This window comes from Nerophis lumbriciformis, linkage group LG11 (genome assembly GCF_033978685.3).
Source record: "Nerophis lumbriciformis linkage group LG11, RoL_Nlum_v2.1, whole genome shotgun sequence".
Taxonomy (NCBI): Eukaryota; Metazoa; Chordata; class Actinopteri; order Syngnathiformes; family Syngnathidae; genus Nerophis; species Nerophis lumbriciformis.
In genome coordinates, this window is record NC_084558.2 from 1,676,436 (window position 1) to 1,820,614 (window position 144,179).

The 144,179-nt window shown below is 40.4% G+C and overlaps 5 protein-coding genes across 6 annotated transcripts in view; 3 read left to right on the forward strand and 2 right to left on the reverse strand.

The window, feature by feature from the left end:
- The first annotated feature begins 530 nt into the window (after nt 1-530).
- LOC133610951 (carbonic anhydrase 4-like) lies at nt 531-2,691 on the forward strand. The gene is made up of 9 exons (XM_061967739.1): nt 531-621; nt 1,023-1,092; nt 1,173-1,199; nt 1,280-1,450; nt 1,529-1,677; nt 1,755-1,850; nt 1,933-2,005; nt 2,073-2,236; nt 2,308-2,691. Exons 1-9 carry the CDS (start codon nt 595-597, stop codon nt 2,497-2,499), a joined length of 969 nt encoding a protein of 322 aa, XP_061823723.1. The 5' UTR covers nt 531-594; the 3' UTR covers nt 2,500-2,691.
- Nucleotides 2,692-15,298: 12,607 nt separating this feature from the next.
- On the forward strand, nt 15,299-19,748 carry ca15b (carbonic anhydrase XVb). Its single transcript, XM_061967740.2, has 9 exons — nt 15,299-15,370; nt 15,543-15,615; nt 15,697-15,723; nt 16,405-16,575; nt 16,655-16,803; nt 16,881-16,976; nt 18,033-18,105; nt 18,173-18,336; nt 18,409-19,748. Exons 2-9 carry the CDS (start codon nt 15,543-15,545, stop codon nt 18,595-18,597), a joined length of 942 nt encoding a protein of 313 aa, XP_061823724.1. The 5' UTR covers nt 15,299-15,370; the 3' UTR covers nt 18,598-19,748.
- A 6,060-nt stretch (nt 19,749-25,808) lies between these two features.
- On the reverse strand, nt 25,809-93,132 carry mmp25b (matrix metallopeptidase 25b). The gene is made up of 19 exons (XM_061967877.1): nt 92,965-93,132; nt 91,038-91,267; nt 90,738-90,971; nt 81,289-81,371; nt 81,059-81,215; nt 80,883-80,956; nt 71,817-71,949; nt 71,649-71,739; nt 71,365-71,495; nt 54,272-54,354; nt 50,295-50,427; nt 43,330-43,477; nt 40,982-41,271; nt 40,740-40,922; nt 38,036-38,120; nt 34,027-34,109; nt 33,805-33,957; nt 33,440-33,733; nt 25,809-26,063 (listed from the first exon to the last, which is right to left on the reverse strand). The coding sequence occupies exons 2-19, from the start codon at nt 91,141-91,143 to the stop codon at nt 25,816-25,818; spliced, it is 2,709 nt and encodes a 902-aa protein (XP_061823861.1). The 5' UTR covers nt 91,144-91,267; nt 92,965-93,132; the 3' UTR covers nt 25,809-25,815.
- A 25,340-nt stretch (nt 93,133-118,472) lies between these two features.
- On the forward strand, nt 118,473-136,340 carry LOC133610954 (serine protease 27). Its single transcript, XM_061967743.1, has 6 exons — nt 118,473-118,818; nt 119,280-119,395; nt 124,882-124,970; nt 132,728-132,999; nt 135,664-135,815; nt 135,893-136,340. The coding sequence occupies exons 1-6, from the start codon at nt 118,773-118,775 to the stop codon at nt 136,148-136,150; spliced, it is 933 nt and encodes a 310-aa protein (XP_061823727.1). The 5' UTR covers nt 118,473-118,772; the 3' UTR covers nt 136,151-136,340.
- Nucleotides 136,341-136,481: 141 nt separating this feature from the next.
- The window catches only part of mapk7 (mitogen-activated protein kinase 7), a 15,414-nt gene continuing 7,716 nt past the window's right edge, over nt 136,482-144,179 (reverse strand). For both annotated transcript variants that reach the window (XM_061967742.1, XM_061967741.1), the window contains exons 4-7: nt 139,598-141,012; nt 138,466-139,508; nt 138,273-138,403; nt 136,482-136,930 (exon numbers count right to left, since the gene is read on the reverse strand). In XM_061967742.1, the coding sequence (XP_061823726.1) occupies nt 136,783-136,930; nt 138,273-138,403; nt 138,466-139,508; nt 139,598-141,012 (2,737 nt within the window). In that variant the 3' untranslated portion in view covers nt 136,482-136,782. The remainder of the gene's footprint in view (nt 136,931-138,272; nt 138,404-138,465; nt 139,509-139,597; nt 141,013-144,179) is intronic.

Consider the following 144,179-nt stretch of genomic DNA (forward strand, 5'->3'; position numbering starts at 1 on the left):
ACTCCTCAGGGAGGATAGGGAGGTGAAGGTGTGACAATCACTTGTCAAAAGTGAGAGCAACAATTTACATGCGTAGTAGCTTTGTTACTGAACCAGCCCGGCCTCCCAGGTAAAAAACAACAACTTGCAGTTGGGTCACCTATTGTTTCCAGTAACTAATCCAGTTGTCGCATTTGTTGTCACGACTGTCACGTCATGTCTAAAATCTATTTGTAGTCTAGAAAATCCAATAAAAGTTCTTTTACCGTTCCTTAAATTCACAACATATCAACACAGAGTTGCTTTTGATTTATAAATACACATAATATTGTCAATGTGTCATGTAAGCATTTTTTTTTAGTTGTCTTGCTTTGGAAATAAAAAATACACAATCATAAAACAAGTAGCCAATTAAGGAGGAGTAAATACAATTTTATCAAAAGTTTGTTAAAAATCTAATAATAAAAAAAAAACAATGGGATAGAAAACGTATCGACGGATGATATTCTCATAGAAGTCGAAGCCAGCTGACGTATGGAGGCGTTTTTTTTCTCAAGCAGCTGAGCTCATAAAAAGCAGGGAGGAGAAAGGATGAAGCAACATTGACACACAGACATGCACACACAGTCAAGTGCCTTAAAGGTAAGACCCACCGTCTTGTATTATTCAATGTTGTTTTTACTTTAGTATTTTTTTAAGTACATTTGTTCATTATTAACTCCAATGAACTTTCCTTAAGTTTATGAGAAGGCTAACCTAATTTAACACACATTAAAAAAATAAATAAATAAATAAAAAAAATTAAAACAATTGTTAAATAGGGTGGCGTGGCTGAGATGGTAGAGCGACCGTGCTAGCAACTTGAGGGTCGATTCCGGCCTCTGCCATCCTAGTCACTGTCGTTGTGTCCTTGGGCAAGACACTTTACCCACCTTGCTCCCAGTGCCAACCACACTGGTTAAAATGCAGCTTAAAATATATGGATAATGGGTTTCTAGAGAAAAAGCCCACTATTCACTATTTGAATTTTTTGTTTTTATTAGATGAAGAGGCTTGCATTCGCCTTTGCTTTGTGCCTCTTTGTGGTTGATGTCTACTCGACTAGTTCGATTGGTAAGAATTGCTTTTAGCCGCCGCCATCTTTCCACATGTACAACATTTTTAAGTCTGACCTTGTCCCTCCTTTTCCTCAGACTGGTGTTATCATGACCCAGCTTGCGGTAAGTTACCACTACCACGTCTCTGCTGCTGGCCTTTTCTGCCGCCTGGCCCTCTTAAAACCTCTCCTTTCTGCCTCCAGACGACAGAACATGGCCGGTTTTATTTGGAGATTCTTGCAATGGCAGCAGACAGTCGCCCATAAACATTGCGACTGCTGATACCACAGAAAATGCAAGCCTGACCGGGTTTACTTTCACAAACTTCGGCAACACCGGCGTCCTGGCAAATATAACCAACACTGGCAGGACAGGTGAGCATTGTGATATGACCTTGAACGCCATTGCTATTCAGTTTTTCTGATTCATTCTTCTTACTTTGTGTCTTCCAGTCAGAGTGAACTTTAATAGAGGGGTGCAGATTTCAGGGGGGGGTCTCTCCGAGCCCTACGACAGCCTGCAGTTCCACTTGCACTGGGGCAACCGCTCAACTATTGGTGGCTCTGAGCACACCGTCAATGGGAGACGCTACCCAATGGAGGTGCGTTCACATGTTAAATGTTGAAATAGTTCTTTGTAACAGACAAATGTTCACCTTTGCACTCCCTTGCCCCACAGCTGCACATCGTCAACATCAAGTCCCGTTTTAATGGGAACACAAGTCTCGCCCTCGAAGACCCGACGGGAGCTGCTGCTCTTGGCTTTTTCATTGAGGTGAGCATTTTTTTCCCAAATGTGATTTTGTGATTGAGCATCCCAATATGAATCTCCCCGTCTTGTATTTTTACATTTTTAGGCCGATAGTAGCGTTAACACTAGCCAACCTTGGCGCGACCTCGTCGCCTACCTGTCTCAAATCCCACTTGCTGGTAAGTTGATGCTGAAGCCAAACTTTCAACTTTTGTAAAGCTGACACTTTTATTCTCTCCGCATCAGGTGACCTTGTCAACATTACCAACGATATCCCACTGGATGGCCTACTGGAAGGCGTGAACTTCACAAGATATTATCGTTACCTCGGCTCGCTGACCACGCCCACCTGCAGAGAAATCGTCGTCTGGACCGTCTTTAAGGATACCATCAGAGTCAGCCCTGAGCTGGTGGGTTTCTTTTTGTGGCCTTTTTGTGTGAGATGATCAGACTTCCAAAGTGTCCATATTTCCACCAACAGATTGACCTCTTTAGCACGGAGCTGCGCATTGACAATACAACTGATTCGCCGCTCATGGTAAACGTCTTCAGGAACATCCTGCCGGCTCTGCCAGTCACCACCCAGCCTGTGAGGGAAGAGACGGGCGACTCAGTGAAATCGTGCGCCTCTCTGGCTCTGTTGGCTCTCAGCCTGGTATTGAGCAGCAGTTAGAACGGTCCCCAGTTATGCTTTTGCAGATCTTTCGCCGCACTTTAATCATCCAATTGTTCTTTTTTTGTGTATGTGTATGTACCTATATCTAACTTAAAATAATAGTCGGATTGTCATAAAGACTGATGTACTTAAAGCAGTGGTCCCCAACCTTTTTGTAACTGAAAATTTGTCCCACGTCATAAAAAAATACAATCATGTGTGCTTATATATATATATATATATATATATATATATATATTGTCAGGACTTGGACTTTGGTGGTTGACAAGACTCTGCAGCATCGCGTGGACATCGGGGGCAGTACCTTTGGATTGGCAGACCGGGGTGGTGGTTTCTCTCTTTAAAAAGGGGAACCGGAGGGTGTGTTCTAACTATCGTGGAATCACACTCCTCAGCCTTCCCGGTAAGGTCTATTCAGGTGTACTGGAGAGGAGGCTACGCCGGATAGTCGAACCTCGGATTCAGGAGGAACAGTGTGGTTTTCGTCCTGGTCGTGGAACTGTGGACCAGCTCTATACTCTCGGCAGGGTCCTTGAGGGTGCATGGGAGTTTGCCCAACCAGTCTACATGTGCTTTGTGGACTTGGAGAAGGCATTCGACCGTGTCCCTCGGGAAGTCCTGTGGGGAGTGCTCAGAGAATATGGGGTTTCGGACTGTCTGATTGTGGCGGTCCGCTCCCTGTATGATCAGTGTCAGAGCTTGGTTCGCATTGCCGGCAGTAAGTCGGACACGTTTCCGGTGAGGGTTGGACTCCGCCAAGGATGCCCTTTGTCACCGATTCTGTTCATAACTTTTATGGACAGAATTTCTAGGCGCAGTCAAGGCGTTGAGGGGATTCGGTTTGGTGGCTGCAGGATTAGGTGTCTGCTTTTTGCAGATGATGTGGTCCTGATGGCTTCATCTAGCCAGGATCTTCAGCTCTCACTGGATCGGTTCGCAGCTGAGTGTGAAGCGACTGGGATGAGAATCAGCACCTCCAAGTCCGAGTCCATGGTTCTCGCCCGGAAAAGGGTGGAGTGCCATCTCCGGGTTGGGGAGGAGATCTTGCCCCAAGTGGAGGAGTTCAAGTACCTCGGAGTCTTGTTCACGAGTGAGGGAAGAGTGGATCGTGAGATCGACAGGCGGATCGGTGCGGCGTCTTCAGTAATGCGGACGCTGTATCGATCCGTTGTGGTGAAGAAGGAGCTGAGCCGGAAGGCAAAGCTCTCAATTTACCGGTCGATCTACGTTCCCATCCTCACCTATGGTCATGAGCTTTGGGTTATGACCGAAAGGACAAGATCACGGGTACAAGCGGCCGAAATGAGTTTCCTCCGCCGGGTGGCGGGGCTCTCCCTTAGAGATAGGGTGAGAAGCTCTGCCATCCGGGGGGAGCTCAAAGTAAAGCCGCTGCTCCTCCACATCGAGAGGAGCCAGATGAGGTGGTTCGGGCATCTAGTCAGGATGCCACCCGAGCGCCTCCCTAGGGAGTTGTTTAGGGCACGTCCGACCGGTAGGAGGCCACGAGGAAGACCCAGGACACGTTGGGAAGACTATGTCTCCCGGCTGGCCTGGGAACGCCTCGGGATCCTCCGGGAGGAGCTGGACGAAGTGGCTGGGGAGAGGGAAGTCTGGGCTTCCCTGCTTAGGCTGCTGCCCCCGCGACCCGACCTTGGATAAGCGGAAGAAGATGGATGGATGGATGGACTTGGACTTTGGTGTGGTTTGTTTTCCCATGGAGCAAATGATTTGGACCGGACATGACGTGAAGGTACATACATATTTAATTTTAACACTCAAAAAAAGAACAAACAAAAGGTGCTCACAGTAGAGGCACAAAACTTAACGCAGGGAACAAAAACTTGGACTATGCATAACATGAACATGGCAAAACAAAAGACACTAACTGTGGCATAAATAAAAAAAACTTACTTGCGATGACGTGAACAGGGCAGCATGAAACAGAGTGTCAGTAGTGTGTCAAGAGTGATGTCGCCAGGCTGACTGCCTGGCAACTACAGGCTTAAATAGTGATGAGATGATTAGTTAAAACAGGTGCGTGACTCAAAATGTGAAAACGTGAGACAGGTTCGTGACATGACGATGTGAACCAGGTGAAACTAATGGTTGTCAAGGTAACAAACAAGGAAGTGCAACCAGGAACTAAAAAGAGTCCAAAAAACAAAACAGCGCATGGCCAAACAAAAACATGATCGACATGACACACATATATATATATATATATATATATATATATATATATATATATATGTGTGTGTGTGTGAACTTAAAATAATATATTAAATAATTACAAAAAACTTTGTCGAAGGATTTCCAAGCAACCAACTTTATCATTAAAACAATGTGCACAACCACATTTAACTACCAGTTACTGATTGACTGTTTATAAATATCGTCCAAAAAAAACCTGCTCACCATTTGTGGGATTTTCCAAAAATCAGCCTATATGTGCTTTTTGGGTAATGAATAATCAGGCATTGCCAATAAAAATGTTCTTGATACTAGAGTGCAATTGGAAAAGAAAGCCAACAGATTTATCGGCTACCACATTTATGGTGTCAAAAATTAAAGAGCTAGGAGAAGAAAAAACTTATAGATATAAGACAGATCAACGAAAGCAGCTACGTCATTCACAGCGAGGCATGCTGGGAACAAGGAAGTAGAGAGGAATGCTGAAGTAGACAGCCGGTACACCGCGTCAGACAGTCTGGCGAGGACGGTACACGGTCCAACCCAGTGGCTCATTAGCTTGGGCGACAGCCCTTTCTTCCACTCTAGGCAGTAGACCCACATCTGTGCACCTCTTCAGTGTGTGTCGTAAACTCTTTTCTGACCGCAGCCGGCCTCATTGAGGGTCTGTCGGACCAAGTAATGCACCTCTAGCAGTCGATCTCCCAGTCTTCTGTAGTAGTCTAGGCCAAGTCACTCACCACCTCTGGGTCTGGTGGAGGCCCAGTAAGTCAACAGGCGTACCTAGTTCTTATCCGAACATTAGGGCTACTGGGGTGCACTTCGTTGACTCCGGTACGTCCACAAGACCACGGGTAGGTGCAGGTCCTGTTATGGTTGGAGAGGGTTGATGGCACAGACACAAGGGGGCAGTATAGCTCTATGATTTATTATATATATAAACAATATATATATAATAATCAAACAATAATAATATAAACTAAACAAGAGAATGGAGTGTGACTAATCCACGAGGGGTGTATGTGTGTTTGACTATGTGTGTAATTAATTGTTGTGTATTACCGTGATGTGTTGGGCGAGAGGAGGAACAAGGCAGGAAGGCAGTCCGTGGGGCAGGCAGATGATCCAGGGCGAGAGAGAGGCATCAGAGTACGTGTCCATGCGAAGGGTCAAGGGTCCAGAGTGGCAGTCCAAAGTCCAAAAGGGAAGTCGAGGTGCACAGCTCGACCACGCGGGGACGAAGGCAGATTGCTGGGGAGGATGACAAGGAAGAACAATGAAACACGGAGGGGAAAAGGCAGAGAGAGAGCATAAAGCTGGGTTATCGGCTTACGGTACAGAAGACTAAGTTCCGGCGAGGATCCTTGGGTCCACTGGTCTACATACCGCCCCCCCCTCATCAATCCCAGGTGTGTTGATTGCTGATCGGCCACAGCCTTGCCAACAAGTGGGCGTGATGCGGTCAGCGCGAGCAGGGGCGTGTCTTGGCGTGCTGCCAGCAGAGGTGCTGGCAGACCCAGCTGCCGGGGAAAAGCGGGTTCGAGCCCAAGCCATGACAGGTCCAAGTCCTTCTGCTGGCGGCTGGTAATGATGGCGAGCAGGGTGTCCAGTAATAATGGTAATTGATAAGACTTTTCTGGTTCCGTTTTCTTCGGTTCCTTATCGATTCTTATTTTAAAAAAAATACATATATTAGAAATTGATTAGAATAAATTTTGTTTAGTTTTGAGGTAATAAAACAAAATGAATAAATAATTATTCTTCTGTAGAATTTAACTCAATAAAACATGTAGAAATTACACAAGAATGGACAAGCGGTAGTAAATGGATGGATGGATGGGATGTAACATTTAGTAACATTTTTTAAACTCTTAACAATCTTTGTCATGGTGAACTCGAAAAATTTTAATATCGTGCACAAGTTTGTGTAGATTTTAAAGGGGAAACAAATATGACATTCTCATTACATGCAACTTAACATATTTCAAGCCTTCTTTTGATATAGGTTTGATGATTACAGCTTGTGAAAATTTGGAAGTGAAAATCTCAGAAAATTTGGGGTTTTCAAAAACTGTAAGACATGATCATCAAAATTACAATAAATAAATGCTTGACATATCTCACAATGCATGTCATGAGTTTGTATCACTTATTAGTTTCACAATTGAAGTTGAATTGCTGGCATGAATGGACATGTACGCGATATTCTACTTTCAGTTCAGTTTCAGTTTATTTCGAACATCGCATATTTCTAGTTGTTTTATTACTGTACGTCCGAAAAGAATTGGGAAGAAGCAGAGCTTATTTAATCCTACCCCTTTTCATAACATAGCAATGTTATCCCATTTCCTTGTTCTCTATTTGTAACAGAACAGTGAATAATTAAATAATAAATACATTTAAACAAATATTAAATACATAAGTAATCATTATCTACTACAAGTGTTCACATATTTGTACTTTGTGAACACTTGTAGTTTGAACAGTCTCTTAAAGTGAATCATATTGGTGCTTTGTTTGATTTGTTTGGTTAATCTATTCCATAATTTAATTCCACATATGGGTGTGCTAAAAGTCTTAAGTGTTGTACATGTATACAAATGTTTCAAATTAGATTTTCCTCTAAGGTTATATTTGTCCTCTTTTGTTGAAAATAATTGTTGTAGTTATAGTTTGCTTTGAACATAATTTTAGCTGTTTGCAAATGTACCAAATCGTTGAATTTCAATATTTGTGATTCAATAAATAAAGGGTTTGTATATTCTCTTTATTCAACATTATGTATTATTCCAACTGATCTTTTTTGTAACACGGTTAATGAGTGAAGTGCACATTTCTAGTTGTTTCCCCATATTTCTACACAATAACTCAGTTATGGTAACACTAGCAAGCAGTAAAGAATATGACGTGATTTTTGGTCTAGAACATGTTTTTATTCATTATTGACGTGTTTCTTGCTACTTTATGTTGTATATTTTATATGAGGTTTCCAGTTCATTTTATCATTAAACCCAAAAATGTGTTTTCTTTTACCCTTTCAATGTCAACTATCTGTATTTGTGGTTGACTTTCCCTTCTACTGTTACCAAATAGCATTATTTTAGTTTTACTGAGATTCAAAGATAGTCTGTTTGTGTCAAACCATCTTTTTAATTTGTAAATTTTTTCTGTTACTATTTGCATTAGCTTCTGTGTGTTCTCTCCTGAACAAAACGCAGTTGTATCATCGGCACATAATACTAACTTTAAGTCCTTTGTAACTTTACAAATGTCGTTTATATAGAGATTGAACAACTTTGGTCCCAGTATCGATCCCTGAGGTACGCCACAAGATATTTTCAACTCTGTGGACGTGTGTTCGTCTAGTTTCACGTATTGCTTCCTGTTGGTTAAGTAGCTTCTTACCCAGTTCAAAACCAACCTTCTGATTTCATACCATTCTAATTTCTTTATAAAGATATTATGATTAATTGTGTCAAATGCTTTTGTTAAATCTATAAATACTGCTGCTGCACACTGTTTACTATCTAATTCATTGGTTAATATCTTATCTGATATTTTGATTAATGCCATTGATGTTGAAATGTTGGCTCTGTATCCTGTTTTGGTTGTCTGTGAGTGTTTAATTTTTATTCATGAATTTGTCTAATCTGTTGTTAAACAATTTTGCAATTATTTTAGAAAATTGTGGAAGTAGAGAAACAGGTTTGTAGTTTGTAAACTGGTGTTTGTCACCAGTCTTATAAATTGGCATGATTTGTTCTTTTCATCTGGGAATTTGCTTGTTCAAAATAATAGGTTGCTGTTATATGTTAAAAGTTCTGAAATCTCTTCAATAACTTTTTCTATTGTTTCGATATCAATTCCGTTACATTCAGTTAAGGTCTTGGATTTCAATTTTTTCACAATATTGATCATTTCCTCTTTTGTCACACCTTCGAGGAACATCGAGTGTGGATTTCTATCTATGGTGTCATTCAAGTCCTCAAATGACTCGGGATCTGGAATATTTTCCTCCAGATTTGGTCCAATGTTCACAAAGTACTTAATGAAGCTTTCAAGTACTCCGTTCATATAGTGGTAGGAGCTCTGTGCTCTTGTATCATCCGTTTGTGTTCCTGATATTCCCCTCTTGTTTTCATGTGGTTTTTTTTTTTGCCTTTTGGTTCCGGACCCTTTGGGACCAGCTGCTGGGTCTCTGCCACACCGGAGTCCGTTTGGAGAGACTGGAGGAGATGCGGATGAAGAGACAGGGCTGCGGAGCTGGCGCTGAGCGCCGGGACGGACAAGCTTCAAAGTGTCTTGGCTGAATGAGCATGTATCGGACACCTCGGTGTCCTTAAACGCATCCTCGCTCATCCATGCAGACTGGACACTGGCTGAGAGTTATGTGTGTGGGTGTGTGTGGGTGGCCGAGGCTGGAGTTGGCTCTCCTGGTTGCTTTGTTGGGTCTGCTCCTGGGCTATGCTCCCCCAACCTTAGCAGACGATGGTGTGGAACATTGCATAGGCCACCACAGTCTATATAGGTGTTGAAATTATGTTTTTGTTTGGTTACTTACGCCTGTGCATCGGCAGGGAACATCTCTGCGCTGCTGACCCGTCTCCGCTCGGGATGGTGTCCTGCTGGCCCCACTATGGACTGGACTCTTACTATTATGTTGGATCCACTATGGACTGGACTCTCACAATATTATGTCAGACCCACTCGACATCCATTGCTTTCGGTCTCCCCTAGAGGGGGGGGGTTACCCACATATGCGGTCCTCTCCAAGGTTTCTCATAGTCATTCACATCGACGTCCCACTGGGGTGAGTTTTTCCTTGCCCGTATGTGGGCTTTGTACCGAGGATGTCGTTGTGGCTTGTGCAGCCCTTTGAGACACTTGTGATTTAGGGCTATATAAATAAAGATTGATTGATTGATTGATTGATACTTGCATCCAGGAGATGATTCAAGTTAAGCCCTGAGCAGTAAAGACTGGTGAAAAATGACAAAAAAAAGTCTGTTAAAGCAAAATGCTAAAGCTATTTCAAAGGCATTTTTAAAGGACATGTTTGTATAATCAACGTTGTATCAATCAATGTCTTGTGCCTGCTGGGTGTGCAATTTACATTGGTATTATATACTGTATTTCATTGATATTTCATGTATTTATCTTGTTTTTTTCTCTGTTCTTGTTACTGTTTTAGGTTATATAAAAAAATATTACAATATATTAAATTGTTGTGTTGGTGGGCGGGGTTTGGGGGTAAGTCTTTTTTGGGGGGTGGGGTGGGGGTGTTCGCCCAGGGCGAAAATCTAGCGAAGACCGCCTCTGTAGAGGAGCACAAGATTATATTGACATTTAAATGGAACAAAGACATGGATGCAATTAGCCTGATGACACTAGTAAATAAACTGTCAAGAAAAATAATAATAAAAAGATTAGGAGTTTAGGATGTATATAGGGGATGAATGTAAAAAAAAAGTTAGAATTGATAATAAATGAGTTAGCCCAACAATTGCAAATCATGGCATATCACAGTTGATGTATGACATTCCAGACGTGGATATTGTCAACACTTGATCTTTGGAGTTTGCTTTTCCGGGATGCAGCGGAAAGTTGGCACGGGCGAGACGGGAATGGAGGTACATGATTTGTTTAATATATCAAAAAAAAGTACAAACGAAAACGCGCACAGTGGCGGATAATAAACTATGAAACCAAAAGACTATAGCAAAAAGTACAAATGAAAAGCACGCACAGTGGCGGAGAATAAACTGTGAAAAACAAAAAGATTATAAACATGGAACAAAAACTTACTTGGCTTGGACAAAAAAGGAGCAGCGTGAACATGGACATGAAACAATGGACGGAGCATAAATGTGGTGTGAGGTCGTCAGGCCGAACAACAGAAAATGAATTAACTTAAATACTATGAACATGATTAGTGAAAGCAGGTGCGTGACTCAAAACGTGAAACAGGTGCGTGACGTGACAGGTGAAAACTAATGGTTGCTATGGTGACCAGACAAGGGAGTGAAAAGACAGAAACTAAACAAAACATGACTTAAAACAAAACTTGATAATACAGACATGACAGAGCCCCTCCCTTAAGGACAGATACCAGATGTCCAAGAAAAAAAATTTAACAAAAGTCATGGGAGGGCGGGAGGGGGACATGGCGGTGGGTCGCCAGACCACGTGTCCCTGTATCCACCGGGGCAGAGTTAGGTGGCGACGGCGAGTGGAACGCCGCTGCAGCAGGCGAGGCGGGCGCCCAGGGAATGGCCACATTCGTGGCCGACTAGGAAGTGGGCGCACTTGGCGTGGCGGGCGACCAGGTAGCGGCCATATCCGTGGTCGACGAGGAGGGAGGCACGCCGTCAACTTGGCAGGCGTGGCAGCTCGGCGTGGCAAGTCAGGCGGCGAAGCTCGGCGTGACGCGTTCAGCGGCGAAGCTCGGCGTGGGTCTTGGTCTTGGTGTGGGTCTTGGTCTTGGTCTTGGTGTGGGTCTTGGTCTTGGTCTTGATGTGGGTCTTGGTCTTGGCATGGCGGGTCTTGGTCTTGGCCTTGGCATGGCGTGTATTGGTCTTGGCATGGCGTGTCTTGGTCTTGGCATGGCGTGTCTTGGTCTTGGTCTTGGCTTAGCAAGTCTTGGTCTTGGCATGGCGTGTCTTGGTCTTGGCATGGCGTGTCTTGGTCTTTGCATGGCGTGTCTTGGTCTTGGCATGGCGGGTCTTGGTCTTGGCATGGCGGGTCTTGGTCTTGGCATGGCGGGTCTTGGTCTTGGCATGGCGGGTCTTGGTTTTGGCATGGCGGGTCTTGGTCTTGGTCTTGGCATGGCGGGTCTTGGTCTTGGTCTTGGCATGGCGGGTCTTGGTCTTGGTCTTGGCATGGCGGGTCTTGGTCTTGGTCTTGGCATGGCGGGTCTTGGCGTCGTTGAGCTGGTACCGGAGCTTGGCGTCGTGGAGCTGGTACCGGAGCTTGGCGTCGTGGAGCTGGTACCGGAGCTTGGCGTCGTGGAGCTGGTACCGGAGCTTGGTGTCGTGGAGCTGGTACCGGAGCTTGGCGTCGTGGAGCTGGTACCGGAGCTTGGCGTCGTGGAGCTGGTACCGGAGACGTGAAACAGGTGCGTGACGTGACAGGTGAAAACTAATGGTTGCTATGGTGACCAGACAAGGGAGTGAAAAGACAGAAACTAAACAAAACATGACTTAAAACAAAACATGATAATACAGACATGACAGATATGCAGTTATTAAAGAATAGAAGTTGAAATCTTTATCAAATAGAAAAAAGTATTGAGGAAAAGTATGCATATTATGTTGTATAGTATATACATACTGTATGTATGGAGGTCACTTTGTGTCTTTATGACGAAAGCTTTTTTTTTTTTTTTACACAAAATTTAGGTAACTGAGTTTTTTGCGTTTGAGTTTTGTGCACTGCATTTTTTTTTTTACAACAAATTATGCTGACAATTTAAATGAAAAAAAATTCAGTGTTTTAAAATTCAGTGTAAAAAAAATGCGTGTATAAAAATTCTGCGTAAAAAAACTCAGCGTGTAAAAATTCAGTGCTGAAAAATACTATGTCGAATGATTTGCTGCTTCAAAAAGCAAGATTCTCTTCCAGTAAATTAAGACCGAAGCAATCGAAACCAGACAATGAGGTGTCAAGTTTGAAGTCATGTGCCACGGGGTCTTGCAAAACAGCTTAAAGAAGGCAGTTAACTGGTTTACCTTGGCATAATACAACATCAATAACATTCCAGCTGGATGCTTTCAAACTATAGGAATGATTCCAGTGGGTAAAATCTTCACGTTTGAGTGACATACGAAGCTCTGCTTCATGTAGACTGGGCACGAACAGAGTGGGAGGGGCTTGTTTAGTGTCAGACAGAGGCAGATTTCTACAGCAAAGTTCTGCAGAACAGTGATATTATATCAACTATGTGGATGTGTTTTGCATCTTTGTTGTTCTTGCTTGATTATAAAATATGTCTATCAAGAAGGTGGTTTGCAGTAGAGGAGCAACACTCCTTTATTCTCAATATTCAGTGTTTTATTGTTCATATTTGATTTTTGTACTCCCACATTCTATATATTTTTGTACGGACCCATTACCTCCCTGCTTGGCACCCATCATCAAGGGTTGGAATTAGGGGTTAAATCACCAAAAAATGATTGCCGGGCGCAGCCACCGCTGCTGCCCACTGCTCCCCTCACCTCCCAGGGGGTGATCAAGGGTGATGGGTCAAATGCAGAGAATAATTTCGTCACACCTAGTGTGTGTGTGACAATCATTGGTACTTTAACTTTAAAATATAATTCAGTAAATTAACTCAAGTTAATTCTGTTTTTGAGATGGTCTGTTTAGTTGTTTTTTTTTTACTGAGTAAGACACTTAGAATTTAAATACAGAATGTGGGATTTACAATATTAACCATGAACAATAAAACACAAAATATTTAAAATATATGAACATTACTCCTCTACTTCCCAGACCACCTCCTTGATAGATACACTATATTGCCAAAAGTATTTGGCCACCCATCTAAATGATGACAATCAGGTGTCCTAATCACTTGGCCCGGTGTATAAAATCAAGCACTTAGGCATGGAGACTGTTTTTACAAACAGTTGTGAAAGAATGGGCCGCTCTCAGTGATTCCCAGCGTGGAACTGTCATAGGATGCCACCTGTGCAACAAATCCAGTCGTGAAATTTCCTTGCTCCTAAATATTCCAAAGTCAACTTCATTATAAGAAAAGTGAAGAGTTTGGGAACAACAGCAACTCAGCCACCAAGTGGTAGGCCACGTACACTGACAGAGAGGGGTCAGCGGATGCTGAAGTGCATAGTGCAAAGACTTTCTGCACAGTCAGTTGCTACAGAGCTCCAAACTTCATGTGACCTTCCAATTAGCCCACGTACAGTACGCAGAGAGCTTCAAGGAATGGGTTTCCATGGCCGTGCAGCTGCATCTAAGTCATACATCACCAAGTCCAATGCAAAGCGTGGGATGCAGTGGTGTAAAGCACGTCGCCACTGGACTCAAGAGCAGTGGAGACGCCTTCTCTGGAGTGATGAATGACATGTTTCCAATCTGGCAATTTGATGGACCAGTCTGGGTTTGGAGGTTGACAGGAGAACGCTACATTTCGGACTGCATTGTGCCGAGTGTGAAATTTGGTGGAGGAGGAATTATGGTGTGGGGTTGGTTTTTCAGGAGTTGGACTTGGCCCCTTAGTTCCAGTGAAAGGAACTTTGAATGTTCCAGGATACCAAAACATTTTGGACAATTCCTTAATGTGGCACTTCAAGTTCATATGTGAGTAAAGGCAGGTGGCCAAATACTTTTGGCAATATAGTGTATCTTATATAGTCGATCAACAAAGATGCACCAAAAACAGCGGACATAGGATGAGGATAAAAACATCCACTTATTCGATATAAAATCACTGTTCTGCAGAACTTTGTTGTTGAAATCTGCAGCATGTGGCTTGAAACACGGTTCTGAGACAGGATCGATTGCTTCAGCCTTAATTTACCACAAGTGAGTCTCGCTATTTGAAGCAGCAAATTTTTCGACACTAAATTTTTACACACCGATTTTTTTTTACACTGATTTTTTTAAAATTCAATTCACAAAATTCAAACGCAAAAAATCCAGCTACATAAATTCAGTGTCAAAATTAAGCTTTTGTGATAAAGACACAACTTAACCTCCAAACAGTTGCATCCTAACTATAAATAATAAAGTAGGAGTTTCAAAGAAAGAAGAAGAAGAAGTGACTCCACCCTCACAACAACAAAAACTGGGCTCTGCATCAGAAAAGAGGTTAACAAGGAGCAGAACAGGCAAGGCAAGCTGCAGGCAGAAGTATGATGTCATACTCAAGGCCCTGGAGGAAGTCCAGTTTTGACAGAAGAAGTCAAAGTAATGCATGCAATGGCACATCTTTTAAACTTTAATATTATCTTTATCAATCATTATGCAGTTTATTGGTAAAAAGTGTAGGCAATTGAGGTGATTGTAAGTTTATATTCATACTGCATATTTACAGTGCTGCAATGAAAATGAGTTTGACATACACTGGGAAAGTAATAATTTAGAGTCAATATTATTTTGAAAAAAAAAAAAAATCCAAATGGGTCACCTATTGTTACCATTAACTATTCCAGATGACGCATACGCCGTCATGTCTGGCTGTAAAACTTATTTGGTAGTCAAAAAAAACAAATAGATTTTTTTTTTCGTTCGTTAGTTGTGTACCTGAATTGGCAATATAAAATACACAATAATAAAAAAGTAAGTTGCTAAAAAAAAATAAATCCTATTTTTTTAAACAAAAGAGGAATTCACAAATATCTCAAATTTAACCTGTTATATGTGTGTTTATTTACATATTTTTTTGTTCGTAAATAAAATGTGTTCATATTGAGCAAGAGAGAAAAAAAAAAGATTTGTATCTCTTGTTTTGTAATCTGCAAGTCATGTGGCTGGCAACAACGACAGGCAGTCTGTGAAAAAACAAACAAAAGGTGTATCGATAGATGATATCGTTGTCAGTGTTGGTGAGAGGTCAAAGCCAGGTGACAGATCAAAGCGTTTTTTCAAGGAGCTGAGCTCATAAAAAGCAGGGAGGAGGAAGGATGAAGCTAGTTTGAAGAGAACAGGAGCCTTAAAGGTAAGATCGACTTACCTGCTTTTATTATTCAATGCTATTTAGTCCAGTCATTTTTTAAGTATATATTTGCTTAATTAACTCCATCCTTGAGTTGATGAGAAGCTAAGCTAATATAATACAAAATAAATAAAGATATAAAATATTTGTTTATTGTATTTTTGTTTTTTGCTAGATGAAGTGGCTTGCATTCACCTTAGCATTTTGCCTCTTTGTGGTTGATGTCTACTCGGACTCCGATACGATTGGTAAGAATTGCTTTTAGCCGCCGCCATCTTTCCACATGTACAACATTTTTTAAGTCTGACCTTGTCTCTCCTTTTCCTCAGACTGGTGTTATCATGACACAAGTTGCGGTAAGTTGCCACGACCTCGTCTCTGCACTGCAAAAACTGAAATCTAAGTAAGATGAAATATCTCAAATAAGGGTGATATTTGCTTATTTTCTGTCTGATAAGATAATTCTTCTCACTGAGCAGATTTTATGCTAGAGTGTTTTACTTGTTTTAAGGGTTTTGGTCCTAAATGATCTCAGTAAGATATTACAGCTTGATTTTATGACCTATATTTGAGTAAAACATGCTTGAAACTAGAATATCAAGTGTTGCAAAGCTGTGTCATCAACACTCACAAGTATAAAACTACTTTTTTAAAGTCATAATTTCTTATTTCAAGCATGTAAAAAAAAAAAAATCATGACGTTGACACAATTGTGTCTCATATTTAAAACAGATGACAGGCAAATGGTCTTTGCTGTTTTATTTATCAATGAAACAACGTACTCATATAGTAGTACAGTTGTTATTAGTGAGAATATACTTATTTTAAGGTATTTTTGGGTTAGCTAATTTTACTTGTTTTGGAAAGTCTTGACAAGCCAAATTTTCTTGTTCTATTGGCAGATAATTTTGCTTAGTTCAAATAAAATACCCCTAATTTTATTTTATTTTCTTATTTTTGAACACTGACTTTTTGCAGCGTGCTGCTGGCCTTTTCTGCCGCCTGGCCCTCTCAAAACCTCTCCTTTCTGCCTCCAGACGACAGAACATGGCCGGTAATTGCTGCAAATTTTTGCAACCGCAGCAGACAGTCGCCCATAAACATCGCGACTGCTGATGCCATAGAAGATGGAAACCTGATCGGGTTTACTATCACGAACTTCACCAGCACCTCCGCCCTGGTGGATATAACCAACACTGGCAAGACAGGTGAGCATTGTGAAATGACTCTGAGCGTCATCGCTATTCAGTTTTGTTGACAAATTCTTCTTACTTTTTTGTCTTCCAGTCAAAGTGAACATTAAAAAAGGGGTGCAGATTTCAGGGGGGGGTCTCTCCGAGCCCTACGACAGCCTGCAGTTCCACTTGCACTGGGGCAACCGCTCAACTAAAGGTGGCTCTGAGCACACCGTCAATGGGAAACGCTACCCAATGGAGGTGCGTTCACATGTTAAATGTTGAAATAGTTCTTTGTAACAGACAAATGTTCACCTTTGCACTCCCCTGCCCCACAGCTGCACCTCGTCAATGTCAAGTCCCGTTATAATCTGAACACAAGTCTCGCCCTCGAAGACTCGACGGGCCTTGCTGCTCTTGGCTTTTTCATTGAGGTGAGCCCTTTTTTTCTCTTGTGTTCATGGCTCAGGGGGTAGAGTGGTTGTCTCCCACCCTGAAGGTTGCGGGTTCGATCCTCAGTCTCCCTGTGACCAATGCTCAAGTGTCAGCTGCTCCTGATGCTGCGCCATCAGTATGTGGTCGTTGAATACCTTATAGCAGTGGTTCTCAAATAAATGGGTTGTACTTGTATAGCGCTTTTCTACCTTCAAGGTACTCAAAGCGCTTTGACACTACTTCCACATTTACCCATTCACACACACATTCACACACTGATGGAGGGAGCTGCCATGCAAGGCGCTAACCAGCACCCATCAGGAGCAAGGGTGAAGTGTCTTGCTCAGGACACAACGGACATGACGAGGTTGGTACTAGGTGGGGATTGAACCAGGGACCCTCGGGTCACGCACGGCCATTCTTCCACTGCGCCACGCCGTCCCCAAATAGGGGTACGCGTACCCCTGGGGGTACTTGAAGGTATGCCAAGGGGTACGTGAGATTTTTTTTAAATATTCTAAAAATAGCAACAATTCAAAAATCCCTTATAAATATATTTATTGAATAGTACTTCAACAAAATAAATGTTTAGAATTAAGTTCATGAATCCAGATGGATCTCTATTACAATCCCCAAAAGGGCACTTTAAGTTGATGATTACTTCGTTGTGTAGAAATCTTTATTCATAATTGAATCACTTGTTTATTTTTCAACAAGTTTTTAGTTATTTGTATATCTTTTTTTCCAAATAGTTCAAGAAAGACCACTACAAATGAGCAATATTTTGCACTGTTATACAATTTAATAAATCAGAAACTGATGACATAGTGCTGTATTTTACTTCTTTATCTCTTTTTTTCAACCAAAAATACTTTGCTCTGATTAGGGGGTACTTGAATTAAAAAAATGTTCACAGGAGGTACATCACTGAAAAAAGGTTGAGAACCACTGCCTTATAGGAACGTGCTAAACAAGTAAAATCCACTGACCAATTTACAATGTTTTTTTTAGCATCCCAATCTGAATCTCCCTGTCTTGTATATTTACATTTTTAGGCAGATAGTAGCATTACTACTGGTGAATTCTGGCGCAACCTCACCGCCTACCTGCGTCAAATCCCACTTGCTGGTAAGTTGATGCTGAAGCCAAACTCCAAACTTTTGTAAAGCTGCCACTTTTATTTTCTCCCCATCAGGTGACCATGTCAACATTACCCACGATATCCCACTGATTGGCCTTCTGCAAGGCGTGGACTTGACAAGATATTATCGTTACCTCGGCTCGCTGACCACGCCCACCTGCAACGAAGCCGTCGTCTGGACCGTCTTTAAGGATCCCATCAGAGTCAGCCCTGAGATGGTGGGTTTCTTTTTTGTGGCCTTTTTGTGTGAGATGATCAGACTTCCAAAGTGTTCATATTTCCACCGACAGATTGACCTCTTTAGCACGGAGCTGCACATCAACAATACAATTGATTCGCCGCTCATGGTAAACGTCTTCAGGAACGTCCAGCCAGATCTGCTAGTCACCACCCAGCGGGAAGACACCACGGACGACTCAGTGAAATTGTGCGCCTCTCTGGCTCTGTTGGCTCTCAGCCTGGTATTGAGCAGCAGTTAGAACGGTCCCCAGTTATGCTTTTGCAGATCCTTCGCCGCCCTTTAATCATCTTTATTTTGTGTATGTGTATGTAACCTAATCTACCTTTAAAATAATAGTCAAATGATTGTACTGAATACACTGTCTCATTCAGACTGATGTACTTAAAGGACGTCAAACTGAGACCAACACCTTGCAAATGTTGCTTCTTAAAGTTGCCAAATATTGACAACAGCTCTTAATTTTTGTGATTCTTACTCTAAGTTGACTAATCATGTTGATTATGAAAGCTAGCCTCCACTATGTGCATACCCGGTTACTTATTTTTATGGACAGAATTTGTTGGTGCAACCCAGGTGTTGAGAGTGTCCTGTTTGTTGATTATGAACGGTTGCCTACGCCAAGGCACACCCGTTTTTGTTTTTTTTAATTTTTTTTATGGAGTGTAGTGTAGCCAAGGTGTCCGGTGTCCAGTTTGTGGGTGTTAGGAGTTCATCCCGGCTTAATGTGGGGATATGGTCCTAAATGCCTCATCAAGCTTCACCTGGATCAAATGGCATTGTTGATATTTGACCTAATATCACCTGCTCATTGGCCTTGTGGTTAGAGTGTCTGCCCTGAGATCGGTAGGTCGTGAGTTCAAACCCCGGCCGTGTCATACCAAAGACTATAAAAATGGGACCCATTACCTCCCTGTGTATTGAGTAGCACTCAGCATCAAGGGTTGGAATTGGGGGTTAAATCACCAAAATGATTGCCGGGCGCGGCCACCGCTGCTGCTCACTGCTCCCCTCACCTCCCAGGGGGTGAACAAGGGGATGGGTCAAATGCAGAGGTTAATTTCACCACTCCTACTGTGTGTGAGAGACAATCATTTGTACTTTAATTTTTGAATTTTATTTAACTGCAGACATGCAGGCCTACACAGGAGGAGGACAGAGTGTAGGTACACAGAACATCAGAGGGTCAAATGTGACTTTTTTCCTGTATATGTATGTGTATGTATATATGTATGTATGTGTGTGAACTTAAAATTCATATATAAAGGGAAAAAAAAAAAACTTTAATGAAGTCGTTCCAAATGAGCAACATGAATGAAATTAAGACTGTTTGACTCTGTCTATACATATTATCAATAAAGTCTGCTCACCTTCTGTGTGATTGCCCCAAAACCAGCCTGTATGTGCTTTTTGGGTAATGATTAATTGGGCATTACCTGTGAAAATGTTTTTTGTTTTGAGAGTGCAACCAACAGATTTATTTGTTTCCATCCTGTCTTTGGCTATGAAAAAGTGGGCGGGGCTAATCGATCACATGACCTGGCACATTTTCTCGTTGAACTGCTCTATCACGTTGGCATACTTGGCTCTGACGGCTTGTATCTCGAGGGTCTCTATTAAGATATGAATCAGTCTCCAACCTGCCCTGCAAGTGAGGGTCAGCTATGTGTGACTGAGCAAAGACACAAAGGCTACAAACTTATCTTAAGATCGCTTTTGGAGAATAAACTAGCTCAATGACAGCCCGCGTAACAGCAGCTTAATATTTCTGCCATCACTATGTCAAGAATGCTAATGTTTCGTTTTTGACACATGAACATTGTTTAGCTTGCGTGTTGTTTTTATAAATTTTTTTCTCGAAGATAAGCAAAGTATGTTTTTCACGGCGTCGAAAATGCGCCTCCTTAACTTAGTCATGAACCAGGTGCTCCTTGGAAGCGATGAGAAGTTTTCTATTTCATTGATTGGAAAATACATTAAAGAGACTGTATGTGTGTAACAGTGACGTGCAGTCACTAGAGGCATGGAAAGAAAAAAAATGTAAAAAGAAAAAAAAAAAATTAAATTGTTATATGTATCCAGTGATTATACTATAAAGTTATTTTCCATTTAACTTCACCAGTTTTAGATTATTTTTATTCAAAATCGCTGAATTTTCACATTTGCCGTTCAAATACTGAGAAGAGACGGTGCGGTGAACAGCAGCCAGTTGAGGCACGTCACTCAGTGCCTCAACATGGATTCCGGACTCAGCTAACTGCTGGCCTGCTGTGCAGTGAGACCGTATTGCTATATGAATTATATTATACATTTCTATAGTTTAGTTAGCTGAGGTATATAATGTACAGTGTATTTTGTCAACAACTGTATGTGTGTAACGTATTTCTTGTGCTGAGCGATCAGAAAATGGCTGCAAAAGACTCACTGGCTGAGGCTCCAGTAATCCCGCCTCCTGCACCCCCGCCGTAGAATTGTTTTATCAACTAAAGCCCACACTTAAACTTTCCACGTGCAAGATTGAATCTATTTAAAAAAGTTATTTCATAAGAAGCCAAAAAGTGCAAAAACAATAATGTTCGTGTTGGAGGAGTTGTGAATGACTGCAGGGCCACAACATTAGGTACACCTGCAGACTGCAGGTGTACCTAATTCACAACTCCTCCAACACGAACATTATTGTTTTTGCACTTTTTGGCTTCTTATTAAATAACTTTTGTAACCTATTTTCATGGGCTTTCCTCTTTGTGATGTTAAGTTCCTGTTATGCGCTGTTATACAGTATATGCCTTGAGCTCTTATTTTGAAGGCGCTAAGAGCGGAAGTGATGACACGGAGTGGAGCGGAGGTTTTTGAAAGAAGGTAAATAAAGTGGTCCTCGTGTAAACTGGAGCCTCCGTGTTTGTTATTTTGTAGTTTCATACAGTATAGGCGACATTTATAAACCCTCGGTTACACTTTTTTAAATAGATTCAATCTTGCACGTGGAAAGTTTAAGTGAGGGCTTTAGTTGCGGCGCATGGACTTAATTTATAAGTAAAGGTAAGACCATAATAACGTTTTTTTTATTAAATGTGCTTTTTTGTGTGCTACAGTTTGTATGTGTAAAGTTAAAGTTAAGTTAAAGTACCAATGATTGTCACACACACACTAGGTGTAATGAAATTTGTCGTCTACATTTGACCCATCCCCTTGTTCACCCCCTGGGAGGTGAGGGGAGCAGTGGGCAGCAGCGGCGCCGCGCCCGGGAATCATTTTTGGTGATTCAACCCCCAATTCCAAGCCTTGATGCTGAGTGCCAAGCAGGGAAGAATGCTGGTATGAGCTTTTAAACATAAGCCGTTAACTGCTGCCAATCAAATGGTGAATAAGATACTCTTTAGGGTTCATATGTTTGTAAATCTGACTGTGATGAAGTCAGTGCCTCACCAGCCATCAACCTCACCGCACGTCACTGGTGTGTAACATTAAACAAAAAAAATCTGTTTGTATTTTAATGTCCTGGATTTCATGTGGTTTTATTAGTTTTTTTAAACTTTGTATATGTCTTCTGACTTGGAAGTGTGTCTTCTTAATTTAGTCTTAAACCTTTGGGGTGAATGGTGATAAGCTTCCTAATTAACTAACTGCACACAAAATTTGGTGGTTCTAATTTATAATGTTAATTAGTGTAGCTGGGATAGGCTCCAGCGCACCCCGTGACCCTGTGAGGGATAAGCAGTGGAAAATTGATAAATATTTTCATAAAACCGCTTGCGGCTGCCTTTGCTGTTTGTTTTTCCTGTTTGTATATTTTTTGTATAACGTTTTTCGTGGAGTCGAAAGTGCGCCTCCTTTATTGAATCATAAATCAGGTGCTCCTAACTTGTTGTCGATGCGAAGACCATCTAATCCAGGGGTGTCAAACGTACGGCCTGCGGGCCGGATCAGGCCAGCGAACAGGTTTTATCCGGCCGGCGAGATGAGTTTGCTAATTATAAAAATGAACCGAAATTTTGGAATGAAATGAACTGCTGTTCTAAATGTGTCCACTAGATGTTGCAATAGCAATTATTTGTATCATTGTAGATGATGCTACATATGTAAAAATAAATAAACTACATGATTTTAGTGCACCAGTCGAGGAAAAATAGCAAACTACATAAATATCATCCTGTAATTTGATTTTGATATATTTTTTTTTTATCTTGATAGATTGAAAATGAACACCAATAAGTTGACTGATGAACATGATCACATAATGTATTCAGAAAGTATAAATAACGACAAATAAAGATAGAATACAATTCACCGCAACATGTAAGTGTAAAAAAAACTCAACAACATTATGATTTGTACATTTTCAGAATGTGCTCGTTCTATTTTTATACAAAGAAAACAATCTGAAGTTGTCTTTATTTTTAAGTTATCGTGCCGTGATTTTACCAGTCCGGCCCCTTTGGGAGTAGATTTTTCTCCATGTGGCCCCCGATCTAAAATGAGTTTGACACCACTGTTCCAATCAGTAGTTTGAATGCTAAAAATAAGATACGTTAGTTTGTTAATTTGATTATGAGATAAATTGTGGCTGCCTTTGTTTCTTGCATCTAATCAGATGACATTTAGTTGGTAAGACTTGCTTTATGTCTTACCACATAAGGTATTGCATTACCACGTAAGGCATATATTGTACAAACAAAAGTAATTTCCTAAATCTGATTTCTGTCCCGTTTTCATCAGTCAATCTAGTCAGATTGTTGATGTGATGACGCAGTTTCACTGTATGACGACTCCTGTCAGTCAAGATTGAACTGCACAAAATATCATCGTTATTTCTGCTCTCTGACTCTCCTGCTGAGTTTTTGTAGCTATTTGTGTTTGTGTGCAACAATCAGACTTTCAAATTTGTCACTACACTCCCCATATTTCAACCTCTTCAGCACAACACATCACCATGAGCACCAAGCACCACCAGATGTCTGATCCGTACTGCTATTACAACAGTGGTTCTGTTGATGGTGTGTTGTCCAAAATACTCATTAATAAGCAACTCTGTTGTCTAGGGCTACACGATCTGGAGAAAAAACCTACTTGCAATTTTTCTCTCCATTATTGCGATTCGACGTGTGATTTTTATATTTTATAAAAATGCATAAAACTGTGAAAATAACTAGTAAAGGAAGACACGTTCATTTTTGACTGTCAATCAACATTCTGTTGTGTCAAGGTGACACCCATTAGAACAATATGCATTAATTTACTTTAAACCAGAGGTGTCAAACGTATGGCCCGCGGGCCGGATCAGGCCAGCGAACAGGTTTTATCCGGCCCGCGGGATGAGTTTGCTAAGTATAAAAATGAGCCGGAATTTTTGAATGAAAGAAACCGCTGTTCTAAATGTGTCCACTAGATGTCGCAATAGCAATTCTTTGTATCTTTGTAGATGATGCTACACATATATAAACCACATGATGTTAGTGCACCGGTTGAGGAAAATGAGCAAGCTACATAAATAACATCCTGTAATTTGATTTTGATATAATTTTTTTGATCTTGATAGATTGAAAATTAAAACCAATGAGTTGACTGATGAACATTATCAGATAATTTACTCAGAAAGTATAAATAACAACAAAGAAAGATAGAATTCTATTAACCGCAACATGCAACACCTAATCAGTGGCCTAGTGGTTAGAGTGTCCGCCCTGAGATCGGTAGGTTGTGAGTTCAAACCCCGGCCGAGTCATACCAAAGACTATAAAAATTTGCACCCATTACCTCCCTGCTTGGCACTAGGCATCGAGGGTTGGAATTGGGGGTTAAATCACCAAAATGATTCCCGGGCGCGGCACCGCTGCTGCCCACTGCTCCCCTCAACTACAAGGGGATGGGTCAAATGCAGAGGACAAATTTCACCACACCTAGTGTGTGTGACAATCATTGGTACTTTAACTTTTAACTTTTTGTAAATTTTCAGAATGTGCTTGTTCTATTTTTAAACAAAGAAAACAATCTGAAGTTATCTTTATGTTAAAGGTATCCCCACATCTGCGGTCCCCTCCAAGGTTTCTCATTGTATCCCATTGGGTTGAGTTTTTTCTTGCCCTGATGTGGGATCTGTGCGGATGATGTCGTTGTGGCTTGTGCAGCCCTTTGAGACACTTGTGATTAAGGGCTATATGAATAAACTTTGTTGATATATTTTCTCATGCATCCTGATTAACATTAAAAAAATTACCTGTTATTTACAATGCGTTTTCAAATTTAGGATATGAACACTTTCCAGTTGTTGCTTGCTCGTGTAACAGATGCCAACAAGCGAAAGTACGTTGCGTGAACGCCACTTCCTTAAGCCTTACGAGCTGTGCTGAACAGCCGGAGGCTTTTGACTCATTGGCTAGTCCTGCTCAACTTTGCAATCAATGGAGATGTCTGGCTGGTCCACGCAATGACCACTGTTACATTGGTGCCGTGACCTGAATGAGAGTGAGGTTTAGTGATGTGTAACGAATGTCAGCTAGCCTAGGTCAGGGGTCGGCAACCCAAAATGTTGAAAGAGCCATATTGGACCAAAAATACAAAAACAAATCTGTCTGGAGCCACAAAAAAATTAAAAGCCATATTACATACATAGTGTGTCATGAGATATACATTGAATCAAGAGGACTTATAGGAAACTAAATGAGCTCAAATATATCTACAAATGAGGCATAATGATGCAATATGTACATATAGCTAGCCTAAATAGCATGTTAGCATCGATTAGCTTGCAGTCATGCAATGACCAAATATGCCTGATTAGCACTCCACACAAGTCAATAACATAAAAAAAACCTCACCTTTGTGCATTCACGCACAACGTTAAAAGTTTGGTGGACAAAATGAGACAGAAAAAGAAGTGGCATAAAACACGTCCTAGAAAGTCGGAGAAATGTTCCATGTAAACAAACTACGGTGAGTTCAAGCACCGCCAAAATTAGTAGGACAAAACGGTGCTCGCCAAATACTCGAATCAGTGAAGCATGTTTAATATAAACAGTGTGATTTCTAACAATTGGGGAGGTTTGTGTCATGTTTGTCCTCCTACAGAAACCATATTAAAACAAAAAATATATTTTTTTCCCCTCATCATTTTCCATTTTTCATACATTTTTGAAAAAGCTCCGGAGAGCCACTAGGGCGGCGCTAAAGAGCCGCATGCGGCTCTAGAGCCGCGTGTTGCCGACCCCTGGCCTAGGTCAATACGCTTCGTAAACCAGTGGAGACGGTGCTTTAACAACCTGGAACTTTTAACCCGCTGTCTAGAGCTGCTTAACTCATTTGAAAGAGGTGTCTGGATGCGGGTTTGAGCCCCAGCAAGGTGCAGGACTGGAACCACTTCCGTCATTTCAGTTTCACTTTACCGGTTTGAAGAGATAAAAAACGGCGGTAGCAAGAATTGTTTGAAATAACCCTCCAAAAGACACACCAAAGAGCTCCAAACTCAATGTTGTATTTTATGAACAAACTCCTTGATTACCAACAAAAGAGACATCAGAAGGAAGCTGCATATCTGTGAGGAAGACGAGTCCGTAAGGTTGCAGCTGCATGTCTTCGGGTCTTTAGGATTGGCCGGAGAAGCAGAACATCGGAGCCAGTCCACGGCAATAGATTTTGGGGTCACTACATCTTGGTCCAGTCCTCCACTCTTGATTACCCAGTAATGGTTGTCCTTGAAGAAATAGGCGTCACCTAAAGAAATACGGAAGAATTTTCATTAAACATTTGTCTCGCTACATTTATGCATCTTGTATCCCTTTCATGTTAATGATAGTTGAAAGTAGGAGCCAACACTACAGAAGTGTCTGAGAGACGTGTGACAAGGTGGATGACTTTACAAAGTGGTTTTAAATGGTTTATATTTGGCTTTCACTTGAATAGTTTTGTCTGCAGGCACACCTTTCTGTCAGCTTTCAGTGTGCACATTGTGCAACATGTCTTTGCTTTTGGAACCGCAGTTCTAAGCATATGGCATGGAACTTAAAAAGGCCCTATTGTGCAAAATCAACTGATTATAAGGTTAAAGTACCACTGAGAGTCTCACACACACACTCGGTGTGGTGAAATTACCCTCTGCATTCGACCCATCCCCTTGTTCCACCCCCTGAGAGATGAGGGGAGCAGTGAGCAGCAGCGAGGGCCGCGCTAGGGAGTCATTTTGATGATATAACCCCCAATTCCAACTCTTGATGCTGAGTGCCATACATGGTAGGCATTGACCCAAACATGAGTCAACTAATTTAAATGTATGTTTAAACCAGCTCTGCTACAAACATCATGTCGACAATGAAAACCCAAGGAAGGAAAATTCTCAGTTCTTTGTTTGCTTTAACCAGCGCAGACTTTCAGTCTCATCTGAAGTAAGAAAGTGCCATACTTTTGACTTTTATGACTTGTGGCAATGCACCTTCAACTCGGAAGAAGTGTGCAGCGCACTTCAAAGAGTCCTGCTTCAGAATCCTGCACCAGGATAAAGATGGATTTTCCAATAAACTACTTCCAATGACGGGCTCGGTGCCTACTATTTATGGCAATGGAGGAGACAATGAAAAAGGTACAAATTAACAGTAAGTTAGAAATGTGTGAATGATGTTAGCAATGTAAGCCCACATTGTTGTGTAGCTAGCTTAGCCTTCTACTGTAAGACAATAGCGTCACCACAAAATAATGGTTTTCCTAAAAAAAATACTTTTAAATGGATCAGTGTCTAATGTGTTTGGCAATGGACGAATAAATGATATAATCTGTTAATACGTTCACGATGTTGCACATAGCTCGTAGCTTAGTTTATAGCCTTGAGCCTCCATTGTATACAACTCAAAGCAAAATTATTTATATGATATAGAATAGTAAAGCCTTTTATTGTCAATATGCACACGTATACATCCAGGATATAGCATTTGGAAAGTTTGACTCGATAGAAGTTTCACCTTTGCCAGCCGTTTCTCGTCTGCTCGCATCGCCTCCTTCTTTAGTGCCGGTAACAAAACAGGGTGAGCCACTGATCTCGCTATATCATCTGGGATGTTGTGTTGTGGTGAAAGTCACTCAAAAAAGATGGTTGGTGGCGGTCATCGATGTCCAAAGTGCACAATAAAAGCAATAACGCTAAAGAACTATAAAACATTTCTGCCACAAGGAGTTGTTTTAAATGTAGAAAAAAAAATCATCATATGACCCTTTTAACAAAAGAGGCTGTTTAAAAACTTTACGCCGATACCTGGGGCGCGCTTACTTTCAAATGTGTTAAGCAGTACACCCTGCCCTATTGCTGTTTTTAGAAAATACATTACCTTTGTGTGCTAGCCAACATTTGCTATCATTGAATGTATATTTTCTCATAACAACAACATGACTGTAAATTGTGAGTTGCTTCTCTTGGACTGCTTTTGTGTATGTGCACATGTTTCCTGCGTGTACGTGTGATCCAGACGTGTGTAAGTGACAAACCTGAACATCAGACAAATTCCTCGGGTTGACGAGCAATTTTTATTAAAAAAATTTCATTCGATAAAATTAACAATTGTGAAAATGTTTTTGGTTTGAAAAATATCCATTTGATCAAATTGCAAAGCTTTTTTTTAAGAGTGCTTTGAAAGATACTACAAACCCTGTTTCCATATGAGTTGGGAATTTGTGTTAGATGTAAATATGAACGAAATACAATGATTTGCAAATCATTTTCAACCCATATTCAGTTGAATATGCTACAAAGACAACATATTTGATGTTTAAACTGATAAACTTTTTTTTTTTTTTTTTGCAAATAATCATTAACTCTAGAATTTGATGCCAGCAACACGTGACAAAGAAGTTGGGAAAGGTGGCAATAAATACTGATAAAGTTGAGGAATGCTCATCAAACACTTATTTGGAACATCCCACAGGTGTGCAGGCTAATTGGGAACAGGTGGGTGCCATGATTGGGTATAAAAGTAGATTCCATGAAATGCTCAGTCTTTCACAAACAAGGATGGGGCGAGGGTCACCACTTTGTCAACAAATGCGTGAGCAAATTGTTGAACAGTTTAAGAAAAACCTTTCTCAACCAGCTATTGCAAGGAATTTAGGGATTTCACCATCTACGGTCCGTAATATCATCAAAGGGTCCAGAGAATCTGGAGAAATCACTGCACGTAAGCAGCTAAGCCTGTGACCTTCGATCCCTCAGGCTGTACTGCATCAACAAGCAACATCAGTGTGTAAAGGATATCACCACATGGGCTCAGGAATCAAATCAAATCAAATCAACTTTATTTATAAAGCACATTTAAAATTTACCACAGGGGTAGCCAAAGTGCTGTACAATGGACAGGTTAAAAGATAAAACGAGTACCGAGCAAACACAACACAACACAAACAGAACACGATCAAAAATAAATAAATAAAAATAGAATAAATAAAAACATAAAAACAGGTTCACAGCAGGTGTATTATGGGGCGCCATTGCAGGATGGATATCACTCACTTCAGAAACCCACTGTCAGTAACTACAGTCGGTCGCTACATCTGTAAGTGCAAGTTAAAACTCTCCTATGCAAGGCGGAAACCGTTTATCAACAACACCCAGAAACGCTGTTGGCTTCGCTGGGCCTGAGCTCATCTAAGATGGACTGATACAAAGTGGAAAAGTGTTCTGTGGTCTGACGAGTCCACATTTGAAATTGTTTTTGGAAACTGTGGACGTCGTGTCCTCCGGACCAAAGAGGAAAAGAACCATCTGGATTGTTATAGGCGCAAAGTTGAAAAGCCAGCATGTGTGTTGGTATGGGGGTGTATTAGTGCCCAAGACATGGGTAACTTACACATCTGTGAAGGCGCCATTAATGCTGAAAGGTACATACAGGTTTTGGAGCAACATATGTTGCCGTCCAAGCAACGTTACCATGGACGCCCCTGCTTATTTCAGCAAGACAATGCCTATGTTGCCGTCCAAGCAACGTTACCATGGACGCCCCTGCTTATTTCAGCAAGACAATGCCAAGCCACGTGTTACATCAACGTGGCTTCATAGTAAAAGAGTGCGGGTACTAGACTGGCCTGCCTGTAGTCCAGACCTGTCTCCCATTGAAAATGTGTGGCGCATTATGAAGCCTAAAATACCACAACGGAGACCCCCGGACTGTTGAACAACTTAAGCAAGAATGGGAAAGAATTCCACCTGAGAAGCTTAAAAAATGTGTCTCCTCAGTTCCCAAACGTTTACTGAGTGTTGTTAAAAGGAAAGGCCATGTAACACAGTGGTGAACATGCCCTTTCCCAACTACTTTGGCACGTGTTGCAGCCATGAAATTCTAAGTTAATTATTTGCAAAAAAAAAAAATAAAGTTTATGAGTTTGAACATCAAATATCTTGTCTTTGTAGTGCATTCAACTGAATATGGGTTGAAAAGGATTTGCAAATCATTGTATTCCGTTTATATTTACATCTAACACAATTTCCCAACTCATATGGAAAAAGGGTTTGTATTTCGCTACAAAACTGTCAGGCTTGTCCCTGACAGTTTGGCCATGTTTTAGTTTTTCCTCTGCGTTTGTCTTTGTTTCCTGTCAGCACTCTTATTTTGGGTATTTATTTCCTGATTATCTCCCTGAGTGCTTTGTCCCCTCAGCTGTGGCTGATTGGCACCTGGCCACACCTGATGTCAATCAGCCAGCTGCTATTTGAACCTGCCTTCCCCTCCAGTCAGTGCTGGATTATTGTCGCTTCTACCTGTTGATTGTCAATGTCATTTCTACCTGTCGTGTCGTGTTGATATCGTTACAGCTACTACCTGTCGTGTCGTGTTGATATCGTTACAGCTACTACCTGTCGTGCTACTACTTGTCCTTGTACCTGTCGTCATAGCGGTAAGCTGTTCCTGTTAGCTATTTGTAGTTTGCTTTCTCCTGGCTCTTTTGTTTTGTGTTTTCTTGTTAGCCATTAGCTGTTTCCAGTTTTTCTGTTTGCTGGTTCCTGTCATACTTGCCAACCCTCCCGGATTTTCCGGGAGACTCCCGAAATTCAGCGCCTCTCCCGAAAACCTCCCGGGACAAATTTTCTCCCGAAAATCTCCCGAAATTCAGGCGTAGCTGGAGGCCACGCCACCTCCAGCTCCATGCGGATCTGAGTGACGTGTCGACAGCCTGTTTTCACGTCCACTTTCCCACAAAATAAACAGCGTGCCTGCCCAATCACGTTATAACTGTAGAATGATCGAGGGCAAGTTCTTGGTTTCTTATGTGGGTTTATTGTTAGGCAGTTTCATTAACGTCCTCCCAGCGCGGCAACAACACACAACAACAGCAGTCACGTTTTTGTCTGCCGTAAACAGCAATGTTGTGACACTCTTAAACAGGGCAATACTGCCGTCTTCTGTACACGCATATGTGACAATAACATCTACGGCTTTTAGAGAGTGCAGTGCACAACTGCGCACACAAGGAGACGAAGCAGAATGCATCATCAGAGAGGGTGCTCAGCATGGTTAAAAAAATAGTGACAGAGAATAGAACAAGGATGGACAATTCAACCCTTAACTCAACAATGAGTAGATGAGTGTTATGTGTGTGTATATGTGTAAATAAATGAACACTGAAATTCAAGTATTTCTTTTATTTATATATATATATATATATATATATATATACAGGTAAAAGCCAGTAAATTAGAATATTTTGAAAAACTTGATTTATTTCAGTAATTGCATTCAAAAGGTGTAACTTGTACATTATATTTATTCATTGCACACAGACTGATGCATTCAAATGTTTATTTCATTTAATTTTGATGATTTGAAGTGGCAACAAATGAAAATCCAAAATTCCGTGTGTCACAAAATTAGAATATTACTTAAGGCTAATACAAAAAAGGGATTTTTAGAAATGTTGGCCAACTGAAAAGTATGAAAATGAAAAATATGAGCATGTACAATACTCAATACTTGGTTGGAGCTCCTTTTGCCTCAATTACTGCGTTAATGCGGCGTGGCATGGAGTCGATGAGTTTCTGGCACTGCTCATGTGTTATGAGAGCCCAGGTTGCTCTGATAGTGGCCTTCAACTCTTCTGCGTTTTTGGGTCTGGCATTCTGCATCTTCCTTTTCACAATACCCCACAGATTTTCTATGGGGCTAAGGTCAGGGGAGTTGGCGGGCCAATTTAGAACAGAAATACCATGGTCCGTAAACCAGGCACGGGTAGATTTTGCGCTGTGTGCAGGCGCCAAGTCCTGTTGGAACTTGAAATCTCCATCTCCATAGAGCAGGTCAGCAGCAGGAAGCATGAAGTGCTCTAAAACTTGCTGGTAGACGGCTGCGTTGACCCTGGATCTCAGGAAACAGAGTGGACCGACACCAGCAGATGACATGGCACCCCAAACCATCACTGATGGTGGAAACTTTACACTAGACTTCAGGCAACGTGGATCCTGTGCCTCTCCTGTCTTCCTCCAGACTCTGGGACCTCGATTTCCAAAGGAAATGCAACATTTGCATGGTTGGGTGATGGTTTGGGGTGCCATGTCATCTGCTGGTGTCGGTCCACTCTGTTTCCTGAGATCCAGGGTCAACGCAGCCGTCTACCAGCAAGTTTTAGAGCACTTCATGCTTCCTGCTGCTGACCTGCTCTATGGAGATGGAGATTTCAAGTTCCAACAGGACTTGGCGCCTGCACACAGCGCAAAATCTACCCGTGCCTGGTTTACGGACCATGGTATTTCTGTTCTAAATTGGCCCGCCAACTCCCCTGACCTTAGCCCCATAGAAAATCTGTGGGGTATTGTGAAAAGGAAGATGCAGAATGCCAGACCCAAAAACGCAGAAGAGTTGAAGGCCACTATCAGAGCAACCTGGGCTCTCATAACACCTGAGCAGTGCCAGAAACTCATCGACTCCATGCCACGCCGCATTAACGCAGTAATTGAGGCAAAAGGAGCTCCAACCAAGTATTGAGTATTGTACATGCTCATATTTTTCATTTTCATACTTTTCAGTTGGCCAACATTTCTAAAAATCCCTTTTTTGTATTAGCCTTAAGTAATATTCTAATTTTGTGACACACGGAATTTTGGATTTTCATTTGTTGCCACTTCAAATCATCAAAATTAAATGAAATAAACATTTGAATGCATCAGTCTGTGTGCAATGAATAAATATAATGTACAAGTTACACCTTTTGAATGCAATTACTGAAATAAATCAAGTTTTTCAAAATATTCTAATTTACTGGCTTTTACCTGTGTGTATATATATATATATATATATATATATATATATATATATATAGCTAGAATTCACTGAAAGTCAAGTATTTCTTATATATATATATATATATATATATATATATATATATATATATATATATATATATATGAAATACTTGACTTGGTGAATTCTAGCTGTAAATATACTCCTCCCCTCTTAACCACGCCCCCAACCACGCCCCCCCACCTCCCGAAATTGGAGGTCTCAAGGTTGGCAAGTATGGTTCCTGTTTTCAGTTTTGGCTATTCCTAGTTCCTGGTTTGTGTTTTTACCTTTATTTTATGAACATTAAATCATGTTTTCCTGGACAAAGCCTGCCTTCTCTGCATCTTGGGGTTCGTCACCAACACACTGTGACACAAACCCTAATTAGATTTTTAACCACAGACATCTTGAAGCTGGAATTTAGACCCTTTTAAAAGTGCCTCTATTAAGCCTTACTAGGAAGGCACACTTTTGTGTGTATGTGGCTTTAATGATAATAAGCTGTTATTTGTCCACTGAATGGACATTAGGAACCGGTTCTGAAAAATAACCTGTTTTCGATTGCCACTCCTAGTGGTCCTACAGAATCGTTTGTCAGTGCCGCAAATGGGGCTGTTGTCATTTTGTAGTCGTGACGTAAATCTTTTTGCGATGTGACATGGTTGTTTTTGCGGTATGAGATGACTGGAATGTGACCCTGCTGTTTCATTCCAGAGTCACATTGAAACATTCCATCTTGATAGTGATAACATATCTATCATCTTCATGTCATACTTTTCTGTCGTAATGTAATTCCATCACGCTAAATGTTGGAACCACGAGATAAGGCAGTGATGTTACCTTCGCCCCAGCTGATGATGTCGTCCATGCGGGAGGGCACTCCAGTCCAGAGGCTGTTATTGCGTGGATAGTCCGGTTCCGGCTGCCTGGTGCCCTGCTGGCCTTTGTGGCTCTCGTCAAACCTCCAAAACTCTCCTTCGCTGAACAAATAGGTATTGCCATTATGAGCCCAGATGAAGGCGGCGTCCACCCTGTCGACCAGAGCACCGTTCTTCCTCGTCATCCGCCATTCGGAAAGGGGCCGTGGATATCCGCTCTTGGCCATCGTGTCCTTGAAAACCCAGTACTGAGACCCTGGATTCCAAATAAAGCATTAATAGTCATTTCTTATTTTATTAGATCCACCTTTATGTCAACTCAGTCACCAATGAAGAAGATGATACTGCTGTCGCTCTTCCTTTCATACACAGCGTCAATCTTGTTAACGCCTGCTGGAAGGCCCATCCAGAAGTTTTTGATCTCAGCCGGATTTAGGGACACCAGAGATCCGTCTCTCTTGGTCCTCCAAAAAAACGCACCTTTTGACAGATGAAGAAATCAGATGAAGTCTCCACTTCAGGATGTTGGAATTTGAGTGAAACTGTCACCTTTAAAGAAGAAAACTTCCCCTCGGATGTTGGCCACCGCATCAAATCCCCCATCACAGCGGCCAGGAATAGTCGGATCAGACCTGGGGCGACAAATACAAAAACGTTTGCATTGGATGTGGTTTGAAATATATCCTCTAGAGGGCACAAGATAATCACATTTTCTACCCAAATCTATTGGTTCAGCCTGTTTTCACTATAATTTAGTACAGGGGTCGGCAACCCAAAATGTTGAAGGAGCCAAATTGGACCAAAAATACGAAAACAAATCTGTCTGGAGCCGCAAAAAATTCAAAGCCATATTACATACAGATAGTGTGTCATGACATATACATTGAATTAAGAGGACTTAAAGGAAACGAAATGACCTCAAATATAGCTACAAATGAGGCATAATGATGCAATATGTACATATAGCTAGCCTAAATAGCATGTTAGCATTGACTAGCTTGCAGTCATGCAGTGACCAAACATGTCTGATTAGCAATCCACACAAGTCAATAATATCAACAAAACTCACCTTTGTGCATTCATGCACAACCTTGAAAGTTTGGTGGACAAAATGAGACAGAAAAAGAAGTGGCATAAAACACGTCCTGGAAAGTCGGAGAAAGTTATACATGTAAACAAACTACGGTGAGTTCAAGGACCGCCAAAATTAGTAGGACAAAACGGCGCTCGCCAAATACTCGAATCAGTGAAGCATGTTTAATATAAACACTGTGTTTTATAACAATTAGGGAGGTTTGTGTCATGTTTGTCCTCCTACAGAAACCATATTAAAACAAAAAATATATATTTTTTCCCCTCATCTTTTTCCATTTTTCATACATTTTTGAAAAAGCTCCAGAGAGCCACTAGGGCGGCGCTAAAGAGCCGCATGCGGCTCTAGAGCCGCGGGTTGCCGACCCCCGATTTAGTAAGATATCAGACAAAATGTCATGCACTGTGATGAAAATAGAAGTTTATTGTTTAGTTACAAAAGTAACAAACTGAAAACAAAGAATATTATACAATTATAACACAAATGCAATTATAAATAAAGGAGTCCAGTAGCAGTAAAATAAAACATACATTAAATTAAATAAATTCTTAGACGTTTTTTTTTTTTTTTAAAGAAAAAGCCCACAACTTTACATTACACTACGTCTTCTATGTAAAATTGTTGTTCTCTAAATATTTGGAATTGTTATTGTCTAATTACTTTTTATTATTTGTTTGTATAAAAATCTTTCATCTCGCAACATTACAAATAAAGTGAAATTTACAGAATTGATCAAGCCCAACTTTTAACTATACAGTATGTATTTTATTACTTACTCATTTGGAAACTATGGCTATTCAAGCAAATTTAACACAATTGGTACTTTTTGCATCAATTTACTTCTTCAATGTAAAATGGTGTTGTTATTGCAGACTTTTTCTTTTCAGATTTACTATTTAATTACTTCTTTGTGTAGGCTAAGAGTCTAAGGCAGTGGTCTCCAAACTGCGGCCTGCCACCGTCCAAAAATTTAGCCCGCGAGAAGTCCCAAGTTTAAAAAAATATATTTAATATTTTTTTTTGTATTATTATTTTTTTAAATCTTTCCTTTCTAATCCATTTTCTACTGCTTGTTACTCTCGGTGTCTCCTAGCCGCTCAGGCAAATCATATTGTCTAAAAATGCATTTTCCCATCGATAACATGACATCATCGACAAAGTGCGCGCTCTTTCAGTCAATTAGCGCACAAAGAATATATACATATATATATATATATATATATATATATATATATATATATATATATATATATATATATACCGTATTTTTCGGAGTATAAGTCGCACCGGAGCATAAGTCGCACCTGCCGAAAATGCATAATACAGAAGGAAAAAAACATATATAAGTCGCACTGGAGCCCGGCCAAACTATGAAAAAAACTGCGATTTATAGTCCAAAAAATATGATATATACAGGTAAAAGCCAGTAAATTAGAATATTTTGAAAAACTTGATTTATTTCAGTAATTGCATTCAAAAGGTGTAACTTGTACATTATATTTATTCATTGCACACAGACTGATGCATTCAAATGTTTATTTCATTTAATTTTGATGATTTGAAGTGGCAACAAATGAAAATCCAAAATTCCGTGTGTCACAAAATTAGAATATTACTTAAGGCTAATACAAAAAAGGGATTTTTAGAAATGTTGGCCAACTGAAAAGTATGAGAATGAAAAATATGAGCATGTAAAATACTCAATACTTGGTTGGAGCTCCTTTTGCCTCAATTACTGCGTTAATGCGGCGTGGCATGGAGTCGATTAGTTTCTGGCACTGCTCAGGTGTTATGAGAGCCCAGGTTGCTCTGATAGTGGCCTTCAACTCTTCTGCGTTTTTGGGTCTGGCATTCTGCATCTTCCTTTTCACAATACCCCACAGATTTTCTATGGGGCTAAGGTCAGGGGAGTTGGCGGGCCAATTTAGAACAGAAATACCATGGTCCGTAAACCAGGCACGGGTAGATTTTGCGCTGTGTGCAGGCGCCAAGTCCTGTTGGAACTTGAAATCTCCATCTCCATAGAGCAGGTCAGCAGCAGGAAGCATGAAGTGCTCTAAAACTTGCTGGTAGACGGCTGCGTTGACCCTGGATCTCAGGAAACAGAGTGGACCGACACCAGCAGATGACATGGCACCCCAAACCATCACTGATGGTGGAAACTTTACACTAGACTTCAGGCAACGTGGATCCTGTGCCTCTCCTGTCTTCCTCCAGACTCTGGGACCTCGATTTCCAAAGGAAATGCAAAATTTGCATGGTTGGGTGATGGTTTGGGGTGCCATGTCATCTGCTGGTGTCGGTCCACTCTGTTTCCTGAGATCCAGGGTCAACGCAGCCGTCTACCAGCAAGTTTTAGAGCACTTCATGCTTCCTGCTGCTGACCTGCTCTATGGAGATGGAGATTTCAAGTTCCAACAGGACTTGGCGCCTGCACACAGCGCAAAATCTACCCGTGTCTGGTTTACGGACCATGGTATTTCTGTTCTAAATTGGCCCGCCAACTCCCCTGACCTTAGCCCCATAGAAAATCTGTGGGGTATTGTGAAAAGGAAGATGCAGAATGCCAGAACCAAAAACGCAGAAGAGTTGAAGGCCACTATCAGAGCAACCTGGGCTCTCATAACACCTGAGCAGTGCCAGAATCTCATCGACTCCATGCCACGCCGCATTAACGCAGTAATTGAGGCAAAAGGAGCTCCAACCAAGTATTGAGTATTGTACATGCTCATATTTTTCATTTTCATACTTTTCAGTTGGCCAACATTTCTAAAAATCCCTTTTTTGTATTAGCCTTAAGTAATATTCTAATTTTGTGACACACGGAATTTTGGATTTTCATTTGTTGCCACTTCAAAACATCAAAATTAAATGAAATAAACATTTGAATGCATCAGTCTGTGTGCAATGAATAAATATAATGTACAAGTTACACCTTTTGAATGCAATTACTGAAATAAATCAAGTTTTTCAAAATATTCTAATTTACTGGCTTTTACCTGTATGTGTATATATATATATATATATATATATATATATATATATATATATATATAGATATACATATATATATATACACACACACAGCCCGACCCCTGGCCAATTGTTTTAACCCAATGCGGCCCCTGAGTCAAAAGGTTTGAGGACTCCTGGTCTAAGGTTAAGAGTCAGACTAGACAAAAAAGTAACGATGCAACTTTTTTTCAAGTCATTCAGCTTTAATTTTTTGTAATGTTTATTTTTTGAATACTCATTTGTGCAAAGCTAATTTTTTTTAGTAAATTCATGGTGTAGCATGTCTACCATGTTTGTGGAGTGCACTGCGGCAGGAATTACCATTTTCTTTGGGTATTTTAGGCTCCATTTCAGATAACATAGTGCCTATGTTTTAGTAAAATATCCTTCTAAAATTAAATCCGATATAAATGTAAACATGATAATTGTGTTTGAGGTGGTTTCACTCACGGCCGTGTTGGTCTGGGCGGAGGCGGACTGGGCAGACGCGGGAGATTGGGATCGACACTGCCCGGCCTCTCACCATTCTTGGTGCCTGTTAAAAGCAGTTGTTACTCAGGATGCTATAAACATTCTATAAACACAGCTGAAGGTTAAGTTTTGGACAACGTCTGCTCTTGTGTGTCTGCTTTTTTATCATGGTTAAGCTTGGGATACGTGGCTTGTATCCTCCGGTAAATTGCTTGTGGCGTATATATTTGATTTAATTGATTTTATTTACAATTCACCAAAGAAACTTTGTCTAACAATTGTGTATTTGTACACATTTTATATGTATTTGCCTATAATGTAATTTTGTTTTTGACAGTTTGAGTTCCTGAGTACCACCAGATGAAGACGGCAGCACAAGTTGCACTCATACCACAGTTTAAGAATCCGTGGCTTAGTGAGTCATCATGGTGAGGGGTGTCATAATGACACAGATGACAAAAAAAAAGTCCCATGATGCCTGATAAATATGAAAAATGATGGTCGGAAAGTAATGACACTGCAATATTCTTGTACATTGTGACACCATATACATATATATACATGCATGAGTGCCAGGAAGGAAGACACGGATGTGGTAAACAGGAACTTTGCACTTAGTCATAGGGGGATCGTTTACAACCCCAGCTAGTCAATAAAGTAATGTTCAAGTGTAGCACTACCATATTGCAATGGCAAGTTTTATTTTTACTTTAAAGCAATTTATAAATAAATTGTATATATTTAAAAACATACTGTCAAATACATTGATTCTCAAACTGAAGGTTTCATTTAGTGCAAGGGTTATACTATCAAAAGAGCGGAATTACTTTTTGCAATACTTTTTGCGAGATCTCGCAAAACATCCATGTCCCTTTAGGGCAGTGGTTCTCAAATGGGGGTACGCGTACCCCTGGGGGTACTTGAAGGTATGCCAAGGGGTACGCGAGATTTTTAAAAAATATTCTAAAAATAGAAAACAATTCAAAAATCCTTTATAAATATATTTATTGAATAATACTTCAACAAAATATGAATGTAAGTTCATAAACTGAACATCAAATCAAGTAGGCTATTCCATTCATTACAATGCAACAATGCAATATTCAGTGTTGACAGCTAGATTTTTCGTGGACATGTTCCATAAATATTGATGTTAAAGATTTCTTTTTTTGTGAAGAAATGTTTAGAATTAAGTTCATGAATCCAGATGGATCTCTATTACAATCCCCAAAGAGGGCACTTTAAGTTGATGATTACTTCAATGTGTAGAAATCTTTATTTATAATTGAATCAATTGTTTATTTTTCAACAAGTTTTTAGTTATTTTTATATCTTTTTTTTCAAATAGTTCAAGAAAGACCACTACAAATGAGCAATATTTTTGCACTGTTATACAATTTAATAAATCAGAAACTGATGACATAGTGCTGTATTTTACTTCTTTATCTCTTTTTTTTCTACCAAAAATGCTTTGCTCTGATTAGAGGGTACTTGAATTAAAAACATTTTCACAGGGGGTACATCACTGAAAAAAGGTTGAGAACCACTGCTTTAGGACATGGGTGTCAAACTCTGGCCCGCGGGCCAAATTTGACCCTTTGCAGCACTAACTCTTCCGGGACGCTACAAGGTGTGTGTGTGGTGGGGGGTTTGGTGGTAGCAGGGGTGTATTTTGTAGTGTCCCGGAAGAGTTAGTGCTGCAAAGGATTCTGGGTATTTGTTCTGTTGTGTTTATGTTGTGTTACGGTGCGGATGTTCTCCCGAAATATGTTTGTCATTCTTGTTTGGTGTGGATTCACAGTGTGGCGTATATTTCTAACAGTATTAAAGTTTTTTATACTGGCACCCTCAGTGTAACCTGTATTGCTGTTGATCAAGTATGCATGGCAATCACTCGTGTGTGCGTGCAGAAGCCGCACATATCTTGTCACTGGGTCTGAACGATTTTAGAATGGATGAAAAGCGGACGTGACGATAGTTCGTAGAGTACGTTAAAGGCAGTGCATTTAAGGCACGCCCCCAAGACTGTGGTCCGGGTGGACGAGATATAATGACTGATGAACACCTTCGTTCGATAATGAAGGTTGCCTCAGCTCAAAGCCTGAGCCCCGACATTAATGAACTAGCATCCAAGAAAAGATGGCAGGTATCTGGCTTGGGCACATCAGATTAGATCAGTGTGTTGCAAACTGAGCAGTTTAAAGTCCTGAATGGTTGGTTTATTCATTGTTATTTTATTTTCTAATTTATTAGCCTGTGGAAAAAGTTAATGTTGATATTTACCTCAGAAGGCTGCAAATAGAAAAGAGGCATTAAATTTTTATTTAATTGTATTTGATATGCCATTGATATTTTTTAATTATTATTATTTGAAACTCGATGTTGCATGTCACTATAAAGTTATATAAGCCTTGCTTGTTCAATATTCAATGCAAACCTTGTTTGGGTCCCTGTTAAAAGGTTAATTTGTTCAACCTTGGCCCGCGGCTTTGTTCAGTTTTACATTTTGGCTCACTCTGTATTTGAGTTTGACACCCCTGCTTTAGGGGCTCCGTAGTTTGCAATATTTGTCACTATTGTATTAAGACACACAGGATGTCACTGTGCAGTTGTACCTAATAAAGTGGCCAGTGAAAGATACTGCTTTCAAAAAACAGAGCAGTCATCTTGAGTATTGACTGACCATAAAGCTGCTGAATGGCCATTTTGTCATCCGGGGTCAGCTGGAAGTTGGGGATGTTTCCCACGGGGCCCTGGTAATAGGGCCTCATAATGGACGGGTCGGAGGAGGAATGGGACAGGCCGAGCGCGTGGCCAAACTCGTGCACCGCCACAGTGAACAAGTCCGTCGTGCCGCTGGTGTCTCCTGGGGGCACACACTTAGTCAACATGCAGATGGGTCGCGTTCTACCAGTGCGTCCATACCTCCGTAGCTCCACCTCTCGTGGTCGTCAAAGTGTGTGTCACCGGAAATGTCGGCCGAGCCCGGGAAGAAAGCGTGGGCCAGGGTGCCTCCCTCCCCGTCGAAGGGGTACCCGTCCTCGTGAAGCAAGCGATTGAACGACACTTTGATGTCCCCGCCGGTTTCGTCGCTCAAGCGGCGGAACGTCAAGGGAGCGGCGTCACCCCAGGCTTTGAAGGCGTGAGTCAGGATGTTGTCCACCAAGGTGGAAGGCAGGCCGGGGGAGAGGGCGGGCGATGGGTAGCTGTGGACGCTGCAGAGGGGACAGTCAGGAGGGAGATACCATGAGGGGCATGCACTTGATAGGCCCCCATTCCTCAGAAACAAATAGTTTATGATTTATTTATTTGATGTTGCCTATTATGTGAAATAGAACATCATTAACCTCTTAAGACCCAAGCTGTTTGTTTACATGCTTTTTTTTATTTTTCTTTGCTATTTGGGCTTATTGGACCCTAATTAGAATAAGAACTAAAAATCATCTTTTGATATGATGTACTTAGTCCATAAGTACACAAACGTGTACTTCATGTGTAGTGACATGCTATTTTTTATTGATACACTTTTTTTTTCCAAATTCCATTGTATGTTGTACTCTTCTGACACCACCAGACAGCAGTATAAGTGTCCACATAAGCGGCATAAGACCCCAATTCAGTAGTGTACACAATTTTGGAAATAAGAGCTAAAAAGTGCTGTCCACGCATGTGGCCACTAAGGCCTTTAGAGGTTAAACAGACTCAAACAGTAATATTTGCAAGAGAAGGTACTCAAACGGTCGCTGTTCCGGGTTTACGCGATGTTATGAAGAAAAATGCTTCATGAGCATAACTCCGCCTCTAACCTGGAAATATGTATTGAATGACATTGTATTGTATGCATGTTCGAGATAAACTGAAACTGAACTGAACTGAACTGAACCTGCCCCTAGCTGGGTACAGGACACCATCCCACTCCCTGCAAACGCTCCCACCAGAGGACAGCTTTGAAAAAGAAAGGAAAAAAAGTAGAGATGTCTGATTTATCATATTATCGGCCGATAAATGCTTTAAAACGTAATATCGGAAATGATCGGTATCGGTTTCAAAAAGTAAAATGTATGACTTTTTAAAACGCCGCTGTACGAAGTGGTACACGGACGTAGGGAGAAGTACAGAGTGCCACAACCTTAAAGGCACTGCCTTTGCGTGCCGGCTCAATCACATAATATCTACGGATTTTCACACACACAAGTGACTGCAAGGCATACTTGGTCAACAGCCATACAGGTCACACTGAGGGTGGCCGTATAAACAACTTTAACACTGTTACAAATATGCGCCACACTGTGAACCCACACCAAACGAGAATGACAAACACATTTCGGGAGAACATCAGCAACCATAACACAACAGAACAAATACCCAGAACCCCTTGCAGCACTAATTCTTCTGGGACGCTACAATATACACCCCCCGACTTATTGCAGCCTCAGAGGCGCATAAGAACAGAAGTACTTAAGTCAGTGGTTCTTAACCTTGTTGGAGGTACCGAACCCCATTAGTTTCGTATGAGCATTCACCGAACCCTTCTTTAGTGAAAAATGAAATGTTGTTTTTTTTTCAAATTCAAGATAAAGTTATATGTTTTTGGTAACACTTTGGTATGGGGAACATATTCTAAGTAACAAAGGCTTAATTTAGAGTTATTTGGTTAGGGTCAGGGTTAGGGGGTTAGGCTTATAATAAGGCCATGCCAAATAAGGCATTAATAAGAACTTAATAATGACTAGTTAAGAGCCAATATGTTACTAATTTGCACGTTAATAAGCAACTAATTAATGGTGAATATGTTCCCCATACTAAAGTGTTACCATGTTTTATTACTGGTGCACAAAATGAACCGTGCATGAACATCACCTTGTTCGAACAACAAAACCAACACAGTGCATAAACTCCCAACACATTACACACCTGCAAATCAGTCAGCAGTTGCCGCATCCATAATACGCCGATAGGGAGAAGTTTGTATTTTCACGATGAGTCGGGTGTGTTTTGACCTCCGCCGAACCCCTGAGGCCGACTCACCGAACCCCTATGGTTCGATCGCACCCAGGTTAAGAACCACTGACTTAAGTCGATGGGAGAACATGCGGAAGGCTCGCAGTGACAGACTTAAGTCAAGGGCGAGAATGATGCTCAGTCAGAATCTGCACGGTTGCGCATGTTTTTTTGCTTAAGCACTCGGGAGAACACTTTAGGTGCCTTAGTGCAGCTTTGTTATTGTTGCTAATGTGTGTGTCGTCCCCTATTTGGCATATGAATCCACACACCTCCATGTGAGGTCACTCTTGTGCCACTTATATCCTGACAGCGCATATCTTCTCCTCCTCCTCCTCCTTTTCTTCAACATGTCCTCGCTTCCGACTATATCAGGTAGAGAGCATCGCGGTGTGGACATGAGCCGCAGAGTTTCGCCATCTGCAAGGGAATAAATGAAAAGAATTAGAGATTTAGAGATTTAAATGCGTTAAAATGTAATATCGGAAATTATCGGTATCGTTTTTTTTATTATCGGTATCGGTTTTTTTTAAATTATTAAATCTACATAACAAACACAAGATACACTTACAATTAGTGCACCAACCCAAAAAACCTCCCTCCCCCATTTACACTCATTCACACTCATTCACACAAAAGGGTTGTTTCTTTCTGTTATTAATATTCTGGTTCCTACATTATATATCAATATACAGGTAAAAGCCAGTAAATTAGAATATTTTGAAAAACTTGATTTATTTCAGTAATTGCATTCAAAAGGTGTAACTTGTACATTATATTTATTCATTGCACACAGACTGATGCATTCAAATGTTTATTTCATTTAATTTTGATGATTTGAAGTGGCAACAAATGAAAATCCAAAATTCCGTGTGTCACAAAATTAGAATATTACTTAAGGCTAATACAAAAAAGGGATTTTTAGAATGTTGGCCAACTGAAAAGTATGAAAATGAAAAATATGAGCATGTACAATACTCAATACTTAGTTGGAGCTCCTTTTGCCTCAATTACTGCATTAATGCGGCATGGCATGGAGTCGATGAGTTTCTGGCACTGCTCAGGTGTTATGAGAGCCCAGGTTGCTCTGATAGTGGCCTTCAACTCTTCTGCGTTTTTGGGTCTGGCATTCTGCATCTTCCTTTTCACAATACCCCACAGATTTTCTATGGGGCTAAGGTCAGGGGAGTTGGCGGGCCAATTTAGAACAGAAATACCATGGTCCGTAAACCAGGCACGGGTAGATTTTGCGCTGTGTGCAGGCGCCAAGTCCTGTTGGAACTTGAAACCTCCATCTCCATAGAGCAGGTCAGCAGCAGGAAGCATGAAGTGCTCTAAAACTTGCTGGTAGACGGCTGCGTTGACCCTGGATCTCAGGAAACAGAGTGGACCGACACCAGCAGATGACATGGCACCCCAAACCATCACTGATGGTGGAAACTTTACACTAGACTTCAGGCAACGTGGATCCTGTGCCTCTCCTGTCTTCCTCCAGACTCTGGGACCTCGATTTCCAAAGGAAATGCAAAATTTGCATGGTTGGGTGATGGTTTGGGGTGCCATGTCATCTGCTGGTGTCGGTCCACTCTGTTTCCTGAGATCCAGGGTCAACGCAGCCGTCTACCAGCACGTTTTAGAGCACTTCATGCTTCCTGCTGCTGACCTGCTCTATGGAGATGGAGATTTCAAGTTCCAACAGGACTTGGCGCCTGCACACAGCGCAAAATCTACCCGTGCCTGGTTTACGGACCATGGTATTTCTGTTCTAAATTGGCCCGCCAACTCCCCTGACCTTAGCCCCATAGAAAATCTGTGGGGTATTGTGAAAAGGAAGATGCAGAATGCCAGACCCAAAAACGCAGAAGAGTTGAAGGCCACTATCAGAGCAACCTGGGCTCTCATAACACCTGAGCAGTGCCAGAAACTCATCGACTCCATGCCACGCCGCATTAACGCAGTAATTGAGGCAAAAGGAGCTCCAACCAAGTATTGAGTATTGTACATGCTCATATTTTTCATTTTCATACTTTTCAGTTGGCCAACATTTCTAAAAATCCCTTTTTTGTATTAGCCTTAAGTAATATTCTAATTTTGTGACACACGGAATTTTGGATTTTCATTTGTTGCCACTTCAAATCATCAAAATTAAATGAAATAAACATTTGAATGCATCCGTCTGTGTGCAATGAATAAATATAATGTACAAGTTACACCTTTTGAATGCAATTACTGAAATAAATCAAGTTTTTCAAAATATTCTAATTTACTGGCTTTTACCTGTATATCAATACAGTCTGCAAGGGATACAGTCCGTAAGCACACATGATTGTGCGTGCTGCTGGTCCACTAATAGTACTAACCTTTAACAGTTAATTTTACTCATTTTCATTAATTACTAGTTTCTATGTAACTGTTTTTATATTGTTTTACTTTCTTTTTTATTCAAGAAAATGTTTTTAATTTATTTATCTTATTTTATTTTATTTTTATTTTTTTAAAGTACCTCATCTTCACCATACCTGGTTGTCCAAATTAGGCATAATAATGTGTTAATTCCACGACTGTATATATCGGTTGATATTGGTATCGGTTGATATTGGTTTCGGTAATTAAAGAGTTGGACAATATCGGAATATCGGATATCGGCAAAATGCCATTATCGGACATCCCTAAAAATAATAAATACTCTAAGTACAGTCTGTCCTCGAAATATGTTGCGATGTACTAATCAGCGTCCATGAGTATTAAATCTAAAGATTTAGTAATTATTTTTACCCACTTTTCTCTCAATAAAAAATAAACAAGTGAATACAAACAAATGTAAACGTTTACAAAAATTAAACTGTGCCAAAATAGACCACCTGACATATTACTTTTTATCATTAAATTTGTGTTTTGTTTATTTGAAGGACAATGTGCAGTTACATTAAGAAGATGGCTGCACCAGATTTAGCACCATGCTAATTTGCATCTGTAGTCCTTTTATGGCGCATTTAACATTACACAGGATTAAGAATACACAACATCTGGGTATCTGTTTATATTTTATTTTATTTCTGATTACTATTGTTATTAATGTATTATTATTTATATTTCTTTTCTTTTCTTTTTTCTTTCTTTCTTTGTTTATTTAATTGATGTATTTGTAGATATTACTTTGTTTTTGTTGTTGTTTCTTTCTTTTTTGGGGGGGGGGTGAGTGGTATGGGTGGGATATATAAACAAAAATATTTTGACATTTAGGGCAGACAATAGATATATATGATTGATGTGAATATAATGTAATGGATAGGAATGTCTGATGCTGGATGTCAATAAAAATAAAATGGAAAAAAAAAAAAAAAAGAATTCACAACAAAGTCAAACTTTTGTTCCCTCAATTTTAGCACAAACTTCTTTGATGTGATTAATTTGATACACTGACATTGTTTATGTGTTGTTGCCATTGAAACTATATGATCCATCCATACATACATTTTCTAGCGCTTGGTCGTGGGGGTGCTCGAGCCTATTCCAGCTTCACTCGGGCGGAAGGCGAGGTACAATCAACCTATCCCCAGGTGCATGTCTTTGGAGGTGGGAGGAAGCCGAAGGGCCCGAAGGGAACCCACGCAGTCGCGGTGAGAACATGCAAACTCTACACAGAAAGACCCCGAACCCGACCCTTATTGTGAGGCACCTGCATTAACCCCTATTCCACCATGCTGCTTAGAAACTATGATGTCTGGGGGAAAAAATCAACTACACTGCAAAAACTGAAATCCAAGTAAGATTAAATATCTCAAATAAGGGTGATATTTGCTTATTTTCTGTCTGATAAGATAATTCTTCTCACTGAGCAGATTTTATGTTAGAGTGTTTTACTTGTTTTAAGTGTTTTGGTCCTAAATGATCTCAGTAAGATACAGAGGTGTGGACTCGAGTCACATGACTTGGACTCGAGTCAGACTCGAGTCATGAATTTGATGACTTTAGACTCGACTTGACAAAATGTAAAAAGACTTGCAACTCGACTTAGACTTTAACATCAATGACTTGTGACTTCACTTGGACTTGAGCCTTTTGAATTGACATGACTTGACATGACTTGCTACTTTCCCCAAAACCCAAAGATGAAAAAGTTATTCGGGAGCGCTCCGTATTTTTCATTGTGTACTTGTCTATCAGCGTTGCGTGTGTCAGCTGGTGTGCTCTCAGTACAACAGCCAATCAAATTAGATCTACTTTGTTTTCATCACACAGCATTCATCCAATCAAATTGCAGGACAACCAACGAAGAAGACATGTCCAAACCACACGCCAGTGAACAAAAAATGATACCTAAAATAATTTCGTTTGGGTATAGAAATTACGAGGTGGTCAACACAAAACGGTTTGCAGTATGCAACACATGCGGTTCGAAAATGACTGATGGAGAGGCAACAACGTACTTCCAACTTCGTCCGGCATTTGAAGTTGCACAAAGAACGGTAAGTTTTGAATGTAAGATAACGTTTATTGGCTAAGTAACGTGACTTTTATTTGCTGTGTAGTTAAATCAGTGAGGCTGTAAACTCACTGCTAACGTTATAACGTTATTGCAAACACGGGAATCTGTTGCAGTTCACTACCTTATTCATTCTTTTTGTTCAGTGATTTTTTTAAGCAGGGTTACGTTAGTCAATATATCACACGTAACGTTAGACGGCGGTCAGCAGCACCGCGTATTTTAGCCACCTAAAAAAAGACAAAAATAGTAAAATAAAGGTCAGTTAAAATGTATACTATATTATGAATATGTGTACCGTTTTAGCTAGCTTTCTGACATACTGTTGGTTGTTTACCTCAGTGGTCCCCAACCACCGGGCCTGCGGCCCGGTACTGGTCCGTGGATCGATTGGTATCGGGCCGCACAAGAAATAATTTTAATTTTTTTAATTTTTTAAATTTTTTTTATTTTTTATTAAATCAACATAAAAAACACAAGATACACTTACAAGTAGTGCACCAACCCAAACCCCCCCCCCCCCCCCCCTTTTGTTCTGGGCATTGAACATGAAGACTCTTCCTTCACTGTTCCGAGTGGCCACGAGAGTCTTGGCAGTGCCTGCCTCCAGTGCTCCAGTGGAGCGAGTTTTCAGCCATGGTGGCATCATACTACACCCCCATCGTGCACAAATGACTGACAGACTCTTGGCTAATTTGGTCTTTTGCAAATGCAATGCAGCATAGGGCCCTGACATATAAAAAGTACAACTTTTTTGTTATGTTCACGTATATGTCATGTTTTTTCAATGTTAACACTTTTGTACAAATAAGTACATTTGCACTTTATTTTTCAATGTGTTTGTTCTGTAAAGGAATGAGTTAATGTTTAAAATGACTGGTTAATAGTGCTATTATAAAGTGCAATGTCAGCACAATTTTCTTTCCTGCAATTTAAAATGCACTTGTTTTAATAAATAAATACAGCGTACACAAATAAAGCATACACAATCTGTGTTAATATATTAGTCTGTGGTTAAAAGGACTTGAAAGGACTCGAAACTCAAAATGAAGGACTTAGGACTTGACTTCAGACTTTCCAGTCTTGACTTTAGACTTGACTCGGGGCTTGCCTGTCTTGACTCGGGACTTGACTCGGACTTGAGGGCAAAGACTTGAGACTTACTTGTGACTTGCAAAGCAATGACTTGGTCCCACCTCTGGTAAGATATTACAACTTGTTGTTGAGATTTTTATGACCTATATTGAGTAAAACATGCTTGAAACTAGAATATCAAGTGTTGCAAAGCTGTCTCATCAACACTCACAAGTATAAAACTACTTTTTTGAAGTAATAATTTCTTACTTCAAGCATGAAAAAAAAAAATCATGATTTGGACACAATTGTGTCTCATAATTAAAACAGATGACAGCCAAATGGACTTTGCTGTTTTATTTTCAATGAAACAATAGAAAAGACGTACTCATATAGTAGTACAGTTGGCACAGTACAGTAAACTGACAGTTAATATTGAAACATTTAACATGTGACATTTCAAACAATTTTGAACAGAAATAGATCGTGCACATTCAGATAAATTCTTCAAAATTACAATAAAAAAAAAGTGTCCGGGGGCGGAGCTGTATATATGCGCACTAATTGACTGAAAGAGGGTTAGGGTTAGGGTTAGGGTTAGGGTTAGGGTTAGGGTTAGGGGTTAGGGTTAGGGTTAGGGTTAGGGGTGGGTTAGGGTTAGGGTTAGGGTTAGGGTTAGGGTTAGGGTTAGGGTTAGGGTTAGGGTTAACCCTAACCCTAACCCTAACCCTAACCCTGTCACTTGGCGCGATGATGTCATGTTATCGATAGAAAAATGCATTTTTAGACCATATGATTTGCCTGAGCGGCTAGGAGACCCCGAGAGTAACAAGCGGTTGCCTTGTTGCCTTTCCATTAAGAACAATAAATTAATTTTTGATATAAGTTGGCTGGTCTGAAGAAATGTAATGCCGAGCGCATATCATTATGTCAAGATAATGGCACTAGCATTTACTTCATTTAAGAATATTTTTCAACATATTGAGCAAAAAAATCTCTTTTTTTCCAACCAAGAAAAGTGCACTTGTTATTAGTGAGAATATACTTATTTTAGGGTATTTTGGGGTTTATTGAAGTTAGATAATTTTACTTGTTTTGGAAAGTCTTGACCAGCCAAATGTTCTTGTTCTATTGGCAGATAATTTTGCTTAGTTCAAATAAAATACCCCTCATTTTTTTTCTTTTTTTCTTGTTTTTGAACACTGACTTTTTGCAGTGTAAAACATGGTTTAACACAAATGTAAAAACTCTACATTAACAGCAATATAAAATAGTAATGAATATAAAATGGCAGTAAATATGAAAGGATGGATTAAAAACCTTAATTATACAAACTATATTTGATTGCATGCGATGTCATATTTCACTTTGCATTAGAAAACTTATGGTGGATATTAGTGGCTTTAATTTTAAGTTAATGCTCCTATTAGTCTAACCCCCATTGTTTTGTTTTTTTAAAGAAATACATATACATTTTTATTTGACAGCAGCTGATGACGTCTAAACCTAAATGTTGTTGTTTTCGTTTCTCTCTGACTTCCATGAATCACAGTTATCAATATTAGGGGCCCCTGCAAACAGGGAAGTGTGCATGTTTTGTCCCATTTAAGAGTTGTGTTGGTTGAAGTGAAACCGCATAAAACAGGAAGTTAGAGGCCTCATATGAGGAGTCTTTACCGAGCACGCCGGTTTCCCTCACGCCACCAAATCTCTGCATGATGCGAATGGCCTTCTCGATGCCCTCCTTGGTCTGCAGCTTACTAGTCCGCGGGTCGGGAGGAGGAAGGTAGCCATACCTGCTCAACCAATCCTGCAGGATGCAAAGCGGAGACAATAGGAAGTGTGTTAATTTTGGTTTCCTCCAAACATGATAACCACAGCAGAAGTTAAAGTATAGTTTCTAGTGAGTTACTTCACTTCCTTTCACATCCATCAGTCTCTCAAATGTTTAGAGATGTTTGATTTGAGCATTGTCTGCCTTTGGTCGTTATTGTTATTGCACGATTGTGTCCCTGTTGTTGAGAGACTTGCTAAATGGCATAACCCATGGGTGTCCAAACTCCGGCCCCTGGGCCAAGTGCGGCCTGTCGATGTCTTCAATTTGGCCCACAAGACATAATAAGTTTATGACATAATGAGGTAAGGAATCTTACCCACAGGGAGATTGCATTCATTTTCATAGTCTGAGAATTTTGAAATTGCCATTATGTCGCTATCGGGTGGATAACAAGAGTAATTCAGGTCAATGACCTTGAATTATGCTTTGAACATAGGTGATCACTTATAGGACCCTTCCTTAGGCATGATAGAAACAGGAAAATCCAACCAACACAAAATGACAACAGACATGGTCACACATAACACAACCCGCTCACTAAACTTTGTGGAAATTATTTAAAAAAATGTCCATGCACCATAAACATTTTTTTAATGACACCCATTTAAATGAATTTCAAAGCATGATGGAAAAAAGGCAAGACACTCTTCACAGTCACACTTCTCCATGTTTGGTGCATTTAGCTGCTTGATATTTCTGATTGATTAGAAAACGGTTACTTTCACATCATTTTATTTTCTAATTATATTAATTATACATCCATTATATTAATATAATATGTACAGATACATAGGTATAGACCAGTGGTGTCAAACTCATTTTAGATCGGGGCCACATGGAGAAAAATATACTCCCAAGTGGGCTGAACTTGTAAAATCACGACACGACAACTTAAAAATAAAGACAACTTCAGATGGTTTTCTTTGTTTAAAAATAGAAGTACATTCTGAAAAGGTACAAATCCTAATGTTGTTGGGGTTTTTTTTACACTTCCATGTTGCGGTTAATACTATTCTATCTTTATTTGTTGTTATTTATATTTTCTGAATAAATTATGTGATAATGTTCATCAGTCAACTCATTGGTGTTAATTTTCAATCCATCAAAATAAAAAAAATTATATCAAAATCAAATTACAGTATGTCATTTATGCAGTTTGATCATTTTCCTCTACTGATGTATATGTATATATATATATATATATATATATATATACAGGTAAAAGCCAGTAAATTAGAATATTTTGAAAAACTTGATTTATTTCAGTAATTGCATTCAAAAGGTGTAACTTGTACATTATATTTATTCATTGCACACAGACTGATGCATTCAAATGTTTATTTCATTTAATTTTGATGATTTGAAGTGGCAACAAATGAAAATCCAAAATTCCGTGTGTCACAAAATTAGAATATTACTTAAGGCTAATACAAAAAAGGGATTTTTAGAAATGTTGGCCAACTGACAAGTATGAAAATGAAAAATATGAGCATGTACAATACTCAATACTTGGTTGGAGCTCCTTTTGCCTCAATTACTGCGTTAATGCGGCGTGGCATGGAGTCGATGAGTTTCTGGCACTGCTCAGGTGTTATGAGAGCCCAGGTTGCTCTGATAGTGGCCTTCAACTCTTCTGCGTTTTTGGGTCTGGCATTCTGCATCTTCCTTTTCACAATACCCCACAGATTTTCTATGGGGCTAAGGTCAGGGGAGTTGGCGGGCCAATTTAGAACAGAAATATCATGGTCCGTAAACCAGGCACGGGTAGATTTTGCGCTGTGTGCAGGCGCCAAGTCCTGTTGGAACTTGAAATCTCCATCTCCATAGAGCAGGTCAGCAGCAGGAAGCATAAAGTGCTCTAAAACTTGCTGGTAGACGGCTGCGTTGACCCTGGATCTCAGGAAACAGAGTGGACCGACACCAGCAGATGACATGGCACCCCAAACCATCACTGATGGTGGAAACTTTACACTAGACTTCAGGCAACGTGGATCCTGTGCCTCTCCTGTCTTCCTCCAGACTCTGGGACCTCGATTTCCAAAGGAAATGCAACATTTGCATGGTTGGGTGATGGTTTGGGGTGCCATGTCATCTGCTGGTGTCGGTCCACTCTGTTTCCTGAGATCTAGGGTCAACGCAGCCGTCTACCAGCAAGTTTTAGAGCACTTCATGCTTCCTGCTGCTGACCTGCTCTATGGAGGTGGAGATTTCAAGTTCCAACAGGACTTGGCGCCTGCACACAGCGCAAAATCTACCCGTGCCTGGTTTACGGACCATGGTATTTCTGTTCTAAATTGGCCCGCCAACTCCCCTGACCTTAGCCCCATAGAAAATCTGTGGGGTATTGTGAAAAGGAAGATGCAGAATGCCAGACCCAAAAACGCAGAAGAGTTGAAGGCCACTATCAGAGCAACCTGGGCTCTCATAACACCTGAGCAGTGCCAGAAACTCATCGACTCCATGCCACGCCGCATTAACGCAGTAATTGAGGCAAAAGGAGCTCCAACCAAGTATTGAGTATTGTACATGCTCATATTTTTCATTTTCATACTTTTCAGTTGGCCAACATTTCTAAAAATCCCTTTTTTGTATTAGCCTTAAGTAATATTCTAATTTTGTGACACACGGAATTTTGGATTTTCATTTGTTGCCACTTCAAATCATCAAAATTAAATGAAATAAACATTTGAATGCATCAGTCTGTGTGCAATGAATAAATATAATGTACAAGTTACACCTTTTGAATGCAATTACTGAAATAAATCAAGTTTTTCAAAATATTCTAATTTACTGGCTTTTACCTGTATATATATATATATATATATATATATATATATGTATATGTATAAAGTTAAAGTACCAATAATTGTCACACACACACGAGGTGTGGCGAAATTATTCTCTGCATTTGATATATATATATGACCACATTTTTTTAGCTCAATGTGGCCCCCCAAGTCAAAACCCCTGGCATAACCGAAAAGAGGGTGTGGGTGGCAGGAAAAATAAGAACACACTGATGTGGTCATGAGTCTATGGTGAAACAGGAAAGACGTAATTACCTTAGAAGTCATTTTGCAACAAGCCCTTCCCTATACCGTTCCACCACAAGCAAACAGTAGGTGACAAACCACAAACACGTTGTTGACCAAAAAAAAAAAAGGTTTTAAGTTAATAAATAAATGACTAAAACAATGTACAATACATTAGAAAAATCAGAACACTTTTCGTTAATTCGAACGACAAATAAAACTGTTGAATAAATTCTTATAATAATAAAAGGTTAAAAAAAATAAGAACACACTTTGTTCGGTTAATTCAGATGACAAAATAAAACCAGAGTAAATGGAAACCAAAATAATTAATTAAATGGAACGTTTTTGGTTTTTTTAATTCAAATAGCGCATGAAATAAATAAAGTTAAATATAAAAACATCTAAATGGTTTTAGACAGAAACGGGATAAACTCTAGCTCAACCTTTTTTTGAAACGATAAAATGTCCCTTATATATCACTTAAATAATTATTTTGAATTAAGTGGTATACAAAACAACAATCATATAAAAAAACAATACAATTAAAAGGTGCTCCAGCTCCTCAAACAGGTTAATCACTTATGAAAATGGATCAAAAAATAAAATAAAAATCAGTTAGGATGAAATTTGATTTTGGCTATTTAGATTTTTAGATTCAGGATCAAATATTGTAACCAGCTGTCAAATAAAATATGGTGTCATTCGAAACAAAGCGAGGCAGTTCGGGCAGGTGAATGCACTTAACATCACAGTCACATTAATGTACTTTCATCGACACTCACCACTGCTCTGCTGTACTGCTCAGGCGCAGCTGATGCACACGCGGCCAAACTCAGAACCATCCACTGTAGATCCATGGCAATGGCTGCAGCAAGAAACATTTCTTAGTCATACTGTTTTTTCCCCCACCATGTTTCTAACAATAAGAAAGGAAACAGCAAAACTCACCGTGGAGTCTCCTCTGAAGCTGTAGTCTGTTCTCCTGAGACTAGGATGGGCTGATCGATAGAGCCTCTCAGTCTGCCTCTCTCTCTTTACTCAAGTTCCTGTGACAGCCCACCCCAACACACGCCACCCAACCCATGCGAGCATCATGTGATAACTGAAGCCATTGAAGAAATGACTAATGCACTGGAGCGTAAAAGATATGCAGTTGGTATTTTTATTGATCTAAAGAAAGCCTTTGATACCATTAATCATTCAATTCTACTAGATAAAATGGGAAGATATGGAATTAGGGGGCTGGCTGGTGACTGGTTAAAAAGTTATTTAACAGGCAGGGTACAGTTTGTTAAAATGGGTCAATTTTTATCTGATACTCTTGGCATTGCTTGTGGTGTCCCCCAAGGGTCCGTGTTGGGGCCAAAACTGCTTAATGTATATATTAATGATATGTTTAATACATCCAAAGTACTGAAATGTATACTATTTGCAGACGACACAAATATATTCTACAGTAAACAGTAAACACAGAACTAAACATAGTAAAAAAAATGGATGGACACAAATAAATTATCTTTGAATATAATTCCATCCATCCATCCATCTTCTTCCGCTTATCCGAGGTCGGGTCGCGGGGGCAGCAGCTTAAGCAGGGAAGCCCAGACTTCTCTCTCCCCAGCCACTTCGTCCAGCTCTTCCTGTGGGACCCCAAGGCGTTCCCAGGCCAGCCGGGAGACATAGTCTTCCCAACGTGTCCTGGGTCTTCCCCGCGGCCTCCTACCGGTGGGACGTGCCCTAAACACCTCCCTAGGGAGGCGTTCGGGTGGCATCCTGACCAGATGCCCGAACCACCTCATCTGGCTCCTCTCGATGTGGAGGAGCAGCGGCTTTACTTTGAGCTCCCCCCGGATGGCAGAGCTTCTCACCCTATCTCTAAGGGAGAGCCCCGCCACCCGGCGGAGGAAACTCATTTCGGCCGCTTGTACCCGTGATCTTGTCCTTTCGGTCATAACCCAAAGCTCATGCCCATAGGTGAGGATGGGAACGTAGATCGACCGGTAAATTGAGAGCTTTGCCTTCCGGCTCAGCTCCTTCTTCACCACAACGGATCGATACAGCGTCCACATTACTGAAGACGCCGCACCGATCCGCCTGTCGATCTCACGATCCACTCTTCCCCCACTCGTGAACAAGACTCCGAGGTACTTGAACTCCTCCACTTGGGGCAAGATCTCCTCCCCAACCCGGATATGGCACTCCACCCTTTTCCGGGCGAGAACCATGGACTCGGACTTGGAGGTGCTGATTCTCATCCCAGTCGCTTCACACTCAGCTGCGAACCGATCCAGTGAGAGCTGAAGATCCTGGCCAGATGAAGCCATCAGGACCACATCATCTGCAAATAGCAGAGACCTAATCCTGCAGCCACCAAACCGGATCCCCTCAACGCCTTGACTGCGCCTAGAAATTCTGTCCATAAAAGTTATGAACAGAATCGGTGACAAAGGGCAGCCTTGGCGGAGTCCAACCCTCACTGGAAACGTGTCCGACTTACTACCGGCAATGCGGACCAAGCTCTGGCACTGATCATACAGGGAGCGGACTGCCACAATCAGACAGTCCGATACCCCGTACTCTCTGAGCACTCCCCACAGGACTTCCCGAGGGACACGGTCGAATGCCTTCTCCAAGTCCACAAAACACATGTAGACTGGTTGGGCAGTTGAATATAAATAAAACTAAAATAGTGATGTTTGGAAATCGCAACATAACGTCTGTACAGAAAATAAGTATTGATGGTACCCAAATTGAAATCGTAAATGAGAATACATTTTTGGGTGTAATAATTGATAGTAAACTGTCATGGAAACCTCATGTCAGACACATTAAAACTAAAATCTCCAAAAGCCTCTCAATTATAAACAAAGCAAAACTATACCTCAGTGAAAATGCACTCTGTACTCTATACTGCACCTTGGTACTCCCATTCCTTACATACTGTGTTGAAGTATGGGGGAATACTTACCACAACACAATTCATCCTCTGATCATACTACAGAAAAGAGCAGTGCAGATCATTCACAACGTTGGTTATTTAGAACATACTCATAATCTGTTTATGCAATCAAAGTTCCTCAAATTTGATGACCTTGTTAAATATAATACATTAATAATTGTATATAAACAAATTATTGCCGCCTAATCTACAACGTTTTTTTATAAGACGAGTGCAGGCTCATAACTTGAGAGGCTTTGGACATTTCTTATTGCCGAGAGCTCAAACCACTCAAACTGGACTTACAACACAAGCAATGCCAAACTATTACCGGTAGTCGATTTAAACTATTATACACACATGGGGCCTGGTTCAAATATAGAGATGAGGGTCTTTAATTTGACCTGCTGTTGTACTCTGTCTCAAAGTGTTAACATGGGCTCAATGTTTCCTTACCATTATTGCTATGTTGTCTATTACCATTGTTGGTATATTCATTATTCCTACATTATTGATACAAATTATTGTTACAGTGTAATAATTATTGTTACCTGTGGTAATGCCACTATGATACAACATCTGTATTATAATCCTTGAACAAAGTAAGAGTGAAACTCATGTGAATAATCACTGAATGGAGAACTGGGGATGGGATTAAATAAATTATCTTCTTCCCACTCCCTTTCAGGCAAAACTGGACAATCATGCATTACATACTATACATTACCTTTTGCACTATATTAATTTATATTATTATGTGTTGTCAACTGTGTACTTTTGTATGTCATTGCCTGAAATAAATAAATAAATAAAATTTAAAAAAAATAAAAAAATCATCCAGAGACATATGTGTAATATATAGTGTGGTTGTAAACCATGCAATGTTGATACGTTTTAAGGAATATTGTTGTCTTTGCTATGACTGTATTGGACCTCATTAGATTGGGCGGCCGTGCACCTAATGTTTAAGATTTAAAATAATCATTTTTTGTCCATTTTTCTTTTTACAGAGCATCCAGAAAGTATTCACAGAGCTTCACATTTTCCACACTTTGTTGTGTTACATGCAATTACAGCCTCAGGTATTTTTGAATGTGATGCCACAGACTTGGCACACCTATTTTTGGGCAGTTTTTCCCATTCTCTTCGCCTATTCCTCTTTGCATCACTTCTCAAGCTCCTTTAGGTAGGATGGAAAGCATTGGTTTTCATCCAGGATGTCTCTGTACATTGCTGAATGTATCTTCCCCTCTCTCCTGACTAGTCTCCCAGTTCTTGTTGCTGAAAAACATCCCCACAGCATGATGCTGCCACCAGCATGCTTCACTGTAGGGATGGTATTGGCCTGACAAAAATGTATTATTCAATTTTGGAATGAGGCTGAAACACAACAAAATGTGGAAAAAGTGAAGCGCCGTGAATACTTTCTGGATGCACTGTACGTAAGTATGCAAGACCTATGGACAGAGGTGTGGACTCGAGTCACATGACTTGGACTCGAGTCAGACTCGAGTCATGAATTTGATGACTTTAGACTCGACTTGACAAAATGTAAAAAGACTTGCAACTCGACTTAGACTTTAACATCAATGACTTGTGACTTCACTTGGACTTGAGCCTTTTGAATTGACATGACTTGACATGACTTGCTACTTTCCCCAAAACCCAAAGATGAAAAAGTTATTCGGGAGCGCTCCGTATTTTTCATTGTGTACTTGTCTATCAGCGTTGCGTGTGTCAGCTGGTGTGCTCTCAGTACAACAGCCAATCAAATTAGATCTACTTTGTTTTCATCACACAGCATTCATCCAATCAAATTGCAGAACAACCAACGAAGAAGACATGTCCAAACCACACGCCAGTGAACAAAAAATGATACCTAAAATATTTTCGTTTGGGTATAAAAATTACGAGGTGGTCAACACAAAACGGTTTGCAGTATGCAACACATGCGGTTCGAAAATGACTGATGGAGAGGCAACAACTTCCAACTTCGTCCGGCATTTGAAGTTGCACAAAGAACGGTAAGTTTTGAATGTAAGATAACGTTTATTGGCTAAGTAACGTGACTTTTATTTGCTGTGTAGTTAAATCAGTGAGGCTGTAAACTCACTGCTAACATTATAACGTTATTGCAAACACGGGAATCTGTTGCAGTTCACTACCTTATTCATACTTTTTGTTCAGTGATTTTTTAAGCAGGGTTACGTTAGTCAATATATCACACGTAACGTTAGACGGCGGTCAGCAGCACCGCGTATTTTAGCCACCTAAAAAAAGACAAAAATAGTAAAATAAAGGTCAGTTAAAATGTATACTATATTATGAATATGTGTACCGTTTTAGCTAGCTTTCTGACATACTGTTGGTTGTTTACCTCAGTGGTCCCCAACCACCGGGCCGCGGCCCGGTACTGGTCCATGGATCGATTGGTATCGGGCCGCACAAGAAATATATATATATATTTTTTCTTTTTTTAATTAAATCAACATAAAAAACACAAGATACACTTACAAGTAGTGCACCAACCCAAAAAAACTATCTCCCCCTTTTGTTCTGGGCAATGAACATGAAGACTCTTCCTTCACTGTTCCGAGTGGCCATGAGAGTCTTGGCAGTGCCTGCCTCCAGTGCTCCAGTGGAGCGAGTTTTCAGCCATGGTGGCATCATACTACACCCCCATCGTGCACAAATGACTGACAGACTCTTGGCTAATTTGGTCTTTTGCAAATGCAATGCAGCATAGGGCCCTGCCATATAAAAAGTACAACTTTTTTGTTATGTTCACGTATATGTCATGTTTTTTCAATGTTAACACTTTTGTACAAATAAGTACATTTGCACTTTATTTTTCAATGTGTTTGTTCTGTAAAGGAATGAGTTAATGTTTAAAATGACTGGTTAATAGTGCTATTATAAAGTGCAATGTCAGCACAATTTTCTTTCCTGCAATTTAAAATGCACTTGTTTTAATAAATAAATACAGCGTTTGAAAAGCATACACAATCTGTGTTAATATATTAGTCTGTGGTTAAAAGGACTTGAAAGGACTCGAAACTCAAAATGCAGGACTTAGGACTTGACTTGAGACTTTCCAGTCTTGACTTTGGACTTGACTCGGGGCTTGCCTGTCTTGACTCGGGACTTGACTCGGACTTGAGGGCAAAGACTTGAGACTTACTTGTGACTTGCAAAACAATGACTTGGTCCCACCTCTGCCTATGGATACATTTCGATACTGTTTCTCTAACACCATGTACTCTGGTGCAAAATTTTCAGGCCCTGGGAATGTGTGGCAGATGCAAAATGTTGTGGCTGGGTTTAGGATTTAGCCCGAAACCTGATAATTAAATGTAATATAATGCACTTAATCTGAAATATTAGCCCAATACGACATACATCATTGCTGTGATTTGCATATCCTCATTACTAAATTATGGTGATCTACCATGAATTGATTTACGTGGACCCCGACTTAAACAAGTTGAAAAACTTATTTGGGTGTTACCATTTAGTGGTCACTTGTACGAAATATGTACTGTACTGTGCAATCTACTAATAAAAGTTTCAATCAATTAATCAATCTCTGTAATGATGCAAGTCGTCCAGTAAGCAACACATCAAGCAGCAAGGCAGATTGCTCATTGACTAAGAAGAGCGAAATGTCCCCTTCATCCATCCATCCATTTTCTACCGCACTGGAGCCTATTCCAGGGTTAGGGTTAGGGTTAGGGTTAGGATTAGGGTTAGGGTTAGGGTTAGGGTTAGGGTTAGGGTTAGGGTTAGGGTTAGGGGTTAGGGTTAGGGTTAGGGTTAGGGTTAGGATTAGGGTTAGGGTTAGGGTTAGGGTTAGGGTTAGGGTTAGGGTTAGGGGTTAGGGTTAGGGTTAGGGTTAGGGTTAGGGTTAGGGGTTAGGGGTTAGGGTTAGGGTTAGGGTTAGGGTTAGGGTTAGGGTTAGGGTTAGGGGTTAGGGTTAGGGTTAGGGTTAGGGTTATGTAATAAAACACAGCAGTACGCCGGTACCTCGAGATACGAGTTTAATTGGATCGTACCTGGAAAAACTTGTCTTGCCAAACAGCGTGAGCCATTGAAATAAATTAAAATCTATTTATTCAGTGCTTGGCTGCCCCAAAACAGCACACATTTGATTCCTTATTATGTATTTTGTTATCATTTTAAAGTCATTAATTAAAAGTAACGATACAGTGACATGAGTGTAATTTTTGGCTACGCTACCCATTTCTGCCAAGGGAAGCACAGCTTCTCTGGGGGTCTATGGGGCAGTGAGATGGCCACGGCTGGCCTGGACGGTGTAAGTAAGTAAGTAAGTAAATTTTAAAGCGCTTTTCACAGATAAAATCACAAAGCGCTGTACAAAACATAGGTAAGTAAAACAACAATTCCATTTAAAACAACAGGGGCAACATCATAAAAAGGATACAAAGTGGATTAAAAATGATAGTTAAAAGGTGCATTAACTAAAAGCTTGAATAAAAAGAGATGTTTTCAAATGTTTCTTAAAAGTTTCAACACAGTCAAGATCACGAAGGGACTGGTGCAAATTGTTCCAGAGTCTGGGAGCTATAGCCTGGAATGCCAGGTCTCCACGGGTTTTAAAACAAGTTTTCGGGATCTTTAGAAGACCCTGGCCTGAAGACCGCAGGCTGCACCCTGAATAGTAGGGGCATAACAAGTCAGTGATGTACTGAGAGGCCCCACCATACAACGCACGGAATGTCAGGACTAAAATTTTAAACTCAATGCGGAATTTAACTGGAAGCCAATGAAGACTGGATAAAACGGGGGTGATATAGACTGTTCTGGGTGCACCGGTCAAAACCGGTGGGCTTCTACGTGATGAATGATTGATCTGTCTGAGGCGGAATCCCTTTTTGATTGACAGCTAAATGAGCGAAATAGGGATCTGGAAATATAAACCACCAAAGGAGTATTTTTAAAATTTCATTCAGATGTGTTCTGTGTTGATCGGGAGACTTTTCTAAGCCCCTCATTGACTCTTTCTTTGTTAAAAATGACTAACAACAAATGCAACATCTATTTCTGGTGTTATTGGAGATTGTACACATGTTTGGAAACCCTGACTTCTGTCGCTCTGCTGTTTTTCTCCCGAACGAGCAGCAGGTGTTTGACCGATTGATTGATTGATTGAGACTTTTATTAGTAGGTTGCACAGTGAAGTACATATTCCGTACAATTGAACACTTAAGTCGGGGTCAACTTAAATTGATTCATGATACAGATATATACTATCAGAAATATACTATCATCATAAAACAGTCATCACACAAGATAATCACATTGAATTATTTACATTATTTACAATCCGGGGTGTGGAGGGGTGCGGGGGGGGGGGTTAGGTTTGGTTGTTATCATCAGTCATCAACAATTGAGAACACAGAAATGGATATTGAAACAGTGTAGGTCTGACTTGGTAGGATATGGACAGCAAGTAGTGGACATAGAGAGAAAGAGAGAGAGAGAGAGAGAGAGAGAGAGAGAGAGAGAGAGAGAGAGAGAGAGAGAGAGAGAGAGAGAGAGAGAGAGATCAGAAGGCATAAGAAAAAGTATCTGCATTTGATTGTTTACATTTGATTATTAACAATCCAGGGAGGGTGTTAGTTTAGGGTTGTAGCTGCCTGGAGGTGAACTTTTATTGCGGTTTTGAAGGAGGATAGAGATGCCCTTTCTTTTATACCTGTTGGGAGCGCATTCCACATTGATGTGGCATAGAAAGAGAATGAGTTAAGACCTTTGTTAGATCGGAATCTGGGTTTAACGTGGTTAGTGGAGCTCCCCCTGGTGTTGTGGTTATGGCGGTCATTTACGTTAAGGAAGTAGTTTGACATGTACTTCGGTATCAGGGAGGTGTAGCGGATTTTATAGACTAGGCTCAGTGCAAGTTGTTTTACTCTGTCCTCCACCCTGAGCCAGCCCACTTTGGAGAAGTGGGTAGGAGTGAGGTGGGATCTTGGGTGGAGGTCTAGAAGTAATCTGACTATAGCTTGTTCTGGGATGTTTGGAGTTTAGATTTGAGGGTTTTGGAGGTGCTAGGGTACCAGGAGGTGCATGCGTAATCGAAAAAGGGTTGAACGAGAGTTCCCGCCAGAATCCTCATGGTGCTTTTGTTGACCAGAGAGGAGATTCTATAGAGAAATCTCGTTCGTTGGTTGACCTTTTTGATTACCTTGGTTGCCATTTTATCACAGGAAAGATTAGCCTCTAGAATGGAACCTAGGTAGGTGACCTCATCTTTCCTGGTGATAACAATGTCACCCACTTTTATAGTGAAGTCATTGACTTTCTTAAGGTTGATGTGGGACCCAAATAGGATGGATTCCGTTTTACCCAAGTGTATGGATAGCTTGTTGTTGCTGTAAGCCCCTCCACCATCCCTAAACACTGACAGGTAGACCGGAAATTAACTTACCCTCCTTGAAATATCATTAGCCACCACTGAATTACAGTATATGGACAAAAGTGTTGGGACCCTCAAAGGGAAACTACACTTTTTTCTGATTATTGTCAATCATTCACAATCCTTACGTGAGACAAGAACCCATACTGTATGTCTTTCTTTTTTTATGCCTTCTAACTTGTAAATAAACACCAGCAAGAGTCAGCTAACAATAGAGGTAAATGATTTGCAGTATTCTGCATTTAAAGCGCTCTAAAAAAATGTCCATCCATGCTTTATATACACACTGTAAGTATATACAATATGTAATGTAGTAACAGGCACAGTCACAATAACATGTAGTATTTACGTATTTTTGTCATTTTAAGTATACGGCGGCGTATTAATTTCACAGACGCATCACAACAAAATAACAACTACTACTAATCAGGGCAGACTTCATGAGAGCTAAAAATTATTACTTTGGGACAAACGATGATCCAGAACCTTATTTTTTTGAGTCTGAATATAAGGAGGATGAGCAACACGTTTTAGAAGGTGAGGGTTAAGCAGATCCATCAAGTAGCCCTATTGCTAAATGCTAAACAAGAAATAAAAACTATAAACATAATAAAACAATTACGTACTGTACATAGTCTGCTCTCACTTCATATCTTCCGTTTAGATTTAGAATTATAATCTTCACGGAGGTTTAAAAAAAAATGGAAAAGATGAGTTCAAACAGGTGTCTTTTAATGTCTCTCTGGCAATCTCCAGGTCCAAGTTGAATGTCAAAGTTGATCAACTTCACGGTAAATGGCCTCAACTTGCTACTACCCATGTGAGAGGTGATGCAGCGGCTCACCAGCTCAATATGTCAATAGTTGCTTACGCTAGTTAGCTCTCTGTAATCACGGTGTGGCTATAAATAGTTCCAGGGCGCTAGTGCTTATAAAATCATTGTTGCTAATACTTGATTAATATTCAGGTCATAACATGTAAATGGGGTATTGTTGGCGGTTTTCGGATGTATTTCACAAATTTGAATGCATAAAAAAAAAGACATTTGTGTTCTTTTCTTACATATGAATTCTCCGGAAAGTGCAGTTCCTCTTTAACATATCCTAAAAAAATCTACTCACTTTTGAGCCGAATGAACAAAAATATAATCTTCCCAAAATCTGCTGTAAAAATATCATATATTCAAAGTGTTTTTTGTTTTTTTTTTACATCGAAAAAGTTTTTTTTTTAGAATTACTTGATCCCTTAAAAGTCAGTAAATATTACTTAATTACACTGTTTTTTGTAATTGTCTTTTTCCAGTAAAATACATTTCTAAGACTATTTGCGTACTGTTTTTATTTGGCCTTTAGACAGGCACGAACAGAGCCGGCCCAAGGCATAAGCGTACTAAGTGCTTGCTTAGGGCCCCGCGGCCACCAGGGGGCCCCCAAAAGCAATTAACAAAAAATTATTATTTTTTGCATGTACGAGTCTGACTGATGATTTCTAAATGATCAAAGATATATTATTGTACAAAAACACAATTTTAGGTCAACATTTTTGCACATTGCTGTTTCAGGTTTTTGTTACCAAAAATAATAAAGTGAATCAGAATCAGCTTTATTGTCCAGTTATGTTTAACACACATGGAATTTAACTTCAGTAGACTGCGCTCTCTTTGTACAAAGTAAACATTAAATATGAACAATTAACTAAAAATATAAACTAGTAATTAAAGACTAATATGTACAAGACTGATGAGACAAGATGACACTTTTACTGTAAATACAAAGCTTTATCACTTGGACTGTTCAACCCCAGGCCACTCTTGTAGCTGAATGTTTTCTACATTTTAAGATTAGGAACCATATGTGGCACTCTGGACATCATTCGTTCATTCATTGGTATTATTTATGTTCTTAACTGGGCCACCCCCATATCTTTACAAATGACATGTCATTTGTAAAGACATGCCAGGCTGACAATAGGATCATGTAAACAACACTGCCAGAGCCGCAATGAGTTTATATATTATTTATATATTATTGGCAGAAATAGAGGGCCCCAAAATCAAATTTTGCTTAGGGCCCCATGGAGGCTTGGGCCGGCACTGGGCACGAACATGGATTTGTATGCTTTGCTGTATAGTGTTAGATTTTAAACTAAAGCGCACACTCAAGGACCTCAGGACAAATAAATCCCAGTTTCTCTAAAAACTGCTGTAAAATACAATGTATTATTGCTTTTTTTGTAGTTTTTTTTTTTTACCCTAAACAAGCCAATTGTGTATTTTTTTTCTTTTATTAATGTATTTGTTGTTAAGCATTGAAAAAGGAAGTGAACAAGTCTCCTCGGAATAGAGACGGAAAAGGGGTAAATTAAATAAACTCGGCTTCTTCCTACACCTTTTTGGACATGTTAGAATGTGAAATTGTAAACATGGGATATAAACACTGACTGTACATGTTCGAAACACGTTATTATGTTATTGTTATTTTTCTTTTCATTTCATTTTCATTACTCTTTTTGTTGCTGTTTTGTTTTTTCTCTTTTTTTTGTTATTAAACATGTCTGAAATAAGTACCTACAATTACAGGAAATACTTTTTTTTTTTTTTACAACAACCTCTCCCTGAAATATACCAATCAAATAAGGATTATATTATGTTTACATATATTTTTTTATGATATTAAGAAAGCTGAAGTGCAGTTAAAACACTCATTTTTTTTGATAGTGACACACACTTATTTCAATAGCAAGACATTCTTTCAGAATAGCAAACGCTGAAAGTTTGTTGCAAGCTTTCAATAGGAAGAAATAGCGCCATCTTGTGGAGAAACAGGAGTGGGAAAATAAAAAGTAAGTAGTCAAAATTTTATAAATCTCAACACAAACAATTGTGTTGGGCTTTAGTTGTAAATATTTACTATATGCAATATATAATTATTGTAGTATTTATTTTTTTATTTTATTTTTTTCTGTTGTTGTTGTTGTCGTCTCTCTGTCTAATCTCCCTCTTGTCCCCACAATATCTCCCTGTGTCTTCCTTTCCCCCCCCTTCTCTCTATCCCTTTCTGCTCCGGTCCGGCTGCGCCAATCATTAATAATAATCCATTTTAATAAAGTCAAATACAAATTAAAGCTGCAAGCAGCGTTGTTCGGGCCCGCGTATTTGGCAGGTGCTAGTCCTAAGTGTCCCAATACTTTTGTCTACTTTTAGTCTGAAGTGTCCCAAGACTTTTGTCTAGTGTACCTACCTTGTCTGCATTGTGTGGGCACGTTGGTGCTTCCTGCTTTTGAGCAGCCATCTTAAAAAAACAGCACCGCAGGAGCATCAGTGCAGCGGGTCTTTGAAGGGTCATAAAATCAAAACCGGAGCAGGTATCACAACTCTTTCACCAACTTTTAATCAGAAGGGTTCAATCTCTCTCCTGTGTTAGTTTGAAGCCGAAACAACAAACGCACTCAGAGGAGATAATGTTTGAAGAAAGGGGACAGGTTTTTACAAAAATGTTGTGTTGAAGGGGGAATAGCAAACTTCCTGTATATTTTTGCTGGGGGTAGTCAATTTATGAAATGTAGGTCTAAGTGAGACCTACATAGAGGTTTTTGTTTCATGTCTCTCCGACCTTCCCAGTGTGAGTTACAGGCAGTTTTGTAGTATTTTTCTTCCGAGGAGCAGTTTTTTGTCAGTTTTATTAAAAAATTGCTGTAGAGCGCAATTTTTAGATTTGGGGTTAGGTTTTTTCATTATATCACAGTTTTAGCCAGTCCTGATATGTGTGTTCAGTTTGGTGAGTTTTGAAGCATGTTAAGGGGGTCAAATAGCAGCTCAAAGAGGCAAAAGTGACTGTTTTTAGTACTTTTTTGTCTTGAAGGGGGAATTGCCAACTTCCTGTAGATTTTAGCCCGAAGACATACAATTATGAGAACTAGGTCTAAGTCAGACCTACATAGTTTCATATTTGTCCGACCTTCCTAGTGGGAGTTACAGGCAGTCTAGTTTTTTTTTTTCCTAGGGGGCGTTAGAGCGCAATTTTGAGTTTTGAAGTTTGGTTCTTTGATAAAAAGTTTTGCCGTATATTACTGATGTGTGTGTAAAATTTGGTGAGTTTTGAAGCATGTTAAGAGGGTCAAAGTAGTGCGCAAAGCTGCGGAAGAATAATAATAATAATAATAAGAAAGAATAAAACGATCGAATAACAATAGGTCCTTATGTCCCATTGCATAAGGACTCCCTGTGGGAGTCCTTTTGCAATGGGCCATGGCGGGCCCTAATAATAATAATAATAATAAGAATAAAACCTTAGAAATACAATAGGTCCTTATGTCCCATTGCATAAGGACTCCCTGTGGGAGTCCTTTTGCAATGGGCCATGGCGGGCCCTAATAAGGCAACAAGAGAAGTATCCCACATTTCTCTTTTTTAACGTAAATCTGTGCAGCAAATATGGACATCTACATCAACAATATGATTTGCCTGAGTGGCTGGACAGGACAAAAAAAAAAAAAAAAGTTGTAAATATTTAACCATTGCCCGCTTAGCAACACATTTTGGATACGTATTAGTGGACGGCACAATTCATGACGGAAGAACTTCACCTGACTTTTGACATCATAAGTGCATTTCTGTGCAAACACATGCTCAAAAGGAATAAAAGCTGTTATACTGTAGCTTTACATTTCCTTCCGCTGTCCCTTCTTGTGTCCCAATACTTTTGTCCGCCTATAGGTCAAGGGAAATTAACGACGCTGCATTAAGTGGGATAGCTTAGGCATCTCCCACAGCGTCTCAGAAGGCCATTACTGTATGATAGTGCGTCTCCCTCTCTCATTTCGGTGTTAGCTTTCCATCCCTTGCCCTCTTCAGGAGCCCCTCGTGTGAGTCATGCATGCCATTAGCACACGATCGGTCCTGGGCATGACGTTAAAGTGCTTCCGGCAGTGGAGGCTCCTCTATGGGGTCTTGGGACACTAGGAGGTTAACCCCTTTACTACTGTTACCCCAGGTGGCCCTTGGCAAAAGCCTAGTACCTGACTGCCCCCGAGCCAGGGATACGGTGAAGACCTCAACGGCGGAGCAGGCGGAAGACCGTTCGATGTAAGAACTACCACAAGGGCTGCGATGAAGGAAGAAGGCACCCCCACATCCATGTGGGCCCAGTTATGGGGGATAGAACAACCCAAGACCTCAACGGTGGAACAGGCGGAGGATGATTGCTAACCCTATGGAGGGTCACAACGGCTGGGATGGCGGATGAAGGCTGCAGCGGAAAAGATGATACTACGGTCGTCGGACTGATCACCGGGAGAGCTGAGGCAGCGTACAGAAGGGAGGTAGCGGAACTGGTGGCCTGGTGTCAGGATAACAATCTCTCCTTGAACACAGACAAGACCAAGGAGATGATTATTGACCCACGGAGAAGGAGTACCCACTACACACCTCTGTACATAGGGGGGACAAAGGTAGACAGGGTGAAAACCTTTAAATTCCTCGAGACCCACATCAGCGAGGACCTCACCTGGGATCACAACACCCAACAAACAATAAAGAAAGCCCAGCAGCGACTGTACTTCCTAAGAAGGCTGAGAAAAGTTGGCATGCCACCCAAAATTCTCAGCAACTTCTATAGAAGTACGGTTGAGAGTGTCCTCACCAGCTCAATCACGGTCTGGTATGGAAACTGCACTGCTAAGGACAGGAAGACACTCCAGCGAGTGATTAAAACTGCTCAGTACATATCAGGAGCAGCCTTCCCCTCACTACAGGACATGTACTCTACCAGGGCCATCAGGAGAGCACACAACATCATAAAGGACAGTACACACCCCCAGCACAGTCTCTTCAGCCTCCTACCATCAGGCAGACGATACAGGAGCCTGAAATCCAGGACTACGAGACTGACAAACAGTTTCTACCCACAGGCCATCAGGCTTGTGAATGCTAACTTGTGAATGCAAACCCCCCCTCCCCCCCGTTTTACTTTTGTCTTTTTGAACAAAAGACATCTACCATGACCACCCCCGAACTGTGAACCATCACTGTAGACACTTTTCACCTTTGATCACTAAAGATACTTTAACTGCTGCTGTGACCAAATGTCACCTCCATATTTATACTGTTGACTGTCAATCAGAATGTGCAATAATGTTATGTTACTTACTGTGCCTTCTATATACATTTTTATTTTTTATTTTTAGCTAAGTACCGTGTGACTTGTTGAAGGGAAGGGAAAGTAAGATTTTCATTGTACGGCAAACTGTCTGTTTAACTGTGCATATGACAAGATCTTGAATCTTGAATTTAATCTTGAATCTTGAAAAGGGTCCCCAGTCGTCTTGGACTCCATGCCACTGGACCCTGACCCGGATTTGCCAAGGATCATGTGGTGACTGTCTGTGCACCAGTTTCCCCACGTTAAACAAAGTCACGCACAGGCATCCTCCATAAAGGGATACCTAAAGCTGACCAACACGCCGGATTGTAGTCAGCTGGAGGCGTGTCTTAATGAAATTAAACAATGGATGTCCGCTAACTTCTTGCAACTCAACGCCAAGAAAACGGAAATGCTGATTATCGGTCCTGCTAAACACCGACATTTATTTAATAATACCACCTTAACATTTGACAACCAAACAATTACACAAGGCGAATCAGTAAAGAATCTGGGTATTATCTTCGACCCAACTCTCTCGTTTGAATCACACATTAAGAGTGTTACTAAAACGGCCTTCATTCATCTCCGTAATATCGCTAAAATTCGTTCTATTTTATCCACTAGCGACGCTGAGATCATTATTCATGCGTTCGTTACGTCTCGTCTCGACTACTGTAACATATTATTTTCGGGTCTCCCTATGTCTAGCATTAAAAAATTACAGTTGGTACAAAATGCGGCTGCTAGACTTTTGACAAGAACAAGAAAGTTTGATCATATTACGCCTATACTGGCTCACCTGCACTGGCTTCCTGTGCACTTAAGAAGTGACTTTAAGGTTTTACTACTTACGTATAAAATACTACACGGTCTAGCTCCGTCCTATCTTGTCGATTGCATTGTACCATATGTCCCGGCAAGAAATCTGCGTTCAAAGAACTCCGGCTTATTAGTGATTCCCAGAGCCCAAAAAAAGTCTGCGGGCTATAGAGCGTTTTCTATTCGGGCTCCAGTACTATGGAATGCCCTCCCGGTAACAATTAGAGATGCTACCTCAGTAGAAGCATTTAAGTCCCATCTTAAAACTCATTTGTATACTCTAGCCTTTAAATAGCCCCCCTGTTAGACCAGTTGATCTGCCGTTTCTTTTCTTTTCTCCTCTGCTCCCCTTTTCCTTGAGGGGGGGGGCACAGGTCCGGTGGCCATGGATGAAGTGCTGGCTGTCCAGAGTCGGGACCCGGGGTGGACCGCTCGCCTGTGCATCGGCTGGGAACATCTCTACGCTGCTGACCCGTCTCCGCTCGGGATGGTGTCCTGCTGGCCCCACTATGGACTGGACTCTTACTATTATGTTGGATCCACTATGGACTGGACTCTCACGATATTATGTCAGACCCACTCGACATCCATTGCTTTCGGTCTCCCCTAGAGGGGGGGGGGTTACCCACATATGCGGTCCTCTCCAAGGTTTCTCATAGTCATTCACATCGACGTCCCACTGGGGTGAGTTTTTCCTCGCCCGTATGTGGGCTTTGTACCGAGGATGTCGTTGTGGCTTGTGCAGCCCTTTGAGACACTTGTGATTTAGGGCTATATAAATAAAGATTGATTGATACCCCCCTACCAGGAGGATCGTCATACTCGCTTCGAGTGACCGCCGATGATAGCACACGATGCTATGTAAATGTGGGTTTAATCACAAATAAAGAGCGCTGATATTTTATATGGATGACGCGGTTTTATTGTCATTAAAGGGATCCAAGGCCTTCACAAAAGGGTTGACTCTTGGCAGCTAAACAGTTCACTAACACGACACACACACACACACGCACACACACACACACACACACACGCACGCACGCACGCACACACAGCAACATAAACATTACACTAAGGACCTGTGGAGTGTAAAGACAAATAAATAGCATTTTTCAAGACAAATGGCGACAGCTCAAACCGAGTTGCATGGACATAGGAGTGCGAGCAGCCTTTTTTTTTTTTTGTACAACACAGTAGCTGGTTGTCTTGTGGTTGAGTTTGCACATGCACGGTTTTATAATGTTGCCATGGCGGTGTCGCAGTAGAATTTCACAGTATTTCCTCTCCATCCTGCTTTGATTGTCAGTCTGAAGTGCATGCAGGCAGGATTGATTGTCAGCAGCTCACTAGTGATATAAAAAGAAAAAAAGCCGGATTTGTTTGGTATATAAAACACTGTGTTGACATGTATAACCATATTGTTCATTTTGGATGAATGGATAAGCAGATTTAAGTCCACAAAGTGCAGCTTTGTATGTTGTGTGTTGGAAAGTTTTGCACAGCTTCTTACACTGTGGTTCCACTGCACAATACTCTACAGACATCTGCTGGCATTTACTGAGTAGCGCTGCATCCTTTCAGTGAAACAGTCCACGCCCTTTAAACCTAATCCCAAACTATGTCTAATGCTACCCTGCAGCCTGAGCAAATGCTTAGCAAATCCCAGCAGCGTACTGTCAAATAGAACCAAAGCCGCTCTTGAGTAAATGTGTAAACATTGGAGCTTATTTTCCATCCGCAAAAGCTCAGTCCAGTGTAATTGTATTTTTCACTCTTCTTTTTTGTGTTCTTCTTCTTCAGTCAGGCCGGTGCTCGTTCACTGTAACCTGGCCCAGTACTGGCCCAGGTTCTGGCTCATGCCCTGCTGCTCAGTTCCCGGGACCTGGACCGGCACCGAGACGCCGGGTGATATGAGGCCTAATAGGGCGAGGGGGGAGGAAGAGGTGGTCAGTCTCAAAGACGTGTCTACCGATGCTTGCTGAGAAGGCACTCACCGGTGTTGGAGTTGGCTGAGGGCGGAGTCTGCAGGTGAGGGGAGGAGTATGCTGATGAGTCAAAGCTGCGCGGGGCAGATGGAGATGGAGGCAACATGCAGGAGTAGGAGGAGGCCGATTGGGGAGGGATGGACTGATCGTGGACGGGATGCAAGGTGAGGGGACACAGTGGAGAAAAGACACAAGAAGTAAGCTATTGTTTAGTCCAGTTCAAGTCAGTTCAGTTTCAGTTTGTTTCGAACAATGTAATGCAGCACACAGTTCCAGTTGTTTCATTACAGCACGTCCGAAAAGCAGTAGGAAGAAGCAGAGCTTATTTAATCCTACCCCTTTTCATACCATAGCAATGTTATCCAATTTCCTTAATCTCTGTAACAGAACAGTGAACAAATAAATTATAAATTATTGATATACCATAGTAAGCATACAAATATTAAATACATAAATAATCTTTGTCTCAATAAAAAAAAGGGAAAAAAGGGTTGAAGATGTTCATCATAATTCTTGTTCTGTGTACTTTGTGAACACTTGTAGTTTGAACAGTCTCTTAAAGTGAATCATATTGGTGCTTTGTTTTATTTCTTTGGTTAATCCATTCCATAATTTAATTCCTCATACTGATATACTGATATACTAAAGGTTTGTTTTTTAAGCATGTTGGGTGTAGTAACAAACTTTAACAGCTAGAGGGTGCTGGAGTAACGTACTTTATACAATCAGAAGCACAATATAATGAGATCCAATACAAGATGTGTATTAGCTCAAAGGTAGTAATGATTAGTTTTTATTTTTCTTTAAAATATATTATAGTGTGGATGAATGAAATGAGTTTATTTCGGTCATATAATCCATTTTTGCTGTGTGATTAATTTAACAGCACAGATGATACATATTAACAATCATACACATACACACACAAAAAGAAAAAGAATGACCGAAAAAGGAATAGGCTGAAGCAAATCCTTATATTTGCCTATCCTGTATATTCACTGAAAATTAGATTGCCTGGAACAATAAATGTTCAAAAAAATCAATGGGATGAAAGAAATCATTGCTATATTTTATACTTTTAAATTATTTCACCTTTCAAGGCTTTCTTAAACCTTAACAAAGAACTGCATGTCTTCCACTCATCACTGAGCTTGTTCCACCATTTAACTCCTAAAACTGAAATACATTTGTATTTTATATTCGTTCTTACTTTACATATTTCAAAAATCAATATAGTTTGAAAGGATGCAGAGCCATAGGAGGGTTTCTAATACTTTTCTCCAGTCATGCAGCCAACAAAACAAAACGATTACTTCTGAACAATACATGCCAAAATAAATATCCTTGTATTTTAATGTATTGATAACAGGTTATTAATATTAATCATTGTAGTTGAATGCCTTTTGTATTACCTTATAGGGCAGTTGTTGAGCCCTATGACTTATTATAACAAATGAGTATTATGTCATATGAAAAAATACATCCATACCATTTTTTTTCAATTAGTCTATAGGAGTATACCTTTTTTCTATTTGTCTGTACTGGTATACGATTTTGTTCAAATAGACAACAGCAGTGATTTTCAAACGGTGGTACAAAGAATCAATTACATTTTCAAACACAGTGTTACTGTTCAAAAGGTGTGTAATGTTACAGTGGCCAAAAATAAAAAATATACATGGTAAAGGGCAGAGGTGTGGACTCGAGTCACATGACTTGGACTCGAGTCAGACTCGAGTCATGAATTTGATGACTTTAGACTCGACTTGACAAAATGTAAAAAGACTTGCAACTCGACTTAGACTTTAACATCAATGACTTGTGACTTCACTTGGACTTGAGCCTTTTGAATTGACATGACTTGACATGACTTGCTACTTTCCCCAAAACCCAAAGATGAAAAAGTTATTCGGGAGCGCTCCGTATTTTTCATTGTGTACTTGTCTATCAGTGTTGCGTGTGTCAGCTGGTGTGCTCTCAGTACAACAGCCAATCAAATTAGATCTACTTTGTTTTCATCACACAGCATTCATCCAATCAAATTGCAGGACAACCAACGAAGAAGACATGTCCAAACCACACGCCAGTGAACAAAAAATGATACCTAAAATATTTTTGTTTGGGTATAAAAATTACGAGGTGGTCAACACAAAACGGTTTGCAGTATGCAACACATGCGGTTCGAAAATGACTGATGGAGAGGCAACAACTTCCAACTTCGTCCGGCATTTGAAGTTGCACAAAGAACGGTAAGTTTTGAATGTAAGATAACGTTTATTGGCTAAGTAACGTGACTTTTATTTGCTGTGTAGTTAAATCAGTGAGGCTGTAAACTCACTGCTAACGTTATAACGTTATTGCAAACACGGGAATCTGTTGCAGTTCACTACCTTATTCATACTTTTTGTTCAGTGATTTTTTAAGCAGGGTTACGTTAGTCAATATATCACACGTAACGTTAGACGGCGGTCAGCAGCACCGCGTATTTTAGCCACCTAAAAAAAGACAAAAATAGTAAAATAAAGGTCAGTTAAAATGTATACTATATTATGAATATGTGTACCGTTTTAGCTAGCTTTCTGACATACTGTTGGTTGTTTACCTCAGTGGTCCCCAACCACCGGGCCGCGGCCCGGTACAGGTCCATGGATCGATTGGTATCGGGCCGCACAAGAAATATATATATATTTTTTCTTTTTTTAATTAAATCAACATAAAAAACACAAGATACACTTACAAGTAGTGCACCAACCCAAAAAAACTATCTCCCCCTTTTGTTCTGGGCAATGAACATGAAGACTCTTCCTTCACTGTTCCGAGTGGCCATGAGAGTCTTGGCAGTGCCTGCCTCCAGTGCTCCAGTGGAGCGAGTTTTCAGCCATGGTGGCATCATACTACACCCCCATCATGCACAAATGACTGACAGACTCTTGGCTAATTTGGTCTTTTGCAAATGCAATGCAGCATAGGGCCCTGACATATAAAAAGTACAACTTTTTTGTTATGTTCACGTATATGTCATGTTTTTTCAATGTTAACACTTTTGTACAAATAAGTACATTTGCACTTTATTTTTCAATGTGTTTGTTCTGTAAAGGAATGAGTTAATGTTTAAAATGACTGGTTAATAGTGCTATTATAAAGTGCAATGTCAGCACAATTTTCTTTCCTGCAATTTAAAATGCACTTGTTTTAATAAATAAATACAGCGTTTGAAAAGCATACACAATCTGTGTTAATATATTAGTCTGTGGTTAAAAGGACTTGAAAGGACTCGAAACTCAAAATGCAGGACTTAGGACTTGACTTGAGACTTTCCAGTCTTGACTTTGGACTTGACTCGGGGCTTGCCTGTCTTGACTCGGGACTTGACTCGGACTTGAGGGCAAAGACTTGAGACTTACTTGTGACTTGCAAAACAATGACTTGGTCCCACCTCTGCTATTTTCTAGCCACTTTTTTTGCTCCTTTTCAGGTCGTTTTAAGAGGCGGAGTTGTTAGATGCAAATGACCCTCTCCTCACCACTCCCCGTCACGCTGGTGAACCTTCACCCCCGTCAATCAGCTTTTTTTGTAGATTTTTAGCTTTCTTGCTTTTATTGTGCATTATGGACATATGTAGTAGTATACCCTTTGTCCATCCATATATTTTCCACCGTGTTGGGGGGGTTGGACCCTATTCCAGCTGCACTCAGGCAGAAGGCAAGTCGCAACCAACACAGATAGACCGTGGTCAATAGTGGTTCATCATTTTTTTCAATCGGTCTATAGTAGTAGACCGTTTTTTTTTTTTTTTTAAATGTGTCTATAGGCCAATTTGATCAAGCCCTATGAACTCTGCCTATCATCAAGCGAGAAGTGGGTAGTGGTAATATGCATCTTAAAGCGCAACAATTATTGAGCCCTATGAATTCTGCCAAGCAACATGTGAGTAGTTGTGGTAGCAACAGCAGTAGTCATATGCCATTTTGTCTTTGGCCTAAAGAGCAGTTCTAATTGATTCTGCCAAGCCACCAATTAGTGATAGTATTTCTATGAGTAGTAGTAGTACCAACAAATTTAAAAGGGAACTGCACTTTGTGTGAAATTTTGCAAAAGTGCACTTGGGAGCCTATGGGAGCCGCTCTATTCTGACCTATAAAGCCCCTACATAACATTCAAACACCTCCATTAGGGTTTTATATACATGATGTAAGTATATATGTAAGGTAGTAACAGGCACATTTATAATTACATTTAATATTTACGTAATTTGATAATTTTAAGCATTGATTTAAAAAACGCATCACACTTGCTTTTTTCCTTTCTTCATTTCCTGATTACTGAACACTGCAGACTTCATGCGAGCCAACAGACATAATAAAACATCACTTACTGTACAAGGTCTGCTGTCAATAGGATGCGGACTGCTGAGATGTTCATATAGTCCAATTACAGACCGATCTCTAAACTCTCTGTTCTGGCAAAAGTGCTTGAATCCCTTATCAGTGAACAGATAAAAGACTTTTTGGACACCAATTTTATTCTGTCACCATTTCAGTCAGGTTTTCGTAGAAATCACAGTACTGTTACTGCTGCTATGAAGTTTATAAATGATGTAACTGAAGCTCTTGACAAGAAGCAGTGCTGTCTGTCCCTCTTTATTGACTTTTCAAAGGCATTTGATACTGTTGATCATGTAATTTTAATCAAACGTCTTTCAGCTATTGGTTTTTCTCAGCAAGCAGTTGGATGGTTTGCAAATTACCTCACAAGTAGAACTCAGGCTGTTCAGATAGAAGGTTCCTCCTCGGACGTACTGCAAGTGAAAAAGGGTGTCCCTCAAGGTTCTGTGTTGGGCCCCTTATTATTCACTATTTACATAAATAATCTTGGACAGAATATACCGAACTCAACTTTCCATTTCTATGCTGATGATACTGTCATATACTGCACAGCACCCACTCTTGCTGAGGCTTTTAAATATCTACAACATGCATTTGACAGAGTACAAGAACAACTTTGCTATCTTCAACTGCTTTTAAATGCAGAGAAAACAAAGTGTATGCTCTTTACCACATCAAAAACTGTAAGATCATCACTGTGTGAGAACATTTTAACAAGAAATGGGCAACAAATTATGTTAGTATCTGCTTTTAAATATTTAGGATTTTTAATTGATGACCACTTGAGTTTTAAGGAGCACATTCAGTATGTTGTAAAAAAAACTGAAACTTTTACTGGGATTTTACTATAGAAACAAGTCTTGCTTTTCTTTTACTGTGAAACAGAAATTGGTGGAAACAACCTTTTTACCTGTTATTGACTATGGAGATGTGTTGTACATGAATGCTACTGCTGGTTGTCTCCACAAGCTGGATAGTGTGTACCACGGGGCACTGAGATTCATTACCAACTGCGCTCCCCTTACTCACCATTGTGTGTTATACTCAATGGTTAACTGGACATCTTTATGTGCTCGACGCCTCAATCATTGGTATGTTTTCATCTACAAAACCATTCTGGGTATCACTCCATCTTATCTGTCTTGTCTTTTAACAAAGAAACAAGGAAGTCACAATCTTCGTTCAATGAATGTTCTGCAATTTGTCGTCCCCAAAGTAAGAACTGAACTGGGCAAGAAAGCATTTAGGTTTTCAGCACCGAAGGCTTGGAATAACCTACAATCGAACATTAAACTTCAAACCCTAGTTACGTTGAATGAGTTTAAAGCTTCTGTGAAAGGATTGCAGTCTACCTTGTCTGTATGCACATGTGTCATGTGAGCAAGTTTTAATGTTGTAAATGTGATGTTTTATGTATTTGTTTACTGTTTTTAATGTAACCTTGCTGCTGCCCTCTTGGCCAGGTCTCCCTTGGAAAAGAGATCTTTGATCTCAATGGGATTTTACCTGGTTAAATAAAGGCTAATAATAATAATAATAGTCCAATTTAGATGAAAAATGTGTCATAATCTTCGCGAAGAAACGGGATGTGGACGGGGCACCAAGTGTATTTTCGTGTCGTTCTTGCCAGTTCTGAGTCCTAAACGGCTGTCAAAGTGTCCCGACTTGTTGGATTATATTCTCAGCCATCTACTTTCCAGGTGAGAGGCCTGATTTATGATCTACAATAAACTTCCAGGGAGCTTAGGGAAGCGAGGAAACAGCAGACCATTCGACGACATAGGGACACACGGTAGTGATCACGTCACCACTATAAATAGTTTGTCTGTGTTCGCACTTATAATAACAACATAACTAATACTAGTTTAATATTCAAGTCTCGAAATGTAAATGGAGTATTGTTGTCGCTTTTTGAATAGTTATTTATTGGATTTTATACGCAGAATAGAGGAGCTCCCATTGGCTCCACTGTAAGCAGACTTATATTTTATTATTTTATTATTTATTTTTTAGATTGTTTTTTTTCAAAGGGGACAATGCAATTTCATAAAACACATGACTACACATGGTTAAAAAAGCCAGAATTAGCCAGAAGGCTAGTTTTCATCTGTAGTCCCCTGGCCATGATGTAAAAAAGGCAGTAAAATTACAATTTAAAAGAAAAAGAAAGAAGGAGAGAGAAAAAGAAAAAAATAATATGATAAAAAATAAAATACAACATCACAACATAAAATTTATCTTAGCATCAAAACAGGCTCATCTTTTTGGACTGGCAGCTGTAGGCGTTGCTAAGCCACGTTTAAAAAAATGTTGTGAAGGCCTTGTAAGTTGTGACCAGTTTAACCTCCTCGGGTACTGAGGAGATGTATTTAAGTTTATTTAATCCTTGTGTGGTGTTCGGGTCTGTGGGACCCGTTTTCATTTTTTATTAAAAGAAAAATGATACAATTAATTAATTTTTCAAACTGAGACTCACTGACTTTGGCTCATTTTCTGTGAAGAACATATATCAGAATACATATTTAACGACCACACCCCCTACACATTTCTATTACATATAAGATGTCCGGGTCCACTGGACCCGGGGCTAATAGAAGTGTGGAAATTGATGTTCTGTGTACCACACACACACACACACACACACACACACACACACACACACACACACACACACACACACACACACACACACACACACACACACAGCAGGCCTAGACAGGAGGAGGACAGAGTGTAGGTACACAGAACATCAGAGGGTCAAATGTGCGAGAAAATGAGAGCAGACAGTGTTGACAAACAATGTTGCAACCTTGTGTGGGAACCGCAGGTGCAGAAACACAAAAGAAGAATCCCTGTGGGATGCAGAAACTGGCAGAGAAATTTTCCGTGCAACGTTCATATTGTTGTTACCCAGCCAGCGTTTGTGGGTCTGATGGACCCGTTGCATTTTGTGGCTTTTAATGCCTCATAATCAAACACTTTTTTTAAAATGTTGCTTATCATTCACAATCATTATGGGAGACATGAAAACGGATATATTTTTTAAAATGCATTCTAAATATTAACCCTTGTGTAATGTTCATATTGTTGTTACTCAGCCAGCTTTTGTGGGTCTGATGGACCTGTTGCATTTTGTGGCTTTTAATGCCTCACAATCAAACACTTTTATGTTAAAATACTGAACAGATGTTTACCTTATCCCAATAAACATCTGTTCAGTATTTTACTGAACAGATGTTTATTTATATTTTAACATGTTAAAATAAAAAATAAAATAAAATAATTTATATTTTAACATGTTAAAATACTGAACAGATGTGTATTTATATTTTAACATTTTAAAATAAAAAATAAAATAAAATAATTTATATTTTAACATGTTAAAATACTGAACAGATGTTTATTGGGATAAGGTAAACATCTGTTCAGTATTTTAACATAAACGTGTTTGATCGTGAGGCATTAAAAGTCACAAAATGCAACGGGTCCATCAGACCCACAAAAGCTGGCTGAGTAACAACAATATGAACATTACACAAGGGTTAATATTTAGAATGCATTTAAAAACATATATCCGTTTTCATGCCTCCCATAATGATTGTGAACGATACGATAAGCAACATTTTTAAAAAAGTGCAGTTCCCCTTCAAGCCCTATGAACCCTGCCTATCAATAAGCGAGAAGTGGTACTAATTAGCTAGTACTATGCCAATGTTTTAATGTCCTATGGCAGTGGTTCTCAACCTTTTTTCAGTGATGTACCCCCTGTGAACATTTTTTTTAATTCAAGTACCCCCTAATCAGATGAAAGCATTTTTGGTTGAAAAAAAGAGATAAAGAAGTAAAATACAGCACTGTGTCATCAGTTTCTGATTTATTAAACTGTATAACAGTGCAAAATATTGCTCATTTGTTGTGGTCTTTCTTGAACTATTTGGAAAAAAAGATTTAAAAACAACTAAAAACTTGTTGAAAAATAAACAAGTGATTCAATTATAAATAAAGATTTCTACACATCAACTTAAAGTGCCATCTTTGGGGATTGTAATAGAGATCCATCTGGATTCATGAACTTAATTCTAAACATTTCTTCACAAAAAAAGAAATCTTTAACATCAATATTTATGGAACATGTCCGCAAAAAAATCTAGCTGTCAACACTGAATATTGCATTGTTGCATTTCTTTTCACAGTTCTTTTTGACAGACATTTAAAAAAAAAATCTCACGTACCCCTTGGCATACCTTCAAGTACCCCCAGGGGTAGGCGTACCCCCATTTGAGAACCACTGTCCTATGGGGCTGTTCTCATTAAGCCGTATTAAATCTGCCTAGCAACAAGTTTGAATAGTAATGTGTCATGTTTTTCATTGGTCTATCGGGCAGTTATCATTGAGCCTCTATGAATTATTTGCAATTCCATAAATCCTCCTGCTGAGCTTGCTAAAAAGTACAAAATATGATTTCTATTAGTTTTATAATGAACCATAAATGATTGTTGCATGTGTGAAACATAAAGTGAGTTTGAAGTGGTTGAGTTATTTCTCATGAGTTGGGTTTCCACTAGAATTCAGGAAGTCAGGCTTAAAATTGCTGATTATTGGTTGTGTAAAAGTAGACGAGGATTATCGTAAGGTGTGCTCCCGGAGGATGTCGTGCTTTGCAAAGTGCTGATATAGGATGAATCTAACCTGGACTCCAGATGAGAAAACTGACAGCGAGCTGTAGCTGGGCAGCGACGACTCAGCCTGACTCAACATGGACCCTGGAGGAAAGTCGAGAGAAAAAAAAGGAGAGAATCCTTTGTAAATGATAAAACAGCGATATTGCAATGATGCTGTTTTAATGCAAATAGAATAGAATTTACCTGAACTGCTGCCGTGCTGCTGATGATAGACGGATGTGTTGAAGGAGGTGGTTAGGGGGGCTTGGTTCTGAGAACAGGAAGTAACACCTCCTGACCTCCTTTGGTTGCGCAGCTTCTCCTCCCGCCTCCACTTGGCTCTCCGGTTGGAAAACCACACCTTGGAGGGTTGATCTCATGTTATTCTACAAACAAGATAGAAATGAAAAGATGAAGGGGTCCAGCGTGCTCACCTGTATCCTGGCTTCAGGTAGATCAATCTTATTGGCCAGTCTCTCCCTTGCAAAGACATCTGGGTAATGTGTCCTTTCAAACTCTGTGAAGCAGATACAAGTCGTGCAGCGTTCAGTACAAGAATGCAAGAAAAAGAACCACATTTGCCTTGGGATAAGATTAATTTAAATCAGGGGTCACCAACGTGGTGCCCGCGGGCACCAGGTAGCAGAGGTGGGACCAAGTCATTGTTTTGCAAGTCACAAGTAAGTCTCAAGTCTTTGCCCTCAAGTCCGAGTCAAGTCCCGAGTCAAGACAGGCAAGCCCCGAGTCAAGTCCAAAGTCAAGACTGGAAAGTCTCAAGTCAAGTCCTAAGTCCTGCATTTTGAGTTTCGAGTCCTTTCAAATCCTTTTAACCACAGACTAATATATTAACACAGATTGTGTATGCTTTTCAAACGCTGTATTTATTTATTAAAACAAGTGCATTTTAAATTGCAGGAAAGAAAATTGTGCTGACATTGCACTTTATAATAGCACTATTAACCAGTCATTTTAAACATTAACTCATTCCTTTACAGAACAAACACATTGAAAAATAAAGTGCAAATGTACTTATTTGTACAAAAGTGTTAACATTGAAAAAACATGACATATACGTGAGCATAACAAAAAAGTTGTACTTTTTATATGTCAGGGCCCTATGCTGCATTGCATTTGCAAAAGACCAAATTAGCCAAGAGTCTGTCAGTCATTTGTGCACGATGGGGGCGTAGTATGATGCCACCATGGCTGAAAACTCGCTCCACTGGAGCACTGGAGGCAGGCACTGCCAAGACTCTCATGGCCACTCGGAACAGTGAAGGAAGAGTCTTCATGTTCAATGCCCAGAACAAAAGGGGGGGGAGAGTTGTTTTGGGTTGGTGCACTACTTGTAAGTGTATCTTGTGTTTTTTATGTTGATTTAATTAAAAAAAAAAAAAAAAAAAAAAAAATTATTTCTTGTGCGGCCCGATACCAAACGATCCACGGACCAGTACCGGGCCGCGGCCCGGTGGTTGGGGACCACTGAGGTAAACAACCAACAGTATGTCAGAAAGCTAGCTAAAACGGTACACACATTCATAGTATAGTATACATTTTAACTGACCTTTATTTTACTATTTTTGTCTTTTTTTAGGTGGCTAAAATACGCGGTGCTGCTGACCGCCGTCTAACGTTACGTGTGATATATTGACTAACGTAACCCTGCTTAAAAAAAATCACTGAACAAAAAGTATGAATAAGGTAGTGAACTGCAACAGATTCCCGTGTTTGCAATAACGTTATAACGTTAGCAGTGAGTTTACAGCCTCACTGATTTAACTACACAGCAAATAAAAGTCACGTTACTTAGCCAATAAACGTTATCTTACATTCAAAACTTACCGTTCTTTGTGCAACTTCAAATGCCGGACGAAGTTGGAAGTTGTTGCCTCTCCATCAGTCATTTTCGAACCGCATGTGTTGCATACTGCAAACCGTTTTGTGTTGACCACCTCGTAATTTTTATACCCAAACAAAATTATTTTAGGTATCATTTTTTGTTCACTGGCGTGTGGTTTGGACATGTCTTCTTCGTTGGTTGTCCTGCAATTTGATTGGATGAATGCTGTGTGATGAAAACAAAGTAGATCTAATTTGATTGGCTGTTGTACTGAGACCACACCAGCTGACACACGCAACGCTGATAGACAAGTACACAATGAAAAATACGGAGCGCTCCCGAATAACTTTTTCATCTTTGGGTTTTGGGGAAAGTAGCAAGTCACGTCAAGTCATGTCAATTCAAAAGGCTCAAGTCCAAGTGAAGTCACAAGTCATTGATGTTAAAGTCTAAGTCGAGTTGCAAGTCTTTTTACATTTTGTCAAGTCGAGTCTAAAGTCATCAAATTCATGACTCGAGTCTGACTCGAGTCCAAGTCATGTGACTCGAGTCCACACCTCTGCCAGGTAGCCCATAAGGACCAGATGAGTAGCCCGCTGGCCTGTTCTAAAAATAGCTCAAATAGCAGCACTTATGAGTGAGCTGCCTCTATTTTTTACATTTTATTTATTTACTAGCAAGCTGGTCTCGCTTTGCTCGACATTTTTAATTCTAAGAGAGACAAAACTCAAATAGAATTTGAAAATCCAAGAAAATATTTTAAAGACTCTTCACTAACTGACAAACAGATAACAGATTTGGTGTCCAGTTCAAAGTGTGACATGATTTATTTAAAAATCTGAGAGTTGACTTTTGTATTTTACAAGAGTTTTTATTTGTACAAACATGGTGCAAAGTAATTCATGATTTGTTAAAAAAAAAATGTTAGTGGCTAGCTAGTTAAAATGGGATATTGTGATTTGACAAGACTGTCTTAGAAGTGATCATTTGAAAATGTTCAATTTGAAAAATGTGCACTTAGAGAAAATATAAAAAATAAAGTGTTGCATATTGATATTTATCTGTTTCTATATATATTTATTGTGAGAAATCATTAAGATGATCAGTGTTTCCACAAAGATAAATATCATTAATTATTAATAATAACATAGAGTTAAAGATAAATTGAGCAAATTGGCTATTTCTGGCAATTTATTTAAGTGTGTATCAAACTGGTAGCCCTTCGCATTAATCAGTACCCAAGAAGTAGCTCTTGGTTTCAAAAAGGTTGGTGACCCCTGATTTAAATCATTACCTACAGTACGTGTTTTTTGTTTTTTTTTCAGTTTCCTGCATTATATCACTGTTGACTAATTAAACGTTCCGTGGGAAACACAAATCAAGGAGGCTGAGCAATGTATCCTTACAACCGTTTTTGAAATATTTATCTGTTGCACTTTGTATGAATTATAGATGGTGATGGAACATGCGGAAAGTTCAAATGAAGGGACTCAAGATGAGGAGCTGCCTAAGCATTTTTATTTCAAAGTGGGGCTCTGAAGTCCCCACAGGTTTTCTACTTTTGTCATCAACATTTTGGCTCCTAAAAAGGACATGGATTTTTTTATTTTTTTTATTTTTGTATTCGACCACACTCCCTGTATGTGACGATGTTATTTTAAAATGATCATCGACAAATGCAAACCTGCAAAAGAACCATTTTTGGTTCGTGGATATCATCGACATAGGTACACCCACACAATCTATACTGTAGCTACAGATTCATATGAAATATATGAAAGCTATCTTTACTACTAAAAGGCCAAAAATATGTCAACATGCACCCCTACTGTAATGCCTGTGCTATTACTTCTCTGACAAATACACCACATGGTGGTGTTCTCATTAATCAGGACTGACTTGAAGCATTCTCTACAGCAGACCTGGGCAAATTAAGGCCCGGGGGCCACATGTGGCCCGTTGAGCTTTTCAATCTGGCCCGCCGGACATTCCCAAGTAATTTTTTTAGATCTTTAAGATGGAAACTGTAGCTGCCATTATGATGTGCAGTGAATGACCGTAATTCTTCAACTATACAAAGTATTTCAATGGTTGGAATCTGTGCTTATGGATGATATACCAGTTACTATGGTAATCTAATTAGTTACTATGGTAATCTACGTCACAGCAGCTCAGACGAGGCACCAAGCAGTGTGGACGGGAAGCGTTTCCACAGACGCGGAAGGAGATTTTCACAACAAAGTTCTAAAACTTACTGATATATAGAATAGAATAGAATAGAAAGTACTTTATTGATCCCTGGTGTAAATTCAGCAAATATCAGACGTATCAGATTGTAGGTGGGTTTATTTTGTACCCATGTCACTGTTTGTTGCATTTCTGTTGCGTTCCACTTGATTGTCAAATATGTCTATCGAAAACGGTGTGACGTTCATATTTTGTCAATATTCAGTGTTTTATGGTTCATAGAAAAATGTAAAATTCCATTACGTTTTTTAAGGCGGTCTGTCATGACGTTTTTAGCATTCAGTCAGACATTATTGTGAGGTTTTGTATTAGTGTTCCTAAAAATAGATATACTAGCCCCCAGACACATTTTTTTCTCTAAATGTGGCCCCCCGAGTCAAAATATTTGCCCAGGCCTGCTCTACAGAATAACTTTAGGGTGTTGAACACAATTACCGACTAATCTGGTACACACCTATAGGGTGTCAAATTTGAGCAAGATTGGTTGCAAAACTTTGAAGTCATTTGTCTAATAATTATAAAACTTTGAGCACATCTGTGTTTCATTTTGAAGGGAGGCATTATTAAATCTGTTTCGTACAATTTGGTAATTTCCCATGTAGCCATTTCGCACATGCTTAACAAATCCATATTGCACACACCCCATAAATTAAGCCTGTCCGGCAAATTGTTCTAATTGGCTTGGTTATAATTGGCGTCTGTGTCAACACATGATTGTTATTGTGCCTCGGCCGTGCACTGAGGTCAGTGTACCTCATTAATGTCATTTGCACGGAGTGACCACACTGATACACTTCCACTCGGCTGCACAGTGGACATTGCGTCCTTATTTCGCTGGAGGGGCCCGCTGCAGCCATATCCAGTCAAGGGTGGGATTCTGATGCCTCTCTCTGGCTTTCTCTCTCTATGTGCATATGAGCAGACTTATCTTACTGCATAATGCAGTTGCAGTAATGATGCTTTATCAAAACTCTGTTTATGCAGCCAGGGGGCCTTTTTTTGGGAGAAGGTCCAATACTGTAGTCGTGGTCTTAATTTATCTTCAGGAGCGACCGGGGTTGATTGCTGGAAGTGTGATAATATGCTCTCACTGGACATTTAATTAGGGATGCCTGCACAATTTAATAACAGTACTCAAAGTGGTATTCAATTACCAATGTTCATTTTCTGGTTTTTGCCCAAAGAGACCTTTTCTAACGCCCAATTAACTTAATTTAGGAGAAAAAAAATATTATAAAATGCTCTCAGTACGATGTGGCGCATTGCTAAATTAGTACCAGACTTGAGTTGGATGTCACTCGATTGTGCATGTGTACCTAATGTTGCGGCAAGTATGTATATATCACGCTAGAAAAAGACAATAAGATGTGGGCCTTTGAACAATAGCATGCAATTCAAAAACATAACAGAGCATTACAATTTGTATACAGGTTTTGCAATTAGATCTCATTTGATTGTGTATGTGTACCTAATGTTGTGGCCAGTATGTACAATCACCCTACAAATACACAATAATATTTGGGCCTCTATACAAACTACTTGCATGTCAAAACAATATTGGATCATAAATAAATAAAAACCTGAACACAATTATCTTTATTTTTTATTCAGGTCTCGTATTACATCAAATTTGATTGTGCACGTGTGCCTAATGTTGTTGCCAGTATGTATAATCACCCTACAAAAAAAATTGGGCCTTCATATAAACTACTCGTAAGTCAAACTACATTAGATTGCAATTTGACAAAATTGAGCATTATATTTTTTTTTATACAGGTCTTGTTTTACATCTCATTTGAATGTGCATGTGTACCTAATGTTGTGGCCAGTATGTACAATCACAGTTTGAAAAAAACAATACAATTTGGGTCTTCACACAAACTACCTGGAGGTCAAACAACATTAGACTGTAATTTAAAATAAAAACTGAGCATTAATATATTTTTTAATACAGGCCTTCAATTATATCACATTTGATTTTGCGTGTGTACTGTGATGTTGCGGCCAGTATGTAAAATCACACTAAAAATAGACAGTACAATTTGGGCCTTTATATAAACTGCCTGTAGGTCAAAACGACATTAGACTCAAAAATACAACTGAGCATTATTATCTTTTTTGATAAAAGTCTAGTATTAGATCTCCTTCGATTGTGCATGTGTACCTAAAGTTGTTGGTTGTTGTAAAAACTATCGTACAATAAGACAATATGATTTGAGCCTTCAGACGAACTACCCGCAGGACAAAACAACATTAAAATCCAATTTAAAATCAAAACTGAGATGTATTATCTATTTTAATACAAGTCTTGTATTAGATCTCCTTCGTTTGTGCATGTGTACCTAATGCTGTGGCAACTAGGTACCATCATAGTGCGAAAAGACATGATCTGGGTCGTCACGCAAAACTACCTACAGGTCAAAACAACATTAAAATCCAATTTAAATGAAAAACTGAGATTTATTATCTATTTTAATACAGGTCTTGTATTAGATCTCGTTCGATTGTGCATGCGTACCTAATGCTGTGGCCAGTAGGTACCATCACAGTATGAAAGGACAAGATTTGGGTCGTCACGCAAACTACAAGCAGGTCAAAACAACATTAGACTGCAATTAAAAAATTAAAATTAAAGGTTGTAATCTTTTTTAATCTCATTCGCCTGCAGTCTGTTCCCCTTAACATAGGGCGATCCAAACTTTTTCCACATCATAGTAAAAGGATGCAGGGGCCATCTTTCAGTTTCAGTTTCAGTTTCAGTTTCAGTTTCAGTTTATTTCGAACATGCATACGATACAATGTAATGCAGCACACAATTCCAGTTGTTTTACTACAGCACATCCGAAAAGGAGTAGGAAGAAGCAGAGCTTATTTAATCCTACCCCTTTTCATACCACAGCAATTGTATCCAATTTCCTTGTTCTCTGTAACAGAACAGTGAACAAATATATAATAAATAAATAATATACCATAGTAAGCATAGAAATATTAAATACTTAAATAATCTTTGTCTCAATAAAAAAAAAAATAATAATAATATTTTTTTTTTCAAGATGTTCCTCATAATTCCTGTTCTGTGTACTTTGTGAACACTCGTAGTTTGAACAGTCTCTTAAAGTGAATCATTTTGGTGCTTTGTTTGATTGATTTACTTAATCCATTCCATCATTGAATTCCACATACTGATATACTAAAGGTTTTAAGTGTTGTACGTGCATACAAATGTTTTAAATTAGATGTTCCTCTAAGGTTATATTTCTCCTCTTTTGTTGAGAAGAATTGTTGTGCATTCTTGGGTAGCAGGTTATAGTTTGCTTTATACATCATTTTAGCTGTTTGCAAATGCACCAAATCATTGAATTTAAATAATTGTGATTCAATAAATAAAGGGGTTGTATGTTCTCTATATCCAACATTATGTATTATTCTAATTGATCTTTTTTGTAACACAGTTAGTGAATGAAGTGTACTTTTGGACTAGACTTCCTTTTTATTGTCATTCAAATTTGAAATGTGAACTTTACAGCACAGATAATTTTGTTACATAAGCTCATGGTAGTGCAGGATAAAAAAAAAAGCAATAAGGTGCATGTATATATATATATATATATATATATATATATATATATATATATATATATATATATATGTCTTAATAAGGTTATCCAAAAAATAGTGCTCGATACCGTAGTAGAGCGCAATATATGTATGTGTGGGAAAAAAAATCACAAGACTATTTCATCTCTACAGGCCTGTTTCATGAGGGGGGGTACCCTCAATCGTCAGGAGATTTTAATGGTAGCATTCGCATACCATGGTTTATATAGGAAACTGTTTATTATTTACCATCCAGACCTGTCATCCCTCAACAAGCGCAGCGAAATTGTAACAACATGCCGCCATAGACGGAAACACCTCCTAGGTAACACATGAGCCAATCACCACGCCCCTAGGCCAGCCTGTACCCACCCACTCTGTGCCCTATATAAACCATGGTATGCGAATGCTCCCATTAAAATCTCCTGACGATTGAGGGTACCCCCCCCTCATGAAACAGGCCTGTAGAGATGAAATAGTCTTGTGATTTTTTTTCCCCACACATACATATATATATATATATATATATATATATATATATATATATATATATATATATATATATATATATATATATATATATATATAAAATATATATAAATATACATATAAAATAAATAAATATATATAAATATATATAAATAAATAAATAGATTACTGTACAGATAAATATATGGCACTTTTTCAGCGAGTTAATCCATTTTGGCGGGAGTTGAGGGGATAATTTAATTATGATGCGTTCAAGAGTCTTACGGCCTGAGGGAAGAAGCTGCTACAGAACCTGGAGGTTCTGATTCGGAGGCGGCGGAACCTCTTTCTAGAGTCCAGCAGTGAAAACAGTCCTTGGTATGTCTCTGCAGATTTTCTGAGCCCTGGTCGTTTCCCCATATTTCTACACAATAACTCAGATATGGTAACACTAGCGAGCAGTAGAGAATATGAAGTGATTTTTGGTCCGGAACATGTTTTGCTTTATTCATTATTGGCGTGTTTCTTGCTACTTGTATATTTTTTTACACGATATTTACAATTCATTTGAGTTGTTTCCCCATATTTCTACACCATAACTCAGACATGGTAACCCTAGTGAGCAGTGGATATTTATCACCTTAGCTTAATTGAGCACAAATCCGAATCAATGTAGGTCAAGATATGTTTGTATAATTTTATGACTCAGATTTTAAATTCGAAAAACAAATCAGCAGCGTCGTTCAAAAAAGCTTTTATCAATTACGCCAAATAGCGAAAGTGAAACCGCTTCTATCAAGACATGATCTTGAGAAATTAATCCACGCTTTTATCTCGACTCGTCTTGATTATTGTAATGCCCTGTATGTTGGCATTAGCCAGGCCTCCCTCGCCCGCCTGCAGCTCGTGCAGAACTCTGCTGCTCGTCTGCTAACACAGACCCGCAGACGTGAGCACATCACCCCTATTTTAGCGTCCCTTCACTGGCTCCCTGTGCGTTACCGAATACATTTTAAACTCCTTTTATTTGTTTTTAAATGTCTAAACAACCTCGCGCCAACCTATCTCTCCGACCTCCTTCAGCCTTACTGCCCCACCCGATCCTTAAGATCAGCCGATCAGCTGCTGTTGACGGTCCCCGACACAAGGCTGAAGCTTAGAGGTGACAGAGCTTTCGCCGTTGCTGCTCCCAAGCTCTGGAACGACCTACCCCTGAGTGTTAGACAAGCCTCCTCTCTTCCTGTTTTTAAATCTCTCTTAAAAACATACTTTTATTCCATGGCTTTTAACACTGAGTGATATCCATCCTGCAATGGCGCCCCATAATACACCTGCTGTGATCCTGTTTTTATGTTTTTATTAATTCTATTTTAATTATTTATTTTTTATCGTGTTCTGTTTGTGTTGTGTTGTGTTTGCTCGGTACTCGCTTTATCTTTGAACCTGCTCATTGTACAGCACTTTGGCTACCCCTGTGGTAAATTTTAAATGTGCTCTATAAATAAAGTTGATTTGATTTGATTTGAATTTATCTAAAAAAACAGCAAACAGCTTTCAGTCGCCTGACATTTCAACTTTTTAATAATGGAGCTTTATTTCTTTTGGGGGCGCAAATAGCCTCCAGGCAGCACTTTGGAGGCCCTTGCCTGAAGCCAATGCAACACGCTGTGAGTCAGGACGAGCCGCCTGACCGTAAAGCATGATAGCGACGTTTGCGTGCTGTGTCCTGACCTTTCTCCAGCGCCTCGATCTGCTCCTGCGTGAAGCTGGTGCGGTTCCTCTGCAGCTTCCGCTTGAGCTGCAGCCTCAGTTGCGACTCCTCGCCCTCGTCCCTCTCCACGGGCACGCCTCCCCCTCGGCCTGGGCCTCCTCCTCCTCCTCCTCCTCCTCCTCCTCCTCCTCCTCCGACTCCTACCGCCTCACCTCCCATGCCGCCTTCCGTATCCAGCAGGCAGCCCTCGGACACTGGGTGGAAAAAAAATGGCCGTGGTGAAAAGTCCTTTTCAAGCGTCTCTTGTAAAAAGGTCTCACCTGTGCTGTGTTGAGTCTGTACACCGGTGGGGTCATGGTACCAGTTGTTAGGCCCGCTCCAGTTAGAGCCACTCTGCAGGTTGAGCATGGTTAACTTCTCATACATACTACAAGTGTCCCGACCACCATGGAGAGCAAAGCAGCAGTCCTGCCGTGTGTGCGTGCTCGCCCCCTGTTTACTGTCACTTTGGGCTCCTGGCGCCGTCCCTTCGATCCTCCGACTCGTCCTCCTGCAAGGGGGCAGGGGGGGGGGGGAAGGAGCGAGGACGACGACAAGAAGGAGGAGGGGTTCATATCGCATGAGTTCACACATGGTCGGCATTGTGGCGAATTAGCCTCATGATGGCAGACAGAAATGGAGTTAGTTACATGCCGGCTGTCATAGCGTGTGTGTGTGTTATACATTGGAATGCTGGTATACCTTTGGGAGCCAAGGTACATTAGAAGCCACTCTGGAAGCCATGACATTTATTATGCTACTGGCTTTTAGCTTTGCTGATAACGCCCGGCGTGCACGGTAGACATCCATTAGGGTTCGGGTTAGAAGAACTCCGCATAAAATGGTGGCGAAAGTCAACACTCATATCATTGTTTGCGTCCAAATTCAACACACTTCCGTCTCGTCGTATCTTTACCCGATGTTTTAGATGCTTTAGATCAGGGGTGTCCAAAGTGCGGCCCGCAGCTAATTGTTTACCGGCCCGCCACACATTCTGGAAATGCTATTGCAAAAATAAAATAAAAAAACATTTAAAAAAAGTGGCCCTGTGATGAGGTGTCGACTTGTGTGCACCCCGCCATCCGCCCGAATGCAGCTGAGATAGGCTCCAGCACCCCCCCGTGACCCCAAAAGGGACAAGCGGTAGAAAATGGATGGATGGATTAAATGAGGTGAAATCTAACTAGAAAAAGTTGCAATGTTGACACAAAGCTGTCATGCAGGCTGTTTTTTTTTTCTTGTGTCTATCTTTATTTTTCTGTTTTTGCCATTGCTCAAAAAAAAAAAAAAAAAAAAATCTATGTTATATTGAATTATTGACCTATTCAAGGCTCCAATTATTTAAAATATTTCATTTTAAAATGTTTTATGTGGAAAATATTACATACATTGTGTGGTTGCCATATAAATACATCAATGTTTTCTTTGACAAAAGAGCATAAAACAAACAAAATAATAGTTCAAATGTAAAAAAAAAAGGATGTCGTTGTGGCTTGTGCAGCCCTTTGAGACACTTGTGATTTAGGGCTATATAAATAAACATTGATTGATTGATTGATTGATTGAAAATCGACAGATATATCTGACGTTGATCTTGTAATTTAAGTGTTGAAAGTAAAACAAAAACTAATATAAATGTATCACTTTATGAGTGGGGGACCTTTTGGTTCCCAAATATATTTAGTGGGATTTTATTTAACTTCACTGTGATTACTCAAAAATATTAAAGAATTAAAATCAATGGTGTCCTGCATTATTGATCTTTTAGAGCTCTAATTACTAAATACCGCATATTTCAGTTTTACTTTAAAAAAACAAAGTTGTCTTTGACAGAAAAGACATACAACCTTTTTTTTTATGACTTTATATCAACCTGAAGTTGATTATAGAGACTGTACGCGTTAAATAAATTTAAAACATAATAATTTGACTTATTTTTTACATTTTAATAACTGAAGTAAAGGTAAAAAAAAAATATCTATGTATTTTGTTACGGTTTGAATGAAAAAGATCAAAATGGCCCCCGCATGCTTTAATTTTTCCGTGTGCGGCCCTCAGTGGAAAAAGTTTGGACACCCCTGCTTTAGATAGAAGGACGGCGGTGTTGACTTTCCGGCCGAATGTCAGCGACCCCAACATGGACCCGTTTTCCCAAAATCACAGCGTTGAACTTATCATACGACAGAAAAGAAAAAGTTTGCAACTTACAATGAGTGTCAAGGCGAGGGGCGTCCCGCGTCTACCTTGATGACCCTGATCCCCCCGCGTCCCCCTTGTTCTCCAGCTTTGTTGACAATACCGTGTGCGAACATGCGAGGGTGCAGAGGAGAGAGACGGAAGGGAGTGGAAGAGGGCGGCGGCGGCGGGGAGGGGAGGGTGCTCTGGAGAGAAAATGCGTCTGCGGGCGCTCTTGTCCTCGGAGCGATGGCGAGGGAGAGAGAGAGAGAGGGATGGAGAGAGAGAGGGAGGGAGAGGGCCACCGAGGGGTGACAATGTGAGTCAACATCAGTGTCAAGTTTGAACTTAATGCCAGCAAGAGGAGGAGGTGGGGGGGGGGGGGGGGGGGCGCACACAGAGTCCAGCATGAGGCGCACATAATGGAGATAGAGCAATGATGAATACATGATGGGGTCACATTTTAAACACATCATGTCAATATAGTTGGAGGAGAATGAATACTGAATCAGAAAATCTTTATCTTATTTTTTTCCAAACTACAGAATCCTTAAAAGGGAACATTATCACAATTTCAGAAGGGTTAAAACCATTAAAAATCAGTTCCCAGTGGCTTATTTTATTTTTCGAAGTTTTTTTCAAAATTTTACCCATCACGCAATATCCCTAAAAAAGCTTCAAAGTGCCTGATTTTAACCACCCGTCCATTTTCCTGTGACGTCACATAGTGAAGCCAACTCAAACAACATGGCGCATAGAACAGCAAGATATAGCGACATTAGCTCGGATTCAGACTCGGATTTCAGCGGCTTAAGAGATTCAACAGATTACGCATGTATTGAAACGGATGGTTGTAGTGTGGAGGCAGGTAGCGAAAACGAAATTGAAGAAGAAACTGAAGCTACTGAGCCATATCGGTTTGAACCGTATGCAAGCGAAACCGACGAAAACGACACGACAGCCAGCGACACGGGAGAAAGCGAGGACGAATTCGGCGATCGCCTTCTAACCAACGATTGGTATGAGCATTATTATCTTTTTTGATAAAAGTCTAGTATTAGATCTCCTTCGATTGTGCATGTGTACCTAAAGTTGTTGGTTGTTGTAAAAACTATCGTACAATAAGACAATATGATTTGAGCCTTGAGACGAACTACCTGCAGGACAAAACAACATTAAAATCCAATTTAAAATCAAAACTGAGATGTATTATCTATTTTAATACAAGTCTTGTATTAGATCTCCTTCGTTTGTGCATGTGTACCTAATGCTGTGGCAACTAGGTACCATCATAGTGCGAAAAGACATGATCTGGGTCGTCACGCAAAACTACCTACAGGTCAAAACAACATTAAAATCCAATTTAAATGAAAAACTGAGATTTATTATCTATTTTAATACAGGTCTTGTATTAGATCTCGTTCGCACACAGAGTCCAGCATGAGGCGCACATAATGGAGATAGAGCAATGATGAATACATGATGGGGTCACATTTTAAACACATCATGTCAATATAGTTGGAGGAGAATGAATACTGAATCAGAAAATCTTTATCTTATTTTTTTCCAAACTACAGAATCCTTAAAAGGGAACATTATCACAATTTCAGAAGGGTTAAAACCATTAAAAATCAGTTCCCAGTGGCTTATTTTATTTTTCGAAGTTTTTTTCAAAATTTTACCCATCACGCAATATCCCTAAAAAAAGCTTCAAAGTGCCTGATTTTAACCATCGTTATATACACCCGTCCATTTTCCTGTGACGTCACATAGTGAAGCCAACTCAAACAAACATGGCGCATAGAACAGCAAGCTATAGCGACATTAGCTCGGATTCAGACTCGGATTTGAGCGGCTTAAGAGATTCAACAGATTACGCATGTATTGAAACGGATGGTTGTAGTGTGGAGGCAGGTAGCGAAAACGAAATTGAAAAAGAAACTGAAGCTATTGAGCCATATCGGTTTGAACCGTATGCAAGCGAAACCGACGAAAACGACACGACAGCCAGCGACACGGGAGAAAGCCAGGACGAATTCGGCGATCGCCTTCTAACCAACGATTCAATCAATCAATCAATCAATCTTTATTTATATAGCCCTAAATCACAAGTGTCTCAAAGGGCTGCACAAGCCACAACGACATCCTCGGTACAAAGCCCACATACGGGCAAGGAAAAACTCACCCCAGTGGGACGTCGATGTGAATGACTATGAGAAACCTTGGTGAGGACCGCATATGTGGGTAACCCCCCCCCCCCCCCTCTAGGGGAGACCGAAAGCAATGGATGTCGAGTGGGTCTGACATAATATTGTGAGAGTCCAGTCCATAGTGGATCCAACATAATAGTAAGAGTCCAGTCCATAGTGGGGCCAGCAGGACACCATCCCGAGCGGAGACGGGTCAGCAGCGCAGAGATGTTCCCAGCCGATGCACAGGCGAGCGGTCCACCCCGGGTCCCGACTCTGGACAGCCAGCACTTCATCCATGGCCACCGGACCTGTGCCCCCCCCCCCCCTCAAGGAAAAGGGGAGCAGAGGAGAAAAGAAAAGAAACGGCAGATCAACTGGTCTAACAGGGGGGCTATTTAAAGGCTAGAGTATACAAATGAGTTTTAAGATGGGACTTAAATGCTTCTACTGAGGTAGCATCTCTAATTGTTACCGGGAGGGCATTCCATAGTACTGGAGCCCCAATAGAAAACGCTCTATAGCCCGCAGACTTTTTTTGGGCTCTGGGAATCACTAATAAGCCGGAGTTCTTTGAACGCAGATTTCTTGCCGGGACATATGGTACAATTGGTATGTGTTTGTTGGGCATTAAAGGAAACTAACAACTATGAACTAGGTTTACAGCATATGAAATACATTTGGCAACAACATGCACTTTGAGAGTGCAGACAGCCCAATTTCCATCAATTAATATATTCTGTAGACATACCCTCATCCGCGCTCTTTTCCTGAAAGCTGATCCGTCCAGTTTTGGAATTGATGTCAGCAGGCCAGGGAAGCTAGGGTCGATATTCTTCTCTTGATCATCTTCGGTGGCAAAAGGGACGGTGTGAGCCGAGACATCCAGGGGGTTTAGCTCGCTCGTCTGCGGGAACAAACTGCCGCCATTGCTTGCCGTGCTACCGAGGTCCTTTGTCCCTGAATTGCTCACACACTCCGGCAGATTCAATGGGGGTCTGGCGGCAGATTTCTTTGACTTTACCGTTGGAAATGCATCTGCTTTGAGTGTCGCAGGATATCCACACATTCTTGCCATCTCTGTCGTAGCATAGCTTTCGTTGGTAAAGTGTGCGGAACAAACGTCCAATTTCTTGCCACTTTCGCATCTTCGGGCCACTGGTGCAACTTGAATCCGTCCCTGTTCGTGTTGTTACACCCTCCGACAACACACCGACGAGGCATGATGTCTCCAAGGTACGGAAAACAGTCGAAAAAACGGAAAATAACAGAGCTGATATGACTCTGTGTTTGTAATGTGTTTGAGAAAATGGCGGATTGCTTCCCGATGTGACGCCACGTTGTGACGTCATCGCTCCGAGAGCGAATAATAGAAAGGCGTTTAATTCGCCAAAATTCACCCATTTAGAGTTTGGAAATCGGTTAAAAAAATATACGGTCTTTTTTCTGCAACATCAAGGTATATATTGACGCTTACATAGGTCTGGTGATAATGTTCCCCTTTTACAACAGCACTAGGAATGGTACTTCAGTGTAACGTCTATCCAGCGTTGAAGTATGGTCAGTAGCATCAGACATGAAAGAACCCTGGATGGACAAACCGAACAACGAGGAGGTTCGGCAAAGAGCTGAGAGAAAGTTGGTAAAAGTGATGGCCAATGAGGTTCTTAGGACATGTGATCAGAAAAAGGTGGTATGGAAAATATAGAGGGAAAGAAGGGTAAAAAGGTAATGGATCCTATTGGTGACTGGCTATAGCAGAAGGAGGCATACAGTAAAACATCACAAAGTGGAGTTTGTTGAGAAAACACAAAACAGGAATTTGTGGCATTCCATGATCACCATATATATTGGGATGTATATTAATCGCTATATAGGGATTTTTTTTTATTTTTTATTTTTTACTGATATAATTCTATGCATGATCTGAATGTGGGTGTGAATCTAGTTCATTTATTTTATATTGTTTTTATATTGGTTTTATATGTATTTATTTTTTGTTTTTATTCAGTCATTGGTGGAGCTAAGGATAATATTTGAATATCCATCCATCCATTTTCTACCGCTTAATCCCTTCGGGGTCGCGGGGGGAGCTGGAGCCTATCTCAGCTACAATCAGGCGGAAGGCGGGGTACACCCTGGACAAGTCGCCACCTCATCACAGGGCCAATATTTGAATATTGTTTTTAATATTGTTGTGCAGCACTTTGGAAACATTTTGTTGTTTGAATGTGCTATATAAATAAAGTGGATTGGATTGGATTGGATTGAATGTTGTCTATCTGTGTTGGCCCTGCGATGAGGTGGCGACTTGTCCAGGGTGTACCCCGCCTTCCGCCCGAATGCAGCCGAGATAGGCTCCAGCACCTCCCCCCCCCCGCGACCCCAAAAGGGACAAGCGGTAGAAAATGGATGGATGGATGGGATTTAATTAAAATTAATTTAGTTTAGATTTAGATTAGTGCTATCTTGTCATTTCTAATAAAATCAGGTTGCACACACCAGCGCAGTTTTATTGTCCTGCAATTGACATATTTGGGATTTATTTTAAACATGCACTACAGAATATTTATCCCATTGTCATAGTTAAAAATAAATGAAGAACATAGTTTATTTCAATTTATAAGTAGTGCAACTTGCTCAGAAATTATTTCCTTTTGATATTTCACTAAATTATAAATAAAATATATTTCACTAAAATATCAATAAATTATCGTGTTCTGTTTGTGTTGTGTTGTGTTTGCTCGGTACTCGTTTTATCTTTTAACCTGCTCATTGTACAGCACTTTGGCTACCCCTGTGGTAAATTTTAAATGTGCTTTATAAATAAAGTTGATTTGATTTGATTTGATTTAAATTAATTTTATTTACTCTACTTGTTATAATTCCACAAGGGGAAATTCACTCTTTTAACTGTAAAATTTCATTTTAATTAATTTGTAGTATTATTAACATAGCACTCATAATACACAACAGTTTATTGCAGTTTTATTGTCTTGCAATTGACATAGTTGGGATTTATTTTAAACATGCACTACAAAATATGTATCCCATTGTCATAGTTAAAAATAAATAAAGAACATACTATATTTCAATTTATAAGTAATGCAACTTGCTCAGAAATTACTTCCTTTTGATATTTCATTAAATACATTGTATTTTCTCTACTTGTTATAATTCCACAAGGGGAAATTCACTTTTTAACTGTAAAGTTAAATACTAATGGACTAATATTTATAGTATTATTAATACAGCACTCATAATACACAACAATAATTTATCCACTGCATGAGTTTAAGACAATGTGTACATAATTAAATTAGATTATATTAGATCAAATTCTCAATAAAAACAGACATATTTATATAAATCTAACAATAACTGACTTATATGAGGTTGAATGGTTTAAATTAAAGACGATTTGCTACAGTAAATGTATGTTATTCTGTGTTTGTTTGGCCTTCACCTCATCTTTAATTAATGAGCAGGTGTTTATTGTGTGCGTGACTTCATTCATTTAAGTAAGCAGGCGCAATAGTAAAAGACACTGCAGGGTAAAATAGCAAATAATAATAATAATAATAATAGTAAAAATAATAAACGCTTTGCTTTGGCACATCAGTGTCCAGTCAAAGCCAGGAACCACAAACAAAGGAACCAGGCTGAAGTAGCACCTACTTAAACTTGGCCACACACACACACGCGCACACACACCCACACACACACACGCACGCACACAAACACAAAGGCCTGATGTGAGGTGCAACTAATGACGCAGGTATGACGGTATGTATGCAGCATCAAGCAGTGCGGTTTAAATATATCTCTTAGCTGGAAGATGGAGGCAGAGGCTAGAGATGGAGGGAGCCAAGAGGAAGTATGTGACTTTGGGGTGGGTGCAGGGGCTCAGGGATGGGGAGGGTGCCAGCTTGTTTTATTTCCGGTTGACAAGACTTTGCGCTCCCTTTCTCTCTGTCGCTCCCTCTCTCTTTCATACTCGCCTATTCTTTCTACGCCTCTGCACCCCACCCCACCACCATTGCTATCCTCCACCTCTTTCTCAGAGGTTCATCACGTTCGCAGCCTCTTAAAGAATCAAGACTCTCTCATATCAGATAACATTACGCCATTGTTTCTTTAGTTGTTTCTTTCAACGCTGTTGTATACACTTGACACTTGACCTTAAGCTTTATGGCTCAACCAAAGTGTAATAATGAGCTCTATATGTGGCTGCATTTGATCTACTAAAAGTGCTCTTAAACCTGCAGACTGATGTGCATGTCATTGCATATTTTATGCAAACATATGTTTCACCAAGGAGGTTATATTTCTTAATGAGTTAGATGGTTGATGCAAAAAAAAAAAAACTCTCACATGTTGGTGCTGATATTGGTAGATTAAGGGGGGACAAGTCATATCCTGGAAATGCACCTTTATCTGGATTTTCACAATTGTTTTTCCTTATCAGAGCGAAAGTACCACAAATGACATTCACATTCATCTAGATCACAGGTGTTAAACTCAAGGCCAGGGGGGCACATCATTTTAATTGGCCCGCGAATGTATTCGTTCTTTACATTTTGACAGAAAAAATATATGTACTGCATGAAATTGCATACATTTTATACTTTTATTATCAACCAATCCTGCCTCAAATATTATATTATATATCTTATGTATTTATTTATTTTACCTTATCTATTCATTTATATATTTTTAATATATTTTGTTGGATTGAATCTATGTTTGCATATATTCGTGTGTGTTTATATCTGTTGTAGGCACTAGGGAACAATGACCTTGGGAACTGAGTAGGTGGGTACTGTAAGGGTATTGAAGATTAGTAATTGATCTTGGGTTTATTATGTTATATATTCTAAAATGTGCAGATGCCTCAACTTGTTGTTGCCATGATTCACTATGCTGTACAGTTTGCAAAATTCAATACAAACATATATATTTTTAAAGTATATTTATATATATATATATAACGTCTCAACGAACATTGGACACAAATTCCTCAACCTGATTGACAAACACTTTCCCAAAGACAACAACCTAAGAAAAGTATTCAACAAGAACAACATCAAATTGAGCTACAGCTGCATGAACAATATACGACAAATCATCTCAAACCACAACAAAACAATTGCAAATGAGCCGTCGACCCCCAGTCAGAACGACTCCAAAACCAACAAAGCATGTAACTGTCGAAAGAAACCTGATTGCCCCCTCAACGGGGGATGCTTACAAACATCAGTTGTCTACCAATCTAAGGTAATACGCAAGGACATTAACACATCCGACACATATGTAGGATTAACCGAGGGTGAATTCAAAACCAGATGGAACAACCACAAGGCTTCTTTCAGGAACAAAAACCTGCGAAATACCACAGAACTCAGCAAACACATTTGGGACCTCAAAGACAATAATGTTGAATATTCAATAACATGGCAAATTCTTGCATCCAGCACACCTTACAATAGTGGTAACAAAAGATGCAACCTATGCTTGAAAGAGAAACTGTTTATTATCTACCGTCCAGACCTGTCATCCCTCAACAAGCGCAGCGAAATTGTAACAACATGCCGCCATAGACGGAAACACCTCCTAGGTAACACATGAACCAATCACCACGCCCCTAGGCCAGCCTGTACCCACCCACTCTGTGCCCTATATAAACCATGGTATGCGAATGCTCCCATTAAAATCTCCTGACAATTGAGGGTACCCCCCTCATGAAACAGGCCTGTAGAGATGAAATAGTCTTGTGATTTTTTTCCCCACACATACATATATATATATATATATATATATATATATATATATATATATATATATATATATATATATATATATATATATATTTATATATATATATATATATATATGAAATACTTGACTTTCAGTTAATTCTAGCTATATATATATATATATATATATATATATATATATATATATATATATATATTTATTTTATTATGTATATTTTTATATATATATATATATATATATATATATATATATATATATATATATATATATATATATATATATATATATATATATAAATTATATTATATTATAATATTATTGTTGTGTTAAAATAAAAATAAATACTAAAATATCTGTTGACTTATGATTTTTAAGTACATTACCTATATAATTCTACTCTGTAAATATTCCAATAGATTTTAGGGTAAAATTTACAGTGTTTTATAGCGTATTACTGTAAATTGAAAAAAACTCTACCACTCATTTTTTTTAACAGTAAAATTCTGTCTACGGTTGTTGTTTATACGGTGTATTACTGTAAAAGGAAAAAAATAACGGTAACATTTTTTTTTGAGTAAAAAATTGGCAGCTAAGTTACTAGAAAAAAAAGTGGCACTGTTTTTCCATTTACAGTAACATGTTGTAAAAAACATTGTACATTCACCATCAGTGTGTGAATGTGCTTGTGGTATCACTCCAGGTATCATACGGTGTTATATGAATTCAGATCCTTTACCATTTAGATTTTACAGTAAAATTTGGGCAATGAAGCTGACCGTTTTTACTGTAAAAAACAGTGGTGCTATTTTTCCATTAATTGTAATATGTTGTCTGGTGACTGAGTTGCCAGTTTTTTTCAATAACAATTTCTACAGATTTTTTTTCACAGGGTACGTAAAAAAATATATATAATAATGTAATGTATAGGCAAATTCATCTATTAATGGGTTATACTTGCATAGCGCCTTTTCACCTTCGAGGTACTCAAAGCGCTTTGGCGGAAGCAACAAGGGTGAAGTGTCTTGCTCAAGGACACAACAGACATGACTAAGATGGCGGAAGCTGGGATCGAACCTGCAACCCTCAAGTTTCTGGCATGGCCGCTCTACCACCCAAGCCACGCCGCCCCATAATATAAATATTATTACATATTATTATTATATTATTATATTATTTTAAATATTTACTTTATATATATATATATATATATATATATATAAAGTATTTTTTTTTTTACTTCAGAATTAATGTTACATCATCAGAAATGTTTATTAGAATCTATTATTTTAATTTTTTTTTAAATTGCGCGCACAAGTGTTTCCCTTGAAGAGGCTATATTTTTGGGTTAGATGTTTTATGCAACAACAAAAATATGCAAAAAAAAACACAAAAAAAACGCAAGTGAGGGGTAAAGTGGGAAAAAACTAATGCCCTGCATGCCCATTTATTTTGATTTATTTTTTTTTCCATTTATTGAGAGAAAGAGATAATAACTCAAAAATGAATGAATGAAAATTAATAAAAATGCATAAGCAAAATGTGTGTGTTTAAAAATTCAGTTAGAATACAGTGTTTTAAAATTCAGTTTCTAAAAATTCAGTGCAGAAAAGTTTGTTGTTCAAAATTTAAATTTGACTCATGTCAGGTGACTGCAAACTTTACACCTGACCAGTTTCTTCTGATACTCGATCGATCGCTTCAGTCCTAATTTACCTGGATTTAGTGGATCTTGTGTTTTGTCAAACATATTTTTCTGCACTGAATTTTTAATAAACTGAATTTTTAAACACACATTTTGCTTATGAATTTTTATTCAACACAATGGTCAGCATAATTTGATGTTAAAAAAAAATGTGTTCACGAACATTCAAACAAAATTCATTGATATAAATTCAGTGTAAGAAAAAGAAAAAAATACATTATTCCATACATTACTTTTAAAAAATATTTAAAGAGAGACTTTTAATCTCTAAAAGAAAATGGGCAACAAATTATGTTAGTATCTGCTTTTAAATATTTAGGATTTTTAATTGATGACCACTTGAGTTTTAAGGAGAACATTCAGTATGTTGTAAAAAAACTGAAACTTTTACTGGGATTTTATTATAGAAACAAGTCTTGCTTTTCTTTTACTGTGAAACAGAAATTGGTGGAAACAACCTTTTTACCTGTTATTGACTATGGAGATGTGTTGTACATGAATGCTACTGCTGGTTGTCTCCACAAGCTGGATAGTGTGTACCACGGGGCACTGAGATTCATTACCAACTGCGCTCCCCTTACTCACCATTGTGTGTTATACTCAATGGTTAACTGGACATCTTTATGTGCTCGACGCCTCAATCATTGGTATGTTTTCATCTACAAAACCATTCTGGGTATCACTCCATCTTATCTGTCTTGTCTTTTAACAAAGAAACAAGGAAGTCACTATCTTCGTTCAATGAATGTTCTGCAATTTGTCGTCCCCAAAGTAAGAACTGAACTGGGCAAGAAAGCATTTAGGTTTTCAGCACCGAAGGCTTGGAATAACCTACAATCGAACATTAAACTTCAAACCCTAGTTACGTTGAATGAGTTTAAAGCTTCTGTGAAAGGATTGCAGTCTACCTTGTCTGTATGCACATGTGTCATGTGAGCAAGTTTTAATGTTGTAAATGTGATGTTTTATGTATTTGTTTACTGTTTTTAATGTAACCTTGCTGCTGCCCTCTTGGCCAGGTCTCCCTTGGAAAAGAGATCTTTGATCTCAATGGGATTTTACCTGGTTAAATAAAGGCTAATAATAATAATAATAATAATCTGGAGCCTCATCAATTTGTGATCATAAATAAAAATAAGTCACGTAGAATGGTGCAAGTTCTGTACATTTCAGACGTTATTCTTCACAGAATAGTGCTTATACCATAATACTGACATTGAAGTGCATGCAGTGAAATGAAAATGTACAATTTGGTGCTCAACCCAATTAGGCACCTTTGTTTTTTGAAAATGGCATGTGATCCATAACACTCTTGTGTGCAATGGAATAAAAAAAAAAAAAAGACGACACTTCCTCCTCCCTATAGTTGGGTCAATACATTTGTTTGTAAAAGTGTTTGAATAACACAACTTTACAAGAACAGGAAAGAGATCCCTAATGCTAGTGGCACGCTCTCTTGTGCTCCCTTTCTTGCTGCATCTCATTGTGTTCCAGTTGTTGGAATGTGGCCTAACCTATGTGATCCCTATGTGCTGAGTGCAATAATGTGTGAGCGTGTGAGTGTGTGTGACGGCGCGTGCTTCGCTGCAAAGATTCATGTAGCTCCGGGACATGCATTTTTTTTTTTTTTTTTTTTTTTTAGTGCATCTTGTTAGTTCATTCCTGTCACCTCTCTCCCTTTCTCTCTCTCTCTCTCTCTCTCTCTCTCTCTCTCGCCATCCCTTGCTTTTTTGGCGCTGAAGGGGGGATGGGGAAGGGGTGGTGGACACGAGAGCGGAGGGCAAATGTGTGCGTGTGGAGGCAGTCACCATGGTTACAATGCCACGACAAATATTCATCAAGATGTTAAAATAAAAACAAACGCCCGTGCGTTATAATTGCTCTTACTGACTGGCTCCTGTGATGCACTCATATATAATGAGTGAGAGGGGCAGATAGACGGACGCCATCTTTGCTATAAAGTAGTCATGTGACACACAACTTGTTGTGTTATTATTAGCCCCTTTACCTGTTTATGGAATTCCCTATACGGATGACTCTCTTTTTTACCGCCGCCCACCTCCAACTCTTGCTCTTCCCTACTGTTGTGTAGCCCCAGGCCATAGTGTGATGTGTCCTCCCTCTGTCCCTCCCTCTCTCCCCCTCTCTCTCTGTCCCTGTCACCTTCAATTGCTCTGTGAAACTAGACACACTGCCTGGGGCACGAGAGAGCCAGCGAGCGAGGGCGCCGGGGACGGAGGAGAGCGAAAAAAGAGAGACGGACAGCTTTATGGACAAACAGAAGGAGTAAACATTGGGCGTCATGTGAATAAAGGGAAGTGACCCACAGCTCAAACGTGGAGCGAAAAAAATCAGAGCTATAATGCAAGCGGTTTTAGCGAGCGGTTTGACCTTTGACCCGGAGTTAGTCAGGAAATGTTTCCTGCAACAAACACCTGCTAAACAGGTTGCAGGTGACACGAGGGGGGGCTCGGCTGAACGCAGGGAACATGAGACCTTATTGCGCCACCGTGGGAGATTAACCTTTTCACAAGGAGACACGAGACTGGCTGTTTGCGTTATATGACGAGCGGGTAGAAAAATCCAAGGTATAATATAAGGGCTGATCAAATCAAATCAAATCAACTTTATTTATAGAGCACATTTAAAATTTACCACAGGGGTAGCCAAAGTGCTGTACAATGAGCAGGTTAAAAGATAAAACGAGTACCGAGCAAACACAACACAACACAAACAGAACACGATAAAAAATAAATAATTAAAATAGAATTAATAAAAACATAAAAACAGGATCACAGCAGGTGTATTATGGGGCGCCATTGCAGGATGGATATCACTCAGTGTTAAAAGCCATGGAATAAAAGTATGTTTTTAAGAGAGATTTAAAAACAGGAAGAGAGGAGGCTTGTCTAACACTCAGGGGTAGGTCGTTCCAGAGCTTGGGAGCAGCAACGGCGAAAGCTCTGTCACCTCTAAGCTTCAGCCTTGTGTCAGGGACCGTCAACAGCAGCTGATCGGCTGATCTTAAGGATCGGGTGGGGCAGTAAGGCTGAAGGAGGTCGGAGAGATAGGTTGGCGCGAGGTTGTGTAGACATTTAAAAACAAATAAAAGGAGTTTAAAATGTATTCGGTAACGCACAGGTAGCCAGTGAAGGGACGCTAAAATAGGGGCGATGTGCTCACGTCTGCGGGTCTGTGTTAGCAGACGAGCAGCAGAGTTCTGCACGAGCTGCAGGCGGGCGAGGGAGGCCTGGCTAATGCCAACATACAGGGCATTACAATAATCAAGACGAGTCGAGATAAAAGCGTGGATTAATTTCTCAAGATCATGTCTTGATAGAAGCGGTTTCACTTTCGCTATTTGGCGTAATTGATAAAAGCTTTTTTGAACGACGCTGCTGATTTGTTTTTTCGAATTTAAAATCTGAGTCAAACTTTACCCCCAGGTTTGTGACAGAGTCGCTGAGATACGGGGTCAGAGTGCCGAGGTCAACGTTGGGGGAGGGAGAGCGACTTGGACCGAACAACATAACTTCTGTTTTATCTTCATTTAGGCTCAGGAAGTTAGCTGAAAGCCAGACTTTGATGTCGTGCAGGCAGTCAATAAGACGTTGAACCGTGTTATTTTGTGCCATGGGAAAATAAATCTGGCAATCATCGGCATAAAAATGAAATGCAATACTGTACTTCCTAAAAATAGAACCAAGGGGGAGAAGGTAAAGCGCAAATAAAATTGGGGCAAGGATTGAGCCCTGGGGGACCCCATGTGGTAAAGGAGCTGTGGATGACATAAAACTGTCTACTTTTACACAAAAACTCCTGTCGGTTAGGTACGACCGGAACCAGTTGAGGGCGGCGCCCTTAATGCCCACACAGTTCTCAAGACGAGTGATTAAGGTGGCGTGGTCGACGGTGTCGAACGCAGCAGACAGATCTAAAAGCACCAGGACAACATATTTACCAGAATCAGTGGACAGGAGGATATCGTTCAAAACTTTTAGAAGCGCTGACTCTGTGCTGTGGAGGGCTTTAAAACCGGACTGGAACAGCTCAGTGATACCATTATCCTCTAAGAAGGGCAACAACTGACTGTAGACAACCTTCTCTAATATTTTGGAAATGTATGGAAGATTAGAGATAGGTCTGAAGTTAGAGAGGAGAGAGGGGTCGAGGCTGGGTTTTTTAAGTAGAGGTCGTACCACTGCATGTTTAAACTCTACTGGAACTATTCCAGAAGAGAGGCTACTATTGATAATGTTAATGTACAGATGTACAGTACAGGCCAAAAGCTTGGACAAAACCTTCTCATTTCAATGTGTTTTCTTCATTTTCATGACTATTTACATTGTAGATTGTCACTGAAGGCATCAAAACTATGAATGAACACATGAGGAGTTATGTACTTAACAAAATAAAGTGAAATAACTGAAAACATGTTTTATATTCTCGTTTCTTCAAAATAACCAGCGTTTGCTCTGATTACTGCTTTGCACACTCTTGGCATTCTCTCGATGAGCTTCAAGAGGCACACTGCAAAAAGTCAGTGTTCAATAACAAGAAAAAAAAAATACAAAAATGAGGGGTATTTTATTTGAACTAAGCAAAATTATCTGCCAATAGAACAAGAAAATTTGGCTTGTCAGGATTTTCCAAAACAAGTCAAATTAGCTAACCTCAATGAACCCAAAAATACCTTAAAATAAGTATATTCTCACTAATAACAACTTACTATATGAGTCCATTTGGTTGTCATCTGTTTTAATATGAGACACAATTGTGTCAAAGTCATGATTTTTTTTTTCATGCTTGAAATAAGAAATGATTACTTTAAAAAAGTAATTTTATACTTGTGAGTGTTGATGACACAACTTTGCAACAGTTGATATTCTAGTTTCAAGCATGTTTTACTCAATATAGGTCATCAAATCTTAACAACAAGCTGTAATATCTTACTGAGATCATTTAGGACCAAAACACTAAAATCTGCTTAGTGAGAAGAATTATCTTATCAGACAGAAAATAAACAAATATCACCCTTCCCATCCATCCATCCATTTTCTACTGCTTGTCCCTTTCGAGGTTGCGGGGGGTGCTGCAGCCTATCTCAGCTGCATTCGGGTGGAAGGCGGATTACACCCTGGACAAGTCGCCACCTCATCGCAGGGCCAACACAGATAGACAGACAACATTCACACACTAGGGCCCATTTAGTGTTGCCAATCAACCTATCCCCAGGTGCATGTCTTTGGAGGTGGGAGGAAGCCGGAGTACCCGGAGGGAACCCACGCAGTCACGGGGAGAACATGCAAACTCCACACAGAAATATCCCAAGCCTGGGATTGAACTCAGGACTACTCAGGACCTTCGTATTGTGAGGCACATGCACTAACCCCTGTGACACCGTGCTGCCCCAAATATCACCCTTATTTGAGATATTTAATCTTACTTATATTTCAGTTTTTGCAGTGTAGTCACCTGAAATGTTTTTTCACTTCAATCAATCAATCAATCTTTATTTATATAGCCCTAAATCACAAGTGTCTCAAAGGGCTGCACAAGCCACAACGACATCCTCGGTACAAAGCCCACATACGGGCAAGGAAAAACTCACCCCAGTGGGACGTCGATGTGAATGACTATGAGAAACCTTGGAGAGGACCGCATATGTGGGTAACCCCCCCCCCCCCCTCTCTAGGGGAGACCGAAAGCAATGGATGTCGAGTGGGTCTGACATAATATTGTGAGAGTCCAGTCCAGTCCACTTCACAGGTCTCATAGTTTTGATGCCTTCAGTGACAATCTACAATGTAAATAGTCATGAAAATAAAGAAAACGCATTGAAATGAGAGGGTGTGTCCAAACTTTTGGCCTGTACTGTATGCAGTCAAATACAGAAGGGCTGCTGAGGGCCGTATTAGGCCTGGGTGATATCGCCTAAAAATAAAGTGTCTGATTTTTTCACCCAAAAAATTGATTTACGATTTTTTTTTTCTAATTTTTTTGCTCCTACTTTTTAAAACCCATGACAGAGATAATTTTTTTTAAAAAAGCTTTTTCTTTCATTTAAACAAAAAACAAAAAAAAACATAAATTAAAGTGACCCTTTGCCGTGTGAACAGGGCCCTAACTAGGATTTGACATATACCGAGTTCAAAAAGGTGGTTCAGGAGGAGCTTTGAAAGGCTGAACTCATGTGTATCCCAGCACCATATGGATGACATTACCTTGAGCAACACAATGAAATTCCAGAATAACAAAAGCTTTCTGTTAAGGTAGAACTATCACGTGTTATATTATCTAACATCTTTGACAATCAGCATGATTTTGTAACTGTCCACTTTTTTTTAATAATATGCTGAAGTTTTGCATATTAAACCATTTTAACATCATTGAAACATAAATTTAAAATCTTACCATAGTTTCAACTAGGACCGGGACTTGAACTCAAACCCCATCTGGTTGGTAACTTGGTATTAATAACACACGCCACGAAAGCTACAGGAAGTACAAGAGGGAGATATGTTCCCATATCAGTGACAGAACATGACGTGGCCAGGAGTACATTTGGGGTAAAATTTTATATGAAGAGCCTCGTCGTTCAATAATTCACATTTCAATCAATCAATCAATCAATGTTTACTTATATAGCCCTAAATCAATCAATCAATCAATCAATGTTTATTTATATAGCCCTAAATCACAAGTGTCTCAAAGGGCTGCACAAGCCACAACGACATCCTCGGTACAAAGCCCACATACGGGCAAGGAAAAACTCACCCCAGTGGGACGTCGATGTGAATGACTATGAGAAACCTTGGAGAGGACCGCATATGTGGGTAACCCCCCCCCCCCCCTCTAGGGGAGACCGAATGCAATGGATGTCGAGTGGGTCTGACATAATATTGTGAGAGTCCAGTCCATAGTGGATCCAACATAATAGTAAGAGTCCAGTCCATAGTGGGGCCAGCAGGACACCATCCCGAGCGGAGACGGGTCAGCAGCGCAGAGATGTTCTCAGCCGATGCACAGGCGAGCGGTCCACCCCGGGTCCCGACTCTGGACAGCCAGCACTTCATCCATGGCCACCGGACCTGTGCCCCCCCCCCCCCCCCCAAGGAAAAGGGGAGCAGAGGAGAAAAGAAAAGAAACGGCAGATCAACTGGTCCAACAGGGGGGCTATTTAAAGGCTAGAGTATACAAATGAGTTTTAAGATGGGACTTAAATGCTTCTACTGAGGTAGCATCTCTAATTGTTACCGGGAGGGCATTCCATAGTACTGGAGCCCGAATAGAAAACGCTCTATAGCCCGCAGACTTTTTTTGGGCTCTGGGAATCACTAATAAGCCGGAGTTCTTTGAACGCAGATTTCTTGCCGGGACATATGGTACAATGCAATCGACAAGATAGGACGGAGCTAGACCAGTGTAAATCACCAGTGTCTCAAAGGGCTGCACAAGCCACAACAACATCCTCGGCTCAGATCCCACATCAGGGCAAGGAAAAACTCAACCCAATGGGATAACAATGTGCTGGGCTGCCCCACCTCACGGATCACAAAGACCTAAATTTAGGGCGGGCGGGCTTGATCAGAACCTGGCTTACATTGCAACAATATTTTACCGACAGTGTTTCGCATCAATCTAATTCAGATGAAACCGACATTATTTACGTCAGTTTAACTTAATGCTAACGTTATGTTGACAGAAACATTTCCCCCCCATCATTTCAGATCGGAAGATGTTTACAGTAAAGTGGATGTCATTGTGTTAGGTAACTGGAACTGCAGTCGGCACGTGTCGTGCGAAATTCTGTATCCCTGAAATATTTTGTATACCCTGCCGCGGCAACACGCACGGGGGCGGAGCTCTGTGCCTTGTTCAGACAGCGGCAGCACTTCAGTGTTATCAGCGATGTCAATGATACAAAATGTGGATCATTACGATCATGCTTTGATTGTCAAATATGTTGTTGGTGTAACATGCGACATTCATACCCGAACAAAAGCTTCTGATCATCCGTACATAATGTGTTGTACTTGTATTCACATTGCTGCACAAGCTTCTCTATTGCAGTGTTTTTCAACCTTTTCTGAGCCAAGGCACATTTTTTTCATTGAAAATATCCAGAGGCACACCACCAGCAGAAAACATCAAAAAATTAAACTCAGCAGCCGATTTTGACAATAAAAAGTCAAGTCGCAATTGTTGGATATGAATTCAAACCATAACCAACCATGCATCACTATAGTTCGTATCAAAGTAGGTGTACTGTTACCACCTGTCACATCAAGCTGTAACTTATTTTAAAATTGTTGGTGTTTTCCTGTGTGTAGAGTTTCAGTTCTTGTCTTGCGCTACTATTTTTGGTGGCTTTTCCTGTTTTGTTGGTATTTTCCTGTAGCAGTTTCATGTCTTCCTTGAACGCTATTCCCCGCACCTGCATTATTTTCGCAATCAATACTATTTACGTTGTGCAGACGCTATCCTTCTTTGTGGGGACATTGTTGATTGTCATGTCATGTACGGATGTACTTTGTGGACGCCGTCTGCTCCACACGCTGTGAGTCTTTGCTGTCGTCCAGCATTCTGGTTCTCCTGCAGATGCCCTTCCACCTCGCCTGTTTAAGGAGGTACTTGCTACTATTGGATCAAGTGTCCTTAACATTATCAATCGTAGCCTCTCTTCTGGAATAGTACCAGTAGAGTTTAAACATGCAGTGGTACGACCTTTACTTAAAAAAAACAATCCTCGACCCCTCTCTCCTCTCTAACCTCAGACCTATCTCTAATCTTCCATACATTTCCAAAATATTAGAGAAGGTTGTCTACAGTCAGTTGTTGCCTTTCTTAGAGGATAATGGCATCACTGAGCTGTTCCAGTCCGGTTTCAAAGCCCTCCACAGCACAGAGCCAGCATTTTTAAAAGTTTCCAACGATATCCTCCTGTCAACAGATTCTGGTAAATATGTTGTCCTTTTGCTTTTAGATCTGTCTGCTGGGTTCGACACCGTCGACCACGCCACCTTAATCACTCGTCTTGAGAACTGTGTGGGCATTAAGGGCGCCGCACTCAACTGGTTCCGGTCGTACCTAACTGACAGGAGTTTTTGTGTAAAAGTAGACAGTTTTATGTCTTCCACAGCTCCTCTACCACATGGGGTCCCCCAGGGCTCAATCCTTGGCCCAATTTTATTTGCGCTTTACCTTCTCCCCCTTGGTTCTGTTTTCAGGAAGTACGGTATTGCATTTCATTTTTATGCCAATGATTGCCAGATCTACTTTCCCATGGTACAAAATAACACGGTCCAACGTCTTATTGACTGCTTGCACAACATCAAAGCTTGGCTTTCAGCTAACTTCCTGAGCCTAAATGAAAACAAAACAGAAGTTATGTTGTTCGGTCCAAGCCGCTCTCCCTCCCCCAACGTGGATCATCGGCACTCTGTCCCCGTATCTTCGTGACTGTGTCACAAACCTGGGGGTAAAGTTCGACTCAGATTTTAAGTTTGATAAACAAATCAGCAGCGTCGAACAAAAAAGCTTTTATCAACTTCGCCAAATAGCGAAAGTGAAACCGTTTCTGTCAGGACATGATCTTGAGAAATTAATCCACGCCTTTATCTCGACTCGTCTTGACTACTGCAATGCCCTGTATGTAGGCATTAGCCAGGCCTCCCTCGTCCGCCTGCAGCTCGTGCAGAACTCTGCTGCTCGTCTGCTAACACAGACCCGCAGGCGTGAGCACATCACCCTACTAGCATCCCTTCACTGGCTCCCTGTGCGTTACCTAATACATTTTAAACTTCTACTATTTGTTTTTAAATATCTAAACAACCTCGCTCCAACATATCTCTCCGACCTCCTTCAGCCTTACTGCCCCCCCGAACTAGGGATGTCCCGATCCAGGTTTTTGCACTTCCGATCCGATACCGATATTGTTTTTGCATTTCCGATCCGATACCGATACTGACCGATACCGATACTGACCGATACTGGCCTATCCGAGCATGTATTAAAGTTTAAAGTTATTTAGCCTACTTAGTTGTCAGAATCATGTTGAAAAGGGTTTTAGTACTCTTGATAACAACTAGCCAGCTGAATTAGGGGAGTTTAAATAATACACAATGGTTGGTAACAAGAAACTGACCTGTTTATTCAAGGATAAACACAAAATAGACAAAATTATACATGACAAACAGAAATGGCATCATTGAACTAGGGCTGGGCGATATGGCCTTTTTTTAATATTGCGATATTTTAAGGCCATATTGCGATACACAATATATATCTCGATATTTTGCCTTAGCCTTGAATGAACACTTGATGCATATAATCACAGCAGTATGATGATTCTATGTGTTTTGATTGATTGATTGAGACTTTTATTAGTAGGTTGCACAGAGAAGTACATATTCCGTACAATTGACCACTAAATGGTAACACCCGAATAAGTTTTTCAACTTGTTTAAGTCGGGGTCCACTTAAATTGATTCATGATACAGATATATACTATCAGATATTTACTATCATCATAATACAGTCATCACACAAGATAATCACATTGAATTATTTACATTATTTATAATCCAGGGTGTGGAGGTAAGTGTCAAAAAGACAGCCAAAAGAGTTTGATATGAGAATAAATCTAAAGTTTAAATATAGGGTAGAAATGCACCCATTTGCAGGAAATGTAGTCTTGATTTTCAAAATGTTCTTTCAAGGCTTGCATGTCTACATTAAAACATTCTTCTTCATACTGCATTAATATATGCTACTTTTAAACTTTCATGCAGAGAAGGAAATCACAACTAAAAAAAATCACAAATTTTTTCATACGGTGTTGATGTGGAAATTTTTGCCTCTGCATTTTGATGGTGTGGACGTGTGGCACCGAATGGAGATAAGCGTCTCGACAGACGTCACAATATTTGAACAATGATGACAAAAACTGTTGTCTCTGTCATGTCCGTGTGTCGAAAATTGTTATGCGCTTATTTTTTTATTTGATTTTGTGCGTGGCATAGATTTGTCGTGCGCAGAGGACGCTTGAGCAGGCGCGCACCTTAGCGGCTGCGCTAGCATCACAGCTAACGTTAGCCATGCCGCTACCTCGCTCTCTGCTGGGAGAGGACGTATACGTATGTGACGTATGACGTGACAGTATGTGAGGTATGACGTGACAGTATGTGACGTATGACGTGACAGTATGTGACGTATGACGTGACAGTATGTGAGGTGTGTAAGAAGGTGCGCTCGCTGTCTGTGAGAGGGAGACACAGGAAAGAGTGAAAGAGCCTGTCGTGTAATGCCAGCAGCTAAAAGCAACTGCGTGAGAATTGTGGATGTGTTGAAGGTGTGCTGGAAAATGCGGAACGGAAATTACGGAGCAGCAGAAAAGTGGAATGTATTATTTAAATAGATGCGTTGGAAAACACGGACCAGAGTTTTTTTTAAACTGGATCTGGATCGGCATTTTCCCATGCCTTGCCGATACGCAATTTTTGGCAAATATCGGCAGCCGATCCGATCCAAATATCGGATCGGGACATCCCTACCCCGATACCTAAGATCAGCCGATCAGCTGCTATTGACGGTCCCTGACACAAGGCTGAAGCTTAGAGGTGACAGAGCTTTCGCCGCTGCTGCTCCCAAGCTCTGGAACGGCTTACCTTTGATTGTTAGACAGGCCTCCTATCTTCCTGTTTTTAAATCGCTCTTAAAAACATACTTTTATTCCATGGCTTTTAACACTGAGTGATTTCCATCCTGCTATGGCGTCTGACAATGTACCTGCTGTGAACCTGTTTTTATGTTTTATTTATTTATTTTTTTATCGTGCTATGTTTGTGTTGTGTTGTGTTTGCTCGTTTCTCTTGTGTTATCTTTTAACCTGCCCATTGTACAGCACTGTGGCTACCCCTGTGGTAAATTTTAAATGTGCTTTATAAATAAAGTTGATTTGATTTGATTCTGTTTTTGTTTACTTTGCAGCCAGTTCAGTTTTAGTTTCATTTTGCATAACCATCCCTAACCTTCAATAGCTTTTCTTAGCGGCACTTCCCTTTTGTTTATTTTTGGTTTAAGCGTTAGATACCTTTTTACCTGCACACTGCCTCCCGCTGTCGTCTGCATATTGTGATCCCGAAAAACATCTACAAAGCAATTAGCTGCCTGCTGCCACCTACTGATATGGAAGAGTATTACACGGTTACGTTGCCGAGCTCTAGACAGCACAGACACTCAACAACGGCACATTTGCGGATTATAATTACTGGTTTGCAAAACATATTTTTAACCCAATTAGGTGAAATTACATAATCTCCCACGGCACACCAGACTGTATTTCACGGCACACAGTGGTTGAAAAACACTGCTCTATTGTATATGGTGTCATGCTGCAGAGCGGTTGGTCATGCAGCCTGCTAATTTCTGCAAATTACATTAAAACATCCTGTCATTTGGTTTATTATTTATTTCATCTTCTGATAGATTATAAAATAACACCTGTCATGTTTGTGTAATCATGTTTTGTTTTAAGTCATGTTTTGTTTAGTTTCTGGCTTTTCACTCCCTTGTCTTGTCACCATAGCAACCATTAGTTTTCACCTGTCACGTCACGCACCTGTTTCACGTCTTGAGTCACGCACCTGTTTTCGTTAATCATGTCTGTAGTATTTAAGTTCAGTGTTTTTCAGTTTGTTTTTCTGACGACCTCGCACCCCATACCACACCACATTTATGCTCTGTCCATTCCTCTATGATCCTGCTTCATGTCCCTTGTCACAGTAAGTTTTGGTTCCATGTTTATAGTCCTTTTGTTTTTCATAGTTTATTCTCCGCCACTGTGCGCGCATTTATTCCTTTTTTTTGATAAATATAAATAAATCATGTACCTCCATTCCCGTCTCGCCCGTGCCAACTTCCCGTTGCATCCCGGAAAAGCACACACCCAGGACCAAGTCTTGACAACACCAATATAATGGGAACAAACACTACAGAGTAGACTCAATTCCATGTAAAAAACAAAACAATAAAAACAACAAAAAAACATAGAACTTATTTTATGCCAGAAAATATGTGTCCCACGTACGTCCCCAGTATGTACTAACATCATGTGGATTATATGTACAGACTTGGCATTGTACAAAACTTGTGAATTTGGACTCATTTTATTAATTACAAAAAAAGTTTGTAGGGGATGCATAATAGTTCAGCACATTTCTGTGCTGCCATAAAATGTGTTCCCCCCTCTATTTTCCTCAATTGATGTACTAACATCATGTGTTTTATTCTGTAGATACTTAGCATCATCAACAACAAAACTTGTGAATTTGGACTCATGTTATTAATCACATAAAAAGTTAGTAGGGGATACATAATATTTATAATCATTGACATCGCTAATAACACGGAAGTGCTGCCGCTGTCTAAACAAGGCAAAGAGCTATGCCCGCATGCGCGCTCCCGCGGTAGGGGATACAAAATATTTCAGGGATACAGAATTTCGCAGGACGCCAGCAGTGCATGACCAAAGATCGTATATTGTGAGAAGACGATCCAATGGTGCTGTACAATACGGCGCGCACAAGGTCCTACACAAAGTACATGTTGCAATCAGGGACGGCGTGGTGAAGTTGGTAGAGTGTTGCTGGTTACTGGGGTTCAATCCCCACCTTCTACCCTCCTATTCACGTCTGTTGTGTCCTTGGGCAAGACACTTCACCCCTTGCTCCTGATGGCTGCTGGTTAGCGCCTTGCATGGCAGCTCCCGCAATCAGTGTGTGAATGGGTGAATGTGGAAATACTGTCAAAGTGCTTTGAGTACCTTGAAGGTAGAAAAGCGCTGTACAAGTATAACCCATTTATCATTTATTTATCATTTATATTACAGAATAATAATAATACAGAAATTTAGTTTCCACTTAGTTTTATTCTCTACATGTAATTCTACATGCTCCAGTGTCACACAGAAATTTGATTTCTTTGATTTCAAATATTATTTCTGGTTTACTTGCTGTTTTGTTTTTTTTACTTAAGTTCTCATAACTTAGTATGTCCTTATGATCACTCTGATCATTTTCTTTGTCTCTTGGTGTGGTCTTTGGAGATTTAGATGTCTACTGACCTAGTAATGCTAAGTAACCTTGATTGTTGTTTTTTCTTTTTCCTTAATTTTTTTTCAATATCTAATAAGTTACATTCAAACCAGTGTGGGTGACACTGGGAGCATGTGGGTAAAGTGTCTTGCCCAAGGGCATAACGGTTGTGACTAGGATGGTGGAAGCGAGGATCAAACCTGGAACCCTAAAGTTGCGGGCACGTCCACTCTACCAACCGAGCTATACCGCCCCATACCGTAAAATCTAATATCATATTTACAGCATACAATTTAATGGATAACTTGCTTTGAAATCATAAGTCAAACAGATATTTAAGTATTTATTTATGTTTGAACAAAAACATGTTCTGAAATGTATGATAACATATTTTGTTTTTGAAATGATAAAAGTTTAAAAAATATGCAATCGCATGCAGTACATGCAGAAAACATATTACTTCATGTTCCTGTGCACTTAAGATGTGACTTTAAGGTTTTACTACTTACGTATAAAATACTACACGGTCTAGCTCCGTCCTATCTTGTCGATTGCATTGTACCATATGTCCCGGCAAGAAATCTGCGTTCAAAGAACTCCGGCTTATTAGTGATTCCCAGAGCCCAAAAAAAGTCTGCGGGCTATAGAGCGTTTTCTATTCGGGCTCCAGTACTATGGAATGCCCTCCCGGTAACAATTAGAGATGCTACCTCAGTAGAAGCATTTAAGTCCCATCTTAAAACTCATTTGTATACTCTAGCCTTTAAATAGCCCCCCTGTTGGACCAGTTGATCTGCCGTTTCTTTTCTTTTCTCCTCTGCTCCCCTTCTCCTTGAGGGGGGGGGGGGGGGCACAGGTCCGGTGGCCATGGATGAAGTGCTGGCTGTCCAGAGTCGGGACCTGGGGTGGACCGCTCGCCTGTGCATCGGCTGGGAACATCTCTGCGCTGCTGACCCGTCTCCGCTCGGGATGGTGTCCTGCTGGCCCCACTATGGTCTGGACTCTTACTATTATGTTGGATCCACTATGGACTGGACTCTCACAATATTATGTCAGACCCACTCGACATCCATTGCTTTCGGTCTCCCCTAGAGGGGGGGGGGGTTACCCACATATGCGGTCCTCTCCAAGGTTTCTCATAGTCATTCACATCGACGTCCCACTGGGGTGAGTTTTTCCTTGCCCGTATGTGGGCTTTGTACCGAGGATGTCGTTGTGGCTTGTGCAGCCCTTTGAGACACTTGTGATTTAGGGCTATATAAATAAAGATTGATTGATTGATTGATTGATGTTATTTCCAGGCTTTTGTGGGCCACATAAAATGACATGGCGGGCCAGGTTGTTCCCCCGGTCCTTGAGTTTGACACATGTGGTCTACTTGGTTCCTGTGATTAGCAACTATTTCAGTCCTCTTGTCTATTTTTTTTTTCATGAAACATTATGAATCAAAATCAAAGCTGAAATCAAGATGAAAGTGTGATACAAAGTTGCACTACTTAAACTGCACCACAGAAACAAAATAAACGTATTCTATCGATAAGTATTTATAATGGATTAAACATCCATCCATCCATTTTTTCTACCGCTTATTTCCTTCGGGGTCGCGGGGGGGCGCTGGAGCCTATCTCAGCTACAATCGGGCGGAAGGCGGGGTACACCCTAAATATGTCTTGCACAATTCCGGTGGGAGGAGCTTCTTCTTGAATTCCTCTAATTCCATTGGTTCAGGTTATCCACTATGCCACCTCCTGATTGGTCAATTCGGGCAACCAGGTAGGTTGATGATTGAGAGTTGGGGTTTCTCCTTCTGGAATGTGCCTGAAGCCGTTTGCGCTTCAATCTGGATTTAGTTGTGGATGTTACTGGACTTGAACACTGCACTGCCGCACTTTAACCGGGATTTAGCTGACTTTTTTTTATTCGATCCAAAAACAACACTCACGAGGCGGAAAGGCCGACGACGGACACAAACGCCATTTTCTACGGATTCTAGCTAACTTTAAAACCTAATTTCCTGCTTAACTCCTTCTTTGAGCTGGACTACATCTTAATTTGTGACGCCAAACACCCTTTAGAATGTCTCTTAAGTCACCGTTTATTTGCGTTCTTTTGGGCGTAACAGGTGAGTGGCCGCCCTCCGCTTCTTCCCTGTCGACGCCATGTCTTTGTTTTCTTTGTCCTCTTTTTTTTTTTTTGGTCATATAACGGAACGTATAGTACCTGTCATTACGTGAACTCGTACTCATTTGTTACCATTTCCTTGCTGTTCGTCACAGTTTCTTCAAACAAAATGATAAAAAGCTTGTGCAAGCCGAGTTGTCGTTGACAGTAGTGTTTTAGTATCTACCTGAAAGTCCATATATGGTCAATGAATTGTTAGTATCCGTTCATGTGTGTGGTCTGTACGAAATATAAGCACTTTTGCTACACTTTATATACTATTATTCATTTACGGACTGAAACACATTATTATTTTAATAGTAAAAATGATCTTTTATGTATTGTATAATTTTTTCTTAAGTGCCAACCCTGCTATGTTCTTTATATACCCCACTTAAAAATGTGTTGTATGTTAACTTCTAGGATTTCTGGCCTCGTCCTACGCCATAGATTGTGGTCGACCACCGCTGTTGGAAAACAGGATTGTGGGAGGAATTGACTCCTCTGACGGGGAGTGGCCGTGGCAGGTGGACATACAGGTGGGTCCATGCAGACACAGGTGCTTCTCCTCCTCCCCCACCCTTTGATGGTATCTGGTGTAGAGATGACAATATATTTTTTTCAGAGGTGATACCAAATTATTAGTAGTCATTGAGGCTGATGACTAGTGATGGGTTGATGAGGCGTCATGAAGCGTTTCGACACATTGCAAAACTGTATTGATACTGTGTCGATACTGTGTCACTAAATACTGACATCTGCTGGACATTAAAAATCCCTACAGGCAACCTATGGACCGACTCAACTGACACTGATTTTATGCCCTAGTACAGGGGTCGGCAACCCAAAATGTTGAAAGAGCTATATTGGACCAAAAATACAAAAAAAAATCTGTCTGGAGCCGCAAAAAATTAAAAGCCATATTACATACAGATAGTGTGTCATGAGATATAAATTGAATTAAGAGGACTTAAAGGAAACTAAATGACCTCAAATATAGCTACAAATGAGGCATTATGATGCAATATGTACATATAGCTAGCCTAAATAGCATGTTAGCATCGATTAGCTTGCAGTCATGCAGTGACCAAATATGTCTGATTAGCACTCCAACAAGTCAATAACATCAACAAAACTCACCTTTGTGTATTCATGCACAACCTTAAAAGTTTGGTGGACAAAATGAGACAGAAAAAGAAGTGGCATAAAACACGTCCTAGAAAGTTATACATGTAAACAAACTACGGTGAGTTCAAGGACCGCCAAAATTAGTAGGACAAAACGGCGCTCGCCAAATACTGGAATCAGTGAAGCATGTTTAATATAAACAGTGTGCTTTATAACAATTAGGGAGGTTTGTGTCATGTTTGTCCTCCTACAGAAACCATATTAAAACAAAAAATAGATTGTTTTCCCCTCATCTTTTTCCATTTTTCATACATTTCTGAAAAAGCTCCAGAGAGCCACTAGGGCGGCGCTAAAGAGCCGCATGCGGCTCTAGAGCCGCGGGTTGCCGACCCCTGACCTAGTATATACAATAATATAAACCAAGTCATTGTATTTCATTTAGGATTAGTTCATAACTTTATTTAAATAAAAATATATTTTTTATCTTTTTTAGATACAGTCAATAAATAATGTGAACATGTATCATAACATGGAAATCTAAGAGAACGTGTTGTGAATGAGGATGCTTTTTTTTTTTACACATTTTTATTTAAAAAAAACAGTTTTTCCAACGTATTCAATTTTAGACGCTTTCTCTTCTTAGTTATTATTTCTCCGGCTGTAGAAAAGACCCGCTCACAGGGCACAGAGGAGGCGTCAGTGCGACACAGTTCGCGTATCGGTCACGTGACCCAAACAGCTCATGATCGGTCACGTGACTTTCTAAAAGCGGTACGCCCACCGACACAGGGCTTCGCTCTATGAGCTCGACGCATGCGCCGATGCATCGGTGTTGCCGGACCCATCACTACTGATGACCAATTTTCATTATTCGGGCAACACGGTGGTACAGGGGTTAGTGTATGTGCCTCACAATAAGGGTTGGGTTCGGGGTTTTTCTGTGTGGAGTTTACATGTTCCCCCCGTGACTGCGTGGGTTCCCTCCAGGTACTCCGGGTTCCTCCCAGCTCCAAAGACATGCACCTGGGGATAGATTGATTGGCAACACTAAATTGGCCCTAGTGTGTGAACGTGTGTGTGAATGTTGTCTGTCCATCTGTGTTGGCTCTGCGATGAGGTGGTGACTTGTCCAGGGTGTACCCCGCCTTCCGCCTGAATAAATGCAGCTGATATAGGCTCCAGCGACCCCGACAGGGACAAGCGGTAGAAAATGGATAGATGGATGGATTTTCTGATCGGATGATGTCATTGTGTTACATTACTGGACTTGCAGCCGACAGGTGTCGTGCCAAATTCTGTATCCCTGAATTTGTATCCCCAACCGCGGGAGCGCGCATTGGGGCGGAGCTCTGTGCCTTGTTCAGACAGTGGCAGCGCGATGTCAATGATTATAGATATTATGTATCCCCTACTAACTTTTTTTATGTGATTAATAACAATTGCTGTGATGTTACTGATGTCACGTCCGGCTCGCGCCCAATTAATACTGGTGGTGGTCAAGCTAGCTTTTTGGATTGATTGAGAAGTTTATTGACATCTTAAAGAATTGAATCCATGTAATGCTTTAAGAAGGCAAATGGATGGCACAAAAAGCCAAAAGGCTTGTTTCCATTGTGGTCCATTAAATATTCATCACATTTGATACATTCAATAATAAAAAATATATAACCTGTAACATGTATATATTGGGGGGATGGTTATATACACTATGTACGTGAGCTCTGCTTTCAATATGTACTAAGCGCCATTTAGCCTTTCTTGAAGAAAAAATACCTAATGCTTGTGTTGTTTTTGGCTGTACAAATTGCGAAAAGGATAAACGTCTCTTCAGAGTTCCTCAAAAAGTAAGTAAAAAGGGAGGAATAGTGCAAGATTTTACGAAAAGACGAGAAAAGCAGCTCACACTCCAGTTAAAGGCAGCAGAGTCGAAGAATGCATGTGTTTGCAGTTATCACTTTGTTTAAGGTTTGTTTGATATGCTTTTAACGTTTATTATTTCCCATTTAAGTATTATCTTGATGTTATTTGTATTTCTTAAACACATTTACTACGAGTGTTTGGAAAAGCATCAACTTGGCGAATCTAAATAAAAGAAAGCAAATGTGAGCAAAACCTAAAAGAGTTAAGCTTTTACTAAAGACAACAATCATAAATTAAGCGTTCGGCTCATACACAATGTTGACATCTATAGTTATATTTTGATAAAGACAGAGACAAACTGGGCAACAGCAAAAAAACATCAGTGGACGCGAAGTTAAATCCTAGCAAAAACTATGCATATTAATCTTGGAGAGTCTTGATACCAATTTCTTTATCGCAGCCACACACAAAGAAGTTGTTGACTTCCATGCTTTTCAAGTTTTCATCTGTTTTGTCATGTAGAATGGCGTCTGGAGCACAATAGTTCTAAATGTCTGGGAACGCTGCCGACGGATAATCCTTGATATAACTCGACAAATCTGTTATTGATAATGTATAGGGATCTATTCCATTGCATAGTTATATTTTTTGTTCGTACCTGCTTTTTGCAGGACGATTAAGTCTCTTTGGTACTCAGATAGTTTGTGCGCTGCTAGCTGTACAACAGCTATTTTAGCTTCGTAGACCTATCACTAGTTTTCACTTCCGGGAAGAAGTTACGTGTCAGTATAAAAGCAATACTAATATAGTTTTTGAAATTATTTTTTAAAATCAAACTTTTGACCAGTAGCAACATGTTTTATGCGGTGCATATGTTGTGGTTACTTTAGCATTAAACAATGTTAGGGGACTTTACCAACACCTTTTTTTTTTTTTTTTACCTGTGTCTAATGCTGTGGGTCAGAGGAGCATCAACATTTGCATTAAAAAGTATGTTAAATCTCCCAGGGAAATTATTTCATGGCCTGGACTCCAGCAGAAGTTATCTACATCACTGTAACACCCCGTCCACTCAATCACAATTTTTTTTTTAGCAGTTTATGGATTTAACACATCATAAGGTTTCCATGTGAGAAACCCTAAAATACTGCCAACATTCAACTAAAAACAATCCTGGGTTCCTTAAGTAGCTGCAACAACTAATCGATTAAAATCGATTATAAAAATAGTTGGCGATTAATTAAGTCATCGGTTCGTTGGATCTATGCTATGCGCATGCGCAGAGGCTACTTTTTTTTCTTTTTTAAAACATTTTTTTTTTAATTTTTTTTTATTTTTTATAAACCTTTATTTATAAACTGCAACAACAAACTGCGTGCCGGCCCATTCACACAATATATGCGGCTTTTACACACAAGTGAATGCAAGTCATACTTGATCAACAGCCATACAGGTCACACTGACGGTGGCCGTATAAACAACTTTAACACTGTTACAAACATGCGCCACACTGTGAACCCACACCAAACAAGAATGACAAACACATTTCGGGAGAACATCCGCACTGTAACACAACATAAACACAACAGAACAAATACCCAGAACCCCTTGCAGCACTAACTCTTCTGGGACGCTACAATATACCCCCCCACCTTGAGAAAAGAAAACTACAAACTGTCCGGTGAGTCATTTTCATAATTTACTTCTCTCAGTAACTAATAATATGGAATATTGCTGATAACCAATAGATATTATGTTTCATGATTTTAATTAGGGTTTAAAATACTATTAAACCCAGTAACTTGTGCTAGATATAGTGCTGCATTGCCAAAGTTGACTACAAATCACTATAAAGTATACTATAATCATTAATGTATTAAGATTACATGTAATCAAAAGCTTAATGTCATAATTGAACGAACAAACATACTTGTAGCAGACACCATGAATGCAATCTTATATCCATTAATTTACTAAGTCACTCAAAATATTTGAGTTTTTACAATTACAATATTTGTTATCATAATTATGTCATTATTCTTAAATATATTGAGAACAATTATCTTTTAATACATTTAAAACACTAGCCCAGGCTATTTTCTTTAAATTGCATTTTTACAGAATTTCTATTTAGGAAATGCCTTCTAAAGCGTCTTAAAAATGGTAAAATCTCTTCAACTTAAGGGGGCAGGCACTGCGCCCTGAACCCCCAAAGACCCATTTTGACCCCAGCTGATATTTTTCAATTCCTTATTTAATTTTTTTTCCCCTTACTGGTATCTCTGCTTTTAAAGAGCCCAGGCTCCAAATGTTGTGGGCGCAGGCTTGTGAAGCGACTCTATTGCTGCGGAAGTGAAAACAAACAAGCCGTACCTGCGAACCATCTAGGAAAGAAGGACACAAACTGGGTTTCCCGGCGAAAATTGAAGACGTACTATTGATCATCACTGCAATAGAAGGAGGGAAAGGGCTGGCTTGGCCACGTTAGCGCAGTGGTGAAAGTAGCTGAGCACACTGGGGAAGAACTCAAACAAATGCCCTATCACATATCAAAACACATTTGGGGAGAATTATTGACAATGAGATAATTTTTTATTATCTGGCTACGGAGAGGGAAATCTGGCCTTCTTTGCTTAGGCTGCTGCCCCCGCGACCGGACCTCGGATATGCAAAAGAAGATGAATGGATAGACATTTTCTACTGCTTGTCCCTTATGGGGTCGCGGGGGATGCTGGAGCCTATCTCAGCTGCACATTTCACTAATTTATTTCATTGTTTTAAATTCTGGTATCATATCTGTATATATTGTCTCTGCTGATGTAGTGCTGTTGTAGTTGTTTGCGGGGGAAAAAAGCTTTTACCGATAATAAAAGTCTGGTATACGTTCAAATTTCACCGCCTAGCTGACAATCGGTCCATCCCTAATCCGGTGTGTTTCCAAGCATTCTTGAAGTATCTTTTATGAAGTTGACCTGAAGATCGAGGGATCCACTTGTGATACCAAGGTGACTCACGTGTAATCCTTTTTGGCCTCCAGAGAGTCCAGACAGGGGTTACTGGTCACGTCTGCGGAGGTTCCATCGTTACGGAGAACTGGATCCTATCAGCGGCTCACTGTTTCCCCAAGTGAGAACACACACACACACACACACACACACACACACACACACACACACACACACACACACACACACAGTTCTGGCACACTCGAGTCAACCGTCACATTGTGAGGAATCTGAGGATGTCCTTTTTGAATCCCAGGCAACATTTATTGCCTTTCTTTCATAACACAAATGGAATTTAAAGACATATGTTAATACATTCTACACTGTGGAGTTGTTAGCTATGTGTTAAGTAGGCCAAACACAGCCCTATTGTATCTATTGATAAGCAGTGTTAACAGTTAGAAACCATGAAATCATTTTTTTGTGGAAGTTTATACAGCTCCGACTCACTCTTATAGTCTTGTCTTGGTGCATTTTGAAATTGAAGATGCTTACTAACTTTCACAGAATTAGGCACGCCTGTCCAGTAAATGTATATGTTGGGGTGTCCTAATTATTGTACATTGGAATCTTAATTTACGAACTTAATTTGTTCTCTAACATGTTTCATAAATAAAAGAGTTTGTGTTGAAGCAAAATCCTCCATAAGAACAAATGTAAACATAAATACCGTATTTTTCGGACTATAAGTCGCAGTTTTTTTCATTTTTTGGCCAGTGCGACTTGTATGTTTTTTTCTTTTTTTATTATGCATTTTCGGCAGGTGCGACTTATACTCCGAAAAATACGGTAATTGGTTTCAGTCTCAAAGTCTATATTTTCGGAAAAGTTTATACGCTTTAAACACAATATAAAGTGTTATATGGTACTGTATATCAAATAAACATAAAGGGGGTGATAGATCAACCTTCTATTTAATAACAAGACCAAAACAACAACTGAACTGTCCTTCATTTGTATGCAACCAACAAACCACACACATTGTCACTAGCCCTGTGGTGAAATCACAAAACTCCTTAAAGCCCCACTTAAAGTACCAGTAGAGTGGAAAAACAAGTTGACTTGATATTCTTATCTGCGTTTCATTGTATCCAGTAAACCATATCCAATTGTATTTACAATCCGCAAAGTATGTAAAAATACCGTCTAAACATCACAAAATGCTACAAATTCAGTCAGCCATTTTGAATATTCCGCTCCAAATACATTCGGCTATTTCTTGAGATTGACGTGACTGTAGTAACGCTTCTGCACTCTGACCATGTTATCAGATCAGTCATACTGGAAATACGCAAAAATTAAAAATGTGCTATCTATCATTCACAATACCTGTATAGGACATCTACACATATGTTTTTAGTTTTTTTTAATGCATTCTAAGTCGTAAATACCGTATTTTCCGCACTATAAGGCGCACCGGATTATTAGCCGCACCTTCTATGAATTACATATTTCATAATTTTGTCCACCAATAAGCCGCCCCGGACTAAAAGCCGCGCCTACGCTGCGCTAAAGTGAATGTCAAAAAAACGCTGCGCTAAAGTGAATGTCAAAAAAACAGTCAGATAGTTCAGTCAAACTTTAATAATATATTGAAAACCAGCGTTCTAACAACTCTGTCCCAAAATGTACGCAAATGTGCAATCACAAACATAGTAAAATTCAAAATGGTGTAGAGCAATAGTAACATAATGTTGCTCGAACGTTAATGTCACAACACACAAAATAAACATAGCGCTCACCTTCTGAAGTTATTCTTCATTCGTAAATCCTTCGAATTCTTCGTCTTCGGTGTCCGAATTGAAAAGTTGCGCTAGCGTGGGATCCAAAATGGCCGGTTCCGTCTCGTAGAAGTCATCGGGAGTCAGTGTCGCTGTTGTTCTGTGAATCCTGCCTTCCGGAAAGCTCGGACCACAGTTGTGACCGAAATATCTGCCCAAGCATTTACGATCCACTGGCAGATGTTGGCGTATGTCGTCCGAGGCTGTCTGCCCGTCTTAGTGAAGGTGTGTTCGCCTTCGGAGCTGTGTGAAAAAAGCCACCCGGCCTCTTCGCGTAAACTTCCCTTAACCACTCGCTCATCTTTTCTTCATCCATCCATCCCTTCGAGTTAGCTTTTATGATGACGCCGGCTGGAAAGGTCTCTTTTGGCAAGGTCTTCCTTTTGAATATCACCATGAGTGGAAGTTAGCATGGCAAGCTAGAACCACAGTGAAGGATGACTTCTCATTCCCTGTGGAGCGAATATTCACCGTACGTGCTCCCGTTCCACAGTGCGGTTCAGTTGCTGTGAAATACGGTAGTAATCCGTGTGCGGATGGAGAGATTGCGTCTTTTTATGACCCGGATCGTTTAGTAGGAGCCATTTTGTGGTCTTTACAGATGTAAACAGGAAATGAAACGTACGGTGATATCCGCGCGTTTTTTCTTCTTCTTCCGGGGGCGGGTGAAGCGCTTCCTGTTCTATGGGGGCGGGTGAAGCGCTTCCTGTTCTATGGGGGCGGGTGCTTTCCTTGGCGGTTGCTTGCGTAGAAGAAGAAGCGCTTCCTGTTCTACCGGGAAAAAAGATGGCGGCTGTTTACCGAAGTTGCGAGACCGAAACTTTATGAAAATGAATCGTAATAAAGCGCACCGGGTTATTAGGCGCACTGTCAGCTTTTGAGAAAAATTGTGGTTTTTAGGTGCGCCTTATAGTGCGGAAAATACGTAAAAAGTCAGCTAACAATAGAGTCTATGCGGTCTCACTTTTTCGACCACAAAACTCTCTAAATAACCATCCAAAACCCGCAAACATTACTCTTCTATACATCTTGTGTTCTGAATATTATTCAAATATTAGTAGTGTTGTTATTATAAGCGCTAACGCAGACAAAGTATGTTTAGCAATGATAACCGAGAGCTAACTATAGTTTATGCTGCATTGGACTCAAGGAAATACTTTAATGTAATTATAAAATGAAACTGAAGATGGCAGTAAAGCAACATATGGATGCAAACTGCCATGAAACTGTAAAGAAGAAGAAGCTAATGCTCTGCAGTATTGAGCCGGCCGCGCCAGTGATGTCTTATTTGCTGCCGGTCTGCTCCCGCATCATCCAGTCTTGACTCGTCAAAGTTCTTCTAGATTATTAATCATGCCTCTCAACTGGATATTAGGAGGATTTAGCCATGAATCTAGAAGTTTTTCATCTGTGACATTCAGCTTGTATCCAAAGATGGAGACAAACACACTACAGTAGAAAGCAGTGTCAGACTCGGCAGCAACTTTTTTTAACCCTTTGTCGTGTGGAATAAAATTAATTATTCATCTAAATGGGTAGATATGGAGATCCTATCAGTCGTCCTCACAGTGAGAGCAGACATCGTACAGTAAGCGATCATTTTATTATGTTTGTAGTTTGTATTTCTTGTTGAGCACTGAGCAATACTGCTACATGATGTTTAGTGTTTCACTAAAGCTGGATCTGTTTACCAAAGCTTCTAAAACTTGTAGCTCACCCTCCTTATATTCAGGATCAAAAATATAAGGTTCTGGACCATCATTATTCCCAAAGTGGCTACCACAAAGTCTGCAAGATTTGCATTGTTGTTGGTAGGGAAATAATCTGCGGTTCCTACCTGTACGTCACACGACCACGTGACTGGCTAGCTCATTATCTCTCAAAATGGCTCGGGAATCTCTGAGATTTATACTATTTTGATCATATTTATTTACTCGCAAACTTTGTAAGTCTTTCTGTGTCTTACATCAGATATATATGATAATAGCTACAATATAGAGGCAACTTGTTTTTCCACTCTACTGGTACTTTAAAGGGGAACATTATCACCAGACCTATGTAAGCGTCAATATATACCTTGACGTTGCAGAAAAAAGACCATATATTTTTTAACCGATTTCCGAACTCTAAATGGGTGAATTTTGGGGAATTATACGCCTTTCTATTATTCGCTCTCGAAGTCATCGGGAAGCAATCCGCCATTTTCTCACTTTCCTCGGTGTGTTGTCAGAGGGTGTAACAACACGAACAGGGACGGATTCAAGTTGCACCAGTGGCCCAAAGATGCGAAAGTGGCAAGAAATTGGATGAAATTTGTTCAAAATACGAGGGTGTGGGGAAAGCCAACGAAATGGTCAGTCATTTGTTCCGCACACTTTACCGACGAAAGCTATGCTACGACAGAGATGGCAAGAATGTGTGAATATCCTGCGACACTCAAAGCAGATGCATTTCCAACGATAAAGACCCTAGCTTCCCTGGCCTGCTGACATCAACTCCAAAACTGGACAGATCAGCTTTCAGGAAAAGAGAGCGGATGAGGGTATGTCTACAGAATATATTAATTGATGAAAACTTTATTCATTACTCGCGGTTTTACGTAAATTATTATACATAAACTGTGTTTACCAATAATTTAGCTTAAAAACATTTATCTTTTTCAATCATTCGAGTACATTCGGGTAGTCTTGTGTAATGCAGTATTTTGTGTCTATTTAGGTATGGTTAACCTGAGTGCTGAAATCATGGAAAAATATATGTTCTTAGCGCGCCTGAAATGGGCTGTCTGCACTCTCAAAGTGCATGTTGTTGCCAAATGTATTTCATATGCTGTAAACCTAGTTCATAGTTGTTAGTTTCCTTTAATGCCAAACAAACACATACCAATCGTTGGTTAGAAGGCGATCGCCAATTTCGTCCTCGCTTTCTCCCGTGTCGCTGGCTGTCGTGTCGTTTTCGTCGGTTTCGCTTGCATACGGTTCAAACCGATATGACTCAATAGCTTCAGTTTCTTCTTCAATTTCGTTTTCGCTACCGGCCTCCACACATCCAACCATCCGTTTCAATACATGCGTAATCTGTTGAATCGCTTAAGCCGCTGAAATCCGAGTCTGAATCCGAGCTAATGTCGCTATATCTTGCTGTTCTATCCGCCATGTTTGTTTGTATTGGCATCACTGTGTGACGTCACAGGAAAATGGACGGGTGTATATAACGATGGTTAAAATCAGGCACTTTGAAGCATTTTTAGGGATATTGCGTGATGGGTAAAATTTTGAAAAAAATCTTCGAAAAATAAAATAAGCCACTGGGAACTGATTTTTAAGGGTTTTAACCCTTCTGAAATTGTGATAATGTTCCCCTTTAAGAACTTTCAGTTTTGTTTGATTTGGGCGGCGCCAGGGACCAAAGAGGTGTTTTGCCAGAAGGAAGACATTTATTTCAGTGCCCATAGCAACACACTTCCTACTTCCGTCAACAAATGGGTGTTCTTACTTCCGTCAACATTAACATGTGTGTTCTAATCATGGCAGACTTCGTAATAGACTAAGAAGACAACTATTTTGGGGCAAATTAGGATTCCTGAACCTGAATATATGGAGGATGAACTGCTGGTTATAGAAGCTGAGCGAACACGAAGACAGGGTGAAACAAAGCTGACGGGGCCAAAAGACTGTAAATGTGGAGCTTGCCAAGCTATGCTGACAGAAACAGAGTAACAGAGTGCTTCTGCTGCACTGAGTGGCACACAAATGTTTCTATCGACGGAAAGCCTTCTTATATCTGGCAAGGAGGATACTGCTCAAAGAAACTGTATGACAACAAAAGACAAACGGTTTGTGTTTGCACTAACAAACCCTGCAGTAGTAGAAACTATTTTCCACCTACCTAAAATTAACTGGAAAAAACGTCCCCGGCCAGCTTGACCAAGTGGATAACTGTCCATCGAGTAAATCAATATAATATTGATCATGATACATGCAGCACATCATACTTGTTAGTACAACTACATACAGTGTCATGATAGTTGTGTACTAAAAAAATGCCATTTGGGCTAATACTTTACAGATACTGTAATATGATTGTTTATGTTTTTCAGTCAGTACAGAATGATGTCCTATCACAGTGTTGTATTACAAACTCAAAAGCCTACGCTTGTTAATGTGAAAGCAGTGTGAGTTTCTCTGAGCAAGGTGACGTAACTACATTAGAAAAACAGTTCCTCTGTGTTCGCTTTAACAAAAACACTTTTGCCACAGCTTAAATATTCTACAGGTTACGGAATGTAAATGAAGTATTGTTGGCAGTTTTTCTCATGCATTTTTAGTTATTAGAGGCAGAATGGATTGCTCCAATTATCAGTATTGCTAGCCAACTACAACGAGCAGATTATTACAAATTACAATGCAAAAAAAACATGTTATTTTCTGTCATAAGGATTATGGACGATGGGCAATATCCCAAAAAAGTGCAGTTTCCCTTCAACTACAATGATAAGGAATAAAAATTGTTTTTACTTTGTTTTTGTTTTTTTTGTTTTTTTGTGTGTCCTGTCCAGCTTCTCAGGCAAATCATATAGTTGATGTAGATGCCCATGTCGGCTGTTCAGATTTACTTTACAAAAGAGAAGTGTAGGATACTTCTCTTGTTGCCTTATTTGTATTTGACTTTATTAAATGTATTTATATTATCATTTAGTGCAGCCGGGCCGGAGCAGGAGGGGATAGAAAGAGAAAAAAAAAGAAGACAGAGGGGGAAATTGTGGGGACAAGAGGGGGATTAGACAGAGAGACAAAAACAACAACAGCAAACAACAACAACAACAACAACAATAGAGCAACATCAGCAAATATGACATGTACAAATATGATGGTAAAAGTAATAGCAAATAAGCAGTTAGCGAAAAATAAAAAATAATACAGAAATGACAATGAGCATTATTACACTACAAATGGATCAATACAAATACCAATAGAAATAGCGCTATTGATAATGAACAATACCAATAATTTACCTTTATTATCAACAATAGAGTTGTTTAAATGCAACAATACATATACGTAATGATAACTTGAGATACGAAAGAATGCAGAAAAATGGAGGGGGAGAAAGAGAAGCAACCTACATTAACCTTGTAGATTGTTATAGTCACAATAGGTTAAGCTTTGTCAGTGTGCCATGTGTTACACCCAGTTTACCCTAGGGCAACAACGTTAATATATGTTTGATGAAACGTGATTAGACCACTTTAACGTGACGCCACGCGAGCCCTCCCCCCGCCAAACAAAGCCAGCCCCCGCCCGCCCCAACCCAACCCTGCAGAGCCCATACCGGCAACCAAACGCAGAAAAACTGCACAGCCCCCACGCCCAATGCAACACCACATCCCGGCCATCCACACAGCAACGTGCCCATACGAGTCCCGGCCAAGGGAAGGATCCCCCCAACGGGGGAAGAAGCCAATGCATCCCGTCCGCCCGCCAGCCCCCAAACCAGCCGGCAAGCCAACGCCAGCCAGCCCCACAACCCCACAAGCGCACAGACACCAGCCACAGTCCCCCAACCACTCCAACCCAACACAGCGATGCCAACCGCTGGTATTACCGCAGCAACCATCACCACCACCGCCCGTCCGCAGCGTAAACACCCGCGGCCGCCGAAACCAAAACAAAAAAGCGACCGACCCCGTAAACCACAACAACGCACTTTACTTTGTTGGTTAACCTTTGTGTGGGAAGCGTGATGGGGCAGACACTGTTGACATTGATGTGGATACTTTCTGAATGTTTCAAACCACACATCGCTTGTCCATTGCTTTCTTTGGACTCATATTGAGCTAGCAAAACTTGGAACATGCTGTAAAATGGTTAAAAAGCACACCAAGTAGCAATTAGCACGGTAGCTAACGACAGCAATGATCTGCTGATAATCGATTAGCTCGCACACAATGAATAAGGTACGTACAACAAACATTTTATTTTTTTTGATCTGTGGTATGTAAATCGAGAAGTTTGTAATATGTGGGGTCCGTAAATCGTAAATTTTCCAGTGTACCAATGAAATAACCAACGAGTGGGCATTTCTCCTCTCCTTTCAGTCCGTCCGATGTAAGTTCGTACATCATATACGCCGGCCGCTACCAGCTGAACGGCATCAACCCTCACCAGTCAACGCACCGCGTGAGCTACGTGGTGATCCAGTCCGGGTATGTCGAGCCTCACAGCGGTAAGGATGTGGCTCTGGTGCGGCTGTCCACCCCATTGACCTGGTCAGATTGGATCCGTCCTGTGTGCCTGCCTGCCTCAAGCACCTTGTTCCCAGGTGGCATGCAATGTTTTGCCACCGGCTGGGGAAACGTCCGCCCTGATGGTAAATTTGAACTGATATATATTATTATGAAAACATTGTATTGTTAATACATTTTACACATAGAGAAGATGTTTGCCTAAAAGTTAGCAAATACATGTACAGTTGAGGACAGAATTTTTAGCCCTCCCATAAAAATTCCTTTTTAAAAAAAAGTATTTCTCAAGTGCTGTTAAAGAGAGAACTTATTTTTAACACAGCTTTTCCAAGCACCCTACTTTTATTTTGGATGCTTCTAATTTTTTTATTTGTACCCAGGAACTAAGTTATTTCCCGAAAAACAAAAATAACTAGAATCAAAATGATTAGCCCTGTTATAAACTTTTAGCAGTTTGAGAGACAGCAAGTGCATTTCATTTTTATGCCGATGATTGCCAGATTTATTTTCCCATGGCACAAAATAACACGGTTCAACGTCTTATTGACTGCCTGCACGACATCAAAGTCTGGCTTTCAGCTAACTTCCTGAGCCTAAATGAAGACAAAACAGAAGTTATGTTGTTCGGTCCAAGTCGCTCTCCCTCCCCCAACGTTGACCTCGGCACTCTGACCCCGTATCTCAGCGACTCTGTCACAAACCTGGGGGTAAAGTTTGACTCAGATTTTAAATTCCAAAAACAAATCAGCAGCGTCGTTCAAAAAAGCTTTTATCAATTACGCCAAATAGCGAAAGTGAAACCGCTTCTATCAAGACATGATCTTGAGAAATTAATCCACGCTTTTATCTCGACTCGTCTTGATTATTGTAATGCCCTGTATGTAGGCATTAGCCAGGCCTCCCTCGCCCGCCTGCAGCTCGTGCAGAACTCTGCTGCTCGTCTGCTAACACAGACCCGCAGACGTGAGCACATCACCCCTATTTTAGCGTCCCTTCACTGGCTCCCTCTGCGTTACCGAATACATTTTAAACTCCTTTTATTTGTTTTTAAATGTCTAAACAACCTCGCGCCAACCTATCTCTCCGACCTCCTTCAGCCTTACTGCCCCACCCGATCCTTAAGATCAGCCGATCAGCTGCTGTTGACGGTCCCTGACACAAGGCTGAAGCTTAGAGGTGACAGAGCTTTCGCCGTTGCTGCTCCCAAGCTCTGGAACGACCTACCCCTGAGTGTTAGACAAGCCTCCTCTCTTCCTGTTTTTGAATCTCTCTTAAAAACATACTTTTATTCCATGGCTTTTAACACTGAGTGATATCCATCCTGCAATGGTGCCCCATAATACACCTGCTGTGATCCTGTTTTTATGTTTTTATTAATTCTATTTTAATTATTTATTTTTTATCGTGTTCTGTTTGTGTTGTGTTGTGTTTGCTCGGTACTCGTTTTATCTTTTAACCTGCTCATTGTACAGCACTTTGGCTACCCCTGTGGTAAATTTTAAATGTGCTCTATAAATAAAGTTGATTTGATTTGATTTGAAGTGTTGGAAGCCATGTGCTCTGGTTAATCAAACCTATTTGAAGTCACCAGTGAACACTGACTCTGGAGGAGGGATCTGTAGAGCAGTGCAGAAGACTCGGTTCACGCTGGACTATTCAGGACTCTGAAAGCGTCATGCCAAAAGCAAAATAAATCAGTTTAAACTTAAGAAAAATCATTGATGCACACAAAGCAGGAGGTGAAAACACAAAGTTATCACAGCATTTCCAAGTGCTAGAACTGGAGTGAGAAGTATCATCAAAAACTTTAAAGACAGTAACATGATAACAAACAAGCCTGGCAGAGGTAGGAAAGGAAATATTTCAAAGAAAGCTAGTGAAAGATGTCTAAAGAACAACTGCCAAAACACTAGTGAATGACTTGGCCAAGTCTGAAATTGTAGTACAATCACGAAATCCCTGCACAGGAATGCACTGTGAGGCTGCAGAACAACTTCTGCAATAAAGACCCATTCGAGCCAGACTGAAGTATGTAAAGGACAATTTAGAGAAAGACTATGCATACTGGAAGCATGTCCTTTGGTCAGATGAAATAAAACTAGAGCTCTTTGGCCATGGAGACACTGCTTAAGTATGGAGAAAGAAGCATGCATCCCAAAGAACACGGTCCACACAGTCTAACGTAGTGGTGTAAGTATTATGCTGTGGGGATGCTTCAGTGCATTTGGAACTGGGAATCTTGTCAAGGTGGAAGGAATCCTGAAGAAAGAAGGATATTTGAGGGAAAACCTCAAGCAGTGAGCAGCAAAACTGACATTACAACGTAGCCAGACTGCAAAAACCTGCAAACGGAGGCGTCTAAAACTGCATGCAAGCTCACACCAAAATGCATGGACCTTATGATTTGATGCTTTTACATCAACACGATAACAAGATTTATAAGTCATGAAAGACGAAAATCATCATAGGTCTCCTTAAATGTGTATGTATTTTTTTTGTGTAAAAACTCTTCTGCCATCTACAATTAATGTTAAAAGAAAAGTACCTAGTAAACTTACTCAAACAATGGAATAATATGTAGCAAACAACCTTTTTAATGAGCATTGCGGGTGGTCAATGTAATGTATTAACGAAAAATACACGAGCAGATTTTTGGGGGGTTTGTCTTTAATCATGCAAAAACATATAATTGCAAATGTTCATCTCAGATGCAATTAATCAATCAAAATCATGATTGAAAACCAATGTTAAAAAGTTCCTCATCCCTTTTCCTTCTGTTCCCCGCCCAGTACCCCTGCAAGGAGTGGGGACTCTGCAGATGGTGCAGCTGCCAATCATCTCGCAGGGTTCATGTCAGGAAATGTACCAGATGAAGCAGGTGGACATCTTGTATGACATGATCTGTGCTGGCTTCAAAGAGGGCGGCAAGGACTCCTGCCAGGTATTGTTGGGTCAGCTTTTATGTTGTTCTGTTTACATTCACGTGTGCTTTGTGACGCCGCCTTCCTGCCCCATCAGGGTGACTCAGGAGGGCCCCTCGTCTGCCAGATGCTGAACGGGACCTGGGTGCAAGCCGGAGTGGTGAGTTTCGGGCTGGGCTGTGCTGAGGCCAACCAACCAGGTGTGTACGCCAGACTCACCAGTTACTCCAGCTTCATCAGAGACAACATTCCCGATGTCCAGCTATACGGCCGAGGTCATCGGCACCAGCTAGGGGGGACCGCCGCGGCTCTGCTCGGCTCGCTGTGCACCGTGCTCAACCTGCTTAGGCTATAAGAGGATTTTAGGGAATATGAAACCGGGCCAAATGAAGAAATTTACTTTACGATGGATGCACCAAGAAATGTAAAATAATCGTTGTTTTTAGATGTAAAATGTGATTTTCGAGTGTTTTTGATACTTTTCTTATTTGAATAACAACCATGAGCTATACTATTTTGTTTCAAATAAATTTCTTACAATACAAGTCCTTACATCAATTCCCATCACAAAAGCTCAAGGCAGGCGTGCCCAAACAGAATCTTATTCTTCACCTTTAAGTTAAAACACTAAAGCCAAGCCAACGTAGAGCAAGAATATCTTAAGAAATATAATGTATGCGACCAAGTAAACGGGAGCTTAAGTTTCATAACTGTCCTAACCTTTTTTTTTTATATGTATTTTTAGCATCACCATTCTCCTTGGTAATTTCAGTGTTTCATTGTGTTAACATGGCCAATAAAACAGACTTTGAATGTTCCCCTCTTAAAATAAAACACCCTGTATAGATGGTATAAAGTCAAATTTTACTAGTGTAATAACATTCACAGGCTTACAATTCAAGATGGCATCAAAGTGAAAATCAACAGCTCAGTAATGCAGTTTACAAGAACTACTTATAAATTAATTAAATCTAAGGAAAAATTCAGTCAGGCGTCGGGCGGAATAGAATCAGAGAGGATCATGGGAGAACCGAGCTGGAGCTCCTGCTGCAGTGATTCCAGATCGGCCGGAGTCATGCGGTGAACTTCGCTCCAATCAGATAAGAGGGAGGCCGAAAGTGGAGCTGAATCGTAACTGTAAACAAAGAAGCATTGGCGTGTGCACAACCGGGACTAATTGAGGATGCAGTGCATGCAAAAAGTATTCACTTTTCCACATTTTATGTTACAGCCTTATTCCAAAATGGAATAAATTCATTTTTGTCTTCAAAATTCTATAGACAATACCCCAAAATGACAATGAAATACGGTTTTTATATTTTTTTGCAAATGTATTAAAAATAAAAAACCAAAACATCCCATGTACATAAGTATTCACAGCCTTTGCTCAATACTTTTGTTGATCCACCTTTGGCAGCAATTACAGCCTCCTGTCTTTTTAATACACTGCCACAAGCTTGGCACTCCTATCTTTTGCCCATTCCTCTTTGCCGCACCTCTCAAGCTCCATCAGGTTGGATTGAAAGCGTTGGTTTTCATCCAGGATGTGTCTGTACATTGCTGCATTCATCTTTCCCTCTATCCAGAATAGTCTCCCAGTTCCTGCTGCTGAAAAACATCCCCAGAGCATGATGATGCCGCCACCATACTTCACTGTAGGGATGGTATTGGCCTGGTGATGAGCAGTGCACCCGGTATTCACGCCAAATATCAATCAATCAATCAATCAATCTTTATTTATATAGCCCTAAATCACAAGTGTCTCAAAGGGCTGCACAAGCCACAACGACATCCTCGGTACAAAGCCCACATACGGGCAAGGAAAAACTCACCCCAGTGGGACGTCAAATAGTTGAATCTTTGTCTTATCAAACCAAAACATTTTGTTTGTCATGGTCTGAGTCTTTCAGGTGCATTTTGGCAAACTTTTTACCAGGAAATGTCTTCCGTCTGGCCACTATACCATACAGGCCTGCCGAAATGGTTGTCCTTCTACAAGGTTCTCCTTTCTCCACAGTATAATGCTGTAGCTCTGACAGAGTGACCATCGGGTTCTTGGTCACCTCCCTGACAAGACTAAGATGAATGCAGCAATGTACAGACATATCCTGGATGAAAATAAACACTTCCCATCCAATCTGATGAAGTTTAAGAGGTGATGCGCCAAACAGCATAAAGATAGGTGTGCCAAGCTTGTTGCATCGTATTCAAAAAGACTTGAGGCTGTAATTGCTGCCAAAAGTGCATCAACAAAGTATTGAGCAAAAGCTGTGAATACTTATGTACATGTGATTTTGTTCAATTTGTAATACATTTGCAAAAAAAAACCAAAAAACTTCACATTGTCATTATAGGGCAATTTGTGTGAAATTTTCAGGACAAACTTGAATTTATTCCACTTTGGAATAAGGATACAAAATATGGAAAAAGTGAAGCCCAGGGAATACTTTTCGGATGCACTGTAGATTAGATCTTACCTGTCACGGTCGCAGTGTTGCAGCTCTGTGAGCGACTGGGTGAGAAGGTCGTCCAAGTCGAAGCCCACACCATAGCCAGCCCCGCTGCCTTTGGGGGTGACGGAGAAGACTGGAGGCAACACATCCTCAACCTGAGAGAGGGAAGGTCAAATTGGATTTATCTGACTTTGATTTCTATTTGATTGAGACCCACCTGAGACTTGGAGAGCTGTAGTGTTACTGTGTGGATGTCAGGAGCGATGGAGGGACCTTGCTGCCCTGTATCTGTGAATCCCAAACCGGTATGAGACTGCGAGGGCACCCCTAAGGGCCCACAGAGGGCGTTGGTGGTCTGTGGCCCCGCTTTCTCCCCTACTGAGGAGCACAGCTTCTCCATTGGTCCACCGTTAGCAGCTGAGGTTGTGACGTGATGGTTGAGGTGGTTGTGGCCGTTGGTATCGCTGGTGCTTATTGTAGTCTGGCCCTTGGTTAAAAAACTCTCCAGGGGGAGCAGTTGCGTCTGCGAGTTGGATAGCGCTTGACTTTGGAGAAAGTTCTGTTGCGGCTGAGGCGGTGTCCTGTGTGCCTTTGCGTGTTGTGACGGCCTCGTCTCTAATTGCTGTCCGCTCCAATTACCCAAGCAGTTGAAGGCGCTCGGGCTGCTGCTCTTGTCGTGAGGTTTGAGCACGTTGTTCTTAACAAAGCCACCGGTGGAGGCCATGAGGTCTGCACGGCCGCTTACAGCAACAACAATATCTGCTGGTTTCCGCTGGCTCATTGAGAAAAGTAAGTGCTGGTTTTTGCTGGGAGGATGAACCAAAGTGGCCTGACTCGCTCCAAGTTGAGAGATTAGCTGCTCATGAGATAAAAACTTAGTCCCATCCTTGTCTGCTTTACTGTTGGGCAATCCTTGAGCGTTTTCACACCCAACAGCATGATTCACATTACAGTCCTTATTCTTCCCTCCGTCACTGCGGCCGTCCATCATCTTTGTCCAGCGCTGTAAGAGGCTTTTGTCGTTGTCACTCAGTAGAACCCCGCCCAGCGAGTCCCCCCGCCTGCCTTCTCGCCGTTCCTTCTCTTTAAGTTTCCTCTCTCTTTCCCTCGCCCGCTCCTGCCTTTTCTTCCTCTTCTCCTCTCGCTCACGCTGGCGCTCCTGAGCCGTGACGGGCCGGCGCGAGTCCAAATTAGAAAGAGACGAGGACGCTCCTCCTCCTGTGGCGGCCGCATCGGTACCCAGAGTGGACGCACCGCCATCTACAACGCAAATAAGGAGAAAAAATTAATTGATAAATACATCAATCCTGAAGTCTAGAATAGCACACGGCCTAAATATCCAACCATACCTCCCCTGGCTTTATTTCGGAATAAAGCAGCTTTAAGAGCTGCTTTGGTGTCTTCCGATATGGCACCTTCTTTTCTGGTCCCATCTCCGGTGCCTTGCAGTGGTCTCTGGTTTTTTGCCAGGGACTGTGAGAGGTTGTGAGACAGTGATTGGACTTGGGCCACTGACAGGGACAGAGAAGGCGTCATGGAGGAAGGGGGCTGGTTCTGGCCCGGCTGAGACCGAGGACTTTGACTGGGGACCACATTGTCCGACATTGGTTCCCCATCGTGACCGGACACGGGTGTGGTTAGATCTATGGTCTCCGGCTGGCCGTTGTCCGAACTAGCGCTGGGCATGTCCACATCAACCGGGCCGCTTTCGCTTTTAGTGAGGCACGGCAAATTGAGGGCGTCTTTGTTAGAGGTGTGCATTTGGTGTGTGAACGTACAGTTTGGCTCGGTTGGTGCTTTTTGCTGTGAGGAATCTGCGTCTCTCATTTGCTGGATGTGTGAGGCTTGTCCAACATCTATCGGACCTTGCGTGGACTCGGCCAAGCTTGGGGAGACACATTGGTTGCCGTTATCTGGAGCTGCAGTTCCTCCTCCTCCATTGGCCCTCGCCAAGGGCTTGAACTGGAGCCTTTGGCGAGAGGCCTGCTTGTTCCTATGAAAGTCTTGGATCTCCATCAGGATTTCCTCCTTTATTTGCTCCTTGCTCATCGGAAGCTTGTCAAACTCAAAATCAAAGGCTGGCACACATATAGGCTCGTCATCGGGATCGTGGTACTTTGCGAGGTAAGAATGTTCCAGCGCTTGAGTCACGCTGATGCGCCCACGTGGGTCAAAGCGCAGCATGGACACCAGCAGGTCCAAAGCCTCGGCCTCAGCTTGGGGGTAGACTTTGGCGAAGGGCACACCGGATTGAGATGGAAGACTCTGAACGTATGAGCGGACCCTGTCAGCTCTAATAGCACCAATTAGCCCCTCAGGAGGGGTTCCCAGCACGGACAGAATGAGCTGAAGCTGGTGGACATAGTGCTTTCCTGGAAAAAGCTGCTTCCGCCCCAACATTTCGGCAAAGATGCAGCCTACAGACCACATGTCGATCGCCAAGCTGTAGTGATTCAGAGACAGCAGCAGCTCGGGAGCGCGGTACCATCGGGTCGCCACGTATTCAGTCATGAAAGAGTGGGACTCCTCCGGGTGCGAGCTGAGACCCCGAGCCATGCCAAAGTCGCCGATTTTCAGCTCGCAGTTCTCATTCACAAGTAGGTTGGAGGGCTTAAGGTCACGGTGGATGACATTGGCAGAGTGCACGTACTTAAGGCCACGGAGAAGCTGGTACAGGAAGTAGCGGGTGTGCTCTGATGTGAGCGTTTGGGCAGAGTGGATGATCTGATGCAGGTCACTCTCCATGAGGTCCAGCACCACATACCTACAAGGACAATGAATAGAAACAAGACAACTCAAACTGATGCTTCTAGGTACTGGCATTAAAAGTAAATGTTTACAGTATTTTGGTGGTACCTGGTGTAATGATGAATGTGACCAGTAGATGGCAGTCACACAAGCAATACCAGAGTCATGTATAAAGACAGTATGGCCAACTTGGTTTCAGGCAACCTCCTCAATGATTGGTCAAAGGGCACTCAAGTCACGACAGGGCGCAATCACTACTACCATCAATGAGCTGATCCTATGTGTTTGTGGCGCTTCCTCGTTACTTTTTCAATGTGTAAAAATGCCATATTCAGGATTTTGCTTTGACCTATTATGAAAAATGAACTTTTACCTATTGATAATTCCCGAAAATTTGTGCACGTCCACCATTGTGCTTTGACCTATTATGAAAAACTAACTTTTACTTATTGATAATTCCCAAAAATGTGCGCGTCCACCATTGCAGTCCGCGCTTCAGTCAATACGCAAACGCTACCTTTTTTCTATCCTATTGTGGGGCATTCATCCTCCGCTGTTGCCATTTCTATTCCTAAGTAACGTACAGTTCTAACAAATCTGTCAGTAGACTCGCTACCTAAATAAGATCACCCACAAAACTGCGCATCCTGAAGAGACGGTCAGAAAGCGGCTTGAAGATGGTCTGTAAAAAATAATCTATGCAACATTTTGACCAAAGAACCACCATTCCATGCTGTGTAGACCACAAGGAAGTTTTTTAAATGAGTGGGAAAAAAAAATCATAATATGACCCCTTGAATACGCTTTATAATCCGGTGCGACCTTTTGTATGAAAATAGACCTAACTGTTCATCGAAAGTGCACTTTATTATCCGGTGCGTTTTACCTTATAATCAAGTCATTTAAAGGGGAACATTATCACCAGACCTATGTAAGCGTCAATATATACCTTGATGTTGCAGAAAAAAGACCATATATTTTTTTAACCGATTTCCGAACTCTAAATGGGTGAATTTTGGCGAATCAAACGCCTTTCCAATATTCGCTCTCGGAGCGATGACGTCACAACGTGGCGTCACATCGGGAAGCAATCCGCCATTTTCTCAAACACCGAGTCAAATCAGCTCTGTTATTTTCCGTTTTTTCGACTGTTTTTTGTACTTTGGAGACATCATGCCTCGTCGGTGTGTTGTCGGAGGGTGTAACAACACGAACAGGGACAGATTCAAGTTGCACCAGTGGCCCAAAGATGCGAAATTGGCAAGAAATTGGACGTTTGTTCCGCACACTTTACCGACGAAAGCTATGCTACGACAGCGATGGCAAGAATGTGTGGATATCCTGCGACACTCAAAGCAGATGCATTTCCATTGATAAAGTCAAAGAAATCTGCCGCCAGACCCCCATTGAATCTGCCGGAGTGTGTGAGCAATTCAGGGACAAAGGACCTCGGTAGCACGGCAAGCAATGGCGGCAGTTTGTTCCCGCAGACGAGCGAGCTAAACCCCTTATCGACCCTAGCCTTCCCTGGCCTGCTGACATCAACTCCAAAACTGGACAGATCAGCTTTCAGGAAAAGAGCGCGGATGAGGGTATGTCTACAGAATATATTAATTGATGAAAATTGGGCTGTCTGCACTCTCAAAGTGCATGTTGTTGCCAAATGTATTTCATATGCTGTAAACCTAGTTCATAGTTGTTAGTTTCCTTTAATGCCAAACAAACACATACCATTTGTTGGTTAGAAGGCGATCGCCGAATTCGTCCTCGCTTTCTCCCGTGTCGCTGGCTGTCGTGTCGTTTTCGTCGGTTTCGCTTGCATACGGTTCAAACCGATATGGCTCAATAGCTTCAGTGTCTTCTTCAATTTCGTTTTCGCTACCTGCCTCCACACTACAACCATCCGTTTCAATACATTCGTAATCTGTTGAATCGCTTAAGCCGCTGAAATCCGAGTCTGAATCCGAGCTAATGTCGCTATAGCTTGCTGTTCTTTCCGCCATGTTTGTTTGTGTTGGCTTCACTATGTGACGTCACAGGAAAATGGATGGGTGGTTAAAATCAGGCACTTTGAAGCTTTTTTTAGGGATATTGCGTGATGGGTAAAATTTTGAAAAAAACTTTGAATAATATAAGCCACTGAAATTGTGATAATGTTCCCCTTTAAAGGCATTGAATTAAACTAGGGTTGTACGGTATACCGGTATTAGTACAGTACCGTGATACTAATGAATCATATTCGGTACTATACCACCTCTGAAAAGTACCGGTGCACCACCCCCCGTCGTCGTCACGTCGTGTCATTGCTGGTTCACGAGCATGTTCGACAATGCACAAAAACGAAGTACTTACAAGCAGACACAGTGTGTAGACAGAAAAGGTAGAACGGACACATTTTGGCTTAAAAACGAACGATAAAGGTGAAGTTATAACACTGAAACGCCCACCGGAAGAGGTGCTTTAAGACATGGCTAGCTAGCTAACAGCTAAAGTCCAGCCGCTGTCAGCATTGTTTTAGCTCCTTCTAAATCACTAATCCTCGCCTCCGTGGCGACAAATAAAGTAAATTTCTTATCATCCCTGCAGGACAAGGAATAGCTAAATATGCTTCACTACACACCGTAACTCAAGCCATTGGTGGATCTACACATGACATCCACTGTAATGATACCACGTACAAGAGCGTATCTAGTCGGTACTACTATGATTAGGTCGATATTTTTTTGGCATCACAACATCTTCTTTTGTTTTTTATTTATTTATATTATGTTTAGAAATATGTCCCTGGACACATGATGACTTTAAATATGACCAATGTATGATCCTGTAACGACTTGGTATCTGATTGATACCCAAATTTGTAGTACCATCCAAAACTAAAGTAAAGTATCAAACAACAGAAGAATAAGTGATTAATACATTTGAACAAAAGTGTAGATAGAACAAAGAGAAAGTAAGCAGATATTAACAGTGAATGAACAAGTGGATTAATCATTTCTTTTCTACCACTTGTCTTTAATCATTTTGACAAAACAATAGAATGGAAAATGACACAATATGTTACTGCATATGTCAGCCGACTAATTAGGAGCCTTTTTTTGTTTATTTACTAATAAAAGACAAGTTGTCTTGTATGTTCACTCTTTTATTTAATGGACAAACTTGCAATAAGAAACATATCTT

What these genes read in the sequence shown, in the direction of transcription:
- LOC133610951 (XM_061967739.1), top strand. Translation starts at nt 595, where the DNA reads ATGCACACACAGTCAAGTGCCTTAAAG. An exon ending in CACAGTCAAGTGCCTTAAAG is followed by an intron (nt 622 to 1,022) that starts GTAAGACCCACC and finishes TGTTTTTATTAG; the next exon opens with ATGAAGAGGCTTGCATTCGC. An exon ending in GTCTCAAATCCCACTTGCTG is followed by an intron (nt 2,006 to 2,072) that starts GTAAGTTGATGC and finishes TCTCCGCATCAG; the next exon opens with GTGACCTTGTCAACATTACC.
- ca15b (XM_061967740.2), top strand. Translation starts at nt 15,543, where the DNA reads ATGAAGTGGCTTGCATTCACCTTAGCATTTTGCCTCTTTGTGGTTGAT. An exon ending in GGAAACGCTACCCAATGGAG is followed by an intron (nt 16,804 to 16,880) that starts GTGCGTTCACAT and finishes CCTGCCCCACAG; the next exon opens with CTGCACCTCGTCAATGTCAA. An exon ending in CTCTTGGCTTTTTCATTGAG is followed by an intron (nt 16,977 to 18,032) that starts GTGAGCCCTTTT and finishes TTACATTTTTAG; the next exon opens with GCAGATAGTAGCATTACTAC.
- mmp25b (XM_061967877.1), bottom strand. Translation starts at nt 91,143, where the DNA reads ATGTATGAGAAGTTAACCATGCTCAACCTGCAGAGTGGCTCTAACTGG. An exon ending in GATCGAGGCGCTGGAGAAAG is followed by an intron (nt 81,372 to 90,737) that starts GTCAGGACACAG and finishes TCTGCTTCACAG; the next exon opens with AGTTTGAAAGGACACATTAC. An exon ending in CTGGGCCAGTACTGGGCCAG is followed by an intron (nt 71,496 to 71,648) that starts GTTACAGTGAAC and finishes TCTATTTGACAG; the next exon opens with TACGCTGCTGGGATTTGCTA.
- LOC133610954 (XM_061967743.1), top strand. Translation starts at nt 118,773, where the DNA reads ATGTCTCTTAAGTCACCGTTTATTTGCGTTCTTTTGGGCGTAACAG. An exon ending in CGTGGCAGGTGGACATACAG is followed by an intron (nt 119,396 to 124,881) that starts GTGGGTCCATGC and finishes TTTGGCCTCCAG; the next exon opens with AGAGTCCAGACAGGGGTTAC. An exon ending in GCGGCAAGGACTCCTGCCAG is followed by an intron (nt 135,816 to 135,892) that starts GTATTGTTGGGT and finishes CTGCCCCATCAG; the next exon opens with GGTGACTCAGGAGGGCCCCT.